Here is a 144179-nt window from a genome sequence, read left to right on the forward strand (position 1 = left end):
CAAGAGTTTACTCACTGATAATGAAGCAGGTGGGTTCTGGGCCACCGTGAGCACCTGTTACTAACTGTCTGCAGTGAATGAGGTGTGGATCTGCTCAGAGGCAGGGGGATGGGTGACATGACCTCTTAAGATGACTCTCTCTCAAGGGAGTTCCATTTTCCTTGACCAAAATGTCAAGATGTCTCTTGTTCCAGAACCAACGCCCATTCTTAACAATGAGTTTCTCTGAGAGACAAAAGACGTGGCACTTTGCCAGGTTCTTCTACTCTGACTTATTGGCATGGCCTCCACGCCTGCTTCTTCTAATTTTTTATCTAAAATAGGCCATCCCGGCTCCCTTACGGGGTTGTGGCTTCTGTCTAAGCCAATCACAATACTCAGTCATGAAGAAAAGAACTTCCGGCATCCCGATTTTCTGGTTGTGATGACTGTAATGAGAACTGGAGATGGCAATGTTGACTCAAATCTCATTATAGATTTGGGTAAAAGTGAAGACGGATGTATTCTGTGTATCAGTTATCTATTGCCACAAACCAGCCCCAAACTGCCTTGAAACAATAAGTGTTTGCTCAGCTCACTCTGGGTGGTCAACTTAGGCAGACTCAGTGGGGAGGTTCTTCTGCCCTCTGTTAGACTACCCGCATGTCTGGGAGCTGGCTGGCTGGTGTCTGATCTAGGATGGCTCGGCTGGAACGACAACTCAGGTCTCCTCCACTGACTCTCACATCCCTCCACCAGGCCAACTGGGCATGTCCTCACAGCCCAACAGAGATGTAATAGTGAGCAAACTTAACTGTGACAGAGAGCAAGCGGAAGCATGCACGTGGTTTTCAAGTCTCTGCTTTCTTCATCTGCTAACACCGCTTAAGCCACAGCAGGTCATAGGGCTGAACGCTGAATTAGAATCAGACTATGTGTGTATGAGGGGTGACCACAGGTATAGCTCAGAGGGCATGGATTCATCGGGTCCAATAATTGGGGTCACTAATACAATCCGTCTACCACATCTCATGGCTACACATGAATGCATTCTCAACATGGGCTTGAATGACCCTCCCGGTCATTTTCACATACCTTGGTTGCCAGACCAAGACACGTCCTGTTTCCCTGATTCAGGGAACGCACATCCACTTGAATATCTTGTGAATTTCATTTTGACTTATCTGGGAAGAATTTCAGAGCATGGCTTCCAAGGATATGGCATCACAGAGAATTGTCTTGGGTTAAGTCAGAGTGGATGAGGCATGTGCAAAGGGGAGATAGAATATTCTAGTAAACAGTACAAATTGGGAAGAAAAGACAGCAACCACTGAAGAAGCCTCGAATAAATTAAAAATTTACATCCCTGTGCAAAACACCACCCTACTTTTGAAATGTACAGAGATGTGGGGATGCTCCCAAGTACTTTTGTTTAATTAAAAGGAGTTCAGCTGTCAACCGCTGTTAGACCAACAGTCAAGGTTGAGTGCAGATAGAGGGCAGGCATGTACAATCCACACCATCGGGAGGTCCGCTGATCCACTGTGGGGCCCATGATTCTTGCATAAACAGTAAGATTAATCAGCTAGAGTGCACAGAAGGCAAATCCTGAGACTTTTACTCTGATAGACTGTCCTGAAGATAGGAGAGGACCATCCTCTCTCATCCTCAAAGTCAGATACCTTGTGGGGTTCTCTGATGCCATCACCAGAAGCAGCCTGGTTTTATCTGAAGAAACTGGACTGGAATCAGAACATCTGGATACTGCTCTCATCTCTTTCATTGACTTACTGTGTGTCTTTGGGAAAGTCATTTTCCTTCTCTGGGCTCTAGTTATCACCTGTAGAATTAAGGTTCTCTTGTTCTGTGTCTCTAAGGTCAAGTCCCTGTGTGTTGAATCAGGGTTTAGAATCTGAGTGTAAGAACCCTTGATTCATTAATTTAATGTATTTCCTTAGTATCTACCAATGTCAGATAGGACAGTAATAAGGAAATTCTTGTTGTCAAGGAGCTCCTTTCTCAAAGGGATATTTTTTTCTTTCTCTTCCTCCTCTTCCTCCTCCTTTTTCTCTTCCTCTTCTTCACCTTCATCATCATCATCATCATCATCATCAATAAAATAGTGATTAGGCATTTCCATCATACCAGACAATGTGCTGAGTTCTCCCTTTACATGTACCATCTTGCTTAATTATCATGATAACCTCGTGGTGGTAGGGACTAGTATTGCCACTGTGCTGGGGTACTTTCCCTTTGCCCCGCCCCCAGATTCACTGTCCACCCTTTTCCAACCTGCCTTATGGCCTAGGAGGCTCAACCCTGTGGACCTTATCAACTGGTGTCCCTAATCTCAGGCTTGCAGTTGGGTTTGGCCAACAGAGACACGGAAAGAAGATCAGAGGATCAGAGGAGAGTGAGGTCAGAGTATTTGTTTACCTGGCTCCCTTCTTACTAGCTTACCATGGATTCTGACTCTGGTCAGTCCCTCCATGTAGCTACCTTCTCTGGGTGCTGATAACCACTCCCTCCCACTAGCCTTTCAGGCCTATGGGTGGTTCACTTTCCCACTGTTGCTAGCCCAAGGGTACGGTATTTTCCTTGGTTGGTTTCCTCAAATCCTGACCATGCCTTTGTGTATAATCCCTTTTTAAAACTTTCCCCAATAACCCAGTTGGAGTGTGCCATGGGTTTCCTGCAGGCTTTGACTGATACACCCCCGTCTTGCAGGTACGAAAACAGCTTCTGTCCTGGCCCCGACACTCATGAGCTGTGTGATCTTCATCCTAGGTCTCAGCTCAAATAGCACATCCTCAGGGAAGCCTTCCCTGGGGGCCCTAAGTAGGCTCCTGTGTCAGGTGTCCCCAAGACCACCCACAGGTTTGATGATTCACTAGGAGGTTTCATGCCTGTGACTTTTTACAGTTAAATGATCCAAGGCAAAATCAGCACAGGGAAAAGGCGCATGGGGTGGCGTCTGTTGGAAACCAGGCACACGCTTCCAAGAGTCCCTCCTGGCGGAGTCACACAGGGTGTGTTTAACTCCCCCGGCACTGAATTGTGACATGTGTGAAATGTTTTCTAGCAGGGAAGCCCATCAGAGACTCAGGGTTTTATTGGGGGATGGTTATGTAGGTATTCTCTGCCTCGCACGTATCAAAGTTCCAGGCTCCCAGAAGGAAGGCACGTATTCAGAATAAACCATATTTTTTTGTACAAATAGCCTAGGCACAGTGAGCTGCTCTTACCATTTAGGGAAAGCTTTATAGCAGCACAGGGAACTGTTTACAATTCCAGTTTGCAGATAGCAGCTATAGTGGGTTGAGTGAGGTCCTCTTTACAGATCTGTCCACATCTAATTCCTAGAACCTGTGAATATGACCTTATTTGGAAAAAGGGTCTTTGCAGGTGCAATTAAATTAAAGATCTTGAGATGAAACTATCATCCTGGATGATCTGGGTGGGCCCTAAATCCAATGACAAGTGTCTTTATAAGAGACACACAGAGAAGACTTGACAGAAGAAGAGGAGGTAGCGTGGGCATGGAAGTAGAGATTGGAAGGATGCGGCTATAAGGCAAGGAATGCCTGGAGCCACCAGAAGCTTACGAGCCCAGGGACAGATTCTCCCATAGCGTTCGCAGAGGGAGTGCAGCCCTGCTGGATTTGGGACTTCTGGCTTCCAGAACTGTGAGTGAATAGATTGCTGTTGTTTTAAGCCTCCCAGTTTGCGGTAATTGGTTATGGCAGACCTAGGAAACTAATATACCAGCCAAGGGTCAACCTTGCAAACCCTCCTTTCTAAGGGTTGCCGTCTCAACCTGCTGCATTAACTCTTTCTTTTATTTTTATATATTTTTTTGTTTTTTTTGCATTAACTGTTTTACATCCCCACTATCCACATTGCTATTTGCCATCACCTGATTTTTTTAATCTTTATAGCAATTTTCTTACCGTAATTATGTTTCTGTCAAATCTGGTCATTCATTTAACACATATGTATTGATCACCTTCTGTGTTCTAGGTACTCTGTTCGTTTTGGGTGTACAGTGATAAGAAAAACGGACAGGAATTCTCTCCTTACAGATTTTCCAGTGGGGAGCTATAATAGGAAGATGGATCACAGCACGTTTCAGGCTGGTGGCTGAGTCAGTTGCCCTGCCCTGCCTCCAAGTGCATTTTGATCAAGGTCACTACTTCCTGCCATGACTCAGAAGGCAGATGGGGGGCGGGGGTGACTTTTGATTGTGTGGCCCCTCGAGATCACTGTTCAGAACCCAAGGTTACTTCATCACAGCTCAGACCAAGCACATGAAAAAGGTCTCTTTGTTTTAAGAGCATCTTTGGAGTCGGAAAGGAGCTTGAGATGACATTGGGCTTAGGGGTGATGCTTCAGAGGGTCCAATCGTTCTTCTGGGCTCAGAACCAAAGGCTTCAGGAAAGAGTTGCATTTGAAAATTTCACTGTGCTTCCTTGAAGCTTGAACCACAATATCGACTTTGTTTATGAATTTATTTGTTTATCAATTTTCCCTACTAAAATTATAGCTACCCAAACACCCTTTCGTGTCCCCAGTGCTGAGTACAGAGCTTGGCACATAGGGGGTACTCATTAAATATTGGTGAATGAATGAACGAAGCAATCACACATTCCCTTTTTATAGGACTTACTGCACCGTCAGGAAATTGGCATCGATTCATCTGTCCCCACATCCAACCATGAGCTCCTTGGGAGGACCAATAATGTCATAGTATTTTTGTGGTCCTAGCACAGGAGAGGTCAGTCAGTCTTGCTGAATGAATGAATGAACTGAAGGGATAAATATGAGCACATGCATAATAAATCCAGATTTTGAAAGGTGTTTTGATGAAAACTTAAAACTTGCTCAGAGCCCTTGGGAAGTCTCTCCTAGATTTGGACCACTTTTCCTCTGGGTTTTAGATGTCCAAGACAATTAATTTTGTTCAATCCACTGCAGCCTGCCCTGAATCCAGATGTCTGGGTGATTTTTCTAAAACTTTGGCTGTTGATCTTGTGAGACTGGTTCCCACATTAATACACACACCCCATCTGCTCTGCTCTTCAAATTGTGTCTTTGCGAGACTTCTTAGAGTCTACCTCTAGAATCTCAGTTTCCAGATGATTTTCCCATTTGTAACAACGACCATTCTGTCTAATTTTTATCCTTAATGTTTCCTGATGGACTTTCCAAATGCATTCATGCTTTTGATCTTCCAAGGGGGCAGACGTGACATGGACTAGTAAAATTCCATAATTAACAGTTTTAATAAGTCAGTCTGTCCTTTGCTGTCATAGAACCAAGCTTCCATTTCACCGTTCAAGAACTCATCAGATAAAATGACCTCCCAGTCAAGAAAAATTACTCCATATGGTAATGTAATCACAAAGGAGAAACATTATTTTCCTATATATTATTCTCTGCAGAAATTGTAGTTAGAAAGCCATCATATTAAAAATATCTAGGATGCTGAAGTTCATGCCTGCCAGCCTGATGGAGTTTCATTTTCTTTATAGGAAAGGCAAACAGCTCTTGTTGGCAACATTTTATTTTATGGGTTCATTAGGCACTTGTACATTACACTTGGACACCTGTGGAAGTGTAGATTATATATACATGAATATAAATGCCTTTGTTGTGACTCACACTATTACAGTCAATAACAGATATCTTTTTAAGGGCAGACACTTAAAATGAAGTGTGTATGGAAGCATTCACCTATCTTCCTTAAAATGTTAGTAGAAATGTTGTGTGTTTTGTAAATTTAGGAAGTCAGTATGAAGAGAGATTAAAGCATCTCTAGTCTATTAAGCATCACCTTCCGTTAAAAGTGTGGTACTAGTCAGGAAAATGTATACGTTTAAATAGCATCTTACTTAATGAATCCTCTCTTTGAACCACATTTACTGCATAAGGAAAATAGTTTTCTTCATTTCAGTAGGGCCATGGAGACAATTCATCCAAGGTTGAATTGAGCTAGGAGCCCTCCTTGTCTTATGAATTATGCAACAGTTTCTCACTTCAGAAATACAGGTCTGCTCTCTGTTGTTGGTGAGGATCAGAGCGGAGGTAGAAAGAGCCTGCCTGTGTGGGAGGAGAGCTAAGTGACAGAGAAATCATTCTTTATCCTTGTTTTTCAGCTGAGTTCTTTTGTTCCAGATGTTATCCAAAGAGAGTTGGTGGTGAGGTATCAGTGGTAGATTGGAAAGAACATGGAACTTAAAATAAAACTCAGCTCTTCTATTTTGATGATTTTTCTTGTGAAATAATTTAAATCTCCAGTGCCCTAGTTCCTCACCTATAAAATGGGGATTTATACCTATTGCACAGAATTGTTCTGAGGTTTTAAAAGAAGTGATATAGAACTTCTGATTCTGTTGGGGCTTGGATAGACTAACCCTCCCCTCCCTCTGAAAACAATAATAAAACCATACAAAATACATGAAAAATAGAAAAAAAGCTCTCCAAAGATATCAGAGAGTGACCAAGGTAACCAGAACTTGAGAGGCCAAATGCTGGCAAGAAGAATATTTTCATTCGTGTGAGCCCCACATTCCTCTCTGCTGTCTTCCCTCAGGCACTTGCTGATTCACAGTGAAGGGGAATAAAGGCTGAGCAGAAAGAGATGACCTGGAGCTTACAGAAGTCTTGATAGCTTGAGGAGTCAAGGGTTAGAATTTGTTGATGCCAAGACAGTTAGGACTTGAGGGGCTTAATGTCCTAGAAAGGAGGAAATTACAGAAAAATGAGCCCAAAAGTCTATGTGCAATTTCACACTGACACAATTGGAACATTCTTAAATTATACATATGTGGGGGCAAGACTCAGAAAACAAACAAATACAAAACAGCTGCTAGGTGACTAAAGTGCTAAGCAGGAGTTTTAGCAGTTAAATAGAGCATCTATAGTTTTTATATTCCCAATGTCTGGCATTTTAATAAATTCCTGCATATGATAGGAAATAGGACCAAACGACTAGAAGTAACAAGAAAGACAGACCTATGGGTGATCCAAATACTGGAGTTTTTAGACACAGACTTCAAAATGACTATGGTTCATTTGTTCTAGAAAATAGAAGAAAAGAACTTTATCAAAGAAGTTGAATCTATTTAAAAAAACTACACAGAAATACTGTACCCTAGAGATAAAATAATTGAAATTAAAAATTCAATAGGTAGGTTCAACAGTAGATTAGACACAGTAGAAAAGAGGATTAGTAAACTGGAGGATAGGTGGATAGAAAATATCCAGATTGAAGTGCAGAGAGAAAAAAAGGATGGACAAATGTTAAAGTTTAATTTAAAAGACATGTGGGACATGATTTAAAGGTCAAACATATGTGTAAATACAGTCCCAGAAATAGAGGTGAGAACATATGGAGCAGAAGCAATATTTGAAGAAATAATGACTGAAAACATTTTTTACTCATAAAAAGCATCAATCCCCAAATTCAAGAAACTCTACAAACCTCAGGATAAATACAAAGAAAACCAGTCTAGGCACATCATAAGAAAGCACGTTGGCAGCCAAATACAAAAGACATCTTAAGGGCATCAAGAGAAAAAAAATACATTACCTTCAAAGAAGCAACAATAAGGCCAATAGCCAGTTCCTCAGCAAAAATGATAGAAATCAAGTGGCAATGAAAGCTCTTTAAATTAATGAAAGAAATAAATTCTAACCTACAATCCTATATCCAGCAAAAAATTCTTCAAAAATTAAAATAAAGAAATGTTTAGAAAACAAAAAACTAAACTGCACTAAAAGGAATATTTAAGGCAAAAGGAAAGTGCTTCTAGATGGAAGCATGGTTATTCAGGAAGGATTGGAAAGGGTCTGTATCTGGTAAATCTAATTGAAATCTGTCAACTTAAACAGTAGTAGTAATGCCTTATAGGGCTTAAAATGTACACAGAAAAAAAAATAAACTAAAGCAGTTACAAAAGGTAAGAGGTGGGCAAATGGAGTTAAAGTGTAGAAGGTTCTGGCATTGTCCAAAAAATGGTAATGTCCTAATTTAGGTAGATTTTAATAAGCCAAGCATGCATATTGCAATCTCTAGGGTAACCACTAAAATAATAAAATAATATATAAGTGAGAATTTGATGGAAGGAGGAAAGTGAAATAATAAAAAAGTATTGAATATTTGAAATATTTGAAAGAAGGCAATTTGAATATTTGAAAGAAGGCAAGAAAGCACAATTGAACAATAAACAGGAAGCAAATGTAAAACAAATAGTGAAAAAGTAGTTTTAATCCCAGTATATCAAGAATTACACTAAGTGTAAAGGGAGCAAATGCTCAATTAAAAGCAAATATTGCCAGTCTAGATTTAAAGACAATAACTGTATACTGCTTATAAGAAATATACCTTAAATATAAAGACAATGAAAAGGTAAAAGTAAGAGGGCGGAAAAAGTTATACCATGAGAATCCTAACCAAGAGAAATTTGGTGTAGTTATAAAAATACCAGACAAAGTAGACTTTAAGACAAAAAAATTTACTAGACATGAAGAGAAAATTTTACAGTGATGAAAGGGTCCTTTCAACAAGAATGTATAACGAATCTAAATTTGTATGCACCTACTAAGGTAGCCTCGAAATATGTAAATCCCAAATAGATATAATTAAAATGGGAAATAGATAAATATACAATCACAGCTGGAGATTTTAAGATACTTCTCTTAATCAATAGAATAAGTGGACAAAAAATTTAAAAAAAATAAAATATTTGAAAAACACAATGAATAAAGTTGACCTAATTGACACATGTAGAATACTGCAGCTAACGACTGCAGAAAATACATTCAAGAACACACAGAACCTTTACAAAATAGGACAAATAATTGTCCATAAGACAAATATCAGTAAATATCACTGGATTGAAATTATACAAAATACATTCTCTGGCCACAGTGGAATTAAGTAAGAAATCAGTGATGAAAAGGTAACTAGAAATTCCCAAATGTTTAGGAGTTAAGCAATATACTACAAAATAACCCATGAATCAGAGAAAACATTATAATGAAAATTAAAATATTTTTAACTGAATGATAATGAAATCATGACACTCAAGCTGTTAAAATACAACTAAAACAATGCTTGAAGGAAATTTACAACACAGAATGCTTATGTTAGAAAAAGAAGAAAAGTTGAAAACTCAAGTTTTCATCTCAAGAAGCTCTAAAAAGAACAGCATATTAAGCTCAAGAAACACTGGAGAAGGGAAATAATAAAAATAAAGAATTGAATCAGTAAAATAGAAAGCAAATGTACAATAGAAACATTTATAGAGCCCAAAATTGATTATTTAAAAAGATTAATATAATTGGTAATCTCCCAGCAAGGGTAATCAAGAAAAAAAGAAAAACTTAAAATATTAGCAGACTGAATCTAGTGCTATATAAAAAGGGTAATACATCCTGACCAAGTAAAGTTTATCTCATAAATGAAAAGTTGGTTTAGCATTTTAAAGTCAATCAATGAATTTATTACATTATTAAAAACTATATGATACTTTAAATAGATGGAGAAAAGACATTTTATAAGATTCAACATTCAATCATAATAAAGCTCTCATCAAACTTGGACTAGAAGGCAAGTTTCTAATATGATAATGAACATCTATTGAAACCAATAGCAAGAATCTGACTTAATGAGGAGATAGTGAAAATGTTCCCTTTGAGGGCAGGAATAAAACAAATATATCTACTATCACCACTTCTATTAAATGTTCTACTGATAGTTTTAGCCAATGAAGTAGGGTAAGAAAAATAAATAAAATGGTTATAATTTGCAGACATAATTGTATAAGTGGATAATCCAAAAGAATCCACAGGTACTCTATTAGAATTAATAAGTGAATTTAGCTGACTTGCTGGATACAATTAAATATATACAATTTTATTTTATTTTTACACACTGGAAACAAATATAAGATAAAAATTTAAAATTCCTTTAAAGTGTGGAAACAAATATAAGATAAAAATTTAAAATTCCTTTAAAGTGTGCCTTTAAAGTAGCATAAACTATTCAACACCTAGGAATAAATATAACCAAAGATATTATAAGACATCTACATGGAAAACCATAAAACTTTATGGAGAAAATTGTAAAAGGAGGAGTCCTCAACTGTATTAAGTGATGTTGAGAGTTGAGTGAAATGTGGATTGTTAACCATTGGGTTTGACAATATGGAACTTGTGGTGACCTTGGGATGAACATTTTTAATGTAACAGGTTAGTTTCAGGGTAAAAGACTGATTCTCATACATTCAAAAGAGAATGGAAAGTGAGGATTTGGAGAGAACAGGAATGAACAACTCTCAGAGCAGTTTTTCCATAAAAGAGAGTAGATAAATAGGATAGTGGCTGGAGGGGACTTTGGGTCAAGGATGGTCTTTGCTGAGTTCTCTTCTCTTCCTTTTTTTAAAATATAGGAGTGTGTCAGTATGTAGTAGAGAGGGAGTTGTAGATGAGATTCATGGTTTCTTCCCCAGGGTTCTGGGCTCTGTGTCAGCTGGAAATGCAAGTAGGCGTCTAGTTCCATGTCTGCAACCATCTCATGATGTTGAAAAGCTTCTCTGAACACTGGTAGAGAAGTGAAGAGACTATTGTGCCCCAAGCACATGGAGTTAGTTCTCATTTCAGCTCTGGCTCAACCCCAGTTTGCTGTTAAATAATCAAATCTCTAGCCCTGCCTAAGATCCTTCATTGACTCCATATTTGTCCTGGGGATAAAGTCAAAACTGCCCAAGAATGGCTTACATGGTTCACGACTGTGTAGCCTCCACTCAGCAATTTCTACTTCACTAATACCATTTGGTGCTCCCTTCTGGCCTGCCTGGGGAAAGCAACTGTCCTGGTTTCTTAGGACTGAGGGACTTCACAGGATGTGAGGCTTTCAGTTTTAAAATTCTGAAAGTCTCAGGCAAACCAGATGAGTTGCTCACCTTGAACCGTCTTCTCCCTTCACTCATGCCCAAATTCCTGAAAATCACTGACAATTTCCTGAATATACTTTACTGTCTCCTGACTTTGCACAACTGTAATTCTGTTGGAATACCAGCCCCTGTCTTTTTTCTTGGCTAAATCTTCTTTTTCCCATTTATTTATTGAATTATTGAGTTACAATTAACATACAAATTATATTAGTTTCAGGTATAAGTAGTAATTTGGTATTTTTATATATTATGAAGTCCATCACCATATAAAGTTGTTACAATATTATTTATATTTTCTATGTGTACATTATTTTATAGCTAGAAATTTGTATCTCTTAGTCCCCTTTGCCTATTTCATCTGTTCCCTCCCCCACCCACCCCAGCAACCACCAATTTGTTCTCTGTATCTGTGAGACTGTTTCTGTTTTGTTTTCTTTTTTAGATTCCACATATAAATGAAATCCAGTGGTATTTATTTTTCTCTGTCTGACTTATTTTGCTTAGCATAATACACTCCAGGACCATCCATGTTAGTGTAAATGAGAAGATTTCATTCTTTTTATGGCTCAATAGTATTCCATTGCATATATACACCATATCTTCTTTATCTATTCATCTATTGATGGACATGTAGGTTGCTTCCATATCTTGGTTATTGAAAATAGTGCTGCAATGATCATAGGGGTACAAATATCTTTTTGAATTAGTGTTTTTGTTTTCTTTGGATAAATACCCAGAAGTGAAATTGCTGGATTATATTGTAGTTCTAGTTTTAATTTCTTGAAGAATCTCTATAATATTTTCCATATTGGCTGCACCAATTTACACTCCCACCAACCAGCCACGAGGGTTCCCTTTTCTCCACATCATCACCAACACTTGTTGCTTCTTGTCTTTTTGATAATAGCCATTCTAACAGGTATGAGGTGATATCTCACTGTGGCTTTGACTTGTATTTCCCTGATGATTAGTGATGTTGAGCAACTTTTTACATAACTTTTGGACCTCTGTATGTCTTCTTTGGGAAAATGCCTATTCAGCTCTTCTGCCCACTTTTTAATTGGATTGTTTGGGGTTTTTTGCTGTTGAGTTGTATGAGTTCTTTATATATTTTGGATATCAATCCCTTAGTGGATGTATAGTTTGCAGATATAGTTTGTATCTTCTCCCATTTGGTATGTTGCCTTTTCATTTGGTTGGTGTTTTTTTCCCACTGTGAAAAAGTTTTCTAGTTTAATGTAGCCCCCCTTGTTTATTTTGCTTTTGTTGCCCTTTCCTGAGGAGACATATCCAAAAAAGTATTGCTAAGACTGATGTCAAAACAAAACCCTGTTTTACAAGGTTACTTGTTTTCTTCAAGGAGTTTTATGGTTTCAGGCCTTACATTTAAGTCTTTAATCCATTTTGAATTTAGTTTTGTATATGGCATAAGAAAGTGGTCTAGTTTCATTCTTTTGCATATAGTTGTCTAATTTTCCCAGCAGCATTTATTGAATAGACTGTCTTTTCCTCATTGTGTATTCTTGCTTCCTTTGTCATTGATTAATTGACCATATGAACATAGGTTTATTTCTGGACTCTCTGTTTGATGGAAGTTCCATCTATGTGTCTATTTTAGTGTCAGTACCATACTGTTTTGATTACTTTAACTTTGTAGTATAATTTTATGTCTGGGAGCATGATATCTCCAGCTTTGTTCCTTTTCAAGATTGCTTTGGCTATTCAGGGTCTTTCATGGTTCTATACCAATTTTAGAATTATTTTTTGTAGTTCTGTGAAAAATGCCATTGGTATTTTGATAGGGATTTTTTGAATCTGTAGATAGCTTTGGATACAATGGACATTTTAACAATACTGATTATTTAAATCCTTGAGCACAGTGCATCTTTTCATTTATTTGTGTTGTTTTCTATTTCTTTCCCCAGTGTCTTACAGTTTTCAGAGTACATGGTTAAATTTATACCTAGGTATTTTATTATTTTTGATGCAATTGTAAATGGAGTTGTTTTCTTTTCTTTTCTTATCTTTTATTTACTCAAGATATTTTTATTCCCCCTTTGCCATCTTTTCTGCAAACCCCTTGGGTTCAGACCGGAAGAAACTGCACATCCACCCTTCTAGATGTAGGCCAACCCTTGGGCTGCAGGGTAGAAGGCAAAGACCACCACCCAGACACCCCCTGGGGGGACCCACAGTCTAGCTGGAGAGAACAGCCTGGGAAGGCTTCCTGGGGGAGGTGAGCAGAGGTGGAGGGAGGGAGAAGGCCCACTGCTCTGGGAACCAGACCCCTGCATCTGAGATCCAAGCAGCTCTGCCAGGGAATTTGTGGGTCTGTGGGCGCTTCAGGGAGGACAAGAAAGAGGCCCTTGAGTCTCAGAGGACTCCACATGGCCCCACTGCCCGCCAGCTCAAGAGAATGTTGTAGAACACAGACATGGCTTCTGGGCCGCCTGACTCACTCCAGGGACTGGGGGCATGGCCAGTGGGAGGGGCATCACAGAGGGGCTGGGGGCCTCCTGGTCAACATCAGGAGCTGGGTGCCCACTGGCCAGCACAGAGGCCAACTCCAGTGCCCAGAATAATCTGAGAAGGGGCTTCGTGGTGGGGTGGTTTCATCTCAGAGGCCATCCAGGGCTTGCCAGACAGGGGCATCCAGGGAGGCGGCCATGTGGATGGAGACACCAGGGGCACCGATGCTGTTTTCCCAGCAGTCAAACCCACAGCTGGTCAGCACCTGCTTCATGGCCTCCACCTCTGGATGCTCCAGATATGGCCTGAGAAGCGTGATGCCACAGCCCCTGCCACCTGCGCCAGTGAGCTTGCTGTGTAGTCTGTGGGCCATGGTCACCTGGCACAGCCGGTCCAGCGAGGCATGGCCCACACCGAGGGCATTCAGATGGTGCTGGTTCATGTCAATGAGCTCCTCCAGCACGAGGTAGTGCTCTGGGGCCGGGGCCACTGCCATCTCCCCCAGCACCCGCTAACATTCCAGGGAAATGGCGTCTATGGAGGTCAGGAAGGGAGCCATGATCTCTGGGAACTTCAGCAGCCTGCTCCTGATGCTGGCCACCAGGGCCTTGGTGCTCTGAGGGACTCTGGTGTTGATCAGCAGGATCTTCAGAGCTGGTGGCCTCTTTAAGGATGAAATCTTCCCTTGCTGGTATTGGAGCACTCCTCCCCAGGTGCTGACAGCTTTGTCTACTCCAGAGGGGTTCCCGTGAATCACCCTCCCCCCTGGAAGGCCCACTTGTTAATTAGTTCCAGGTTCTCCTTGGTCCACCTGCTGGCGGCCTCGCCATCCTTCAGCGGGTTTGGGATCTCCTTGCATGCTGTCAGGAGGGCAGCCGCCAAACACACGGAGTAGGTGGCACTGGAGCCGAAGCTGGCCCCGGTGGGCAGCTGCGACCACACGGTGACATCCAGGCTGGGCAGGGCTCTCTGACTCTGGCAGATGGACAGGTACAAGTAAAGGAAGGACAGCACAGCCAGGTGCTCATGGTCGGCACAGTCCTTGGGGAAGCCCGCCATCTCCTTCAGCTTCTCCACTTGCTCTGGGGTGAGTGCTGTGATGTCACCTTGCTTCAGAAAGCTGGTGTCCGGCATCTGAAGCTTGGCCACATCCCAGGCCCGCTTGATGCCAATGTTGGGTAAGTTGAGGCCCACTTTCCCATTGCTGTGGGGCTGAAGCCAGAGGAATGTTCTCAAGTTCAAGGCCACAGCCGGTGCTACCTTGCCATGGACCACAGCATGCTCTCCATGAAGGATGACTTTCCCTGGAGCAGACACTAGCGGACTTCTGACAACATGGCTCCTGGGAGTCCTGTCGCCACAGGCCCTCTGCTCCCGAGCCCGAGTTCCTCCAGGACTCCATCCCCAAGCTCGCAGGCGGCGGGGGGTAAGACTGGGGTTGTTTTCTTAATTTCTCTTTCTGATAGTTCATTATTTTTTGTGAAACCTTTGGGGTTTTCTATATGTAGTATCACATCATCTGCAAATAGTGACAGTTTTACTTCTTCCTTTCCAATTTGTATGCCTTTTATTTCTTTTTCATACCTAATTGCTGTGGCTAGGACTTCCAATACTAGGTTTAATAAAAGTGGTGAGAGTGGGCGTCCTTGTCTTCTTGTTCCTGATCTTAGAGGAAAAGCTTTCAGCTTTTCAGCATTGACTATTATATTAGTTGTGGGTTTGTCATATACGGCCTTTATTAGGTTCAGTTCTGTTCTCTATATACCTGCTTGTTGAGAGTTTTTTTTAAATCATAAATGGATGTTGAAATTTGTCAAATCCCTTTTCTGCATCTATTGGGGTGGTCATATGATTGTTACCCTTTGTTTTGTTAATGTGGTGTATCACATTGATTTATTTATGGATGTCAAAACATTCTTGCATCCCTTGAATGAATCCCACTTGATCATGACGTATGATCCTTTTAATGTATTGTTGAATTTGGTTTGCAAATATTTTGATGAGAACTTTTGCATCTACATTCATCAGGGACATTGGCCTATAATTTTCTTTTTTTTTTTTTCTTCATACTATTGTGGTAGGAAGAGGTGCTTGAGAAGATTTCAATCTTCTTAAATTTATGGTGACTTGTTTTGTGGCCTAGCATGTGATCTATTCTGGAGAATGTTCCATGTGCATTTGAAAAGAACATGTATTCTGCAGCTTTTAAATGGAATGTTATATATATATATGTAGAGAGAGAGAGAGAGAGAGAGGGAGAGAGAGAGAGAGAGAGGGAGGGAGGGAGGGAGGGAGAGAGGGAGTCCATCTAATATAATGTGTTGTTTAAGGCCAGTGTTTGCTTATTGATTTTCTGTCTGGATAATCTATCCATTGATGTAAGTGGAGTATTAAAGTCCCCTAGTATTATTGTGTTATCAATTTCTCCCTTTATTTCTGATAATATTTACTTTTTATATCTAGATGCTCCTATGTAGAGTGCATATTTCTCTGCCCTCTCATTTTGTTTGACCTTCATTTTATGTTTCTGTAAATTAGGCAAAAAAGCTACTCTCCTGGTCTTGAAGGAGTGGCCTTGTAAGGAAGTGTCCCCTGTATAGACTGCTTGTAACTGGTGGCTTTGACAGTATGGCTGGGGCCGAAATGGGCCTGTGCCAGGGGAAGTCCCTTAGGGGCACCGTGCCTGAGGCCACTTTGGCAGAAGGCTGGAGCTGGAGTGGGTGTGGGCCAAGGGAAGTCCTGGAGGGACTCAAACAATGGTGCTCACTGGTACCTCCAATCCTGGAGAAGGCTCCTTGCCCATTTGGCAGAAGCTCTAAGGTTAGTAAGTGGATTTATTTCCCCTCTAGTCTAGGTGCCCTTTAAACTGCTGTTTTCTCAGTGTCCCAGTGTGGGTGAGTCTGAGTTTAGCTCCTCAGCAATATCGCTCCTTACTGTCGGTCACTGAGTCAGAAGTGGGGTTCCTGTGGATACCATTCTCTGTCTTTCCTACGCATTTCTATGTGGTCCTTCTACAGGCAGTAGCTATTCAGTCAGTCTTCAGGTTTTCTTCTGGAGGAATTGTTCTACATGTAGGTGTAGATTCAGTGTGTCCATTGGAGGAGGTGAGCTCAGGGTTTTCCTATACTACCATCTCAGACCCTTCATGTGTCTCTTCTCTCTTAAAACTCTTTCCAAAGGCCACTCTTTCCAAGAAAGGCTTCCCTGTCCTCCCCCTGCCCCTCTTCTGGTTTGGGTCTCCACTTGTATCCATAGCATTCTGGCCTTACACTTATCATAATTTTTATCAAACTGAATTGATAACATTTTTATCTCTCTGTTAGATTGCAGTCTCCATGAGTATAGGAGCTATGACTTTTAGCTAATTTTGTTATCCCTAATGCTTAGCATGGTACCTAGCTTGTGATGACTAATAAATGCTTGTTGAATAAAAGAATGTATAAACAGGTATTATGATGGGTAGAAGAACCAAGAAACGTTACAGCTAGAAGAAGCCATGGAGCAGTAGCTCCCAAGCAAAGTGCAGTCCTACGGTTCTTCTCAGATGAGTTGCCAGAATTGAATCCATCTGTGAAATGTATATACTTACTTCATAGGACATTGTGAGGATAAAATGAATGAATAAGTGTGGAATTCTTAGGATAGCTTTTGGTACATTGTAAGTGTTCTGGCTATCTGTTGGGTAATAAACCATGTGAGAGCATAGTGATCAAATTATGTGTTATTATCTCTCTGGTTCTGGGGATTGGCTCATCTGGGCAAATCTGGCTTGGTATCTCTAATGTGATTACAGTCAGACAGCAGCTGGAGCTGGGGTCCTCTTGAAGGATTCTTTACTCACATGTCTGGAGCCTGGGCTGGGAAGACTCCCATGACTGATGGTTGGAATAGCTGAGCTTATGGGGCATCTTTCTGTATTTGTTGTATTTCCAGATGGTCTGTCTAGCATGGCAGCTGCTGGGTAGTCTTTATATATATATATATACTATATATACACTTAATACATAGCACCTAAAAGCTCCAAGAGTAGAGTTCCGAGAGAATCCATGGGAAGCTACCTGGCCTTTTATGGCCTAGTCCAAGCATTTTCAACAGAGGTGATATTGCTTTCTGGGGTCGAAAGTTGATTCATGAAAAGGTGTGAAAAACATTATTTTTTGTGTAAAAAAACACAGATATACATACAGTACAAGAACTATATTTGTGGAATTAAAATATTATGGAGTTGGAAATGCAAGTAGGATAAAATGTCTAAACAGGCTTTCTAGGGGGAAAATAATGAATAAAAAAGGTTGAGAAAGAGGGCCCTGGCCTTAAAAGTCCCATAGTGTCACGTTAGCTATACTCTATTGGTGTCAGCAGTCAGAAACCTGCCCAGATTCAAGGGCAGGGACACAGCTCTCCATCTCTTAAGGGGGGGAATGTCAGACGATTTGCTGCCCTATTTAAATCAGCCAGAGTAAACATTCTACAGATTCCTGCAATTACGGAGCTCTGTCAAATGCAAAGTTGTACTAAGCAGAACAGTGAGGAGAGGGAATCTGTTGAAAGACAGAGTGAACTTGAACCTGTGACAAAGCAAGAGGTCTTGTTTATAGCACATGAGAATGCTCACCTCCCATGTACGGAGGAGGAGGGAGTCAGGGCAGCTAAGAGTCTCCACTGCTAGCCCTGTGGTCCAGAGTGGGCCCACGTGAAAGGATACAGTAACTCTGGAGGCTTTTACAGACACTGGGAGATGCTGTGACAGGTTGCATTTGTGACTGTGTCATCATTATTGCTGACCCAAATATCCCTGTCTTAAACATTGTTGGTAGGACATTCTTATTTTACAAATCAGAAGAATGACCTTGAGAATGAAAGCAGCTTGGCTGTTGTCACACACAGAGGCAGAGAGCTGTCACCCAGCTTTGCTAGGTTACCACTTTAATGTGAATTCCCATGTCTTGGAGAATAATTAGAGGAAGCGTTAATAACTGATTGACCTCAGTTGTTACTGTGCAAAGACCCAAAGCCTAGAGGGACTCCAGTGAACCAGGGCTGACTCCTGTTAAGGGAGAGAGCCTTGGGCTCTGCTTAGGTGGCTGTGCATGTGCTTCCGCTAAGGGCAGGCTGTTTTGGATTGCCCATCTCACGGGTGCCTTCTTTTCTTCTCTTGACACCTTGGCACACTCATTTATCTTTTCTCTCAGCCCTTACAAAACTCATGCCTTTTCATTTTTTATTTCAAAAACAACACATTTTCATTTTTGGACCCTTTCTTTCCTTTTCAAAACGTCAAGGGGAGTGTGGATCTAAGACATGGGGGCAGAAGATGGGGGTGGCAAGGAGAGGGAAGCTCTTATACTTATCAACTCAAGCTTGGTCCAACCTCGGTAAATTTTGGGAGTGATGGTAGAAATGACTTGTCCTGGGCTGCCTGCTATATATATCAGGTAGACCAGTAAGCCTCAGGAAAATGGGCAATGGGCTGTTCTTCACTGGGCTCATCAACAGAAATGGCAGTATTTCTCTCACATGTCAAGGATGGAAGCATGTCAGAGCAGCTTGAGCATTCATAACTTCATCGTTTACCTAAATAATTCCACTTCTTGAAATGTCTTCTAAGAAAGGAATGAGAGAGGTGGAGAAATATAATTTTGCAAGGACGTTCATCCCAGTGTGGAAGCAGTCTAACCTTTCAACTATTGAGAGTTTGTTACATAATTGTGGTGAAAATATAAGAGGAGGGCTTCCCTGGTGGCGCAGTGGTTGGGAGTCTGCCTGCCGATGCAGGGGACACGGGTTCGTGCCCCGGTCCGGGAAGATCCCACATGCCACGGAGCGGCTGGGCCCGTGAGCCATGGCCGCTGAGCCTGCGTGTCTGGAGCCTGTGCTCCACAACGGGAGAGGCCACAACAGTGAGAGGCCCGCGTACTGCAAAAAAAAAAAAAAACAAACAAAAAAAACATATATATATATATGAGGAAATACTAGGAAGGGATAGAGTCTGTCTTATTTTTATGCACAATGACCACCACAACGCATGGCGTATAATAAGCCTACAATAAACTTTTTTTGGTAAAAGTCTCATTGAGATCTAATTCATACAGCATACAATTTACCTGTTTAAAGAATACAACAGTTTTTAGCATATTCATAGTTATAGTCAGTAATCACTTTTAGAACATTTTCCTCACTCCAGAATGAAACCCTATATCCATTAATAAGAGTTACTCCCCATTTCCCTTTAACTGCCAAGTTCTAGACAACTAATCTGCTTTTTGTCTCTATAGATTTGCCTATCCTGGACATTTAATATAAGTGGGATGATTCAACATGTGATCCTTTGTGACTAGCTTCTTTCAGTTAGCATAATGCGTTCAAGGTTCATCTGTGTGGTACCATATATCAGTATTTCATTCCTTTTTATTGCCAAATAATATCGCATTGTTTCTGCTTTTTGGCTAATATGAATGATGCTGCTATGAACATTCATGTACAAGTTTTTGTATGGACATGTGTTTTTATTTCTCTTGGAATATATTTTTAGGAGTGGAATTCTTAGGTTATACGGTAACTCTGTTTCAACTTTTAGGAAATACCAAACTGTTTTCCAAAGTGGCCAGACCATTTTACATTCCCAGAAGCAATGTATGAGTGTTCCCAGTTTCTCCACATCCTTGCCATACAATAAATATTTGTTGAATGAAACAATGATATGGAAAATTTATCATGATATAAAATTATAAAACTGTAAAAGGTACTATAATTGTATTTTTTTTCTTTTATAAATTTGTGTTAGGAAGAAAGCTTGTAAGAAATATAATAGGTTATTTCTGGTTTGATGAGATTAGGAGTAATTAAAATTTTCATTGTCATAGTCACATGTTCTAACGTGCTGCCATGAACAAATGCTGCTTTTAAAATAAGAAAAAATATTTTACAAAATGGTGTCGGTCAGTAGGAAGTTGTATCAGAGAGGAGGAAAAACTGTCTCAAGGATATGTTGCTTGTATTGAATTGCATTCATCTCCTCCCGTTTTTGGTTGACTGGAGGATTCAGTGACTCAGTTGGGGGTGTACAGCAGTCAAGGTTCTTGGTTACGAACAATAGAAATCAACTGCGGTTAAGCAGAAAAGGAATGTGTTGGAAGGCTATCGACTGGTTTGCATAAGGCTGGAGATCCAAGCTGAGGAAAACGAGCCAAGGAGGAAGGTAGAACCAGTACACCACAGAGGAAGAAAGTGTGGGCCACTGGGGCCCTCACATCTGGACAGCACTGCTGGGACACTGGGTTTCTCCCCATGCAGACTCATGCTGCCGTGTCATGGGACTTGTGAATTTGCTACAGCCCTGTGATTAATGTCCCTTTGGTTTTTTCCTCAACCCTGAGAGCAGTCAGTTGACCAAGCTTAGGTCACATACCCATGCCACAACTGCTAGGAAGCCAGGAGAGGACTATCGCCCACTGACCTATAGAAGAAAGGAAGTGTTCTTCCACAGCCTTAGGTGTGCCCCTGCTTCCTATCTCCCGAGGGATTTCTCTCAACAGAAGGGTGCTTGGGCCCTCAGCAGGCAGAATTACATTGACTTTTGTATCAATGTAGTCCAGAGTGCAATGTCACAGTCATAAGCATTTGGCAAGAAAGGACATTGTTGTTTCTTGTATGGGGGGAGAAAGACCAGACTGCCAAATTATTCATATTTCAGCAGGAAATACTAGAGATAAAAATGCCTTTTGATGCTGTATTAGTCAGGGTGAGTAATGCTAGCTGCTGTCACATACAGCTCCAAAGTCATGGTTCTTTAACACATGAAGGTTTTATTTCTTGCTTAAATCAAGAGTCCAAATAGGTGTTCAACAGGCAGCTTTCCCAGTGGTCATGCAGGGCCTGGGCTTCTTTCCTCTTATGGCTCTGCTCACTCCAAGGAAATCCTTTCTAGGACCTCCCTGGATCCCCTGGATGTGCAGACAGTGAAAGAAGAGAAGGCACATGGAGCATCACCCAGGAGGTTTCAGGGCTCAAGTCAGGAAGTTGGGACCTCACTTCTCCCTACATTCCATTGGCTAGAACTCAGTCATATGGTCTCTAATTTCAAGGAAGGCTGGGAAATGCAGTCCAGCTGTGTGGCTAAAATGGCAAGGAAATGGGCTTGGTAAGCATGTAGCCAGGCTCTGCCAGAAGTCCTTTATTCATAAAAGAAAGCAGAAGTAGCTTTTGTCAAAATCTACTGCAGTGATTCTTAGCATGTTTTGGGTCACCAGCCCCTTTGAGAATGTGTTAAACTCCCCACCCTAAAAAGTATACTTATGAAAACATTTTGCAGACAACATCAGGAATTAAGGCTACTCCTGCAATTTGGGGGTCCCCAGGTGAAGAGCCCTTAGTATATGTGGTAAGCAGAGATCAAGTTGATATTTCTTGAGTACCTACTATGTGCAAAGCACATTTCTGGGTATTGTGGGGTCATACTGCTAAACTAGATGAAGTACCTGACATAGAGGGGCTCTCATTCCTCAGGTGGAATCAGAGAAAGACATATCACCTAGACCAGGTATGCTAACTGCTCTGCAGAGGCTTCAGGCATCAGTGTACATAGCTGTAGATCAATATAGAAGCACTTCTTCGGGGTTGGGTTACAAAGTAGAAATGAGACCAGCCATTCATTCATTCATCCATTTCTTTGTTTATTCAGTTCCTACTCTATTCTGGGCACTATTTTAAGTGGTTAGGATGAAGCAGTGGATAGGAGAAGCAAGATTCTCTTCTCAGGGAAGCTTCATTGTAGTTGGGAAGACAGGGGCTCCAGGGGGAGATACTAGTAAAGAAATAAAAGTTTAAGTCACCCAGTAACCATAGACCGCTGGTGAACTCATCAAGCACCTAGACTCATCTTTGATTCCAAGGAGAAGGATTAGAAGGCAACACTGCCTGCTTAGAGGCCAGTATGGCTGACCTAGACTTCATGACCACTTTGGCCACCATCCTTGGAGAGGACCTGGCAGAGCTGGGCCAGCCCTAAGCAGGGCATGCCTAGCCAGATCAAATGACTGGAACCATCTGAGGCTTTTCCCTGGTAAGAAAAACCACTCAAATGAGAAACTACAGAGAGGGCATTACAGATATGACATTGCCAATAATGAGATGTGAAGCTGAAAGGAACTTTTCTAAACTATCATTAATAAAAAACAAAGTTCACTTCAGATGAAGGCCTTGGAAGTTTCTTATAAAACTAAGCATGCATGTACTCTTTGACCCAGAAATTCCACTCTTAGGTATCCACTCAAGTAAAATGAAAACATGTGTCTACAAAAAGACTTGAGTAAGAATGTTTATGGAAGCTTTTTTCATAACAGCCACAAATTGGAAACAGCTCAGGTGTCCATCAACAAGAGAATGGATAAACAAATTGTGGTGTATTTATACAAAGGAATGCTTCTCAGTACTAAGAGGAAACACATCCCCGATGCAGACAACAATGTGAATAAATCTCATAAACATTCTGAGTGAAAAAAAGCCAGATGCAAAGGAAAACGTACTGTATGATTTGCTGTTTATTGCGCTCTGGACTGGTGAAGCTCATCTGTGGTAGAAAAAAAGTTCAAAGAGTTGTGGGGGCACAGCTCTGGAGAAGTGGGGGCAGGGATTGATGAGAAGGGACTGGAGGGAACTTTCTGAGTGTTGGTAATGTTCTATATCTTGTTAGGGGTTTGGGTTTCACAGATGTGTGCATTTGTCAAAACTCAGGATGGTAAACTTAAGATTTGTGTATTTCATTTTACGCACATTTTACCTCAAAAGAAAAAAGCAGGCCCTTAACTCAAGTTAATGACATGCATACTGAAGTGTTGGGAGTAAAGTGTACTGATGTCTGCAACTTTGAAGTGTGTAAAAAATAGGGAGATGGATGGACAAACAGATAGATATGTGATAAAGCAAGTATAGTAAAATGTTAATTCTGGAATCAAAGAGGAGGGTATATGAGTGTTTACAGTCCTTTCAACTTGTATGTTTGAATATTTTCATAATAAAATTTTGGAAAGAAAACTATTATTGCTAAATAATAAACCATTCAGAGACTTGGTGACTTAAAACAATTATTATTCCTCACAGTTCTGTGGTTTGATCGGATGGTTATACTGCTTCATGAGATGTTGGCTGGGTTATTGAGATGGCTGGAAGGTCCAGAGTAGTCTCATTTATCTGATATTGGGGCTGGCCATCAGATGGGAGCTCAGCCTTGGTTCTCCCCATGTGGACCTCTCCAACCGGCTACCTGACCTTCCTCACAGTATGCCGCCTGGGTTCCAAGTGGGAAGTCCCTGGGTTCCAAGTGGGAAGTCCCTGGGTTCCAAGTGGGAAGTCCCTGGAGGAAGGAAGCAGGAACTGCCAGTTTTCTTTAGGCCTGGATTGAGAAACAGTGTAAATTTTTGCTGCGTCCTGATTCAAGGGGAGGGAAAATAGAGTCCACCCAATGGGAGGAGTGACAAAAATTCACAGCCATCTTGAATCTACCAACATTTTTTGGAGCAGCTCTTTTGTAGGACAGATTGTGTTATTTTTGTGTTCTCATTATGAAAATAGTATAAGACTACTATCAAATGTGGAGTTAGTCAAAGAGAATGTAGTCACACTCTATAGGATGAAATGATTATGGAGGTTTGTTAGGAAGTTAGTTGATAACAGTATTATCATGTCATTTTTCAGATTTTTATGACTTTGTGACATTTGTGTTATTTGCCAGCTTTTGAGAATGTTTGTAATTATGATTTCTTTTTTCGTTCTAAACAAATATTTACTGTTAATCTCATTTGAATTTGTAATTTTAAATTATTTTTCCTTCAAAGGCCTCCAAATTATATATGTTTCACACAACACAAACTTGGATTCTTCTCTGAATAAGAGTAAAATATAATTTTATTTATCTTTGCTATAGGTCAGCTATACATTCTCTGCCCTAGGTCTATGGCTTATATCAGAGTATGTTAACAGCATCACAAGTAGACACAATTCATGCCTTTTCTCGTTGGGTTGCCCCATTGGGGGCATTTCCTTTCTTCAGGTAGTGAATTTTCTTGTTTGAATTACTAGTGCTTTGTTCCAGGCTCATGGCTTAGAATAAGTTTTGGTTTCAGACCAAAGCACTGGAGGATAGCTTAGAGGTGCTAGGACTTACCTTCAGGTTTGCCTGGGACTGTGCTGGTTTATACTTATTCCAGTGTGAGCGTGTTATTTCCCTCCCCAGTGTCATGGTTTGGACAATAAGCATATAGTACCTCTACGCATGGAACTTTCTTCAGAAGTGGAGTTACCTTAATCCAGGGGATGGCTCAGAGGTACCTGCTTGCTTCAGCCTTTGAACCGTAGGTCCATATGTGTATTTTTCAGCTTGAGTGAATGTACAGTTTTGCTTGTATGTGCCCTTTTAGGGTAGCAGGTTCTTTCAAAGAGTTAACGCCCATTCTGCTAAATGGTTATTTACAATTTCTGTTAATCTGTTTAATGTTGATTTTATTGCATTTAAGGTAAATCACATTTCAGAAATAATTACCACCCATTTAATTAGCATTTCGTGTATATTTTTGCTGCTTTTCTGATCCTTTCATTTTAAAGTCTTTAAAATGAGTAATACTGTTAACTTCAAAATTGAGGTGAGTCAGTGGACTGTGCTGAGGACAGTGTAATGGCAATGACAGTGATGAATTCACCAGGGTGGAAACTGAGGCAGAGAATGGTTGGGTAGCTCACCTAAGATTCCATAGGCGTGGTAGAGTTGGGCAGTGAGGGCAAAGTTGGCATCTTCCTTATTCTCAGTAAAAGAAGATTTTAACTACTTTGATGCTATGAAGTGTTTTGGGGGGTAGTATATTAAAACGAAGGGTTTCCAATTCTTTATAGTACCTTTGAGATTTTCCTATCTAACCCTCCCATTTTACAGATGGGAAAACTGAAGTACAGTTACTACTGGAAGCTCAGCAACATAGGGTTTGAATTGTACATCCTGGAGTTTATTCATGAAGAAAGGGGGAAGAGTAGAGTGTGTTCCAGAGTAAAGTTGTGCCAGTGAACAAGGGAGACTCAGGTAGATGTGGTTTGTGTCTATACATGTGTTCATGGTATATGGGAGAGGGGAGGGAGTAAAGAAGCAAGAACAGGGAAGACTAGTTAACGTGCTTATTTAACGCATCCTATGAAATCACTGGTGTGCTGGTAAATGTTACCAGCTCTTGGTGGGAGAAGTGGTGGGGGAAGGGAAGGAGGAGGGGCTGAATGGTAACATTTGCCAATTTCCATGCTGTAAATACTCTCACTGTGATGGATTTTATGCAACCAGTGTGATGTTGCTGAACATGGGGTCAGGAAATCGCTTTTTTTTTTTTTTTTTTGTGGTACGTGGGCCTCTCACTGTTGTGGCCTCTCCCACTGTGGAGCACAGGCTCTGCACGCGCAGGCTCAGCGGCCATGGCTCAGCGGCCTAGCCGCTCCGTGGCATGTGGGATCTTCCCAGACCGGGGCACGAACCCGTGTCCCCTGCACCGGCAGGCGGACTCTCAACCACTGCGCCACCAGGGAAGCCCAGGAAATTGCATTTTTACCACACGGATAAAATAAATGTATTGATAGATAACCTCGAGAACAAAGATAACAGTAGCATGTAGTAAAATGGGAAGTAATACACTTTGGGTATGTATTACCTTTGTTTTGATGTAGTTTCTTAAACTGCAAGTTTATATCATTATGTTTAACTATGGGCTCACAGAATTCTTGGACGTAATAATTACATTCTGGTAAGAGCCGGCTCCAGCAAACCATGGCAGGAAATTGTGTTTTCATGATGTCACAGAACAGGAGTTTCTTCAGCCTCTTGACAGCATGTACCTGGAAAGGTGGAAAACCATAGTGGTACCACATTTTATTTTGGAATGGACCATTTGATCCTGCTAGTAGCAGGATACAACTGGGCATCTGAGGGAGATGAATTTTGTTGTGTTTAATGTGGAGCAAATATTCTTTCCCCCTGTACTTTCTGAGAGGTCAGCTGTTTCTTTTTTTTTTTTTGCGGTACGCGGGCCTCTCACCACTGTGGCCCCTTCCGCCGCAGAGCACAGGCTCCAGACGCGCAGGCTCAGCGGCCATGGCCCCTGGGCCCAGCCGCTCCGCGGCATGCGGTTTCCTCCCGGACCGGGGCACGAACCCGCGTCCCCTGCATCGGCAAGCGGACTCTCAACCACTGCGCCACCAGGGAAGCCCTGTTTCTTACTCTCGTTTTTCTTGGGGTTTGGCTGAGAAAAGGTGATGGCTAATTGTTTACACCTGGGACAGTGGGGCTATTTCTCTTCTGGGAACTCCTCTCCCCCAATTTCCTTCAGCAAATACCATGGTTGATTTGTTTCTCTTTCCAGTTTTTTTTCCCCTGTGTGTACTCTCAGCCCCAACCAACGTGAACCATGGGCACGGATAGCAGTTATCTCATCCCCACCCCTCTGTGCCTTATTCAGGCTGTCCTCTCCTCCTGGATGCCTTTTTCCCATTATATCCACCCTCCCTACTACCAACCAGCTAACTCCTGCTCTCCCCAGACAACTTCTCTTCATTCTTATCTATGAATTTAGCACCTATAGGATGACATCCCAATAGTCCCAGGCTTGACTTTTGTTTCAGAACAAGCCCACTTTCTACACTCCATGGAAAATATTTGTTGTCTCTCTAGTAGGCTGTAGACACCCCCAAATACTTGGGTTGTGTCCTCTATAATTGTTTCTAGGGCACAGTACAGCACATCACTGTACACAGTAGGAGATCCATAAATACCGCCGAATTTGAGAATCTTTTTTTCTCACCAAGGTTATTCTCTTCCCAAGTCGCCTCTGCCATTCCAGTGTACACAGCCTGACACTGGGAGTCTCAAAAGTCTCCTATCTTTACTTTCCTCTTTGGGTATCAATTCTTAGTCTCTGAAAAGAAATTCTCTTCCCTTCAGTGGTGAGACGTAGGAGGGGAGAGGTGATTTCCTGAAAGTGGTGGCTCTGAAGCATACCTTTCACTGAAAGGTTATTCCTGAAAGCTGACTGCTGTCAGCCAAATCAACCTGCCTTAAGATAACGTCGCTGGGAATTAAAAGATTGCAGTTTCCAGAATTATGCCTCTCTATTAGAGACAAATTGTCCAAGTAGGTAAAAGGAAAACCTCCAGGAAGGACTCTGAGCTCTTGGGGAAGGTGAAGAACAGGGAAGTAATGAGCAGTTACTTTGCTGATGCTGCCTCCTGATTGGAGGTGGGCAAAATGGTCATCAGAGGCCTTCTCCTGAGCATGTAGGAGGAGAAAAATCAGCTCATCTCCTCTGTACTTCTGTATAAGTTCAGAACTGGCAGAGTGTGGTCCTCAGGTGGTTTTCAAGGGTCAAATGAGAATGGTTTTTATTTATTTTTCTTTTTGAGTTTGGACCTGGAGTTCTCCATCATTCTCTCTCTCCTCAGCTCCCAAAGCTGAAACCACAGTGTGATAGGGTCTGTAACAGGTCTACCAAATATTATAGTTCCCTTCCTGAGGTGCTCCTCTGCTCCAGTGATGTCAGGCCTGACCATGTGATTTGCTTTGGTCAAGGCAACGTGAGTAGAAGTAACTTGTGCCACGTCAGAGAACAAGCTTTAGGGGCCAGTGTCCCAAATGAAGGCTGTGCCAGCCTGGGTCTCAGATTGAACAGTGTGGGATGGAGCTGTTGTTGAGCTAGGGGTGACATGTGACGTAAATGAGAATCATATCCTTGTGCTTGTACGTGCCTGTGATGTGGGGGCTGTTTGTTACTGCAGCAAATCTTATCTTAGGCTGATTGATACACAGAGTCAGTTAAAGGAATTTCCAGATTACCTAAAGAAAGGAAGGGAAGGAACTTAAAAAAAAAAAAAGCTTTAGTCAACATTAACTTATTCAATGTTTAGTTTAGAGATAGATTAATTATTACATAATAAATAAACATTTCCACTTGATGAATTATCTCTAACCTGGCATTATCATTTCTGTTTCTAAAGGTAAGTTGATTGGTAGTTGGTATGGTGATGTGGTCATTTCTTTTTTTTTTGGTTGTTCCGCACAGCTTGCGGGATCTTTTTTTAAAAAAAATTTTATTGGAGTATAGTTGATTTACTATATATATATATATATATATATGTATATGTATATCTTAACTCTTTTTTAGATTCCTTTCCCGTATAGGCCATTATACGGTATTGACTAGAGTTCCCTGGGCTATACAGTAGGTCCTTATTAGTTATCTATTTTATAGCTTGTGGGATCTTAGTTCCCTGGCCAGGGTTCAAACCTCTGCCCCCTGCAGTGGAAGCACAGAGTTCTAACCACTGGACTGTCAGGGAATTCCCGATCTGGTCATTCTTTGAATGAGTGTGTATCAAGTGTCTACTCTCATCCGAACACTGTGTTAGGTGCTGGACAGAACAGACAAGTCCTGGTCCTCATAGAGCCTTCACTTTTGTTGGGTTAGGCAAGTAAAAACAAAATAAAGGACCAAATATAAACATGGTAATTTTTGAAAGTGATTAGATTACAAGAGCAGTAAAGCAGAATAAAGTAATAGGGAGTAACTGTGAGGGCAAGGGAAGGGCATGGGGCCACTCGAGAACATTTGGGTTCATCGTGTGGATGTATCTCTCTTTACAGAGAAATTGAACTGATAGGTACAAATGACTTTTTTTTCTTTTTAATGGAGTCACAGTTTTACATAAATCCCTTTACTAAAAGAATGGGAGAATTTAAAGCTGAGAACCATTTTATTTTACAAATGATTCTTTTTGTGTTGTAAACATTCACCTAATTTGTCTGAAGTTCAGTCTGAATCTTATCCATAAAATGACTCCATTCCAGGGACTTCGCTGGTGGCGCAGCGGTTAAGAATCCGCCTGCCAGGGCAGGGGACACGGGTTTGATCCCTGGTCCGGGAGGATCCCACATGCCGCAGAGCAACTAAGCCCATGCACCACAACTGCTGAGCCCACATGCCTAGAGCCCATGATCCGCAACAGGAGAAGCCACCGTAATGAGAAGCCCACACACCGCAATGAAGAGTAGCCCCCCACCCCTTGCTGCAACTAGAGAAAGTCCACGCGCAGCAATGGGCAGCAGCCATAAATAAATAAAGAAATAGACAGATAGATAGATAAATAAAAAAAAGAAATCTATTTAAAAAAAGTGACTCCATTCCAGGTCGAAGAGAGCTCTTCCTGGATGGCATTGGGAAGGACTTGGTTTCTGAAGTAACCAGGGAAACCCCGTGGCAGGGCAGTTAACTTTAATTTTTTTTTTTTTTTTGCCCCGGACGCGCAGGCTCAACGGCCATGGCTCGCGGACCCAGCCACTCCATGGCATGTGGGATCCTCCTAGACCGGGGCACAAACCCGTGTCCCCTGCATCGGCAGATGGACTCTCAACCACTGTGCCACCAGGGAAGCCCCACTTAACTTTAATTTGTTTCCAGAAAGTGAGACCCACGTGTTCTATGAAGCTCTGATCCAGGACATTCCATTTTCTGATAGCAGGGCTCCCCTGTGGACAGAGTCTGCCACCTGCCTCCAACGAGGCTAAGGTGAGCTCACAGTACTGATGGTCACAGTCACAAAAGCACACCAACTAGCTTTTATGTTTTCAAATTCAACAAAGCTAACAAAACCAGAAAAGGAGAGAAGAATGGTCACATCCATCAAAAGTTAACCCATATCTTTTACGACCATGCTACTGTCCAACGAGAATCAGAAAATGTCAAAATTAGAAGACACAAAGCTCATCATTTTACAGTTGTGGGAACTAAGACCAAAAGAGATTAATATGAATTGTCTGAGTTGGTTCGTTCATTCATTCATTCAACAAATACTGAACACCAAGTCACTTGGAGCTGGACACTGAACTGGACCCTGTGATGATAAGAGAGGACACGACTGTGTCAAAACAAATAGTCTTTGTTCCTAGGAAGTTTACAGTGTGGAGAGTCTAGGGGAGGTGAGAGCTGTGAAGGAAAGATAGATAGTTCTGTGAGTTCTGCTTATCCCCAAATAGCCTGATCTGGTCTGGGGGGCAGTGGCCAGGGAAGAAGTCCCTGAGGAGATGGCCCTCCAGCGGAGGTCTGAAGGAGGAGTAAGTTTTAACAAGGAGAAGGACATGTAAAGAGGATGCCTCAAGGCAGGGGGCAGAGCACCTACAAAGGAACTCTGGTGATGGGAGTGTGGTGTGCTCAAGAAACTGAAGGTAATTGAGATTGAAGAGTCGAGGGCCAGGGACACAACATTTCTAAGGGGAGGGACTCAGTCGTGGGCACAGTGAGAACTTCAAAGGAGGGAGTGACATAACTGAATTTTCTTTTAGAAAAGAACATGCTTCCTGGGAATAGAACAGCACTCACTGCCTACAGTAACGATCCTCAGGAAACGTACAGCAGGTATCATACTTCATGGTGAAATAGTGAAAGCCTTTCCCTTTGAGACTAGGAATAAAATAAGGATTTCCCTCATAACTACTTTTTGTAAGTCCTAGATAGTGTCATAAGGATAGAAAAAGAAATAAAAATCATGGTGATTAGGAAAAAGAAGACCTGTTACTATTTGCAGGTGAAAACGATTGTATATGTAGAAAATCCAAAAGAATCTACCCACAAATTATTAGAACTAATATACAAACTTGGCAAGGTTATTGGATACAAGGGCACTATGAAAAATTTGTTTTAAAATGCTGGAAAGGGTGTGGAGAAAAGGGAATCCTCCTATACTGCCAGTGGGAATGTAGGCTGGTGCAGCCACTATGGAGAACAGTATGGAGGTTCCTCAGAAAACGAAAAATAGAATTACCATATGATCCAGTGATTCCCATCCCTGGGCATATATCCTGACAAAACTATAATTGAAAAAGATACATGCACCCCTATGTTCATGGCAGCATTATTCACAATAGCCAAGACATGGAAGCAACCTAAATGTCCATCGACAGATGAATGGACAAAGAAGATGTGGTACATATATACAGTGGAATACTATTCAGCCATAAAAAAGAATGAAATTATGCCATTTGCAGCAACATGGATGGACCTAGAGATTATCATACTAAGTGAAGTAAGTCAGAAGGAGAAAGACAAATACTGTATGATGTCACTTGTATGTAGAATCTAAAATATGACACAAATGAACCTATCTATGAAGCAGAAACAGACTCACAGACATGGAGAGCAGACTAGTTGTTGCCAAGGGGGAGGGAGTGTGGGGGAGGAATGGAGTGGGAATTTGATGTTAGTAGATGCAAATTATTACATTTAGAATGGATGGACAACAAGGTCTTACTGTATAGTACAGGGAACTATATTCAATGTCCTGAGATAAACCATAATGGAAAAGCACATAAAAAAGGATGTGTATATAAGTATAACTGAGTCACTTTGCTGTACAGCAGGAATTAACACAACATTGTAAATCAACTATGCTACAAAAATTTTATCATGTTTGTGGATCAGAATATGCAGTACTGTAAAGACGTCAACTTTTCCTACATCTATAGATTCAATGCAGTCTCAGTCAAAACCCCTCACCTTTTTGGGGGTAGAAATTGATGAGATGATTCTAAAACTCTATATGAAAATGGAAAGGGCTAAGATTAGTTAAGGCAATCTAGAAGAAGCAAAAATAGGTAAAGGGCTTATACTACTACATACCAAGACCTATTAAAACCTATAGTAATTAAGACAGTGTAGTACTGACACCTGGATGGACAAAAAAGACCAATGGAACAAAACAGAGAACCCAGAACTAGACTCGCACATATACAGTCACTTGACCTATAGGTGACACTGCAATATGGTGGTGGAATGATTTTTTAAAATGAATGTTGCGGGGTCAGTTGGATGATTCATGTGAAAAAAAAGATGACAGGTGGATTGTAGACCTAATTAAGAAAGGCAATGCAAGCAAAAACAAAACAAAAAACCGCCAAAACTCAAAACTCTCCTAGAAGAAAATGTGGGAGAACAGCTTCATGACTTTGGGATGGGCAAAATCATTTTAAGTAGGGTACACAAAGCTTCAACCAGCAAGAGAATAAAATTGGTAGATTGGACTATGTTAAAATTAAGAGCTTCTGTTCTTCAACAGATACCACACAGGGAGTGAAAACACAGTCCATGAGATGAAAGAAGATGTTTGCAATGCATATATTTGCCAAAGGACTCATTTCCATAACATATAAAGACCCTTACAAATCAATAATTAAAAGGCAGGGCCTTGTGACCTCTCCCATTGAGGGGCACAGGCTCCGGGACGCACAGGCCCAGCAGCCATGGCTCACAGGCCTAGCCGCTCCGCAGCATGTGGGATCTTCCCGGACCGGGGCATGAACCCGTGTCCCCTGCATCGGCAGGCGGACTCTCAACCACTGCGCCACCAGGGAAGCCCGTGAGCAAAGGATTATAACATTCACTCACAAAAGAGAACATCTAAATAGCTGTAAAACCATATGAAAAATGTTCAGCATTATTAAGAATCAGAGAAATGTGAATTAAAAGCACAGTGATCTACAATCCTAACCCTATCAGAATGGCTACATTGCAAATGGCAGAGGGTATCTGTCACGGAAAAGAATGTGCAGATGAACCTATTTACAAAACAGAAATAGAGTCACAGATGTAGAAAACAAACTATGGTTAGCAAGGGGGAAAGGGGGGGTAGGGATAAATTGGGAGATTGGGATTGACACATACACACTACTATATATAAAATAGATAACTAATAAGAACCCACTGTATAGCACAGGGAAGTCTACTCAAGACTCTGTAATGACCTATATGGGAATAGAATGTAATAAAGAGTGGATATATGTGTATGTATAAGTGATTCACTTTGCTGTACAGCAGAAACTAACACAGCATTGTAAATCAACTATACTCCAAGAAAAATTAATTTCAAAAAAAGAATGTGCAGTAACCAGAGCCATGAGACGCTGCTGGTAGGAGTGTAAGTTGGTACAACTATTTTGGAAAATTATTCGGCAGTGTCTACAAACGTTGAACATATTCCCACACTATGACCCGGCACTTCTGCTCCTGTGTGTAGACACACCCATCAGAAATGCCTGCATATGTTTGCCAAAATGCATATATGTAAATACCAGAGCATTTACATTGTTCCAAAACAGCACAATATAAATACCAGCACTATTCAGATTCGCACTAAGCTGGAAACAACCCAAGTATCTATCAACAGGAAAAGAAAGAAATAGATGGTAGTATATTCAGATAACGGAATACTACAAGGAGGGTGTGGCTGGCTGGAAGAGGCACAGTGGGGGTTTTCTAGGGGATCTGGGGGTGATCTGCTTCTTGATCTGGGCGCTGGCTTTGTGGGTATGTTCACTTGGTGGATGCTCAGGAAGCTGTACCCTTATGATCATTTTGTGCATAATGTACTTGAATAAAAATTTCACTTTAAAACAGCAACACACGTAATTACTGCAGAGCAGAGAAGATAGTAGAGTGAGTAGCCAGGATGTGGAGTGCTCGGCAGCTCTTGCAAGAGTCCAGGCACAAGGCCAAGCTGATGGTGGTTGAGAACTAGTTAGAGAAATAGTAAAATAGGTTCTGGGGGAGTGAAGGAGAAAACCACGAGGACTTGATAATGGATTAGCTGAGGCAGGATGCATGAGAGGTGGGTGTCAGGGTTGACTCTCAGGTTCCAGCTGGGGTAACAAGATGGAGAGTGTTTCCCCAGAGGAAAGGGGAGCATTGAAGGGGGGCCGGCTTATTGGGCAGGGTGTCTGGGGAGATGAAGAGTGTATGTTTGGAGCTGAGGTTCCAAAGAGATATACAAATAAACTCATTGTATAGACAGTGGGTATGTAGGTCTGGAGTCCAGAGGAAAGGCCAGGATTGTTTATAAACAGAACTCTAAGAAATAGAACTTGAACTGAATCTTTTGGATAAAGATACCAATTATTCATATACCAGGTACCACTGGGCTAAATGCTTTACCTGTAAGATCTCATTCAGTTCCCATGTCCACGGTCTTACTGTGAGTGTGCCGTGTTCCCAAAGAGCAAGGTGAGGTTAAGCAAATTGCCGACACACTGAGCTTTAGGAAGGGGTAGGAAGAAGGATGATGGGGATTTTTAGGTTTAGATCTTTTGACTTAAGTTCTGGGTGTGGCTGCTGAGTCATGATGCTCCTGTGGGTGGATTCACAGGTCCGTAGTGTCGTGGACCTCAGATGAGAAAACAAGGGCCGGCGCAGCATTCCCATTAAAAGAAATCTTCAAGGAAAGACTACACGTGTCCGTCTGTCAGACTGGGAAGGAGCTCAGAGGTTTGAACTCTGTGACTGTCCCAGATCAGATTTAGAAGATAAACTCTCCATGTTCAGACCTAGTTAAGCCACCCATCGGCTAAGTGACCTTGGGCAAATCGTTTAACTTATCCATGCCTGTGTGAGTTCTTTATTGCTGCATAAAAAACCCCACCACAGCTTAGTGGCTTAAAATAGCACACATCTATCATCTCACAGTTCTTGTGGGGCAGGAATCCAGTCTCTGCTGAGCTGGGTCTTCTGCTCAGGGTCTCTCCCAGGCTGCAGTGAAGGGATTAGCTGGGGCTGGGGTCTCATCTGAGGCTTGTCTGGGGAAGGATCTGCTTTCAACTCACACGGTTGTTGGCAGAATTCAGACCCCTGTAGAATATGGGATTGAGGGCCTCAGCTCCTTGCTGGCTGTCAGTTGGAGGTCACCCTAGTTCCTTGTGATATAGGTCTCTCTGTACAATGGTTTGTTTTGTCAAAGCTGGCAAGGAAGAGTCAATAAAGAGTGTCTCCTAGCAAGATGGAAGTTATAATCCTAAGTAACATAGCATGGAAGTGACTTCCTGTTACCTCTGCAAATTCTATTGATTACAGTGAGTCCCAAGTCCTTCCTACCCACTCAAGGGGAGAGGATGACACAGGGCACGAACACTAGGACTCAGGAATCATTAGGGGCCACCTGTATGTCTGTCTGCTGTGACGTGTCAGTGTTCTCATCTATAAAATGGGAATGGCAATGGTGTCTACCTCATGGGTGTTTGTATGACATAAATGAGGTAATGCATGTAAAGCACTTAGCACAACCCCTAGAGCATACTTTGTACTCTAAAAATGGTGAGCTGCTGTTTTCATTCTTCTAATTCTGCAATCATATGGACGTATGAAAGGAGTCTTTATTTTTATAAATAGATTCATTGTGGATGGCCAGCTTCCTGTGGGAAATTTAAAATGCAATGCCATTTGCAAATATTTTCTCCCATTCTGAGGGTTGTCTTTTGGTCTTGTTTATGGTTTCCTTTGCTGTGCAAAAGCTTTGAAGTTTCATTAGGTCCCATTTGTTTATTTTTGTTTTTATTTCCATTTCTCTAGGAGGTGGGTCAAAAAGGAACTTGCTGTGATTTATGTCATAGAGTGTTCTGCCTATGTTTTCCTCTAAGAGTTTTATAGTGTCTGGCCTTACATTTAGGTCTTTAATCCATTTTGAGCTTATTTTTGTGTATGGTGTTAGGGAGTGTTCTAATCTCATACTTTTACATGTAGCTGTCCAGTTTTCCCAGCACCACTTATTGAAGAGGCTGTCTTTTCTCCACTGTACATTCTTGCCTCCTTTATCAAAGATAAGGTGACATATGTGCATGGGTTTAGTTCTAGGCTTTCTATCCTGTTCCATTGATCTGTATTTCTGTACTGACAAATGATTAATCTCCAAAATTTATAAGCAGCTCATGCAGCTCAATAACAAGAAAACAAACAACCCCATCCAAAAATGGGCAGAAGACCTAAATAGACATTTCTCCAAAGAAGATATACAGATTGCCAACAAACACATGAAAGAATGCTCAACATCATTAATCATTAGAGAAATGCAAATCAAAACTACAATGAGATATCGTCTCATACTGGTCAGAATGGCCATCATCAAAAAATCTAGAAACAATAAATGCTGGAGAGGGTGTGGAGAAAAGGGAACACTCTTGCACTGCTGGTGGGAATGTAAATTGATACAGCCACTATGGAGAACAGTATGGAGGTTCCTTAAAAAACTACAGATAGAACTACCATACGACCCAGCAATCCCACTACTGGGCATATACCCTGAGAAAACCATAATTCAAAAAGAGTCATGTACCAAAGTGTTCATTGCAGGGCTTCCGTGGTGGTGCAGTGGTTGAGAGTCTGCCTGCTGATGCAGGGGACACGGGTTTGTGCCCCGGTCCGGGAGGATCCCACATGCCGTGGAGCTGCTGGGCCCGTGAGCCATGGCCGCTGGGCCTGTGCGTCCGGAGCCTGTGCTCTGCAATGGGAGAGGCCACAACAGTGAGAGGCCCACGTACCACAAAAAAAAAAAAAAAAAACCCAAAAAACCCAAAGTGTTCATTGCAGCTCTATTTCCAATAGCCAGGAGATGGAAGCAACCTAAGTGTCCATCATCGGATGAATGGATAAAGAAGATGTGGCACATATATACAATGGAATATTACTCAGCCATAAAAAGAAACAAAATTGAGTTATTTGTAGTGAGGTGGATGGACCTAGAGTCTGTCATACAGAGTGAAGTAAGTCAGAAAGAGAAAGACAAAACCGTATGCTAAAACATATATATGGAATCTAAGAAAAAAAAAAGGTCATGAAGAACCTAGGGGTAAGACGGGAATAAAGACACAGACCTACTAGAGAATGGACTTGAGGATATGGGGAGGGGGAAGGGTAAGCTGGGACGAAGTGAGAGAGTGGCATGGACATATATACACTACCAAACGTAAGGTAGATAGCTATTGGGAAGCAGTCGCATAGCACAGAGAGATCAGCTCAGTGCTTTGTGACCACCTAGAGGGGTGGGATAGGGAGGGTGGGAGGGAGGGAGACGCAAGAGGGAAGAGATATGGGAACATATGTATATGTATAACTGTTTCACTTTGTTATAAAGCAGAAACTAACTCACCATTGTAAAGCAATTATACTCCAATAAAGATGTAAAAAAAAAAATGCAATGCCATTCGTAAGCAATCACGCACTCCCGACAGGGCAGGAGGCATGTGTGACAAAAAGTGAGGCAGACCAGTGGCATCGCAAAGGGAAAAGGTAGCCATGTCTGGCCCTGAAATATGAAAAGTGAATGCCCCCACCATCTGATGGGGTCTACAGTTACCCTTCTGCAGATACATAAGCCATGGTTCCACCACATTTGTTTCCAAATCAGTCGCAGCATGGAGATCCCGTTGACATTCAAATACTGGCTCGCTGATGTGTCCGTGACTAAGAGTCACGGACAAGTAAGACATGCATCATACTTGCTGTTTAAAATCAGCAGGCTTATGCGAGACCCTCTGATAATGATTTTTAACTTTCAACCATCAGGAGGTAAAGGAAAGGTGTTGGACCAGGCGTCGGGAATCCTGGGTTTGCATCCTAACTCTGCGGCTGCTGAGCCCTGTGCCTTTGGTCCAGTTACTTCCTTCTGGCCCTCAATTGCCTCGTCTGTATTATGAGAGGTTTATACTGTTGTGTCCCTGTGAGTCTTTCCTCTGATAAATTTCTTTGATTCTAAATTGGAATGGCACGTTAGACTTCTGGCTCTGCTAGAGGTAACTGGAGCTGTGGCCCTGCCGCTGTTCCTTTACGAAGGTCAAGGCGTGCTGCTCCCAGTTCCTGTGTTTAAGGTTCATTTGCTAACCTGAAATTTAAGTTGGTCATGCAAGAGTCTCCTGTGCCTAAATGCATCTGAGGATAAAAATAACTTCCCGTGAATTCTTCCCGAGGGTGAGCGATTTCACATGCATTAGTACCCTTAGCTTCCGCATGACTTCTCGCCCCCCTCCTTAATGGTCTAGTAAAAGGTATGCAATCACAGAATGCTAAAATGTTTCATGAAAAGGAGACTGGGGCTGATCTACCAAGCCTGCTAATGCCATTGTATTAAGAGGGACTTCTCAGGATCTCACAAGGGGATTTGTTCATTTGTTCAGTCATTCATTCGAACAGCCAAGCACTTAGTAACTAATGTGTGCCAAACCAGAGCACTGGGGGTACAGCACTGAAAAGGGGGTTCAGCCTTAGGAAGCATAATGTTTAGCGGGATAGGCAGGCAAAGAGATAATTCTATGTACATATAACCAGATGACTGATGGCATTATTGCTTTAAAGTCATTCTCTCTTTTGGGTGGGGATGAAGATTTTGATGAGGACGATGAGGAAGTCGATGGTACTGATATAGCCAGGCACTGTTCGAAGTGCTTTACATATATTAATTCATTTAATTTTCACAACAAGCCTTCGATGTAGGTACTCTTATAGTTCCCAATTTACAGATGAAGAAATTTGCAGCAGAGAGAGGTCAAGTTATTTCTTCAAGGTCACACAGCTAGTAAGTGGTAGGGTCAGGAGCCTATCATAGGCAGACTACTCTTGACCACTCCCCATACCTGCTAGAGCTGTTCATTCAGCAGGGATTTACTGGACATAGCTATGGGCTGGGGGATAGGGCATTAAAGATATGTTTCCTATCCTGGCGGAGTCCACGAGCCACAGTGCACAAGTCTATCAGAGGCACATGCAGTATGATGTAGAGTCATTGGTGCCCCCGGATGATTGGATAGTTTCCTTAATTACAAGCAATATCTCTCACTCTCCATTTGCTTTTGACTAAACATGTAGCTCAAGAGTATTGCAGACAGACTTCAGGCATTTAAGAAACACCTTAACAGGTTTGATATCGTTGCCTTATCAGTATCCTCTGTATTCTCATCTAAGTAGTAATTTAAAATTTTTCTAGGAGCAAGGGCTGGTGCCAACTCAGAATATAAAAGTGCTGAAATTCTAACATATCCTTTTCATTTCTGATCAGAGTTATGTATTGGGGATCTGCGGGACGTCCAGAATGGGATGCGTCTCTCGGTTGTTCAGCTGAAGGTCCCAAGTTTACCACCCTTTGTAGCCGAGAGCAGTCTCTTACAAACAGTCTGCCCCTCACCTCAACTTGAAGCTGGTATTCCAGGCTTTTCCTTGCCCTTTTATGAGCAGGGCTGAGACGCATATCATTGTCAGAGAGTGCTTAAGTGTTCTCATGATGCTTTGATGCTAGGCTACCAGCCATGTGTTCAGAGTGGACAACGATGGAAACAGATGTGTTAGAGGCCATAATGATGGAGTAACGTCTGAGAAGGGCTGACAACCTCACGGGAAAAACCCTGTTCCTAAGGGTAGGTGAAGCATCTCGTGGCCAGAGGACAAGCGTCTGTGTGTAAATGACCGTTCTTAAGAACTTCATTCTTTGCCACTGGCTGAAACCTCCTGGTCATTTCCACATTGTCAGTCATGCTTCCCCTCTGCCTTCAACTTTATCTCCTTCCACATCTTCTCAACTTTCTTGGCTTCTTCCTCCTTTGCGTGTGTTGCCTCTGTTTAGGGCTCTCCCCGCAGGTCTTCACCTGGCCACTTCCTTTGCATCATTCCTGTATTACCTCTAACGAGAAACCCTTCTTGCCCCTTTGTTTAATGTAAGTCCTCCCTTGTTCCTCTCTCTTCCATCAGTCTTATTTTCTCTAGAGCAGTTCTTGTTATCTTAAAGCATCTTCTTTATGTGTTTATTATCTGTCTTGTCCATTAGAAAGTAGCTTCTTGAAGACCATGCTTTTTCCTGCGTTTCATGTATATCACCTAGAATAAGACCCGGCCCAGATCAGATACGAAAATAATTTGTTTTGAGTGAAAAAATGGATTAATTAATTAAATGAGAACAGAAAATAAATGTTGGTTTCATTTTATAGAATTGGTTCAGTCACAGTGTTATAGAACAGGTTACAGACTTCGGTGAGTTATTTAATGCATAAGATGGGTTAGCCTTGGACCTGATTAGCTAAGTCAGGAGAGGTCCCCTTTAGGTCAGCACGTTTTGGGTGTGTTTAGGAAAAAAATGTTTAGCCAGAGGCATGTCTTTCTTTTCTTATCTTTTGGAAATCCATGGATGAAGCTTCTGAGATGTATCCATATTTAATAAATTAATATTAAATTGATTATATTATATTATGAATAATATTTCCTTGTCTTCCATGATGGTTCTTGGGAGGAAGAATCTTAATCATAGAAACAATAATGATAATAAAACACCTAGAATGTACACACACATGCTAAGTGCATTATGGACATTCCTTGATTTAATTAAGACATTGTGATGAGTTGAATTATGTCCCCCACGCTTGAGTACATATTTTGAAATTCTAACCCCCAGTACCTCAGAATTATTTGGAAATATGGTGCTTGCAGATATAATTAACTTAAGATGAGGTCGTTAGGGTGAGCCCTAATGACTGGTGAACTTACAAAAATGGGAAATTTATAGAGAGAGAAACATATAGAGACAAGGCAGTGTGGAGAGACAGAGAAAGAAGACGGCTATCTACAAGCCAAGGAGAGAAACCTGGAACAAATCCTTCCCTCACAGCCCTCAGAAGGAACCATCCCTACCAACACCTGGATTTTGGACTTCCAGACTCCAGAACTGGGCAGCCTCTCGGTTGGATGCTCTTAAATTATAGACTCTATATAGGGAGTGAGAATAGTGTGGGATTATGAGCCTGGACTGTGGAGCCAGATTGCCTGGATTTGAATCCCTGTTCTCCTATGACCTGAGTGACCCTGAGCAAGTTTTTTAACCTCTCAGAGCCTCCGAATTTCATTTGTGAAATAACATGATTGCTGTAAGGATTAAAGGAGTTAATATTTGTAGAGCGCTTCCCTGTTTCCTGGCACAGAGTAAGCAGTAGGTAAGCTGGTCGATGTTCTTGTCATTACGTTGACATCACAGCTGGCTCCTGCAGCAGTATCCTCGCTGGGGGTGGTTCTGCCCTCTAGGGGGCATTTTGGGAGTATGCGTGCATCTCACAGTGATTGAGGGAGGCTGCTGGCATTTGGTGGGAGGAAGAAATGCTACTCGTCCTGCAATTTATACGGAAGAATTTTTCCATCTCCTACGTGTCTTGTAAACCACCTGATGCCAGATGTTCATACGTGTGAAGAACCTGTTTACAGTGATCCGACTGCGGAATTATTTTGTGTGGTTGAATTTGCATTGGACTTTTGAGGAGTGTAACTACATGTAAATTGAGGATAGACTGTGCCTTGTTTTATTTGGAATTTTGCCGGGAGTTGCTCCCCATTTTGAAAATATTCATCAAAGATACACATGCCTCATGGCATTTGACCCACCAGAACAGCCGCCTGAACCAGCGTGTAACTTGCAGCTGTCATGGTGATTCTTCATATATGAACAAGTAAACTGATTTAATGCTGCTTCCTAAATGCCAAATATGAAAACAAATATCACCAATATTCAACTGCTTATCTCTTGACACCAAATGAAGTCAGGCTGAGTGAGTGCTCACGGACTAGTCCTGCCTGAGAACTTACTTTTTTTTTTTTTTTTTTTTTGCGGTACGTGGGCCTCTCACTGCTGTGGCCTCTCCCCTTGCGGAGCACAGGCTCCGGACGCGCAGGCTCAGCGGCCATGGCTCACGGTCCCAGCCGCTCTGCAGCATGTGGGATCTTCCCGGACCGGGGCACGAACCCGTGTCCCCTGCATCGGCAGGCGGACTCTCAACCACTGCACCACCAGGGAAGCCCCTGAGAACTTACTTTTTGAAATCTACATTATTTTTGCCATTTATTTATTTCACTTTATTCCTCCTTTATAATTAAAGTAGTAAAAGGGGAATTCTAGCATTGTCTTTGTGTCATATTTTGGTAATTCTCACAATATCCTCCACCAGCAAGATGATTATAACTCACTGAAGACTCAGATGATGGTTAGCATTTTTTTAGCAACAAAATATTTTTTAATTAAGGTATGTACGTTAACGTACATAAGGAATTTTTTTGAGACGTAACGCTAGTGCACACTTAATAGACTACAGTGGAAACATGACTTACATACACTGGGAAACAAAAAACGTCATGCGACTCACTTTACTGCAGTGGTTTGGAACTGCACCTGTGGTATCTCCGAGGTCTGCCTGTATGTTTTAAAAAGAGGACTTTGAGTCTGATAGACTTGAGCGTCCCTGCCCTGTGGTACCTCTCAGGTAATCTGAGGTCAGCTTCCTAATTTCTCTTCCCTGTGACAACTCTTCAGATATTTGAAGATGGTGACAGCATTCATCTGCTCACCTCTCTCTGTGTCTTCACTTTTCCAGAATATACATCCCCAGTTCCTTCAAGTCTTTCTCTAATGATGTGGTTTCGAGATTCCTCATTCTCCTGGCTGCCCCTCTCCAAGTTCGTTCTGGTTTCTCTAAATGCCACTTTCAAAAGGAAACCAACTAAACAGAATCTGGTGAGCTAAGTTTTCAAGTATGCAGGATTGTTTTCAAATATGCAGAAACAAAGTTGGATCTGGAGCTGGGCCTTACGTGCCGTAGTCGATGTGCGAAGTTCCATCGGACAGGACAGGCAACCCACAGAGGTCTTCTGTTGTGTCACTCTGTTCATCCTTGGCAGTACCAGGAACTTTGCTGCCAGGTTTACACCATCATCTGTCAGAGGATGTTCCGTAGGACATGAAACTCCAAAATCATGGAATTTGTGCTGATGCAGAGAAAGGTCCCAAAGATGAAGGTTTGGGGGGAAAATAAGCTAGGGAATGTGAACCCTTAGTACCAAGTCTCTGTCCTTGCCATACTTTTCTGACACCATCATCAAACAGAAACCATGCTGATCCCTCTGTTGTCTTGGATGAAATAGAGGCAGCCTCTCAGTGAGCTTGTGCCAAGGGACCAACACCGGTATGGGTCTCTCACTCTGGGAGGTGTCCCCTCCAGAGACGCAAGATGCTGATTTGACCAGGCACCACATTTGCTGGAAGCCTCTAGAACTTGACGATGTTGGTTTTGGAGGTTTCAGGGCCTTTCACCGACCTGGGATTGGTCCAGCGAATTCTGGTTCAAATGTGGCACCTGCAACCCGGCAAAGGCAGTGATAGTAGGGCTCCCCTGGGGACTCAGGAATGTGAGTTGTCTGCCCTTGCATTAAATAGCTCCAGGGAGCTCCACTTTGAAAGGTTATTTCATATGTACCTTTTGTAATTTTTCCATTTCTTTCTCGTGACAACTCTCTACCCTGCCAGCCAGCCATCTACGTCCTTTTCACTACACTGCAGTGAAACGGTAGCACTTTACAGCAGAGGAAGGCTGGGTGCTATGTTGTGACTACTATAGTTGTTCCACATAATCTGGGATTTTCTGGACAACCTGAGACACTGAGGAACCTCAGAGTCATCTAGACAAGGGTGCGGGACCAACAGCTTGGAAGTGTTACCATTCTGAGTCAGACAAGAGAGAATCACCTGTCAAAATGTCAGAGATGTGGGAGGATGCTGAGCTGTCCCAGGACCCAGGGTTACAGGGAAAGGATGCCTGGGCACTTAGCTCGCGTTGCTTCTGCAAGGTCAGAGCAGCGACCATTCCAGAAGAATTAAAGCAAGTCAGACTCTGGCCGGTGCGTCCAATCCAGCTCACTGCCTATTTCTTTTAGCCTGCAAGCTAAGAAAGATTTTTACATGTTTAAATGGTCGGGGAAAAAGAATCAAAGGAAGAGTAATATTGTGTAACACATGAAAATGATGTGAAATTCAACAGTCAATACCCATAAATAGTCTGGTTGGAAGGACCCGGATGTAGCATCTAAATAAAAATGATATCTTGGAGGAAAGCCTGAGAAGGCGAGAAAGTGGAGCCGTGTTTAAAATAATGAGCTCCTTACAAGTTAATAAGATAACATTGTCAGGATGATGCTGCCCTAATCTGATTTGTACTGGAGCCAAGGCCGAACTGCATTCTTTGGTTGAGAGGAAATGTAGCCTCAGTGATACTAATATTCAAGCAATTTACCAAGAGATAAAACTAAAGGAATTTATTATAATTTTACGATGAGATCTCTTTCCTTGGCTTACGAGAGGTTTCTATTGCCTCTCGTCTTGCAATTTCACGCTTGCTAATATCGATTTTACTATAATCTCTTTCCCTTTTTTACACCTCTCAAGTTATTTCTTGATTTGGACAAAATTCACTTTTTAACCCAGTTGAAGATATAAAAACCGACCTTTGAGAAAATGCATTATGATAATTATATTTTACTACTGCTGGCCAATATTATGTGTGTGCCGATAGAGAAAAATGCATTTTTGAGTTGCGAGACTTTTCTCTCTCCTTAACCTTCTTTTGTCTTAAAGGGAGGGCCAAAGAGGCCAGGAATGCCCTGGTGAGGGCGCTGTCTATTGGGAAGGGCTTTGTAAAGCTCCCTGCAACGAAGACCTGCATTCACTCTGCAGGCCTAGGTGTCGCTGGTAACGCCCTTTAGCAGTTCCTTATTGTCCTACATTATTTAATGAGGCCAAGCGCATTACATCTGTGATTTTATGTAACCCTGGGAGGTAGGTGAGATTCATGGTGGGATGTTACAGAGGAGAATTAAGCTCATCAAGTTGAAACACATCCCCCAGGCTCCAGCAGCTGCCATGTGAGGTGGTGAGAGGTCAGACCCTGCTATCTGATTCCAGGGCACCATGATCTTTCCACCACTCTGGGACACAGGGCCTCCCCAGAAGGTACCTCCACGTGACCAGAGATGTGGGGATCGTTGAGGCCTGAAACGTAGGGCTGCAGGCCCTCAAACCTGAGCATTCCATGTCCCTTTAAGAATGTGACAGTTCTGAGTCTTGTTGCTAGGCTAGCTGGGTATCCAGGCACGCTAATCAGAGCATATCTCAGTTCTGAACATCTTGGGGTAGGGTGTTCATATCTCTTCTCTCCCAGTGCAGGAAGTGTTGCCAAAGCCTGGTGTTAAATAAAAAGGATAATTTGGGGCTCTGAGATGAACCGTTGCTGTATCTATCAAACCCTTCACACATACTCCATTGTTACACTAAGGAAAATGTAAGCACATCTCCCTGTCTGTGCGTGACCTAACCCTCACTCACACAGCACTCTGGCTCACAAAGCATTTCCATGAACAATATCCTATGTAAGCCCCTCAAGGTTAAATATTATACCCATTTCACAGGTGAGGAAACTGAGGAACAGCCGACTAAAGTAATGTACCTGGGGTTCCATAACTGAGATCAAAGGCGTATGTGTAACTCAGGCTTCCTGACTCCCAGAAGGTCAGTGTTTGGGGCTCACTGGTGAGGTTGTACATGTCCCACTGTGGACGCTCTGTGAATCGTCAGGACATCTCCCTTGGCATGAATTTTCCTACCTTCCTTTTACGGGCTTCTATCAGCTGTTCCCCAAACAGAGTTTATTGTGGTTTTCCTTCCCCTAGACCTTTGTCCTTGTGTTAATGGCCTTTATTTCCCATTAGCCTCTCAGAGCTGGTGTATCGATGAGTGGGTATATTTTACAAAGCTCACAAAAACCTACTGTTTCCTTGAGGATCCAGAAAGAAAACAGAGAAACTGGAGTTTGCCTTCAAGTTGCTCTTATTGCATTAGAAAGTAAATGCAGTCATCTTTATGTGTGCATTGGGGATTTTCTTTTCTGGGTTAATTCTAGGGCAGTTAACATAAATGAAAATGCCTTTGCTGCTTTGGCAGAGTTTTGGAACTAGCTTAGCTTGATCAAGCTTGTCTCTTATAGTTTCTTCAAAAAAAATGTTTTCTTGAGATGAGCTGGCAGCAGTTCTGGTCAGTTTCTTGTCAGTCTGGCAGAAGGCAAGTAGAACATGTGCCTTCTCTTCTCCTTCTCAGATGTAGGTAGTATATTTTCAAAAATAGATCGCATCTCTTCTTTCTCTCAAGAATGTTTGGCCAATCAGAGGCAAAGGCTTGGGGACCTTTTTGGGCTGTTTCCTGGGAATCTGCCATTGCAAATTCCATCCTTAAGATGCTTGCACCTGCTTTATGTCTTTACTCCTTAGTTTCATTCTTATTTCTCTACAGAAGACTACATAGCCTCAAATGTGTGTCTGTAAACATTTACCTTCTGATTCAAGTCTAGGTTCAGAAAGTAACTTGTACAACATTTACAATTCCACTGTAGAAACTGACCATTTCTCCTTCTTAGGAGAGGTGGAGAGGCAACCTACATTAATTGAGCACTTTCTGTATTCCAGACACATGCATATGTTTTCACTATGAACCTATGCATTCTCTTAGCCTATTATTTATTTATTTGTTTGTTTGTTTGTTTATTTAATTTTTGGCTGCATTGGGTCTTAGTCGTGCCGTGCGGGATCTTCATTGAGGCATGCGGGATCTTTGGTTGCAGTGCGTGGGCTTCTCTCTAGTTGTGGTGTGCAGGTTTTCTCTTCTCTAGTTTTGGCACTCAGGCTCCAGGGCACATGGGTTCCTCCGTAGTTGTGGCGCACGGGTTCCAGAGTGAGTGGGCTCTGTAGTTTGCATCACGTGTGCTCTAGTTGAGGCGCATGAGTTCAGCAGTTGTGGCGTGTGGGCTTAGTTGCCCTGCGGCACGTGGGAATCTTAGTTCCCTGGCCAAGGAATCTTAGAACCTGCGTCCCCTGCATTGTATAGGCTGGAGGGGAAAAATGACTTGCCTAAGTCACTTTACCAAGTAAGTGGTAAACTAAGATGTAAAGCAGGCCTATCTGACCACAGAGTGAATTCTGTTTTGCCCTAATGCCTCACCTGGGTTCAGAGGCTCTGTTGGATTAAATGTAGCTCTTGCCCTCTTGACTAAAATCCTTCATTGTGTTCTAATCCTTTCCCCCTCTGATTTGAAAGGGCATTGCACATGCCGTGTGGAAGTTTCCCAGTGTGGGAGAAGACTGTGTTGGTATTCTGTTTCCACTTGTCGAGCCCAAACAAAGAGTGCTTTATCTTCACCCGGAGCTGTCATGCCTGGGTACGTGGGCGCCAAGCACCCTTGCCAGGGCTCCACGGAAGCCACATGATGTTGCTAAGCTATCGTCACCTGAATGCTAGCCAGTATAATGATCACAATAATAATGGCTGACATCTATTGAGCACAGATCAAAATGCTGTATGTGAGTTAACTCATTTAGTCCTTCAAACATCCCTGTGATCACATTATTATCCCCATTTGGCAGATGAGGAAACTGAGGCTCAGAGAAGCTGTTAGCACTTATCCCTGGCTAGCGTGTAGTTGCTTTATACTTTTCTTATTTCTCTGTCTCTCCCCCTCTAGAAGGTAAGCTCTGTGAAGGCAGGGTTTTGGAGTTTGCTTTTGTTTTGTTGACTCTTGTATCCCCACTGCCTAGAAGGAGGCTTGGGACATAGTTGGTGCTCCATAAACAGTGTGGAATTAATGAAGTCACGTAGAACAGAGACAGGAGAGAAGCCACTCACCAGCTGAGTTGGGTTGTTCGCCAGAACCTCTATGTTTTTCTTTGATCCCTGGCCAATTGATTCAACTGATCTATTGTCCCTGGGCATCTGGAGGAGGCAAGAAGGCTGCCTCTATCTGGAACAATTGTGACTTCACAGGCACTGTCTGGGCCAAGTTCAGTGCCTGGCACTCAGTAGGCCCAAGCTGTCTGCATGAATGAACAAATAAATAATTCCAATGATGGGAAACCCTGTGGCGGAAATGTACCAGTATCAGATTTGGGTGGAGAGAGAGACCAGATGGCTCCTCCCTAGAGGAACACGACTGCTTATCCACTGAGTACTTCCCATGGCCATGGTCCCAGCTCTCCAGGAACTTTTTGTCCAAATAAGCTTGCCAGGGCTTCCCTGGTGGTGCAGTGGTTAAGAATCTGCCTGCCAATGCAGGGGACGCAGGTTCAATCCCTGGTCCAGGAAGATCCCACGTGCCACGGAGCAGCTGAGCCTGTGCACCACAACTACCGAGCCTGCGCTCTAGAGCCCGCGAGCCACAACTACTGAGCCCGCGTGCCACAGCTACTGAAGCCTGCACGCCTGGAGCCCGTGCTCCACAACAAGAGAAGCCACCGCAATGAGAAGCCTGTGCACCGCAACGAAGAGTAGCCCCCGCTCGCCGCAACCGGAGAAAAGCCCGCGTGCAGGAACAAAGACCCAACACAGCCAAAAATAAAATCAATAAAAAATTTAAAAAAACCCAAAACCAAAAACCAGAAAAACAAATAAGCATGCCACTCCATTATGGTAACTTTCATGCAAGTAACTGTGCAAAGTAGAAAGGAAGGTTACAGTCGAGGCAAGGAAAGTGAGAATATAGAGGAAGGAGCTGTCCCCCTTTTGCCAAAAAGGCCAAGAAACAAAAAAACACTTTTCTTAGGGAACTTTCCGGACTCGATTCCCCTTTCCCGCTTTCTTCCCAACCATTTCTCTTTCCCCCGTCATCAACCTTGGCCAAGCTGCCACACCTCTGGACTTGTGGCATTTGTTTGGAAAATGCCGTGCATTTTCCTAACAGATGTTTCTATCCCTTTTGATCATATGTATTTTCTTACCTGTCAATTGCTTTTGACTGATTAGCAAAAGCACCTCAAAAACAAACACTAATAAAAATTCTCTAAACAAAACTAAATGAGCTTGCTTAAACCATATATTGACATTTATGTTTGCAAGATTTTTCTTTAACAACAAAACAGGGTATGTTATGGGGAGGGGTTCATTTCATCACCCACATGAATGCCTTATAGGAAGATTTTCCCCAAGGATTAAGGAGAAGACTCATTTCAACAGATAAGCCCAATTTTGAACAGTTTACCCAGGTTATTAGCAAAGGAACAAAATTCTACCTGTGGAGGAGGTTGGGGCAATAAATCTCTCTCTTCTTTCTTTCCATCACTTAAGCCCTGCACACTCACACACACACACACACACACACACACACACACACACACTTACACATGATCTCATTCCAATGTGGACATCTTTAAAATATGCCTGTAAGATGCTTAATCTACAACAGAGGTGAATAGAGGGATTCTGATTTGGGGAGATGGGGAGATTCCTCTGAATCAGAATAAAACAAAAGCTTTTTCATGTGTCTGATCTAGCTGTACTACAGGCTTTTATTCCCAGTTTCTGTAGTGCCTGTCTGCTGTGTGAAGTTTATTTCAATAGCTTATGGCCCAACACACAGTGGGTGAGTTGATGTTATGATGTAATGATATTTGCTTCTAGGCAAAACTTACTGACAAGCAAAAGAAAGACAGAAAGACAGAGCTTAATCTCCAAATGTAAACTTGAGGATCTTAGCCCTTCTGGGCAGCACTATAGAGCTAACAATAACAGCTGTAATTTGATAGTCACGATAATTTGCGCCTATGTGACATTTTAACTTTAAAAAGCTTTTTCTCATATATAGGATTAATTAGTATTGGCCCACAAAAGGCCAAGAGAAACTTAACTCTCACTTGCATACTTATGGCTTAGGAATGACTTCTTTTATTTAACATGTTTTAAAATTTATATTGGATGCTTGAAAAGTATCATACAGTTTATTAGCTGCCATATTCCGGATGTGTTGGTGTAATTAGAGCCGCCTCTCCTGATAATGGCTGCCTGTTGTTTTAATAATATTAGAAGCTGTGCCTTCGTGTGTCTGTTTTGGCCAAAAGCATGAAGTGTATCAGCAAAAGAAAATCCCAGTAGGTTGGAACTGGTAGTTCTGATCTTCTCTTATCTGAACCCACTGCTTAGGATGTAGGTTGAGTACGTAACCAAGTGGAGAAAACCGTCAAGCCTGTTGCATTCGGCGGCTTGGTGTGTCGGGGAGTGGCAGTTGCTCCTAAACCCTTAGGTGACAGTGTGAGGCCTTGGTGGGGGTATGTGCTGTGGCTGTATTATGTACATCCCTGGCTGACTCGCATGTAGCTCAGGGGTTTTTGTTGTTGTCGTTGTTTTTTGCAGTACGCGGGCCTCTCACTGTTGTGGCCTCTCCCGTTGCGGAGCACAGGCTCCGGACGCGCAGGCTCAGCGGCCATGGCTCATGGGCCCAGCCGCTCCGCGGCATGTGGGATCCTCCCGGACCGGGGCACAAACCCGTGTCCCCTGCATCGGCAGGCGGACTCCCAACCGCTGCGCCACCAGGGAAGCCCCTAGCTCAGGGTTTTGATGGCAGCCTGCAGCCAATGGCAAGAGAAGAATAACCAGGCCTGGCATTGTTTTGGGGTCCTTTAGAAGCACCCCATTGAACTGGAGTATATTACTCAGGGATCTATTAATTGTAAGCATAGCTTAAAGGAAAGTTATTGGCTCATGTAAGTAGAAGTCTCTGGAGAGAGCAAGTGATTTTCAGGGACTCACCAATGCCTTAAGGACTTGGTTTCTCCACAGTCCTGGCTCTGACCTGCTCCATGCTGGCTTCATCTTCATCTTTGAGCATGTTCTCCTTAGAGGAGACTTCTCATAGTGACACCCTCATAGACAGCAACCCCAGCGGAAAGAGGGCTTCCAAAAAAACCCAGATTGAAGTCTCACTGATCGACTTGGATTATGGGTCCACATTTAAAGAATCCCTGAGCCCTGGGGGGACAGAATGCCCTGACTGGCCAGGCTTGGATCATGTACCCATTTCTCAGAAATAGAGAGAAAGGAGTTCCCCTCCTGGGCCACATCAACTGAGAGCTGGGTGCTCCTCAAGAAAATTAAGGAAGGAGTGGGGTTATCAGAGGGAAGAAGGAATGGTTGCTGGGCTTGGAAAACAAATGACTTCTCCATGGGGTCACTAGACCCTTGGATCTGACTGATTCTGTCCCTTTGTTCCCTCCCCTTCCCCTATCTCTGAGACATCCATCATGTTGAAATATTTGTAGGACATTGGCCATTGAGATGGGTGCCAGGGTAGGTTCAAAGGTGAGTTAAGGCACAGGCCTTTCCCACCCAGAGCTCACAGTCTGTACACACACACACACACACACACACACACACACACAATTTCAGTACTTGCAATAAGCTCTATGATCCAGCCATGTACCAAGACCTGTTGGGAACACAAATAAGGAAACAGTCTTTCTTCTTGGGAAAGTAAGCAGGGGCTTCTTGGAGGTAGAGACGTTCGAGCCAGGTCCTGAAGGCTGAGCACAGCACATCTGGGGATATTTGTGACCAGTCTTCTTCTTCTCCTGACCATTCTCCCTTCATTAACTATCCACCTATCTTACCCCTAAGCTTCTACAGACACACCGCAGCCAAGGTTCCCTTTCCTCCACCATGATCACCATGACTTCGTCCAGCATGATCTCCACCAGCCAATGGGTGGCGCCAAGCACGTATCCATCACACAGTAGTTGAGAACTCTCCTTCAGAGCTCTTCACCTGTGTGGACCACTGAGCAGGTGAGTGTGGTCTCCACTCTGGTCGATCCCTTGGTGACAGGTTGCGTTACTCTTGACTAGGAGATATTTTCCAGAGTCTTCTCTGCTGCCATGAAATCTTTTCCTCAGATTATTCTAGCAGGGTGAGGGCAAGAGCAGAGTGTTATGTCCTAAAGCTGTCGATACCCATCCCTTGCTCTGGGCTCCTTGCCAGCCTGGGCACGAACTCCTTGGAACGTCTTTGGCTGGACATCCACTCTCTTTCTCCCCACCTCACTTCACCCCATCCCAGACCTGTAAGACAAAGCCCATTTCCACATTTGGACAGGCTGACCAGAAAGTATCATTTCTTCGTAAAACAGTTGAGGAACCCAGACCCCCTAAAACTGCTGTAAGACTAAATGTGTCAAGGTGACTAGTCAACTGTTTTGTGAAATTTAGCGGTGGAGTCTGGATGTACACCGTGAAGGTCCAATTTATTTCCTAAGACGATTCAGGAACAGCAAGGTAGTTCACCTTCATGTACCTATCCTCCCTTAGATTTTGGTTTTACTTAATTGAGTCAGCAGGACCATTCAAACTCTGATTTCCCAGAGGGTTTCCTCTGTGAGTGTGCATGATTTTGCAGTATCTGGGTGGACAGTAAAAAATGTAGATCGTCTGGAATCCGGAAACAGGACGTTTGTCAGAATACTGGTGGTTAGCAGCACCTGTCACTTTTCCTTTAGGTGTCTGAGACTTCAGAACCTGAGGGGCAAGCATGTAGGTTTCTTTTTATCTTCTGTAAATCACAAATCCTCCTGTGGCTGCAGCTCTGAGAGAAGGATGTTCATTTTACCATTTCTTCTAATAAAGCAAAGTGGTGACTTTGCCATTCTAACTCTTATACGAGCCAGGTTTCTCACCATCTTTTTTTTTTTTTAAATGTGTGTGTCCTACAGTAGGGTTTCTTAATCTTGACTCTGTTGATCTTTTGGGCTGGATAGTTCTTGGTTAGGCAGGATGGGGGCTGGGGTGTGTGTGTCCTGTGCACTGTAGGGTGTTTAGCAGCATCCCTACTGTCTCCACTAGATGCCAGTCTCCCCACCGATTCTGACAACCCAAAATGTCTCCAAACATTGCCAAATGTCCACTGGGGGGCAAAATCATCCACAGCTCAGAGCCACTGTCCCAGAGCCTTGCTGCTCCGTGGACCTTGGTCAGCAGCATTGCATCCCCCGTGAGTGGTTAGAAGTCCAGACTCTGGAATCCTACTGCAGAACTACTGGACCACAATCTGCTTTTTTTTTTTAACATCTTTATTGGAGTATAATTGCTTTACATTGTTGTGTTAGTTTCTGCTGTATAACAAAGTGAATCAGCTATACATACACATATATCCCCACATCCCCTCCCTCTTGCATCTCCCTCGCACCCTCCCTATCCCACCCCTCTAGGTGGACACAAAGCACCGAGCTGATCTCCCTGTGCTATGTGGCTGCTTCCCACTAGCTATCTATTTTACATTTGGTAGTGTATATATGTCAATGCGACTTTCTCACTTCATCCCGGCTTACCGTCCCCCTCCCCGTGTCCTCAAGTCCATTCTCTACGTCTGCATCTTTATTCCTGTCTTGCCCCTAGGTTCTTCAGAACCATTTTCTTTTTTTTAGATTCCATATATATGCATTAGCATACGGTATTTGTTTTTCTCTTTCTGACTTACTTCACTTTGTATGACAGACTCTAGGTCCATCCACCTGGACAGCTACATGTAAAAGAATGAGATTAGAACACTCCCTGACACCATACCCAAAATAAACTCAAAATGGATTAAAGACCTAAATGTAAGGCCAGATACTGTAAAACTCTTAGAGGAAACATAGGCAGAACACTCTATGACATAAATCACAGCAAGATCCTTTTTGACCCACCTCCTAGAGAAATGGAAATAAAAACAAAAGTAAACAAATGGGACCTAATGAAACTTAAAAGCTTTTGCCCAGCAAAGGAAACCATAAACGAGACGAAAAGACAACCCTCAGAATGGGAGAAAATATTTGCAAACAAAGCAACTGACAAAGGATTAATCTCCAAAATTTACAAGCAGCACAAACAGTTCAATATCAAAAAACAAACAACCCAATCCAAAAATGGACAGAAGACCTTTGAAACCTTTATTACAGATCCCCAAAGATTAAACTGTATTGGAGAGGTCACAGTACTGAATCAGAAAAAGAGACATTTTTAAAAAGGTCTGTACACAGCTAGTGGGGGGGGAGGTGGGAGACGTACACTTCCTCACTCCAACATCAAATACACAATGCAGAAGAGTTTCAGTGATTATCACAGATTTCTAGACCACTACCATGTATGCTAGTCCCTGGCCCACTTTTTAAAGTTGCTTTTAAACAGGATTAAAAGTGCACAGACACTTTTAAATACACATTTCTCCAAAGATATACAGATTGCCAACAAACACATGAAAGGATGCTCAACATCACTAATCATTAGAGAAATGCAAATCAAAACTACAATCTGTAGTTTATCGCAATTCCCAGGAGACTTGTATACACATAACAGTTTGAGGAGCTTAGTAGTTCAATGAGTTAAAGTGGTAGTTCTCAAACTTCTATGTATATCAAAATCACCTTGACAGCTAATGAAGAACACAGATGCCAGGCTCATTGAAGTAGGAGAGAGCCTGGCTCTTTGCATTTTTTCCAGGTTCCCCAGGTGATCTGATACTGACCAACATTTGAGACTCATTGCCATAAAACCCACAAGATCAGAAAATAAACTAGCTTCTGTGCTGAGGTTAGTGCCTGGATATTATTTTAAAATTCTGGAGGGGAAATTTTAGATGCAGTAATCATGTTGAGGGACCCAAGCAAGGTATCCTGATGTTCAGCATCTTATCACATCTCAAGCTTTGGTGGAGATAGACTTCACATTCTCTGGGGAAAGCCAATCGCTCCAAGGGCTGCAATCCAAATAGAAATTCAAGAAGTATTTGCAAGCATGAGATGCAAACTGGAGATGGTTTTCTCTGGGGTTGATATTCTCCAAGAGGAAATGGGATGTGAATAAACATGCTTTTTTTGGGTAAAGATTCCTCAGGTGCAATGCGTTTGTCTGTTCTGTGTTGGATAAGGATCAGTGTCATCCAGACTTCCCATGCTGCACCTGGTAAATAGAGAGAGAATGACAATTGATTTCGTATCTTGTTGAGTGATGGTGGGGGTAGGTGAGACTGCTTAATGACTAGGATCTTGGTGTGTGTGTGTGTGTGTGTGTGTGTGTGTGTGCGTCTTGTGTGAACGCACATTCTTTCTAGCCTTTTCTTTAGACGTGACAAAAATTGACTTTTCTTTTTCTCCAGTTCATTAAATTCAGTCATGGTGTTTATATCTAATCTGAGTGGTTTAAAATCTTTTTCGATAACTTCACCTTTGCAAATCCATTGTAAGCTTTGTATAAATGTTAGCCCGAAGGCTACAATTATAAGAGAATTGCAAGGACAGAATGAATGATAGCAATCTTGATTATTAAGAAGTCTCTGACCTATGCAGAGTGCGGGTCTCGAAAATAGCAGAGTGGATTATAGCACTCTTTCTTTTATTTAAAGCAACAGACAAACACACTGCGGATTTCAAATGTCATGCAATGTAGCATTTCTATATTATTGTATTTGTAGCTAAAGACCAAAGGCTTCAAGCACTCCTTACTGATAGTGTAAACACAGAGCTGTTCTCTTTACATTTCCCAAGATTGTACCATTTCCATTCTTGCATGTTCTTCTTCCAAATGGTTTAAATAGTTAATGACAGTGTAAGATAATAAAGCTTTCCAGATGTTCTTGAAAGAGAGGTGGGCTGGTTTGGTGGAAAGATACTGATGTTTTGCTTGTAATTGCCTTGGGTTTACATCCCATTTCCACCGTGAGGTAACTTGATGACTTCTAAGCAGACTCGTCAACCAAATCCCATGAGGTTTTTGTTAATATCATCATTCCATCTTACAGATGAGGAAATGTGCCTCCCTGGGCCTCAAATACCCTCCTGGCCTAGGGTGACAAACTAGAAAGTGGCCCAGGAGGGATTCAAACCCAAGGGTCTGGCTCTGAGTTTGTGATCTTAACCCACAGGCTGTGCTGCGTCTCTTGTGTGAATACTGGCTGGAAAGTGTCCTGCATGAGGAGTTCATAAGAGAAGATGCAGGAGATGTTAGTGGAGGGAAAATTAAAGAAAGGTAAAAAGAAAAGGGTCTTCTCAGTAAGCAAGTATGGGTAGAATGGCGTGGCCAAGAAGCCAAACTCAAAGATGTTGTGGAGAGAGGCAGGTGAGTGAGGATGAGGGTGCCTGCCTGGGTAGGGATTAGAGCTGATCCTGTATGTGTGGCTGACTCTTAAAGCCTCTTCTGTTGAGATTCTCCCCTAAGGGACTCTGATCAGGGTCTGAGAAATCAAGACAAACCAATGGGCAATGTGCAGAGGTCAACAAACCCTGGCTTCTCAGGCCGCTGGGGGGCTTTGGGTTGTCATAGTAACTGAGGGACATGATTGATATCTCATGGATGAGACAGGGATGCCAAACTTCCTACAGAATATAGGGGGATCTTATACAGTACAGCATCATTCCACCCGAATGCCTAGAGCAGCCCACTGAGAAACATCAATGGAAATTCTGCTTTGGCTTGTCATGTTACAGACATAGATCAGGTGACAGAGAGAAAGCGTGGCATGACTGAGGCTGGAAATTCACATGGGCTGACAAGAGAGAAACTTAAAGCCCATGGCCCAGAAAAAGTTCGATGCAGAAAGACTTTCACTGCAGCTTTGTTTATCAACAGTGACACATGAGAGGCAACCCAAACACACAACAACATGGAAATAAATTATGATTAAATCATTTCAGTGAAAGTTTACAGACATTTAAAGTGGTGGCCATGAAAACTATGTAGCATCATGGGAGATATTGCTAATAGAAAACTTTCAAAATATCAAAAGTATTTGAAAGGTCCCATGTATTCATGCATAAGAACTAAGAAGAAACAGAAAAAAACCCAGCAAATTCCTTGGCGGTGGTCAAGATATTGACAATTTATTTCTTTTAAAAATAATCCAGTTTGTATCATGTCTGTTTCATTAATTTAGAAAAATCAAGGGATGTATTCAGTCCTTCTCCCTGTGACAGTGATTACCTGGCAGGGGCAGGGATGGGGGAAGGTGTTTTCACCAGGTGTCAGGGTGCACAGAACTGGAAGGTGAATACTGGAGGGCTTTCCTGGAGCAGGCAGGAAGCTCAAAGCAAGTTAGACCCCAGGCTGTCAGTGTGGAGGGTAACAGAGCATGGAGTGAAGGTGTGGGATATACCCAGGGGAGGGAGCAGTTCATTTGTATGAAGAAGCTGGCTATGCAAAGTTGGGGAGCTCCACCCTGGCTGCCCATTGGAATAACCTGGATAGTGCTTAAAAACACAGATTCCTGGGCTCTCCTCCTGGTCAAGTAAATCAATCACTGGGAGTGGCAACAAGGAAAGCACTAAAAAAATTTTTTTGCATGTGACTTTTTTTTAATTGAAGTATAGTTGATTTACAATGTATTAGTTTCTGGTGTACAGCAAAGTGATTCAGATATATGTTGATTTATATATATACTTTTTCATATTCTTTATATATATATATATATATATATATATATATACTTTTTCATATTCTTTTCCATTGTGGTTTATTACAAGGTATTGAATACAGTTCCCTGTGCTATACAGTAGGACCTTGTTGTTTATCCATTTTATATATAGTAGTTTGTATCTGCTAATCTCAAACTCCTAATTTATCCCTCCCCCACTTCCCCTTTGGTAACCATAAATTTGTTTTCTGCATCTATGAGTCTGTTTCTGTTTTGTAAATAAGTTATGACAATCTCTAGAACCATCCATGTTACTGCAAATGGCATTATTTCTTTTTTATGGCTGAGTAGTATTCCATTGTATATATACCACATCTTCTTTATCCAGAGGAATGCATTTTTTTTTTTTCGGTATGCGGGCCCCTCACTGTTGTGGCCTCTCCCATTGCGGAGCACAGGCTCTGGACGTGCAGGCTCAGCAGCCATGGCTCACCGGCCCAGCCTCTCCGCAGCATGTGGGATCTTCCCGGACCGGGGCACGAACCCGTGTCCCCTGCATCAGCAGGCGGACTGTCAACCACTGCGCCACCAGGGAAGCCCCCAGAGGAATGCATATTTTTAACAGTGTTTCCAGATAATTAAATATACACCTGAGGTTGAAGCCAAGGATCCAAAGAGGGAAATAATAACCTTTGAAAATATCCCAAGTGAGAATTTTGGTGACGTAGTAAAAGAAAATTAAGTCAGATCAAAGCGTATCTTCTTTGTCTTAGGTTTAACATCATTTGGAATAACTTCCCTGTCCTTCCACTAAATTTTCTTTAGTTCCTTCCAGAATTCAGAGCAGAACAGGCCACTGGTGAGTTGGCCCATGGGGGAAGAGATTGGCTGGATTTAAATTTGGAGAGATTGGGGTGGTCCAGAAGTGAATATTATGTATCTCACTCAGCAGTCATCCTTAGATTCTTACTGCTCCTCTGAAGACCCTGGTTTCCACCACTTCTCAACAGAAGATCACTGGTCAAGTGCCCAATAAGTCACAGTCTATGAGGGACCCCTAATCAGACCTGTCTCAGTAAGATTTGGAAATTCCTGATCTTTCTGACTCTCTGGCTTCACCCTGTCTACTCAAAGTGCGGGGCAGCAGCGATCATGTAGGAGCAGAAATGCAAAATTCTGGGCTCCCTGCAAACCTACTCAATCAGAATCTGCACGTTAACAGGATCTCGGGATTTTCATAGGCACGTTAAAGTTGGAGAAACACAGCTATAGACCAGTGCTATCCAATAAAACTTTCTGCGATGATGGAAATGTCTATATCTGTACTGTTCAATATGGTAGCTGCTAGCCACATATGGCCGTCGAGCATTTGAAATGTGGCTAGTGGGACTGAGAAACTGAATTTTAAATTTAATCATATTAAATTTAAATATCCCATATGGCTAATATATGACCAATGGCTACCATATTGGATGGCTGTAAATCCTTCTAAACATTGGGTTCATCTTACCTCTCCAATGGACCCTCTGCATTATGGTTACTTGTATTTCCAAAAAAAGAAGAAAGGAAAGGAAAGGAAGGGAGGAAGGAAGGAAAGAAGGAAAAAAAGGAAGAAATGAAAGAAACAAATCACCCTTTAGTTATACTCTTCACCTGGGTGCAAAGAGTGTGGAGCTATACTATGGGAGGAGTGATCTCCATTCTCACACTGTCCCCCCAGCCGAGTTCACCCTCAGCTTATGCCAGCAAGACAGCCCACAATTATGACTATAAAACTCTATTTGAGCAAGCAAGGAAAAGTGTTTGTATGGAGGAAAAGGATATTTAAAGAGCTTTAGAGAATAAGAATGATAAAGTATTAAACCTTCTCCTTGTCCCAGGCTAAGTTCTTTATATTCACCATTTCATTTAATCCTCAAAGCAAGAAGGTAGAGATTTTTGTCTTCTTGGCCACTGTTGATTCCCAAGTGTTTGGAGCAGTGAATGGCACACAGCAGATGCTTAAGTAACAGTTAAATGGATGAACTATTATCCCCATTTTAGAGATGACAAAATTGAGGCACAAAGCAGTTAAGTAATTTTCCTGAGGCCATAGAGCGACAGGGCAAGGATTTAAGGCCCTGCAGTAGAGGCTCCAAATCCCCTCTCAGCATCATGCATGGATACCCAGCCTGTCTGACCACATTAATAAATGATGGTCCATCTGCTGCTTCTCCTGGATTCACCTGTGCTACTTGAGGCAGGAGCAGAGTTTAGATATAAAGGGAAGGCTTGATTTTAAAATATCTGTTGAATGCCTGCCGTTTGCCACACTCTGTGGAAGCAGTGGTATGTAGCAGTGTTTCATCACCTTTGATGTGCTTGGATCTTGTTAAAATGCAAATTCTGATTCAGTAGGTCTAAGGTGGGGCCTGAGGCCCTGCATTTCTAACCAGCTTCCTGGAGATGCCAAGGCCACTGGTCCAAGAATAACAGTTGGAGAGTGGGCAGCACAGCCCTGCTGTCAGGGAGCGCATAGTCAGGGGGTGGAGGGGAGGGAGTTCACAGTGACATTGCAGAGTGACAGTTACTCCGATAGGATACAGTAGGTGCTGTAGGGCTTGTGAAGGGACAGCCAACTGTCACTTCCTGGAGGAAGTGCATAGGAGGTGAGGTGGATAAAGGAAGTAATGGAAGGGTATTCCAGGAAGAAGGAACAGCATGTGCAAAGAATGGGAGGCTCGAGCAAGGATGAGGCATCTGGGGATGTCTTGACATCCTATGGTGCACCTGCTTCTCCCAGGGCAAATACCGTATCTGAAGGATGGCGTGTTGGGTTTCAAATGCTGCCTTTTCTTGTCTGCAGGCTGGAGCCCAGGTCACCTGCAGATAAACAGCTTACCCTGAATCCCATCCTCAAAGCACTGCTTGGTTCTGGTTGGTATTTCTGATTTCCCGTTTGATGTTTGGAATCCTCTGCCCACTGCTCCTCAGCCCCATGCGATGCACTTGCATCCCCTGGAAGCCTAATGAGGCAGTTGCCGTGGTAACCCGGTGACATCCCTCTGTAGCTGATGCTAATGCCGTAGCTCCCCAAACCCTGTGCCTGTTTCTCTCTGTTTGGTAAATTAATAACATTTAAATTAAACATATTAATTTATTTCATGTCAATTAATTTGTATGTTAAGCTGCATGCTGGCTTCACCCTCCCCTCCCCCCAATACCCATTAATTAACTCCAACCAAATTGGGAGCCCATCAGAGAAGGTTGCAATAGCTTCTAGCAAACTGCAATTACAATACTCTGCTCCTATGTAGAAAGGAATCAATGTCAAAATAATTGCTTTTCACAAGTCTACAGTCAGCTGTCTTGTCAGATAGTTAACTTATAATTATAACCATTTGGATTTTTAAAACTAAAATATGTAACCAAAATACTAGAAGGAAAAGCAGTGGCTGCTAATGCAACTAATTGTGTTGAATATCTCCCTTTTTTCAATCTTTTTTTTCCCCAATACCAATCATCTCTCTCTAAGGCTAGTGATGACTAGGCAATTTTGAGTTTCCATTTCAGGAACCATGGTTCCCAAGAGGTACTTACAGAGAAACGGTGAACACACCAGTGAGTTCCACTGGACCCCAAACGAGCCAGTTTTTGCCTGTCTCTATTTTCTGTCTTTGTGGAGATGGTGGGAAAGCTGGTTCCTCCAAATGAGATTATGTTCCTAGAATCTGCGCTCCCTGGAGGGGCGTGGGTACTGCCGAGCTGAGTGTGTGCCTTGCTAATCTCATTGGAGCAGCTGCTCTTTCCCCAAACTCTCTTTGCACAGCTTTTTAGCAGGTACTGGTGTCTTTCTCCAAGCTTTGGGGCACAACTCTTTATTTATGGTAAAAACTGGTGTCTGGGAAACTGCACCTAGGTGAATGCCAGTCACCCTTCTTCATTCTGGCAGGAAGTGGAGCTATGGGAAGGTTGATGGCTATGCACAGGCTTCTACCAGTGATCCAGTATTGCGCTTTTCAGGCTGGGTGTGCCGGAGACCTACTCACGTTGTAGCCTTAGATATGATGTGTTATATCCTGGTGGATCCTGGAGCTCCCATTTGTCTTCCATCTAATCACCTCCCCCTGCACGTCCAGCCAGCCAGCGGGACGTTGACCAGCTGCATTCTTGCACAGGCTTGCCTCTGTGTTCGGCTCTGGGGATTGAGAGGTAAGCAAGGAGAGTTTGCCCAAAGCCCACCTAGATTAGAGCTGGGACATGACCCCCTTCTTTATCATTGGGGTTTTGTTAGAGACCAAAACAGGTTTATCATTTCTGCTATTGATTTGTGGAGACCCCTTTTGACTTTTGACAGTCACTAAAGACATTTATCTTCCAAAATCAAATATTTCCTTTGTCAAAGCTTGCTCCTATCTGTAGTTTACAAAGGTTTGTTTTGGGATAGAAAGTAAGAAAAAAAAACAACCCAACAACATCTACATGGCATGTGCACACGCATGCCCACACCTCTCAATTTATCCATTTTCCTGGAGTTATAACTGCTTCTCCTCCAGCTTGGGCAGATGGGTGTTTAGTACCAGGGTAAAGAATTGCAGGAATGAGGGTACCACAGGTTACTAAAGATTTAAGGACAGGATGCTAAAAAATGCCTTTGCAGGTTTTACAAGTATAAGGGGACCTACCTGTTTTATGTATGCAGGAAAATTGAATTTACGATCTCCTCTAAACCAGCAGCTCTTCCTCTTGACCCAGCAGCTGCTGCACTGTAGGCAGTTAATGAATATTTATTTTAAGGTCCCGAATTTCTTTATCTTTATACAAGCCTCTAATCTATTTTGTGCCTGCTGTTTCTCCTGACTTAAAAATAGACGTGATACCTTCCTTCCTCACAGATATGTCAGGAATTGGTCGAAAAGCCATTTGTAGGACTTTTACATGCTATCTGGCGTGCCAACTTGTAACCCTCCTAACTGGAGGGCTTGAATACTGTTTGCTTATAATCTATTTGTAATTATTAGTGATTTACTTCATAGGGTTGGTTTGGAGGCACCTGAAGAGGTGTGTCCAAATACCACGTGTATATCAGTAAGTGGACTTCAATAAGGGTCTATGTTGATATAATTATATGCAAAAAAAGAATTGATCAGTAGTACAGGGAGGATTCCCAGAACAAATAATTTGTTTCCTTCCTCATCATGAGGCTTCATGAGCTAATTCTTACAGAGTGGCTAGTTCTGGCCAGATGAAGGATGCTCAGTGAGGATTTTGCAGGTGACCAGTACTGACGTAATTCATTATCTCGTGTAGGCAGAGAGAATGGTTTTCTTTGTTCTGGAAATGCATGGGGAAGATGCTGCTTTGGCCTTGTCTAATTTTCAAGAAAAATGAGCAGATACATTTTAGGACATGCAGTCTTCCTTCCTGAGAATAAAAGGCAGAGAGCTTTCCTTTCAGTTCTATTGCTGGCTAGATTTTTGCTGTAGGATTTGAAAATAATGGAGTTGGGTTGTCATGGCAATGCATCCCGTGTTGTAGTTTTGATATTGTGGCTGATTTCTCAACACTACTTTTATTTGAAGAACTGCTGAAAGTTTCTCGATACTCTGCTTCAAGGGCACGTGGATTGGCAGCTTAGACGTCGGATGAAGGAGCAGGTGTGAGGCTTGCCTTCCTTCCTGGGTGTCGTTGACAGGGTGGAATTCTTGAGTCTCTGAGACTGAGAGAAAAATCTAAAGGAACTTGGTGTCCTTATTTAACAAAACCGCTTTTGTACACCTAACATCTCTGGGAATTGCTGGGCCGAACTTTTTTCTCCAAACAAAATTATTTCCCAACTTGGGAACATGTATATTACATCTGATGGCTGGTGGTCCTTAATGATCATTGATACCTTCTATTCCCTTGGTCTGCCCAACCTGCTACTCCCTTGGGGTCTTCTTAGACTCCTCCTCTCTGGCCCGTCTAATGGGTCACCAAGTCTTGTCATTTTTTAGAATGATAAACAACATTTATTGAGCGCTTTCTCAGTGTTTGACACCATCCTAAGTGCATTGCATGCAATATCAAACTTAACTTTGACATCAACCCTGTGAGGTTGATAACATTCCTTATTCTCCTCAGGACATAGATAGGAACATGGAGACATAAGAAGATCAAATTACTTGCTCAAGTTCACATAGAATAGGGATGGCAGGGTCAGGCTTCAAACCCAGAGCCTGTGCTCTTAGCCACTGTGCCTACACTGCCCACATTCTGTCTCCTTCGTGCCTATAGAGTCCACCAACCTCTGTCCATCCCCACCATGAGCTCAGACTCCCCTTGTCTCTTTTTTTTCTTTTTCTTTTTCTTTTTCTTTGTTTTTTGCGGTACGCGGGCCTCTCACTGCTGTGGCCTCTCCCGTTGCGGAGCACAGGCTCCGTACGCGCAGGCTCAGCGGTCATGGCTCACGGGAGCAGCCGCTCCACGGCATGTGGGATCTTCCCGGACCGGGGCACGAACCCGTGTCCCCTGCATCGGCAGGCGGGCTCCCAACCACTGCGCCACCAGGGAAGCCCTCCCCTTGTCTCTTGCTGAAATCACTGCCCCAGCCTCCTGAACTTGTCCCTCTCTCTCAGTCTGGCCCATTTCCAATCTGTTCATGCTGCCACCATAGTGATTGTTTTGAATTTCCATCATAGTTACACCCCATCCCACCCCTGCTCAACGCCTTCAGTGGACTCTCAGTGCCTCCCTGATGTCGCCCAAACTCCTTAATGTGTATGTGCCTCCTGTGTGTTCTGCCCCCTGCTTGAAATGATAGTGAAAATATCCGTGAACTTGATAATGATGAGAACTGACATTTACTGAGCACATGCAAAGGGGCAAATGTGTTATGGGGATCATCTCGTTGGATCCTCTCAACAACTCTGATTGGAGCTGGATCGGCTTCAGACAGGGGCAGTGTGACTACCGGCCCTCGACTTTTAACCACATCATCCTGCTTCCCCTGCTTTCTGCACCGCGGGTGTACCGAGCAACTTGCAGTCTCCCCAGGGGCTGTGTGTGTTATCTCACCTCTGGACCTTCACCCCGAGCCTCCCCCCTGCCTAGCACTGTGCCTGGCACATGAAGACGTTTGTTGAATGAATGCAAGAACTTCACAGAAGATGTCATACTGTTCAGAATCCACTGGGGCCACTAACGTATCAGAGGGGGAAACAAGCCCAGTAACACAAGACAAAGCCAAAAGAGAAACCAGGGACGGGGAGGATTACCGAGGGAGGATGAGTAAAACCAGAGGTGGGAGAGGACAGGACTTGAGAGCCAAGATGGGCAAGTGATTTTGTCTCTAACCTGAGAGGTAACGCTGGGAATACACAGCTAGGTGACCAGTGGGGTCAGGAATCAAAGTGGCAGAGGCTCTGAATTCCACAAACCAGGGGTGGGGGATGCTGTGTAATTCCTGGAGACAGTAAGGCAGCTCTGTTGACACTGAGGACTTGATTCCTTCCCACCAACTGACTGAGCTACAGGGGTCACCTTCTCCTGGCTGTGCAAGTACCAAGTTAGATACTGGATAAGGCTGTTAAAACAGGCTGGTGAAAAGCCTTGCCAAAGAGCTTGCGATTTTATTGTGTAATCTATGGAGAGCCACTGGAAGGCAATTTGAAGCACACAAGTTCTCCCCAGCCTACTGGGAAGTTTAGATTAATACCTAATCACAGCAGCCGTGGCAGAGCTTCCAGAAGCCCATGTCAAGCAAAGCAGATGAAATCGAAATCCTCTCCTAGCAAAAGCAGCTTCTCATTACTTCTTCATTCCTCAAACACACGCAAGGGAGACTCAGAATTTGTAAAGGGAAGTAAACCTGGGAAGCAGTGTTTAGTTCTCTATTAACCCAGCTCACTCTTCACCGGAGCTGGAACTAGCAGATTTGCTCTTCCATCCAGGCAGGGCGATTCATTTAGGGGGATGAGCATGGAAAACCTGACCTGGAGTGACGTTGGGCCCAGCAAGGCTGTGTTTCCATTGTGTGCCTCTGATTGCTGAATGGAGTTATTAGCTCCACTAAGAATGTCATCTAAATATAAACCTCCTGTCTGACTGATAGATAAATGCTCCTTTTTGCCTTGATTTTCCAAACAACCTATATCAGGTGTCTGGACATCATGGCAAAGCTAGACCTGGACTCACACCACAAAAGGGAAAAGAAATGTACATGATCACGAGCTAATTTAAATGTAGCAGGAGACATGTGGGTGTTTCCTTTTAGCTAACCTTTTCTACCCCCTGCCCCATCCCACCCCACCCCAGTGCTTTTGCAAAAACTTTCTGAGAGCCCCTGGGAGACTTCATCCAGCCTGACTGCAATGAGAGACTGTGAAATACGGACCGAATTGGTTAATTCTAATATTGCACCATTAAGGGAAATGATTTCTTTTCCATGGAGCCAAATTGGATTAATTCTGTGCATGCAGAGTATACTTAACAAATGGCATAATTCAAAGGTGCAGAACTGGGTCACGGACAATCTGGTTCTTTGTTTTTCAACTGACAAGGCGTTTGCCATTTACACTCCGCATTAAATGTGCTGGGTTCGAACATTCTAGTGGTCGTTACTGTTGGTCGACGGGCTTTGATGCGTTTATTTTTTTCCCCTAGATTATATACGTAATGCTACAGATTACCACTGGTGGAGTTAAAACACAGCCAGAAGAGAGAGTTTACCGTTCACTGGTTGCATTTAGTGCCTGATCAGAATACAGAGTGCTATCAAGCCAGTTTACCCCTTGATTATCAGCTCTGTGTAATTAAGGGATGAGGCCTGGCTTGCTGCCCTTTCTTCACCCAGTAAGGACTGGTCTGAAGCATTAAGTTCTGAAGGCAGAGTTGGCCTTGTGATGACATCCCCAATGGCCCCTACTGGGCAGGTGACAAAGATGGGGGAAGGCTCTGTGCCCTCAGCACTTACAGGGAGCAGCATGCGATGGGGGGGAGGGTGTGATAAGGCTCTGTTAAAGCTTTCATTAAGTGAGAGATGACAGAGAGACAGCAATCTTAAGTTTCTTCCTCTTCTACCTGCAGGCTGAGCCTTGACAAAGTTATAAAGAACGTCCTGGCATTCCCCTTCCCCCGCAATACACACCTTCTTTCTCTCCTTCAACAGTGATACCAGGAGGTGTAACTGCATCTCTGGTCTTGCGAGAGGTCCTAGTCTGATGGAAGGGCAGACAGAGCAATAGCCTGCTACCGTCGGCGTCCGTGGTTGCCACCGTGGAATTGTGTCGTGACTGACAAAAATTTGCCAAAGACAGCATTTGAGGATGTACAGTTTCTTTAATGCCAAAGGCCATGGTTTCAGAAATAACACAGAGTGCTCCTGGATGGAGGGACAGACAGCTACCCAGGTCTTCCTAATGCCCCTGTGGACTTATAGCTGAAGATGAATCACCTGCCCCAAAGCAAAGATTTGGCCAGATGTGAGAAGTTTCTTCTGCTATTCTTATGGGGACTTTTGGACTCTCTCATTCCCCCCCTGTCCCCACAGCTAGGTTTCTGGCTATGTGTCTGCTCACTCATCAGATGCAAATATCTTCTGACAAAAAACCTCCGATATATTTACTGTGAGATGCAGGGAAACCATTTCCTAGGAGCATCCCTCAGCAAGCTCAGGCTTCAGCCTGTCTGAGGTCCACTCTGTCTAGAAATAAATATTTACAAAGGTCTTAGGAAGTGTTTCTCTGAGAGAAACTGGGAAGGCTTCATAGAGGAGGCATCATTTGACCTGAGTTTTGATGCAAGAAGAGGAGTTTTCTAGGTTAACTTTGAAAGGAAGGAGCATCCCTGGCAAGGGAGCCAGCACATGCAAAGGAGAGGAGGCACAAAAGTATGCCTTTGGGATAACTGGAGTTTGGCATGGTGGACAAGAAGCTGAGCTGGACAGGGGGGTTTCTGTCCCAACTTTGGTGGCCTCAGGTCCAAGGCATATGGGGATTTCAGTAGTTTTGGGTGGGAGGAAGGAAGCTGGGAAGGGCAAGACCTTTATTGAGAGGTACTAACTCAGCTCCAGAGGTCAGAGCATGTGGCTCTCCAGGCTCAGTGTGGTTCAGGCTGTGCTGCAGTGAGTGGAGAGTTTGCATGTTTGAGCACACTGGTCCACGTGTGTTCCATGCATGGGCAGGTTTCATTGCACGTATTAACCTAATATCTGAATGTTGGACTCTTTTTGACAAAATTATACATGTGGTAGGATATTTAGAAACTACAATAAAATAGATGTGTGAATTGCCTATAACCCCATCAACTGAAGGTAACTACTGTTAATCTTCGGGGGTCTGTTGTTTATACACACGTTTTCTGAACAAAAATAGGATCCCATAGTATGGATCATTTTATTTTTATTTATTTATTTTTAAAACATCTTTATTGGAGTATAATTGCTTTACAACGGTGTGTTAGTTTCTGCTGTATAACAAAGTGAATCAGCTATACATATACATATATTCCCATTTCTCCCCCCTCTTGTGTCTTCCTCCCACTCTCCCTATCCCAACCCTCCAGGTGGACACAAAGCACCGAGCTGATCTCCCTGTGCCATGTGGCTGCTTCCCACTAGCTATCTATTTTACATTTGGTAGTGTATATATGTCCATGCCATTCTCTCACTTCGTCCCAGCATACCCTTCCCCTCCCCGTGTCCTCAAGTCCATTCTATACATCTGTGCCTTTATTCCTGTCCTGCCCCTAGGTTCTTCAGAACCATTTTTGTGTTTTTTTAGATTCCATATATATGTGTTAGCATACGGTATTTGTTTTTCTCTTTCTGACTTACTTCACTCTGTATGACAGTCTCTAGGTCCATCCACCGCACTGCAAATTACTCAATTTTGTTTCTTTTTATGGCTAATATTCCATTGTATATAAGTGCCACATCTTCTTTATCCACGCATCTGTCAATGGACACTTAGGTTGCTTCCATGTCCTGGCTATTGTAAATAGTGCTGCAATGAACCTTGTGGTACATGACTCTTTTTGAATTATGGTTTTCTCAGGGTATATGTGCAGTAGTAGGATTGCTGGGTCGTATGGTAGTTCTGTTTTTAGTTCTTTGAGGAACCTCCATACTGTTCTCCATAGTGGCTGTATTGATTTACATTCCCACCAACAGTGCAAGAGGGTTCCCTTTTTTCTACACCCTCTCCGGCATTTACTGTTTGTAGATTTTTTATGATGGCCATTCTGACTGGTGTGAGGAGATACCTCATTGTAGTTTTGATTTGCATTTCTCTAATGATTAGTGATGTTGAGCATTCTTTCATGTGTTTGTTGGCAATCTGTATATCTTCTTTGAAGAAATGTCCATTTAGGTCTTCTGCCCATTTTTGGATGGGGTTGCTTGTTTTTTTGATATTGAGCTGCATGTGCTGCTTGTATATTTTGGAGATTAATCCGTTGTCAGTTGCTTCATTAGCAAATATTTTCTCCCATTCTGAGGGTTGTCTTTTCGTCTTGTTTATGGTTTTCTTTGCTGTGCACAAGCTTTTAAGTTTCATTAGGTCCCATTTGTTTATTTTTGTTTTTATTTCCATTTCTCTAGGAGGTGGGTCAAAAAGGATCTTGCTGTGATTTATGTCATAGAGTGTTCTGCCTATGTTTTTCTTCTCTAAAAGTTTTATAGTGTCTGGCCTTACATTTAGGTCTTTAATCCATTTGGAGTTTATTTTTGTGTATGGTGTTAGGGAGTGTTCTAATTTCATTCTTTTAAGTGTAGCTGTTGAGTTTTCCCAGCACCACTTATTGAAGAGGCTGTCTTTTCTCCATTGTATATTCTTGCCTCCTTTATCAAAGATAAGGTGACCATATGTGCGTGGGTTTATCTCTGGGCTTTCTATCCTGTTCCATTGATCTATATTTCTGTTTTTGTGCCAGTACCATACTGTCTTGATTACTGTAACTTTGTAATATAATCTGAAGTCAGGGAGTCTGATTCCTCCAGCTCCGTTTTTCTTTCTCAAGATTGCTTTTGCTATTCGGGGTCTCTTGTGTTTCCATACATATTGTGAAATTTTTTGTTCTAGTTCTGTGAAAAATGCCAGTGGTAGTTTGATAGGGATTGCATTGAATCTGTAGATTGCTTTGGGTAGTATAGTCATTTTCACAGTGTTGATTCTTCCAATCCAAGAACATGGTATGTCTCTCCACCTGTTTGTATCATCTTTTTTTTTTTTTTTTTTTTGCGGTACGCGGGCCTCTCACTGTTGTGGCCTCTCCCGTTGTGGAGCACAGGCTCCAGATGCGCAGGCTCAGCGGCCATGGCTCACAGGCCCAGCCGCTCCGCGGCATGAGGGATCCTCCCGGACTGGGGCACGAACCCGTGTCCCCTGCATCGGCAGGCGGACTCTCAACCACTGCGCCACCAGGGAAGCCCCGTGTCAGAAGGATTTTAATCACAGTTTTCAATTTCAGTGCTTGTGATTGGTCTGTTTATATTTTCTATTTCTTCCCGGTTCAGTTTTGGAAGTTTGTGCTTTTCTAAGAATTTGTCCATTTCTTCCAGGTTGTCCATTTTATTGGCATATAGTTGCTTGTAGTAATCTCTCATGATCCTTTGTGTTTCTTCAGTGCCAGTTGTTAGTTCTCTTTTTTCACTTCTAATTCTATTGATTTGAGTCTTCTCCCTTTTTTCCTTGATGAGTTGGCTAATGGTCTATCAATTTTGTTTATCTTCAGAAAAAAACACCTTTTAGTTTTATTGATTTTTGCTACTGTTTCCTTCATTTCTTTTTCAGTTATTTCTGATCTAATCTTTATGATTTCTTTCCTTCTGCTAACTTTGTTTTTTTTCTTCTTTCTCTAATTGCTTTAGGTGTAAGGTTAGGTTGTTTATTTGAGATGTTTCTTGTTTCTTGAGGTAGAATTGTATTGCTATAAACTTCCCTCTTAGAACTGCTTTTGCTTCATCCCTTAGGTTTTGGGTCGTTGTGTTTTCATTATCATTTGTTTCTGGACATTTTTTGATTTCCTCTTTGATTTCTTCAGTGATCTCTTGGTTATTTAATAGTGTATTGTTTAGCCTCCATGTGTTTGTATTTTTTACAGATTTTTTCCTGTAATTGATATCTAGTCTCATCATGTTGTGTTTGGAAAAGTGACTTGATATGATTTCAGTTTTCTGAAGTTTACCAAGGCTTGATTTGTGACCCAAGATATGATCTATCCTGGAGAATGTTCCATAAGCACTTGAGAAGAAAGTGTATTCTGTTGTTTTTGGATGGAATGTCCTATAAGTATCAATTAAGTCCATCTTGTTTGATGTATCATTTAAAGCTTGTGTTTCCTTATTTATTTTCATTTTGGATGATATGTCCATTGGTGAAAGTGAGGTGTTATAGTCCCCTACTATGATTGTGTTACTGGTGATTTCCCCTTTTATGGCTGTTAGCATTTGCCTTATGTATTGAAGTGCTCCTATGTTGGGTACATAAATATTTACAATTGTTGTATCTTCTTCTTGGGTTGATCCCTTGATCGTTATGCAGTGTCCTTCTTTGTCTCTTGTAATAGTCTTAATTTTAAAGTCTATTTTGTCTGATATGATAATTGCTACTCCAGCTTTCTTTTGATTTCCATTTGCATGGAATATCTTCTTCCATCCCCTCACTTTCAGTCTGTATGTGTCCCTAGGTCTGAAGTGGGTCTCTTGTAGACAGCATGTATACGTATCTTGTTTTTCTATCCATTTAGGCACTCTGTGGTTGCCTAAATGGTTGGAGCATGTAATCCATTTACATTTAAGGTAGTTATTGATATGTATGTTCCTTTTACCATTTTCTTAATTGTTTTGGGTTTGTTATTGTAGGTCTTTTCCTTCTCTTGTGTTTCCTTCTTGAGAAGTTCCTTTAGCATTTGTGTAAAGCTGTTTCGGAGGTGCTGAATTCTCTTAGCTTTTGCTTGTCTGTAAAGGTTTTAATTCCTCCGTCAAATCTGAACGGGATCCTTGCTGGGTAGAGTAATCTTGGTTGTAGGTTTTTCCCTTTCATCACTTTATATATGTCTTGCCACTCCCTTCTGGCTTGCAGAGTTTCTGCTGAAAGATCAGCTGTTAACCTTATGGGGATTCCCTTGTCTGTTATTTGTTGCTTTTCCCTTGCTGCTTTTAATATTTTTTCTTTGTATTTAATTTATGATACTTTGATAAATATGTATCTTGGTGTGTTTCTCCTTGGATTTATCCTGTATGGGACTCTCTGCTTCCTGGACTTGATTGACTATTTCCTTTCCCATATTAGGGAAGTTTTCAACATAACCTCTTCAAATATTTCCTCAGTCCCTTTCTTTTTCTCTTCTTCTTCTGGTACCCCTATAATATGAATGTTGGTGTGTTTAATGTTGTCCCAGAGGTCTCTGAGACTGTCCTCAATTCTTTTCATTGTTTATTCTGTTTTTTAAATTTTTTTGCTCATTTATTTTTTTTACATCTTTATTAGAGTATAATCGCTTTACAATGGTGAGTTAGTTTCTCCTTTATAACAAAGTGAATCAGTTATACATATACATATGTTCCCATATCTCTTCCCTCTTGCATCTCCCTCCCTCCCACCCTTCCTATCCCACCCCTCCAGGCAGTCACAAAGCACCGAGCTGATCTCCCTGTGCTATGCGGCTGCTTCCCACTAGCTATCTACCTTACATTGGGTAGTGTATATATGTCCATGCCTCTCTCTTGCTTTGTCACAGCTTACCCTCCCCCCTCCCCATATCATTGTTTTTTCTTTATTCTGCTCTCCAGTAGTTACATCCACTATTTTATCTTCCATGTCATTTACCTGTTTTTCTGCCTCAGTTATTCTGCTATTGATTCCTTCTAGAGAATTTTTAATTTCATTTATTGTGCTGTTCATTATTGTTTGTTTGCTCTTTAGTTCTTCTAGGTCCATGTTAAATGTTTCTTATATTTTCTCCATTCTATTTCCAAGATTTTGGATCATCTTTACTATCGTAACTCTGAATTCTTTTTCAGGTAGGCTGCCTATTTCCTCTTCATTTGTTTGGTCTGGTGGGTTTTTACCTTGCTCCTTCATCTGCTGTGTGTTTCTGTATCTTCTCATTTTGCTTAACTTACTGTGTTTGGGGTCCCCTTTTCACGGGCTACAGGTTCGTAGTTCCTGTTGTTTTTGGTGTCTGCCCCCAGTGGGTAAGTTTGGTTCACTGCATTGTGTAGGTCCTGGCGGGGGGGGCGACTGGTGCCTGTGTTCTGGTGGATGAGGCTGAATCTTGTCTTTCTGGTGGGCAGGACCATGTCCAGTGGTGTGTTTTGGAGTGTCTGTGAACTTAGTGTGACTTTAGGCAGCCTCTCTGCTAATGGGTGGGGTTGTGTTCCTCTCTTGCTAGTTGTTTGGCATAGGGTGTCCAGCACTATAGCTTGCTGGTTGTTGAGTGGAGCCGGGTCTTAGCATTGTGATGGAGATCTCTGGGAGAGCTTTTGCCGTTTAATATTATGTGGGGCTAGGAGGTCTCTGGTGGACCACTGTCCTGAACTTGGCTCTCCTACCTCAGAGGCTCTGGCCTGACACCCAGTCGGAGCACCAAGACCCTGTCAGCCACTTGGCTCAGAAGAAAAGGGAGGGGGAAAAAAAGAAAGAAAGAAAGAATAAAATAAAAAAGTTATGAAAATTAATATTATTAAAAATTAAAAAGTCATAAAAACAAAGAAAGAAAAAAGAGAGCAACCAAACAAAAAAACAAATCCACCAATGATAATAAGTGCTAAAAACTACACACAGAAAAAAAAAAAAGCAAAAAAACAGACAGAACCCTAGGACAAATGGTAAAAGCAAAGCTGTACAGACAAAATCACACAAAGAAGCATACACATACACACTCACAAAAAGAGAAAAAGGAAAAAAATATATATATAAAAAAGGAAGAGAGCAACCAAATCTATAAACAAATCTATCAATGATAATAAGCTGTAAATACTAAACTAAAATAAACATAAAACTAGAAACAAACTAGATGCAGAAAGAAACCCCAAGTCTACAGAAGTTCCCAAAGTCCACCACCTCAGTTTTGGGGTGATTCATTGTCGATTCAGGTATTCCACAGATGCAGGGTACATAAAGTTCATTGTGGGGATTTAATCCGCTGCTCCTGAGGCTGTGGGGAGAGATTTCCCTTTCTCTTCTTTGTTCACACAGCTCCTGGGGTTCAGCTTTGGATTTGGCCCCACCTCTGCATGTAGGTCACCTGAGGGCATCTGTTCCCCCCGACAGGAGGGGATAAAAGTAGCAGCTGATTGGGGGGTCTTGCTCAGTCAGGACAGGGGGAGGGAGGGGTACAGAATGCGGGGGAAGCCTGCAGCAGCAGAGGCCGGCATGACGTTGCACCATCCTGAGGCATGCCTTGCGTTCTCCCAGGGAAGTTGTCCCCTGGATCATGGGACCCTGGCAGTGGCGGGCTGCACAGGCTCCCGGGAGGGGAGGTGTGGATCGTGACCTGTGCTCGTACACAGGCTTCTTGGTGGCTGCAGCAGCAGTATTGGCATCTCATGCCCATCTCTGGTGTCCATGCTGGTAACCGCAGCTCGCGCCCATCTCTGGAGCTCATTTAGGTGGTGCTCTGAATCCCCTCTCCTCGCGCACCCTGAAACAATGGTCCCTTGCCTCTTAGGCAGTTCCAGACTTTTTCCTGGACTCCCTCCCGGCTATCTGTGGTGCACTAGCTCCCTTCAGGCTGTGTTCACGCAGCCAACCCCAGTCCTCTCCCTGGGGTCTGACCTCGGAAGCCCGAGCCACAGCTCTCAGCCCCCACCTGCCCCTGCAGGTGAGCAGACAAGCCTCTCCGGCTGGTGAGTGCTGGTGGGCACTGCTCCTCTGTGCAGCAATCTCTCCGCTTTGCCCTTGCACCCCTGTTGCTGCCCTCTCCTCCATGACTCTGAAGCTTCCCCCCTGCCCACCCCCATCTCTGCCAGTGAAGGGGCTTCCTAGTGTGTGGAAACTTTTCCTCCTTCACAGCTGCCTTCCAGAGGTGCAGGTCCTGTCCCTATTCTTTTGTCTCTGTTTTTCCTTTTTTCTTTTGCCCTACCCAGGTATGTGGGGAGTTTCTTGCCTTTTGGGAAGTCTGAGGTCTTCTGCCAGCATTCAATAGGTGTTCTGTAGGAGGTGTTCCACATGTAGATGTATTTATTTTTGATGTATTTGTGGGGAGAAAGGTAATCTCCACGTCTTATTCCTCTGCCATCTTGAAGGTCCCCCCGGATCATTTTATAATCTGCTTTTCCCACTGAACCCATCATAAACCTCTCTCCATGCCAATTCATGTAGTTCCACGATACTAGTTTTAATGATTACATGGTAATCCCTTGATAACATGCACTGTCACTTATTTATCCAGCTGCTGATTGTTAGATACTCAGTTTGCACGATAGGCCACCACATCCCTCTACCCTCATTCAATGTGCTTGCATCTCCTTATTCTCTAAGTCCACCTAAAGCCATCCCCACTGGGGTAGAAACACTGTTTCTGATGCTTTCATATAAAGCAGCATGCCTCTGGTCTGAAGCTCTTCTTCCTTGGCCATTTGTTCTGTCTTCACTCCCCTTGTTGGTCAGTGGAGGAATAGGGACCAAATTTAGAACCCCAAGTCCTGTGAAGTATGGCTTCTGCAGCTTGTAGGGAGACAGAATCTTTGATTTATACGTGTCCATTCCACTCCTCCAGCTGTTTCTAAGAACCACAGCACAGCGCAGCCCACAGCTTGTCATGGTGAATTTGGCATGGTGGCAGCCTCGCCAGGAACAAGCCACCTACACTGTGCAGTAATGAGGTTCAACTGAGTCTCTTAGGTCCCCCGGCCATACTGCCTGAGTTGTTTTTTTCATTTGTGTCCATGTTCTGCAGACTTAGGCCGAATGAAATAGTGTTTCTGCACCAGTGAGTTTGTTTAGACTGCTTGCTAATGGACTCGTGTTCAACTGAAAGTTTGAGGATTCACTGTGTGTGTGTGTGTGTGTGTGTGTGTGTGTGTGTATGTGCCATGGCATGTGTGTGGACCCAGAGGGCTTTGAGTTCTGGGGCAAGAAACTGACTATCTGTGGGACCAGCTTCATGAGGGGCTTGAGAATCTGGTATCCGTTCCATGTGACCTCTAGGGAGAAGCCTGCAAGGGAGGTCCCACCTTGGTATGACCTTGGGGTAGAAAGTAGAACAATTCTGCCTGTCTTTTTGCATATCCATTCATCCATCCATCCATTAATCCATTCATACATCCATCTGTCCATCCACCCACCCCTCCATTTATTCACTCATTTAACGGTATTTTTTGGGCATCTACTATATGCCAGGCTCTGTTTAACGCACTTAAGACACTCAGTGACAAAAATGTCTACCCTCCTGGAACTTACCTCTATTGATGGGAGACAGGCAGTACACTCTGAGCATGATAAATAGATGTTACATAGTATATAGAAGGTACTAAGGGATATGGGGAAAACAGCAGGGGAGGGGAATCTGGAATACCCAGTCAGGATGGGGGAGGTGCAGCTGTGATTTTAAGTAGGAGGGTGAGCGTAGTGACAAAGTTTCTCTCCTTGACCAAGCTCAAGTCCAGCTCTCCTGAGCTCTTTTCCAACCAGGCTTCGACTTTTGGACTTCCATGTTCATCTCTGCATTGTCTGATTTTAGTAAGAATCCTGCTAAGTCAGTTTAACTAGAAACCCCCATCCTTGATATCTCATTGGGTTCCTCATCCTTCACCATCCCCCACGAGATGTCTGACCACTCTGGCCTGCCTTCAGCAAGAATCCTGGTAGATCAGTTTAGCTAGAATACTCTCTTATCCCTGATGTTTCCTCTCAGTAATTTTCCAGTCATTGACCTCCACACCTGTTTCCTGGCTATAAATTCCTGCTTTCCCTTTATATGTATATATATATATATATTTTTAATTTTTTTTTGCCTGCATTGGGTCTTCATTGCTGCACGTGGGCTTTCTCTAGTTGCGGCAAGTGGGGGCTACTCTTTGTTGTGGTGCGCGGGCTTCTTATTGCGGTGACTTCTCTTGTTGCAGAGCACAGGCTCTAGGCATGCAGGCTTCAGTAATTGTGGCATGCTAGCTTCAGCAGTTGTGGCTCATGGGCTCTAGAGCGCAGGCTCAGTAGTTGCAGTGCACAGGCTTAGTTTATCCGCAGCATGTGGGATCTTCCTGGACCAGGGCTTGAACCCGTGTCCCCTGCATTGGCAGGCGGATTCTTAACCACTGCACCACCAGGGAAGTCCTCCCATGTTATATTTGGAGTTGAGCCCAATCTCTCTCCCCCACTGCAAGACCCCATTGCACTGGTCCCTATACCTATTGCAATATCCTAGCCCCCTTGAATAAAGTCTTCCTTACTGTGCCTTTAATGAATGTCACTGAATAATTTTTTAATAGTAGATGTCATTCAGAAGTTAACCCTCCAGTGATGAGCCAGAGGAGGGAAGGAGTTAGCCATATGGATATCTGGAGGAAGAGAGCTTCAGGCAAAGGGAACAATCAGGACAGAGGACCTAAGGAGGAGCATCCTGTGTGTTTAAGGAACAACACCTGGGACAGATGACCTTGGCAGACTGAACTTGGGAGAAAGCAAGAGGAGACTAGGTCTGAGCAAAAGGCTTCAGCTCAATGTATCTGTCACCATTGCCAGTAACTTTAGCATATCAGAGGATAGGAATTGGGTCATGGAAATGGGACAGTGGAGAGCTGGGTGCCAACTCCAGATATTAGCACCGTCCTTCCTGGGCTCCACTGAAAACTCCTGGAGCATCCCTGTCCTGAGCTGCAGTGGCGCCAGGAACCCACACAGAAGAAGTTTGAGGTAGAGCATGGGACTGGGAATAACATAAATAGATTTGGCTTCAAATCCCAACGTTTCCACTTACATTTGCAAATTACTTACCTTCTCCAAACCTCGGTTTTACCATCTGTAAAACTGGGAATTGCAACAATAGTTGTTCTTTGAGTACAGTGTATCTATTAGAGGGGAATGAACTTGCTGCATTCATATCAGCCCCTGAGTGGCAGAGTCAAGAGTTGAAGGAATCTGTCTGCCTCCAAGTTCCCCCATGCCTTCCTGCCTCTCATAAGCTCCCCAGACATACAGGGAAGACTAAGTGAGGTAATAAGGTATTTGAAAAGGACTGGCAGAGGGTCAAGTGCTATGTAAATGTACCTTGTCATTGTTATTACAGATGGGACTTGGGGTTAAGTTCTGAGGTGACCCTGGCATCTAGCAACACGAGATTGTCCACGTCAGTTGGCAGTGGCCTTTGAGTGACAGCTGAACATTTTGCCGCTGAAGGTCACAGAGAAGCTCAGCCAGGCTGAACACAGTTAAGGGATTTTATCATGTTTTACACTTAAAACAGTTATCTACACAGTACGGGTTAGCAATGGCTGCCACATATACATTTTGCTAATTGACTTATGTTAACTTCCATGCATGCTGTTGATCAGTATAAACAGCCTTGTTATGTCATGTCCTTGGAGATTTAGAACAAATTTCACATCAGTGCATTTGGAACACTGCGCAACCTCTCCGGTCCTCTTTTGCGCAGGGGAGAGGAGCGCAGATAACTGTGGATTATCTAGATTTTTCTACATTGTCATGTGTGCCTGTTTCCAATCAATCTAGATAGACAAGCTTGTACTGCAAATCTATTTCAACATCAATTCTGGCAATGGTACTGACATGCATATCACCCTTAGGCTAGCGATTCTTAGGTAAACTTTCAGTAAACCTTATTTGGGTAATAAATTCAGTATGTGTGTGTGTGTGTGTGTGTGTGTGTGTGTGTGTGTGTGAGGGAGGGAGGGGGAGGGGTGGAGAGAGAGAGAGAGAAGGAGAAAGAGAAGGAGAGAGAGAAAGAGAGAATTTTCTGACTGTGATATTTGATCTGGTGACAGTTCATGTTTACCTGGCTCAGGCAATAAACCTAAACCTGCCTGAATCATTTCCACTAAATGTGAATGCCCAGAAATAGCACTCACACCTGACCTTTTCGGTTTGGAAACAGCTAACTCTGGAGCAGGAAGTTGAAGCTCATGGAGAAGAAAGGGACAGGATGAAAGAAGTAGAAGGAGCCCAGTCTGGGAGCCTTCAAAGCCCCGGTGGCTGGGCTGGGGGAGGGTGGGCTGGGGTGGGTGGAGGGCCTCCTACCAGCCAACTTGAGTAGATACAAAAACCTGAGGTTCCTAAGGGTCTTTAAGGAAGCCTTGCAGTTCTTACCCACTTTAAATACTCTCCTGAGATCCTGGGAGTTCATGTAATTGATATGAAAATCAAATTACATTAAGTAGGCAGAGAAGCTATTTTTTATTTTTAAAATGATTTTTATCATGCAGTTAAGCATCAAACAATGCTGAAAGCTTCTAACAAAAAACAGCAGTACCCTAATTCCCTCTGCATCCTCCCTCCATCCTGCTCCCCAGACGCAACCACCTCTGCATTCTTTTTGTATCATTTCTTCTGTGATTGCTCCCATATTTCCAAATAATATCAGTGTATTATCCCTTGAATGATCAGTTTTGGACATTGTCTGTTGCTTTCGTATTATGTGTAGGGGAGGATTTCTGGCTTTCTTATGCCCCTCCTTCCTTTCTTTCTATGCCCCCAATAGTATAATTGCACATTTTGTTGTAATTATCATTGTTTCCATTACTATAACCATGAAAATATTGTTTACAGTTGAGTCAGAGAGTATATTAAGATTATACTTCTGTGATTTCATTTGCTTCTCAACCTACAAATAAAATCTTCATTCTTCCATTTCCCATTTCCTGGATTTATTTTGAATCTCTGTCTCAGTCTTCGTATATTCACCAGCAGTTCTGTAAAATGCCTCTCAATTTTGCTACGAATATCCACTCAGTCAAACCTGTCAGATAATCTATCAGTTCCATTTTTTTCTCCTTGATATCAATCTCCTGGAGCCCTTCCTTCTTCTGCTCTTATCTGGACTGCTGCACCGATTTCATCCTGGGGTCTCTCTTCCTATATCCTGGAATTTCCGTTGCCTTTCTCCTTTGCTGGATTCTGTGTTTCCTTGATCCTAAGTCTTTTTTCTTAGCTGACTTTCCCATTTTAGTGGCATTCCTTCTCCAGTACAGAGTACAGAAGTAACTGTGTGTGACCTTACATATCTAAAAGTGTCTTATTTTATTCACACACCTGATGGATAGTTTGGCTGGGTATGGAATTCCAGATTTCTTTCCCTCTGAATTTTGAAGGCACTGTTTAATTGTTTTCTGGTTTCTGGTATCGTTATTGAGAAGTCCAATGCCATCCTGATCCCTGATCCTTTGGATGTGACATTTTATTCCTCTCTGGATGTTTTTAGGATTTTCTCTATCTCTGTTTTGAAGGTTTCATGATGATGGGTCTTAGTGTGGGTTTTCTTGGATTTATTCACCTGGCGCTCATGTCTGGTACTGGGAAATTTTCTTGTATTATTTCTTTATTAATTTACTGCCTATTTTCTCTGTTTTCTCCTCACACAAATCTTTTAGTCACCTATAGGGCCTCCTGGATTGATCTTCTAATTTTCTTATTTTCCTTTCCTCTTCTTTCCCCTTCTCTTCTGGGAAATTGCCTCAGCATAACTATCTACCCCTTTTACAGGGCATCATGCTCTTGATTCCAGAATGCTTCTAGTTCCATTTTTTTCAGAAAATACACTCACATCTCCTTTAGGAATAGAGGAGGGCTAGACACTTCTCTATGCTGAATTGGGGGCAGGTAGGAAAATTAGTTGTCTAATAGCTCCTTATCCAGATTTTCCTAGTCTTCTGTTTTGATCCCTTACCTCAGCCCATCTACCTCTGTCCCTGGTGCCTTAGATTCCTGAGAATTTCTAGAGTTCCCAGGGAAAATCAACTCACTTATCAGTAATGTGTCTTTCTGCCATAACTTAAGTTGAACTTTCTTCTCTCATTTACTTTCTGCTCATTCTACATTGTCATTTTCTAGATTGTGGTTCAGTGATATAGATAACGTCTATTTTAATCCAAGCTGCACTTGGGTCTCTCATTTTTGTTCTACATTTTGTTGTAAATTGATTTGTGAGAGGAAATGGGGACAGAGCCTTTTTTTATTCTGCCGTCTTGAAGTTGGAAGTCAAACTGCATATTTAATGAGTTCTTTAAGCTACTACTTTGGATAATAAAACGAAAGATCATTTGATACGTGAATAAGCATCCCTAGTAATACACATTCTATTTATTAGGATTTCAGCTTTCCTTAAATGCCAGAAAATGCCCCCAAAGTATCATCTCTCCAAACCTTTTATGTGTTACTGAATTTTAGCAGTGAATGCAAGTAATGTAAGTTTCTGCTTACTTAACTGGCTTCAATGATCTCTCACTATAATGATTGTAATTGACTTAATTTTTTTTTGTTTTTTTATTGTGGTAAAATATACATAACAGAAAATTGACCATTTTAACCAGTTTTAAGTGTACAGTTCAGTGGCATTAAGTGCATCTACATTGTTGTGCAAACACCACCATCCATCTCTAGAACTTTTCGTCTCCTAAACTGAAACTCTGTACCCATTAACACTGACCCCCTGTTTTCTTCTTCCCCCAGCTCCTGGCAAACACCATTCTCCTTTCTGTCTCTATGAATTTGACTACTTCAGATACTGATTATAAATAGAATCATACAGCATTTGTCCTTTTATAACTAGTTTATTTCACTTAGCATAATGTGTTCAAGGTTCCTTTTTAAGGATGAATAGTATTCCATTGTATGTGTAGACAACATTTTGTTTGTCAGAGGACATTTGGGTTGCTTCCACCTTTTAGCTATTATGAACAATGCTGCTATGAACATGGGTGTATAAATATTTGTTCCAGTGCCTGCTTTCAGTTCTTTTGAGTATGTACCCAGAATTGTAATCGCTGGATCAAATGGTAATTCTATTTGTGATGTTTGAGGAACTGCCATACCATTTTCCATACTGGCTGTACCATTTTACATTCCTACCAGCAATGCACAAGGGTTCTAATTTCTCCACATCCTCACCAACACTTTTGTTATTTTCTTGTGGGATTTTTGTTGTTGTTGTTTGTTTGTTTTTTAAATTTTATAATAGCCATCCTAATGGGTGTGAATGTAATGTAATTGACTTTTTGAAAGCACATGCCCACTTTTAGGGAGCGCATGCCTTATGGCACTTCCCTGGTGGCGCAGTGGCTGAGAGTCCGCCTGCCAATGCAGGGGACGCGGGTTCGTGCCCCGGTCCGGGAAGATCCCACGTGCCGCGGAGTGGCTGGGCCCGTGAGCCATGGCTGCTGAGCCTGCGCGTCCGGAGCCTGTGCTCTGCAACGGGAGAGGCCACGACAGTGAGAGACCCGCGTACCGCAAAAAAAAAAAAAAAAAAAAGTACATGCCTTATCTCCTTTAATCCTCACACCAACTCTCTGAGGAAGGCACTATAACTCTTCCCATTTTTCAGATAAAAAAACTTGCCCAAAGAGGTAAAGTGACTTGCCCGAGGTGATAGAGTGAATAAGAGGCAGAGCCAGTGTTCCAGTTATCCATCACCATACAACAGACCACCCGAAACAGGGGCTTAGAAACAAGAATCTATTATAATCTCTCACAGTTCTGTGGTTGTCTGGGCTCAGCTGTGCACTTCTCAAGTGTGTTTCCCACATGGTTGGGCCAGATGGTGACTGGGGTTGGGATCAACTGAAGGAATGGATGTCCAAATGGCTTCTTTATGCACATGTTGCCTCCTCGGTGCTCCTGCACATGGTATCTCTGTCTCTCTCTCCAGGAGAGTATCTGGACCTCTTACATGGTAGCTCTGGGCTCCAAGAGGTAAGGTGTGGTAGCTGCCAGATCAGGTAAGGGTTGTTCTGGGCACCGGCACACCATCACCCCCATCCTATTCAGTGCAGTCACAGGACCCACTAAGATCCAGGGCCTTGGAGGAGGAAACTCCATCTTCTTACAAAGGAGCAATGAAGCCACATCACAAAAGATCATGTGGGGTGGGCAATGCCATCCTTGAAAACTAAAACCTCCCCCACTGTCAGGATCTGAACCTCCAGATGTCTGGCTCCAGACCCACCATGGAATACTCTTGGAGTTGTCAGTGTCTAAAGAAATAGAATCATTAGGGATCACCTAGTCCAGTGGTTTTCAAGACCGTTAGGGGAATGTTGAACCCTTTCCTGAAATGATAATGTACCAGGCAGTGAAGAGTAGAGCAAATAAATTAAAGTCACAGGCTGTGAAAATTCACTGTTCTCCTTCCTTCTAAGCCATGTGACCTTGCACAAGTTATTTAACTTTCATGTGACTCAGTCTTCTCTCTGTAAAATGGAAATAATAATAGTAACAAAACCTACTCAAGGACTGTGATGAGGAGGGGATGAACTAATATATGTGAGTACTGAGAATAGTGACCGACATTTAGTAAGGGCTTAGTAAATGATAGCTGTTGTTGTTTTTTTTTTTATTACTACTACTGTTGAGACTGATAAGTCATATAGGATAAACCAGGAGATACGCTGAACTGGAACCTGGTAAACGAGACTCCTCTTTTTGCATTACCTGTGTCGCCACTGTAGGGGGTGAATATACTCTCAGTCTAATAGATGAGGCCACATCATGGATTAAGGACGATAGCCAATTCTTGGCAACTCCTCCCACTGAGATATAATTCCTCTCCTCCTGAATCTGGGCTAGCTTTATTGACCTGCTTGGCAATAGAATGTGACAGAAGTGATGTTATAGGATTTCTGAAGCTAAGTTAGAAGAAGGCTTGCAACTTCTGCCCAGGGGGCTTGAATTGAATGCTCTAGGGCAGCAGTCCCCAACCTTTCTGGCACTAGGGACTGGTTTTATGGAAGACAGTTTTTCCACGGATGGAGGGGAGGGTGGTTCAGGCGGTCATGAGGGCGATGGGGGAGCGGCTGTAAATGCAGATGAAGCTTCGCTCGCTCACCCACCGCTCACCTCCTGCTGTGCGGCCCGGTTCCAGGGGAATCCAGTCACCATATAAGAAGCCTACCTGCCCCCATCATGCTATAAGCCTACACCACTCAGAGGGGTCCTGGAGGATGAGATACCGTGTGGGAAGAGAGGAACCAAGGAGCACTAAGGGGCTAGAGCTATAGGTGACAAAGCCATACAGACGTAAATCTTCCAGCCCCAGCTCACCTTACACATGAGTGGTGAACCACCCAGCAGAGCTCTTCCTGACTCACAAAATTGTGAGCCAAAAAAAAGGGTTGATTTAAGCCACTAAGACTTGGGGTAGTTTGTAGCACTTCATAGATAACTGGAACAGGAAATATAGCCAATGGCTGAATGTTTGCATGGAAAGGTACTGGTCCAGAGAAGAGAAGCAACCTGCCAGGGTCACCCACTGAGGACAGTTTGGTGTGAAAGTTAGAAGCATGGACTCTGGACTCAATTGCCTGGGTTCGAATCATTTGCTATTTGAGCGAGATTCTTAATCTTACATCTCATAATCCAGTTGTAAGAATTGAAATAATATAATTGTAAATGAATGGTATACAGTAAACACCCAATAAATGTCTACACTTATTATTACCAATAGTAACTGAGAGAAGGTCAGAGTCCGTGTTCCCTGATTCTAATTTAATGCATCCCTGGGAGCCAACCTACAGTGGGGTGTGTAGGAATTAGAGAGGTTTCCATCCAGGCTTTGTTACTTCCTAGTTTGCAACTCCTCAAGCAGGTTGCTTATCACTAAGCCTTAGTTTCTTCATCTATAAAATGGGGATAATAATAATAGGGTTGTTGTCGTATAGAGGAACTACAACTTCTACTATTTTCACAAATGAGTGTGTCATGAAATTGAGGAGAAAGGCAGAAGAACACACCATCAAAGGAGGGCTTGGAAGTTTTATTTCATAGTGTAGAGAATAGACAAGGTCCATTTGCCCCAATCTTTCTATTTCTAGAGAAGCACTTTTTATGTGAATTCTCCAAAAAATTAGTTTCAATTATCTAGTTGGAAATCACCAGCAGTTTGATAAACATTTTAATAGGAATCATGGATGGTGGATTCATCCAATGATGACTGTGCGGCGACAGCATCTGTTACAGGTTCGCAGAGAGCCATTTTCAATATGACCCACTTTTTCTCACCAAATGAAAAATCAGTTTAAAAATCCTCATCCCAGATGCAGCCAGAACAAACATTCCTGGAGTCAAAAATGGGGAAAATACATCCAAAGTAGGTACGGGAGATGGTGCCCTTGTGGTTTAATAGCCATGCCTGCTGTTGACAATTTAGGCAGGAATAGGCACACATATATTTTTATTTATTACTAAATCAAAAAAAAAAATCCCCACCAAAAAAGAAAAGAAGGAAGAAAGGAACCTGAGGGTGTATGTGTGTGATCCAGATACATTCCAGCATCACATCTTGTTTGCTGGCTTTTGACACAACACAGAAATCATTTTTGGCCTGCTTGGGACTTTGCTCACAGAGATTATTGAAGATAGCTGCATGGGTCAGACTCAAAGTATGGACCCACAGTCTCCCTGCACTGTTATTACAGTAGATCATGGAGGTTTGCTTAGCAAGATGTATGTGGCCCGCGTCCAGGACTAGCTGTGCTCCTCTAGTCCTTACAGGCACTGAGTTTCCCAGAGCGAGGGTGTGGTCAGGGCCCAGGGGCTTGGCCCTTGCTTCTCTCAGGGTCAGCAGGCTACAAGCCCTATGTCTCGTTATTGGCAGCCTCTGAATTTCCCACTTACATCCTGAGCAAGCATTAACCAAGGCAGCCGTTTTGCCAGACTGTTCATTCCTATCAGAGACAGAAGATCTGAAATCTTCTTGTGACCTTTCTGCATGTACCTGGCTTGGGCTTGGGGTGCCTGGGGAGCTTGTGTGAACCTTTCCAGCCAAAGCATTCTCTGCCTATTGGGTCCACTTTATTTGTTCCCTGGTCTGTCCATCTATCCATCCATCCATTTGCCCATCTATCCATCTTAAACTCTTTGCCTAGAAGCAGAACTAACAGAGTTATAAACTGAAGTCTGGAGCTCTGCCCTGGTGGTAGTGGGGGTGGGCAGCATGGGCACCCCTTCTCTGCCCCACTGCTGGCTCCCGAAGCACCTGCATAGAACCCTAAGCTCTGAGGAGCACATCTTCAAGAACCACTGATCTTGGCCATTTGCCTAATCCTCAGCTGTCATTTCCAATTTTATTCCCAAATATGTATCTAGATCCTTCTCGAATTATGGCCTGAACATCCAGGAGCCCACTGGACAGTGTTCCTTGGATGTCCCACAGCAGCTCAGACACAATACTTCAGATGCAAGCCATTACCCTCAAGCCTCACTCCAAACAAGCAGCCTCTCTTCTACTTTTAATTAATGGTACCACTGCCTACCCATTTGCCCAAGCTGGGAATTTAGATTGGTTCCTTATAGTATTTCTGCTGCTTAGAAAGAAAAGGTTTAAAAACACTGGACTGTGAGCTCTGTGAAGGGATACAGAGCTCATGTCTGGTGTGACTTTATCTCATGGGGACCCAGTGGCTAAAGGTTTGGGTCTGGAGCCAGCTCTACCGATCTCTAGCTGTGTGACTTGTGCAAATTCCTTAACCTCTCTCTGACTCATTTTTATCAACCACAAAATTGGAGAGTACCTACCTTGATGCATTTCTGAGGATTAAATGGCATAGTGTTTGCAAAGCCTATAGCATAATGTCTGGCATAGAGGAAACGCTCAGTGGGCTCCAGCTAACCCTTCTCATCAGTACCTAATCAACAATTCTGGCCAAATGCATCTCAACATTTCTTAAGTTCATCTGCTCTTCTCCATGCTTACCATCACCGTCCTAACTCAGGCCTCCAGACTTTCTGGTCTGGACTGCTTAACCAGCATACTGCTCTGAATAGCCAAACTGATTTCTCTAAAATACATATTTGACTACAACACCTCCAACTTCCTGCTTAAAACTCTTCACGACTACCCATTGCCTACTGGCAAAAGTTTCACCTCCTCAGCAAGGAGTATTGGGCTGTCCACAGTTGCCAGGGGTACCTCTGCTCCCCTCTCTGACCTTAGTACTCATACTCTGTGCCCTTCCTCCCTCCCTCCCTCCCTCTCCTCTTTCCTTTTTTACTTCCTCCTCCTCTCCCTCCCCCCTCCCTCTCCTTCCTTCCTTCCTTCCTCTTTTTTCCCTCCTTTCCTTCCTTCTGTCCCCCTTTCTCTAGCTCAGCTGAGGTTTCCTGAGGCTTTCAATGTGGAGGGAGCTCTGCCTGGCACTGTCGTGTGATGGTGAGAAAAACAGACAGTGCCCCTGCCCTCAAAGAGCTCACGTGATAGACAGATGGGAATCCAGACATTAGTCAAAGAATCATGGAACAAGCATCCGGTCACAGGCTCTGACAGTGCTGCCTGGAGGGCCTGAAGTGGTAGGGAAGTTTGACCTGGTCAAGGAGGTCAAGGACTGATCCTGGGGGAAGTGGCCCTGCCTTGACTGAGGAGTTAACCAGGCAGAAGTAAAGGAGAAGGGACTGTGTGTGTTTGTGTATATGTGTGTGTGCGTGTGTGCATGCACATATGTGCTTGTGTGTGTTTGTATGTGTACAGGTATGCATACGTACATGTGCACAGGTGTGACAGTGCTGAGAGGCAGGCTCGCCTTCCACCATCCTCCCTTCAGCTCCACAGCCTCAGAACAAAGCAGGAGATTGAGAGCGTTATCCAAAAACCCCGTAATTACAACAAACGAGCATTATTTAGTTGAAATTATCTGAAAAGTTGGTGGTTTTTGAATGCTTTATTTTGTGAAAGAGAAATTGAGCCCAGTACTAGGTAAAGGCAGTAAAGACAGATTTAATTCAGTACCATTGCAATAGGGGAGAGTCATTAAAGCTGAGCTCAACTTTGAATATTGCAAAGACAGGGGAAATTTATTGCCAGGTGCAGAGTGAGGGGTCAGTGGATAGAAAATTACTAAGAGGAGACATCAAAGGGAGGGCGATTCTTCAAGAACCCTGGCTTAGCAGAGGTCTTGCTAAAACTGGCTGTGCAGGCTGAGAAGGGGCTCAGAGAAGCCTAGGTTTGGTCAAGGGGTGGGTCTTTGCTTGTTTGTTTTTTCCTGTGCACCCACCTCTCTGCTGCCCTTTAAGGTAAAGTACAAGAAAAAAATTGACTGGGAAGCGGTATGTTCGCATTATACACTGTAGTGCATCGCATTCTCTGTTTCTCTTCAACCAAAAGGTAAGAAGTCTGAAAATAGCTACTGTCTAGCAAGCGCATACTGTGTGCAGGAGCTCTGCTAAGCCTCGCCTCCGCTAATGCTCACTGTGGACAGGTGCTAGTGCAGCGCAGAGGCTAACAACAGGCTCTGGGCATTGCAGCAGTCCCTTGACGGTCTGCTTAGCCCTGAAGTCTGGTTTTTAAGTACCTGTTCTCTCCCCTGCTGCAGGATAAGCACCTGGAATCCAGAACCAGAATCTCCAGGTGTTCCTTACACTAATGCTGGCTTATGCCTCGTAGCTGCTCCCCTCAGGGGTCAGCCAAAGAGCCGAGTTCCCCAACTCAGACAGGGCCTTAACTCTGAGCGCCAGAGGGAGAGATTTACGTAGAACGTCTTTCCAAAGCGTGATGTATAAATACATGATCATTGTCTACGTATTTACACATTATGCTTTGTGCCAAGATATTAACCTTTTCGAGCACTCTCTGTCAGATGACCTCATCAGTATTTCAGAACCGGGTCCAAAAACAGTGATACTAGGCATCCTGATATAATCAGAAAGACGTTGCTTTGTCTCATACATCCTGTGGCCTGGCGGTGGTTGCTGCCCTATGAAGCCATGTAGCATGCCCTACAGGAGATTACAATGGAGATCATATCCCAGAATGCTGATAAGCTCTTTGATTAAAAGAAGGCGAGAGTGCTGAGGTAGAAAGCATAAGAGAAAATTCTTGGGGAGCGGACATGTTTACACTGTGTGCTATAGGGGGTCGCATGCTCTGGCCCTCCTCCAGCAGCCTGGGTAGCTGGGATGTGTAGGAGAGTGGAGGACTATTTGGTCGCTTCTGACGATCTCTGCCAGAGCAACAGAGGTGGCTAGAAGGCGTTGAGGAGCAAAGGGGGGAGGGGGGCTTCAGGGGATGCCTTCTCCTCTCTGAGGAGGTGATACTTGAGCAGGGACCTGGATGAAGCTAGGGAGTGATTCATGTGTGTATCGCAAGGGGGAGCCCAGGCCTCCTGGCAATGAAATGCTCACGTACCCACCTGCGGGTTGGTTGGCCCTCATTTTCCTACTGTGTGTGGAATGCCCATGAGGTTGGCATAGCAGACAGCATCCAAGGTGACTCCCATGATCCCCACTTGCTGGTGTGTATGCACTGGTGTACTCCCCTCTCCTGAATGTCGGCAGGACCTGTGACTTGTTCCAACCAATAGGACACAGCAAAGATGACGGGATACCACTTCCATTATTTTGTTGTGTGACATGGCAGAGGCGATAGGATGTCACCCCGTGATTACATCACATCATATAAGAGTCTGTCTAGTGAGAGTCACTCTTGCCCTCCTGCTGCCCTAGAAGAAGCAAGCAGACATGCTGTGAGGGAGCCCACGTGGCAAGGAATGCAGTCCTGTAACCACAAGGAATTCAATGGTGCCAATAACCTGAGTGCACGTGGGCATGGACTCCTCCCGGCTGAATCTTCAGATGAGAATGCAGTCCAGCCAGCACATTCATTGCAGCCTGGTGAGAACCTGAAGCAGAGAATCTGGATCTGCTAAGCCATGCCTGCACTCCCGACCCACAGAGTACGAGATAACGTGCTGTTTGAAGCTCCTGTGTTTGTGGTAATTTATTACGCAGCAGTAGATAACTAAGGCAGTTGGTATCCCAGGCACTGAACATTTTCTTCTGCTCTGCGGTGAAGAAGCATGTCTGATGTCAGTTCATTAGGGTAGGGAGCAAAAGGCTCCAGTACTTACTACAACCCAGGGCTGCATTATGGCTTGCAGCAGCCTGAGCACTTTTGCCACTCTGGGCCTTCATTGAAAAAAAAAATTATGTTTTATGCCTGCTTTTTTATAAAGATGAATATAATCCAGGCTGAGTTCATTCTTATATATTCATTACTATTTATTTTTCTCCTGATTAAAAAAAGTAAAATGAGAACACTTTCACAGGCTCTTAAATGTATCTTGGGTATCCTCCAGCACATACCTATGATGCCTGATTTTTAAATCACTCTGGCTACAACCTCCGCAGCCTGTCAGTCACTTTGGAATTTTCAGTAGATTGAATGAGTAAATGAAGATAAGATAAGCACAGGGTGCATAAAGTAGAAAATGGGAAGGAGAGGAAGAAATGGAGAACATTCTGTCTCAATAAATATTTACTAAAGGTCTCCTGTGGGCTAAATGCTGGAGCTACTGAGACCACAAGCATGGTGGCTCAGTGTTTGCCTTCTGGAATATTCTGTTCTAATAGCAGAAACGAGACAAGTACCTGGATGATGATAAATTAAGACAGAAGATGATAAGGGCCAAAGGAAGGAAAAGAGAATGAACCATTCAGGAAAGGAGAAGATTCTGTGCCAGGAATTACTTGTTCAATTGCTTGTTGGTTGGTTCATTTGTTTTACAAGCATTCACTGAGTTATAGGTCATGCGTGAGAGATATAAATGTTTATAAAAAGTGGTCCCTGCCTTTGAGAAACACATGAGCTAGTGTAGGAGACAAATTGTTTTAATACCACGTGGCCAGGGATATCATCAATGCATGTTCAACGAGGCTGCCCGCGTGTGAAACCTGGTCCTAGCGCACGGTTTCTCAGCCTTGGCACTGTTGACACTTTGGGCCAGATCATCCTTAGTTGTGGGGCTGTCCTGTGTATCGTAGGATGTTTAGCAGCATCCGTGGCTTCTACTCTCTAGATACCGATAGTATCCCCCTCCATCCCCCAGTGTGACAACCAAAAATGTTTGCAGACATTGCCAGCTGTCCCCAGGGGGACAAATTTGTCCCTGGTTGAACCACTGCTTTAGAATTGACAGTGTGACCTAAGGTGAGCTATTTAATTTGTAGCTGTCTCAGTTTCCTAACCTATAAAGTAGGGACAAAATAGGACCTATATCGTAGGCTTATAGCAAGGATTGTGTTCACAGCTCTTCGAATATCAGCTGGTACGTAATAAGTACTCAAGAAATGTACGTGGCAATTGGTGTCCTTTCAGAGCAGGGAAGGGCTCTGGCACGTGGTTTGCATTGGACGGCAGCCTGCACTTGATGAAGATCTGAGTATATGATCCATGGGTTGAGGGGCTTTGGGATATAAGACACATGCATGTTGACTGGGTGAGTGAGTGATGATTATGGGGGGTCTTGAATACCAAAAGGAAGAAATCTGAGCTCTGAGTCTGGAGGTGACTGGGGTCTTGAACGTTTCTGAGCTGCATTTAATGGGGAGTGAAGGTTTCTCAGGCATCTGTACAGGGAGGCCCTTCTGCCTCCATTGTATCACCAGAGAGGGCATTTGCTAGTGGTTCCATGCAAACCTAAACCACTCAGTGCCACCCCAGCTCCTTGCTGTGGCTCCCCAGCAAGTGGACCTGGAGTTCTTCTGCCAGGAATGGGACGCATCAAAGCCCTGGGAGTCTGGTGCTACTCTTAGGAATCTCCATTCTCCTAGTCAGCAGGACTGAGGGAAAGGAGTGTTATTGTTTACAACAGAAAATCAGCCCTCAAGGGTGTATCCTGTACTCAATTCTGCAGAAGAGAATGTTAACCCCTCACTTTCTGGGGGAAAAAATTGCTACTGAGTTTGTTTTCTTTCCCCCAGAGTCATAATTATCCCCTCTACTGTCTAGTCTTTTTGTCCTGGTCAAGCTAACCTGCTTTCCATTCCCTCCATCACCACCCTAGTCCCAATTCATAGTTTTTACGCTTTTCTCGGTGACTCATCCAAGGCAAGCGGGCAACCTTTAGAAGCTAGAAAAGGCAAGGAAACAGATACCCCCCTGGAACCTCCATAAAGGACTCAGCTCTGCCGACACCTTGATTCTAGCCCTGCAAGACCCACGTCAGACTTCTGACCTCCAAAATTGGAAGATAGAAAGTTTGTACCATTTTAAGCCACAGAGTTTGTTATAACTTCTTACAGCAAGAGGAGGAAACTAATATACCACCCTTATATCACTGATGAGGCGACAGAGGTTTAGAGAAGTCCTGAGGTGGTTTGCTCGTGATCACACAGCAGGTGAGGGAGAATCTGAGACACAAATAAGTCTGACTCCAAAGTCCACGTTTGTCTTGAGACACCGGGCTGGAAGCAGTCTTTCTCAGACACAGCGGGGCACCCAGCTGACTATGGTCCTGTCCCATGTTACACCATCAAGTCTCTCAAATGTAAACAAACGTGAACAAACAGAAAACATTCAGATTTGAAAATCAACTCTCAAAGCTAGAGCTAGTTGCAGAAGGGGACTTGCATGTTTACCATTCTTAGTAGTTTATGGCCCATGAGCTCCTTCATTTGGGTGTGTTTAGAATGTGATCGAGGTTACGGCCTCAATCCCTGCATGGGCCCGTTATGTTTGCCCTGTGATATGGGGTCTGTCTGTGGCCCTGACTCCAGTTTGCCTCTAAATACAAGGATGCATGCAAATTGCCTAACATATCACAGGTGCTTAGCAAACGTGCATCCTTTCTCCATCCAGCAAATCTGCGTTTCGTGAGGAACGGATGAAGAGAGCCAATGAACAGGTAGGATCCATTCTCATTGCTGGAAAGGCAACTCAAATGATATGTTAATGATGGGCTGGGCTTTGGTGTTTCTTCCAGAACATATACTCCATGAAGGCAGGGATTTTTTTGCCATTTTTATTTCTCTGCTATATACTTAGTGCCTGGCCCTTGTATATTTTGAAAAAAACAAATGTGACTAGAGCTCTAGACTAAGAGTCTCATGGACATGGGTTCAAGTTCCAGTTTTGCCACTTGCTTGCCTTTGAGCAAATCTCTTCTCTAAATTTCTTCACTTGTGATGGGAAAATAAATGTTACCTTTTTGTGCATCTTTTGGGACTTCGGGCCAGGTACATAGCTATTTCACTTAAAATTTTTTGTAGTCATGATTTATGAGCTATTACTATGTGCTGAATATTATATTGGGTATAATGTAAGCATTAGCTCATTGATCTACTCAAAAGCCGTGAGGCTCAGGGAGGTGAAGTACCTCACCCAAGGTCCCATACATAAAAGTGGCAGAGCTGTCTGACTCCAAAGCCTGGACTTTCTTCCGTTCCCCTAAAGTGTAAATTATTAAAGGGTAGAGAGACTTGCCTTATGTGTGGTCTTTAAGAGCATCCATGAATTTAATAGCGCTTGATGGGGTCTCAAAAGGACATACCCCTAAACTTCGTGTACAGCTCAGCCATCCACATATTATTTATTAATCTATTATCACAGTCTGACTCTCCATACACAAACTCGTTCTCTTAATTTTCTATACCCCAACTTCATTTCATATTCTGAGCCCACAGTCCTTCCTGGCTTCCTTCATGCTCTGCAGGTCATTTTGCAATTCTGGTATCTTGAGCAGCACTGAGGAATTTGGGTAGGAGGTTTCTCATCTGGTCCCCTGTCAACTGTCCATATATGTTGCCTTTGAGCCATCCATGGTCTCTGTCCTCATAGACCACCCCACTTCCTGCCACCTCCATGCCCAGGTGGAGCTGTATGAGAGCCCATCCTCTTGCATATACCTCAGCTGGACCATAGCTCTTTCCTCTCCCACACTACTTATCCTCCCCCATCCCATAGGTCTTATAGAGAAGCAAGGGGCTGGTCCTCTTGGCTCTAGTGAACCCCATACAGACCCTCTCTCATACCTCCTTCCTTCTCTCCAGGGAATCCTCCTTTAGTCTGGGGGAAATCCTTTCCCTTCCAAGTTTCTTTGAGATTTTCTGCTTTACTTCTAAATCCACTAAGAACTTAGGTCTTAGTAAAAACAAAACCAGGAAGACGTGGGCTACTGCCCTCTTGTTCTTTCCTATGTACCTTCCCTAAGGTAGTGGTCATGAGAAAGGGAAAATATATGATGATGAAGAAGGAAAAAACCTTCTTCGTCTGTCAGAAGGGGAAGAGGGACCTAGTTTAGATAGAATGGTCAGAAAAGGCCTGTCTTAGAAGATGATATTTAAGGTAATATTTATGGGATGAAAAGGAGCCAACATGGCAAGAGAGGGGTGAACAGGATTTTCCAGGCAGAGGGACAGCATGTGTGAAGGTCCTGAGGCAGGAAACACTTTGTAATATTCAAATAGCATTGGCAGCAGCATAAGACGAGACTGGAAGTATTACTATGATGCTACCTCAAATAACTGCTTTGGGATTAAGAAAAGACAGAAGTTACAACCTCTTTAATGCTCTGGGAATTTAGAAAGGGGAAGTGGGTTTTGTGGTTGGATTATAAGTATCTCTGAACCTCAATATTCTATGATACAATGGTCCTTCTATCATGTTCTCCCCAATGCAAGGAAATTAGGAGGGGCTGGCTTTAGGAGATGGTGAAAACATCATTCTAGAGTTCCTTCAGGGCTAAAACTCCTTGCTGGTGGTCTGTTTCTGGGGAAGCATCTTGCAACACACTTTAAATCCCTTCATTGAGTTGTGACAACAAGGACCACTTCCTCTGCTTTCCTCTACTTAGTTTGGAGGAGCCAGGACCAGTTTCTAGCAGTATAACCTCAAGTCATTACCTTTCATTCTTTCAGACACAATTTGGTGGAAAAATTTTTGCCTCCCTCTTTTAAACTCCCTGACTTCCCACCACCTCGAAAAAAGGCTTGGATTTCCATGGTTCTGTAGTTCTTTTAAGAGTTATAGTTTCATGTTCTCAATTTATAAGAGCTACAAAGACTAAAGCTCCAACTGGTTCTAGAATATTTTCTCATAATGTTGGCTATGTCATCAGACTGTACTTGTTCAGATCAAGGTTTAATTGAAGAGTTTGTAGAAGGCAATGGCTCTGCAGTCTCTGCTCTGAATTTTTCGAGGGCAGAGACAATGTGCCTGGCTTCTCTTCTTCCTACCCACTGTCCTCAGACGGCCTGGGGCAGTTAGATGAAGGACTCGTGTAACTGTTTAAAGGAGAAACTGTGTCTGACACCTGGTTGGAGTCTGCAGTCCTGGCTGGAGGTTCATCAAACAAAGGCTTTCGTCATTCTTCCTCTATCTGACTCTCCCATGGGAGATGTGCCAGTCTGCTCTCCACTGGACATCATGGAAAACCTCTCTGCCCTTGGCTGGGGAGGACCATTTCTTCTTGGTTTACTTTTCTTTCTTGCCTTTGCTTAAGCCAGTAAAGTCTGCCAAGTGGCCGGTGCCACCTGCAGGGCTTCTCAATGTTATTTAAAGAACCAGACTCCTTTTCCATCACGGCCGTATTAACTTCCTAAGTCTGGATACATCCCCAGCTGCTTTCCTAGTAATCATCATGCACGTTTTCTGGAGTACGACATAAACTTCCAGGCAAGTGAGTCCCAAACAGTCACCCTCAGATGGGCATTTTTACAGAGCACTTGAAGGAGCATTGCATGGTCTGGTTGTAAGGAGGGCTCTTACTGGTTTGTGGTCTGGGCTTTCTTGGAACCACTTGCTGTATCTGTAACAGTGGCCCTGTCAGAGCCCTCAGCAAACACTCTTAGGGCACCTTCTAAGTGAAATTCAGAGGACATCCTGCTGCCATATAAACAGGCACATAAGTTACACGTGGTGCCAAGTAAGTCAGTGTCACTTCTGGAAGTGAAAGAAAATGTAAATGATTATACTCGGTCACCAGGCATGAGCCAGGACTGTCTTGCACAAACTGGGACATATGGTCCCCTTGCACAAGTCACCTGAATCCCTGTCAGTTATTCCTAAGTGTGATCTGCTTTTGCAGTTTCTGCACAGACATTCAGGGACAGGACATGTGGGTTCAAGTCCCGTCCCTACCTCACACCAGTTTATAGCCTCTGACATATCAATGAACCTTGCAAGCTCTGTATAAACTTTTCTCCTAGAGAAAAGTCTAGCAGTGTAGTGGATCCAAGAGGGGAGATGAAATTTACACTCCTAGTTGCCAGGAAATGGGGGAGTATAAACAATGAGTAAGAAATGGGCCATTCTAAACCAGTGGTTGTGTGTTGTGATATGGTGGTCTTAAGGCACTGGGGAACTGAGAGGAGAGACATCTATACCCAGCTGGGGAGAGAGTAGGAAAGGGGCAACGGGAAGAGAGGTGTTAAGGAAGGATTTCTGGATAGAAAGTGACCTATAAGACAAGCACTGAAGAATGACTAGGAGATTTTTAGGAAAAGCATCAGAGAAGGAAAAAAAAAAAGAGCGAAGCACACAGAAGGGGCAGAGTTGACAAAAGCCAAGCTGCAAAAGAGGATGGCAGGTCTGATGAACTGCCAGTAGTTCAGAATGCCCATGGCATTGAATGTGACATCGAGGAAGCTTCTAGAACATATGCGAGAAAATGCTGGAAAAGAGGCAAGCAGACACACATCCTGAAGGGCTTTGCATGCCTCCCAAGGAAGGCTTGGATTCCATCCTAAGGGTGATGGGGAGCTTTGGTACCTGTTCATGTGTGGCTGCCCCAACAGAAAACAGAAACTCCATGGTGGCAGAGACCTGCCATCTTGTTCGCCACAGTGTTCTGAGGAGCCCTGTGCCTGGTACACAGCACGTGCTTACTGTTGATACATGTGTGTCAGGAGAATGCATAGATTGAAGGGGATTAAGCAGGGGGCTGAATACAACTTGTCCTTTAGAAATGTCACATAGATGCAGAGGGGAGAGTGAAAGTGAGAGGTGGGGACCCAGGGAATGAGAAATCAGGCAGCTGTTGCAGTTACCAAGAGCCAGCCCGGCAGGGGCTGGAGGGAACAGTCACCTTTTACCACGTGGATCTGCTAGTGTGGGGGAGAAGCATGCGTCCTGTCCTATTCTGGAATTCATGCGTAAAGATCTGAGTGGTAATGGAGTTCCTCTGCCAAAGTGCCTTTCCTCCCCAGGAGCACTGCGAACATGTTGCTCAATACGCTCTTTGCGAATCCGGGGCATCTTCTTCTTGAACAGGAGGCATGAAGAAATCTGGTTAGTTTTGTGGGATGCTTTTTTTGGAAATCCCAACACAAAGGACTACGGAGATGGATGAAACAGTGTGTCCTGAAATGCAGCACATAAGGCAAAGTATGAGGAGTCATCCCTGAAGCAAGAAAACTGGAGCGATTAGGTCAAAACAGCACGTTTTCGAGGATGGCATAAAAGACAGCACAAAGCCGAGGACAGAGTCGCATCGTGGTTCCTGGTGTTCCCAGAGGGTCTGTCTTTCCATTATTTTATACTTTGGCCAAAGGCTCAGTAAGGAGAACAGCTGCCCTATGTGAGCTGCTAGACTGTGCAAAACTGTGTTCTCAGTTTTTCCCACTGAGATTAAACTCAGTACTTTCTAGATGGCTTTGTTAGGGTCTTGACTTACGGATGGTTGTAAAATCTTGTTTATTTATTCAGGAAAATTGACAGCAAGGCCAGTCTGAATTGCTGTAACAGCCTGAATTGGCTAATTGTTTAAATGACACACGTGGAACATTTGTTCATTAATGTTTCAGGTATTTATCGGGCATCTACTAAGTGAAAGCCTAAAGCTGGGCGCTGGGAATCAAGAGTAAATGAAATAGATGCAGCCTCTCTGCTCAGGAAGCTTAGAGTCTAGCGTGACAGATAAACAGTGATCACATGATCACCCAAATCAGTTTATAATTCAACCATGATCACTGCCGTGAGAGAACAGTTCAGGGAGCAGGGACACTGAATGGCGTTTGTGGGCGGGGACAATGTTCAGAGAAGGCAACTGCAGTGAAATGACATTTCAGCCGACACATACAGTGAATCCAGTACATAGGTAAGTTGAGGATGAACATTCAGGGTCCGGCCAAGCTTGTTTCCATGAATAGGTGAGATGTGGTGGGAGGCGCTGGTTTGTAAGCAAAGGGATCACAAAATGCTTACATACATGTCATCTTTAGCCAACTCAATTAGCACATCTTTACATTGTTGCTGTTCTTATAATTTTTCTTTGCTCAAGTTATATTACCAATTCCAGATTATTGACTGTGAATTAATGGTCTTTTAGTCATTAATGCAGCCATTTTGTATTGAACTCCTGATGACCTACCATATATCAGCCATAGGACCTGCTTAGGACTTGCAGAGATGAATAAAACATCCTCAGTGCCCTATAGAAGCTAATGTCCTAATCAGGGAGCTCTAATGTATAGAAGTGTTTCCCAGAACTTCAATCAGCTGAGCACCCCCTGAACACTATTCTCCAGAACTAGGAAGTTAACAGTACAAATAATTATAATAAAAAATAAATGCTGCACAACTACCTCCCTAATTGGCTGTGCTACTTGTAGAAGACTTTCTAAGGCATGCTCTCCATTTGTTCAAAATGGAGATCAAAGGTGTGTGTATGCATATATATATCTGTATATACACACACGCACACACACAGACACACACACACACACACACAGACACACACACACACATACATACATATACATACAGGAGACCAATGCATTCCAAACTGAGACTGTCTCCTTGTTACTGTCAGGTCTGGAAGACGATTCTTCTTATAGAATAGCCCACACCCTTAAGAGTTGAAACTTCACCTGCTACATTCCGAATATCATACTATCTACCCAGAAGTATTTAAAGTAAACCACAAAGGGACTTATGCAGAGGAGACAAGTAGCACGGTGTCTGTAGAGGGGAGGGTTTGTGTAAGGGGTAAATAAGGATGGAGAGCCATGTTAAAGCACGTTTAGATTTTGGTTGTGTTGAGAGAATGGGCTGTGGTGGTGGCCAGGAGGGGAGGTTGGGGAGAATAAAGAGTGCAATCCGTTCGTTGGTGGTTTTTAGCAGGCAAGTGACATAGTCCAAAGGAAAACTCCTATTCGTTCAGATTTGATGCTATGCCCCTTTGTTAAAGTCCAGCTCTCTCTTCCACACCATGAAGGTTGCATGACTAATGTGTCTGTTAGGGCTTTTTCGATGCAGGCAATAGGAACTAACCCTGGCAAACTTAATAGAACGGAACTTATTGGATGTATACAAGCCGTAGCTCACAGAATGGAAGGCAAAGCTGAAGAATGGGCCTTGGGAAGAGCAGAAACCATGGAAGCTGCGAGGACCCAGGAAGCAGGAACCAGTGGACGCTCAGGTGGTCCTCCCAGGGTGTCACCATCAGGTGACACCAACTGTCACCTGATGGTGACACCTGACAGGGAATGCCTGTCACCTGACAGGTATTCCCAACTGTCTTCTGCCCTGATATTCAGATGGCCAGAAGTGAGCTCTGAGTGGCCCACCTCCAGGTCAACAGAGGCCAGGGTATCTTGATCGAGAGTGATAGCAGGGCTTCTTGCCATGGTTGAGACAGTATATCTTCAATGGAAAATCAGAGTTCTGTTAGCAAATAGGCACCATCAACTGGTATCCACCTTAACGGGCCAGCAAACTTCGGCCAGACCAACAGCCAATTCAGTTCACTCTGCTACAGACACTCCTGAGATCTGGACAAGAGGGACCCCTGCTTGGGGTGTGTCAGAACCACCAAAATAAAGACCTTGTTTATTTGTTTGTTTTGGTTTTGTAAGGAAGCATTCTGGATGTCTGGTAAGTAAATGGGCCTTATGGGTAAGAGGTGGGAAAGCGGGATGGAGCTTCCAGAGAATGTGGAATTAAGAGCACAGGTGTATGGGGGGAGGGGGGAGAATAGCCAAGCCTGGGAAATGAGGGAAAGTGTCAGTGCTTTAAGGTTGCCTGCCGCGAATCACCCAAACTGAGTTCCCCGGGTGACTGAGCTGGTTGTCCCCTTCTGCTTGGATGGTGTAGTTCGGAAAGTCCTACAGGTCTGGAAATCCTCAGGCAGCAGAGGGAAACCTGTACACTCTGCTCCCTGAGGAGCTTGTCCAGGTGAGTCCCTATCCCAGGTGCGGGCAGATCTCGTCACCCCCAGGAATCCTGGCTCCTGACTCAGCTTCCATCCTGCCCTGTGCTGGCCAAACCTTACCATCACTCAGGCTTGCCAGTGGCCCCTGAGGGGACAGACAGCATGACTCACTTAACCTCCAGGTCAAGAAGGTGGGTGTTGGGGAACAGGCTGGGGGCCCTGGGTGGACCTCGGTTGTAACTTTTAAATGTTCAGACGTGGCGGGCATAGGGATCCATTTGCGCTCCTGTCCTGGGCTCTGCAGATCTTATGATGAGACCTACTCTGACAACAGAGCACTCTGAGTGGGATTTCATGCAATGCTGTGACGATATTGCAGAATTCTCATCGGGGCAACCATTCAGCGTCACTCTTTGCTTTGACAGCACAGTAAACCTCCTGAAGACACATGGGTGGCAAAGGGACAGTGGGTTTTGGAGGCGTTGTGCTGGGGTAGATGCTTGTTGGCATCATTTTGGCAGGTTCTGAAACCTTAGAACAGAAGGCATAAGGCTTTCATGTTCACACACACACACACACACACACACACACACACACACGCAATGAGACCAGGAAAAGCAGACAGCGTTTTAGGGTAAAGCAGGCTAATGCCTTTTGAAACAGGCACTGCCATAAAGATTGCTCGCCTTTGAAAGCTAAAAGCACGATTTGAATCTGTTGTTTTTCTTCTAAGCACACGTAAGCTACCGTTATTCTAAAATCCGGGCCAAATCAGAAATGCATTAAAAAACGAAAGCCCCCGAAGGAAAACTGCTTCAAATAGCACATAAAAGCCAATGTCTGATCTCCCAATTACTCCAGCAGGTTCCAGCCAGTACCTAATGCACACTGCTCTGGACTTGTGTAAGAGCTGGGCTTGGCATCTTCCTGCCAGTCTACAGCTCTGCTGCCAGCATGCTAGTGGCTTCTCTCAAAGTAGGAAGGGAACGGGCCATCGAATCCTCATTCCTGCTTCTGGGGAGATTGGGGGTCTTTTGCCCAAAGACAGTGGGATTTGCTTCAATTTCTAGGCGGGAGAACAGCTGTTAATTGATGATTAGAACATGGATTTGGTCCTTAACCATCAGAAAACCCTTCATTGCATAAGGGCTCTGAGCTGTGCTTCATTTGCCTTTAGCTGCAGCCCTCCATTTGCTTCTGATGCTGGAAGATGGTAGGACTGCCGGGCTGTTTTTTTTTTTGTGTGTGTGTGCGGTACACCGGCCTCTCACTGTTGTGGCCTCTCCCGTTGCGGAGCACAGCCTCCGGACGCGCAGGCTCAGCAGCCATGGCTCACGGGCCCAGCCGCTCCGTGGCATGTGGGATCTTCCCAGACCGGGGCACGAACCCATGTCCCCTGCATCGGCAGGCGGACTCTCAACCACTGCGCCACCAGGGAAACCCCGCTGGGCTGTTTCAGTGAAGGTGGGTAATTGGTAGGTGGGAGTTTCTTACCCCTTTCCCTACAACCTTCTTACTAGTCAATGTGTTATAGAAAAGTAGATTTCAGACTGAATTCTGCTGCATGTACAAAGATGTGTAAGCAACCAGGCATAGAAACAGTCGAGAACCTGGGTCTATAAGCTCACCCAAGTCCTTGCTTTCCGTCCTTATGTGTTTTAACAAGGACCTTGAGCAGAAGGAAGAATAATTTTGACTCAGCTTAAATGTCACTTGCTCTGAAACACCTTCCTTGACTCTCCGCTTTCAAGTAGCTCCCTTTCCCCCCACCCCGGTTACTGGGTGACTAGCACATTTCACAGTTTTCCTTCCTCCATATCACAGACCACTACTGAGTATCATTTATTTGCTCAGTTTTCCCCCTGCCTCTCCCCCCTCCCCCAAGTAAGACCCATGACACCAGGACTTGCGGTCTTGTTTACTGTTGTAAACAGAGCCTGCACCGTGCCTGGCCCACGGTAGCCCTGAGTACATGTCTGTTGAATGAATGAAAGAACTCTTTCATGTGCATTCCTTTTGCTGATTTTACCATCTGGGTATGACATAGAGTGTGACACTTTTCCACATCTTTTGGGAAAAGAGGTGAGAGCTATTTCAGCTGCACCGCTGGGGAGATTAAAGCTCGCAAGTTATTTCATGATGTTTCCCACAATTGGAAGAATAGAACTGTAGATTTCCTACCAGCTCTCCCCCAAACAATGAGGTCCACAAAACTCCAATCATCTGTCTGTGTTTGTGAACCTGCTAGACCATAAGCTCCTCCAGAGTAAGGACTGAGGCTTATTTATCTCTGTATTTCTAGTGCCTGACCTGGTACCCGGTGCTTAGTGGGGGCTCTGTAAACATTTGTTAAGTAATATTGGCTGCTTCTGTCCTTCTGCCCCCGTGCCACCACGCTGCATCCTGTCTTCTGGGCTTGTCTCAGTATGTTTCCTGGACTCTTTTTTGTCAACAGGAATCTCGCTCAAGCTTGCTAAGGAGTAAATAAGGGGGGAGGGATGAATTGGTTCAAACCCTGAGAGTTCTGGAACAACCACAGTGAGACCAGGGCTCTCCCAATGTCATCAGGATTGGTTTTGCTTTATTTCCGCCTCTCTGTGTTAGACAGATCCACCCCATGCGGGGGTCCTCTTCCTCACAGCCAACAGACCCGCAGAGAGAGGAGTTTTCGTTCCCTAGTGTTGCAGGAAGACTATTGGAGATTGGCCTAACGCATCACACTCTTTCCTGACCAGTTATGGCTCCCTAGCACCTGGAATGTTCCAACTGACCAGGCTTGGATCACATGCCCACTTCTGGAGTTGGGGGTGGGGTGAAGCCCACTTTACCAACCGGCAAGAGAGCAAGGAAGGGATGGCATGTTCCGGAAGAAAAACTGAGATGCTATTTCCAAACATGTGGATGCAGGAGACCAAAAACCTGCAAGTGTCTTCTTGTCTACCAACCTCCTTCATCCTGAACTCTGTCTTAGAGACAAAGATATCCCTATCTCGTCTAATAAATTAATCTACATAGTCAACTTTTTGGAAGAAGTCACCCCTTCATTTACAAGTGAGCTTCAGTTTTATCATTGCTTCCTAGAGAGAGTGTTCTCACCTACGTTTCTAACCTTTGGTTTCCAAGCACCAATCAGGAAATGTACCAGGGGAGTTGTCTCAGAATCTGCTGGGCACTTTTAAAAACACAGATTCTCATAGAGATGAACTTATTTGCAAAGCAGAAACAGAGTCACAGATATAGAGAACAAACTTATGGTTAACAAACGTAAGGTTATGGGAAGAGAGGGTGGGATGAATTGGGAGATTGGGGCTGACGTATATACACAACTATGTATAAAATAGATAACTAATGAGAACCTACTGTGCAGCACGGGGAACTCTGCTCAGTGCTCTGTGGTGACCTAAATGGGAAGGAAATCAAAAAAGAGTGGCTATATGTACACGTATGACTGATTCACTTTGCTGTACAGCAGAAACTAACACAACATTGTAAAACAACTATACTCCAATAAAAATTAAGAAAAAAAAGAAAACTCAAAATAAAAAGAAACTAACGCAACATTGCAAAGCACCTGTACTCCAATAAAAATTAACAAAAACAAAACAAAAAAACCCCACAGATTCTCAGACCACACCCCAAAAGAGTTTACGGGAGTCTGTAGTGGGGTCAGGGATGTGCACTTGCAAAAATCTCATCGGAGGATTGGAACATGCAACCAGGTTAGGAAACCATTGGCTTAATCCGTTGGTGAATTTTTGTGGCTGAGTCGCGTGGAAGGGTGGTATCACGGCTGGCGGGTGGGAGAGAAACTTGGGGGTTTCACGGACTTCCACTGTCCTCTGTTATAGCTGCTGTTATAAATGCAGCTGTCTTTCTTCACCATAGGGAACAAGTCTTGCTCTGACCTTCCTCATCAAGGTTTTGTGTCTGATGAGAAATAGAAAAGTGAGGAGTTGCTGAGTTCTCAACCAAGGTCTTCCACTAATTGTCCACTAATGGTTTTCATTATTGACCCAGGAGCTGTTTTGGGTCAATAGGGCAGAATAGAACAGACTAAGTAGATCTGTAGCTGCGTGAGATCATGCATCTTCCTCAGTTAAGTGTGGGGACAGAGAGCTTGTGTTCCAGGCGTGTAAAGTGGAATAAATACGCAATGTTGGTAGAAGCGTTCCATGCTGAAAACTGCTCATTCTGTAATCACACCTCCTGAAACTACCTCTATTATCTCTTAGAAGAGAGTGGTGAGAGGTCTTTGCATCTGGATTTCATCCTCAGTGCCCTGGGACCTGGAAAGCTTTTACTCAAGCTATAGAAATAAGACCTGCTTACTTCCAAACTGATGTAATTACAAATATCAAGTCATATCTACTGTACAAATAAAACCAAATGATAGTGATGTTATTTGGGGCTGTGTCTGTGTTACTTGGAAGATTTAGGGGGCTTTCGGAGAGGCTGCAGACCTAACTGCAATAGGGGAAACTTTGAAACCCTCATGGTTTCAGCCAAGCATACCTCATCTTTTTAAATCTCTCACTTTTATTTCTGAAAAATGTTCCTTGGGGTTTCTGAAGGGCAGGAGCTGTTTAGGAGGAAGGAAGGAGAACATTTTCAGGGTTTACTACAACTTCCTATTTATTCCTTATCAACCACAGACCAAAGCCATCCTTAAGAGAAAGCTGGGGCACGCTATAGAAGTTTCCATCTCCTGTTGCTCTTTTCATGGGGGATGAAGAAGGGACCGAGGAGGGAAGAGAGGTGCAAAATGCCAGTGAAGGGATTCGATTATTTTTTCTTTGCTTATTTTGAAACCTGAACAAAAGCTGTACCTCTTTGCTCATTGCAGGAACAGCCTTTATTCATAAGGAATTTCACAAATCATACAGAAAGGAAAAGCATTTGAATATACCCTAATCAGAAAGGTATCAGAAACTCAGTAGTGGTGAGGTATCAGTGTTTCATTGGCAGGGATAATTTGATGGCAGAGAAGGGGTGCAGAGTTAGTAAGGCAAGATGTTAGGATTTAACGATGAGGGTTAAAATGATGCCTCCTTCCCCAGCCCACTGTAAAAAGTCATTCCTATAGCTCTTTGGCTACTATTATTAATAATAGAAACAGTGTTTGATATTAGGCATCATAAATAATTGTGAACTCACCGTATGTATGTGCCTGTTCAAAAGGTCATACGTTTTTTTACACGTCTCGCTCACTTTTGAGGCCATGGGCTGTGCAGATTATTTTAACGCATTTGGTTAATAACACCGATGTGCTACTGAACCATGTTAGATTCACCTAAACCATGAAAACAGCCATGGCCCATATCTTATCTAAGTGCTACAGATCCTCAGAGAGAGGTGTCACCATTCCATTGTACAGAGGAGGGGGACAGAAGAACAGAGAGGTTAGGCAATCTGCCCAGGATCTCACAGCCACTCAGAGGTTGAGTCAGGAGTCAAACCAGCGTCCACCTGACTGCAGCCTGTGGGAAATTTCTGTTTTCCTGTGGTGATTTTCATAGACATGAACCCCACCATGCAAGAACCCCGGGCTTTCTTTTTCTTGCAGGGCCAGATTGAAGCCCACATGTACAATCGTATAATAGAAAAAGACGTCAGGCACAAGGCAGTCCTAGAAAAGGGACTCGGGACATAGAGTTTAATTGCAGAAGGCACTCTTACGTGCATTTAGAGGATCTCAGATGATGCTAGACTGGGATCCACTCTCTGTTTTCAGAACTAGAAGTCAAGACTTCCCTGATGTCTGTGCTCCAGTCACCGTGCATTGGAGTTTGGGGGGATTGTTTGGCTGAAGGATCAGGGAGAAGTTGTGGGGCTTGGCACACTGGCATACTTTCTGGGCTTTGTCAGACCCCTGGATTCCAAGAGGGCCAAGGGGTGCTGCCATCAGGAGCTAACAGAAGTCTTTCTGTGAAAGATTTTATAAGATTCTGCAGACGTTTTGGGGTTCTTTGCCTTACCGAATTTACTCCTGCTAGGCAAAAGTCACTGCTCCTGAAGGCCATTTTCCCACTGGGTGGAAGGCACTGGCAGGAGCCTTTCCTAATCAAGGTTGGTTCTGAATGTACATAGTTACCCTTCTGCAGGTCAGGGCAGGATGGGCTAAAGCACAGCGAATGATGGGGGATTAACACAATGGAGGAGAAAGGAGACTCCCACCCAAGTCTCCTGTGATTAACTCTGCAAAGGAATGCAGCTAGAACCATGTGTGAGAGGAGAGAGAGAGGGACTGGTAATATTTTTAATACTTGCTGAAATCTGAGAACCCAAGACAGCAAGTTCACAAAGACTGGGGACAGGAATGATTCAGTGTGCACATGTGAATAGAGCTGAAGGACTAAGCAGTGGCCACAAACTAGTGCGTGGGAATAAATATGTGCATGAGCTCTGTGGTCAGGAGCTAAGGACATTCGGAATCTTTACTATTTCATTTCATTACATCTTAATCTATTTATCTATCTATTTATTTATTTTGGCCAACCTTCCAAAAACAGAGCAAAACACTTCTGCTGGCCCAATCCAGCCTGCAGGCCTCTGATGTGTCGCAGATTACCTCACCCCCAACATTTGTGAGGCCCAGGACAATAGTACAAATAAAGATCCGTATACTCTGTCTAAATATTTAAAAGTTATCCATCAAGCTAACAAATTATTAAGTGTGATACATGCCATCCTCCTACCTTGCAGATGCACCTACATACTGACCTGGAAGAGCCAGGTTCTAACATAGGATTCTGAACTCTGCTAAGGTCTGCGCTGGCTGGTGGCTACTTGGGGATGCAGGGTCCTGTCCCCAAGGCCTCCAGCTCCTGAGCTGCCAGGCCCTGGCCCTGGCTCTGTTCTGCTGCACAAGGAGCCTCCGGCATAGCACCTGGACATCCTAACCTGAACACCCAAACTCTGTCTGCATCCTCTGCAAACCACCACCCTTCACCATCCCTCAGTCTGGGGGTTGGGGTGCAGGCATGCTGAGTCAGTGATGTGATCCTCTCCTGGGAATCAACTTGGGGAAGAGTGTGCCCCAGTCTTGGGAGGAAGCTTAGTGTCATTTGGCAGGACTTCTGATATCGTGGGCACTTGAAGTTCCGGACAGGTGGGGACTGCAGGCTCTGGGTGGGCACATGCCCACATGCCCTGTGGACTCTGCCTGTGGGAGGGCTCAGCCGGGGAAGGACAAGATCAAGGTCCTCTATAGTGTGCAGCCCAGAGCAGGGCCCCTCTCTTCCAGTTCTAAGGGCAGAACTGGTCTCAAATGTCTTTGGGGCTTGTAGGCATTGATGAGATGTCTCAAAGAACCCCAACCGCATCTCGTAGCAGTGGACTGACATGTGGGGACTGCAGCTCCAGGCTAGTATCTGCTGCTAACTTCCTCTGTGTCTTTGGACACATTGCTTCTCTGTGTGTTACCGAATCCAAGCTCAGTCTGCTTGCCTCATGACAGGCCAATAATCGGGAGATGAGGTGTTGAGGCAAAGAATAGCAACTTTATTCAGAAAGCCAGGTGTCCAAGAAGCTGGCAGACTAATATCCCAGAGTACCATCTTATAGGGGTCTGGATACCATTTTCTTTCATAGAACAGAGAGGGAGAGAAGGTGAGAAAGTAAAGTAAAAAGGCCATAAGTCTTGCAAAACATCTCCTGGCTTGGCTAGCCTCAGCGAGGGGATGTATTAACTTCTTCTCTTCTGCAGCCATTCACAGGTGGGCAGGGTCAGGATATCTCCCTGTGAGCTGAACAGAGGCATTTTAGTTTAACATTCAGGCAGAGGGGCAGGCTTCCCCGAGGCAGGCCATTATGTATGATTATAATAACAAAAGAAACGAAAAGCAAAGGTTAAAGTAAAAGAAACAGATCCAGCATGGAGTCAGATTTTGCTCTTCCCTGTTACGCGTGGGCCTCAATTTTCTCATCAGTGAAATGAAGGTATTGAACGAGGTGGTCTGAAATATGCTTTTCCACCCCCTGAGAAGAAACACTTTTGCTTTCATTTGCATCGACTCATGATAAACTTTGATTTTGTGCAGAAGTTAGGAGGGGAAGTAATTTTAAATCTGCTATTTTATTTCTCATTTGAGAGCGTTTCCTTGTGTTTTTGGTCACTAAGGGGAAAAAAACGTTGGGGTGGGGGAGATGCCAGGAATGAAAGAGTTGACTTACATTGCTAAATTACTTGTGCTAAGTGGTTGTGTAATAGGTAATTTGAATATAAATCCTTTCTCTTTTTAGTGTAACACTTAACCATGTGAATAACAAAAATCCTCAAATGCAGTCAGAGTTCATTTAAATGTTAATTTTAATTTTTATTTACCACTTGGCCTCCCTGTTGAAATATATATAAGTTAAAGCAACCACAGGCTGGGTCCCTTCCTGCTGCAGCTGGTGGAACTCACTCTTGTACTAATGGTTGTTTCCTGTAATTTATTTCTCCTGTGTATCACCTTTGTTGTGAGAGAGGAGAAAATGAATTTCTTTAGAAGTAGTATTAATCTACCTCTGCACACATCAAGGTACAGAAAATAAAACACCAGCAATACTCCTTGAGAATTTTGAAGCATTGCAGATAAAGGTGGGGAACTGAATGTGAAGATGGTGGAAGGAATTTTGCACTTAAAAAATGATTTGGGTAAACCTTAACAAAAATAACCAAAGCTTTTGGACACAGGGAAGCTCAGAATGAAAATGGAAAGTTTCTTTACAAATGGTTGTTTTGCCCTTTCCCAGGGAGCAATTCTGTTGGAAAGTGACCCACCCAGGACAGATCTCCACCAGGGCATCTCAGTCTTGGCATAAATGACATTTGGGCTGACTGGTTCTTTGCTGAGTGGCTGCCCTGTGCATTGTAGGATGTTTAACAGGTCTCTGGAGTCTACTTGCTAAACATCAGTAGTTCCATCTTTGGGGCTGAATTGTGCTCACCCAAGTTCATATGTTAAAGTCTTAACCATTAGTATTGTCACCAGTGACCCTTTCGAGTGGGGCCCCAACAAGAGTCCTCCTCACCGGTGTCACTAGCACCAATAAAATGAGACCTAGTTTGGTTCAGAAGCAAAGGAAAGCATTATTCTTTAACCAAAGATTAGAGAAGTATGAGTTCAAAAGCACATGCTCTCCAGACAGGCAGTGAGTGGGGCTACTTTATGGGTTCTGGGCAGTGGGGAAGGGAGGGGTCAGAGTTCTTGCAGGGCGGGTGCAGCGGGGCTGCTCAGGGCTCCAGATCACAGTGCCTGGCGCAGCCTCTCTGCACGCAGCCTGCCACCGCCGTCTTGAATTGCAGTGTTGCGTGCAGGGCTTCTGCACCTGGCCTGCCAAGCTGAGGTGTCCACGCCGCCGTTTGGTGCTAGGAACTCTGGTCTGAAGGGCCAGGTACAAGGCCTCTGCCCGGGCACCCTACGAGAAGTGACACCAGACTAAGCACAAAGGAGACAAAATGTTAGACTTTATTACCCGGATTTGATTTTTATTCCCCAAGAATTCTTAATGAGCTTTGCCGGTGACACATTCCCTCCTCTGTCATTTGTCCTACTTATTCTCTGGGGGTGCTGAGGGGAGCTGAGGGCACAGGTCCATCTTCTGTAACTGTTTCCTCCTGAGCGTGGGCGTCGTCGTAACCCGGGCAAAGGAGCAGAAGTGCTCCCCAGCTGCCTTTAGAGCTGTGTGATGGTCACCAGGCCTGGGCCATTTCTCTAACCTTTTGGAGACAAGGCAAAAAATGAAGGGATCTCGGTCTTGCCTGTGGGCGAGTGTGCCCTGATGCTGAGGCTCACTGCCAGGGCCTGGATCTCCCTGGTCACGCTTTGTTGTTTTTCTGTCATTTTTCAGAAGAGAAGCTTCAGGTCAGAAAGAGGTTCACACGAGTAGTCAGGGGTCTATTGCCCCAGGTTATCTGGACTCTGGGGCCCCCTTCACTAGAGTGTGGTGCATGCATGGGGCCACCCCCTGCATCTTCAGGGCAGAATGGGTGCTAGAGATCACAGACTGGGGGTCTGTTCCACTTAGGGGTGAGCTGGGCTTTCAGGCTGCCAGTGTTTCAGGTTTTTAGGTTCACCCAGGCTCCTGGCCAGAAAGGGTGGAGAGCCAGGTCTGCAGATGTGCGCATCCTTATTCTGTGAGGGCGTTCCTGGTTTCTCCTACCTGGAGGGCACACTTGAGCTGTTCCATTTCAAGGGGGCTAAGTTACCCCTTCTCTCCTAGGTGGGGAATGGATCTACCATACGTAAGTTCAAAGGCTTTTAACTTGAACTTATCCCTTGGGGACAACCACGTGTGGGGTAGAGCAGTGAGAAGCATCTTAACTCAATTTTGTTGCGTTCCCTGACATAGCTTGGCTAAGGCCCATTTCAAGGTCTGATGGGTTCTCTCTACTTTCTCCAATGATTGGGGTCTCCAGGCTGAGTGCAAGGTCCAGTTTAGGCCCAGGACGCATGCTATCCCCTTTGTCACTTGAGACACAAATGTTGGACCACTGTTGCTTTGCAGGGATCCTGGGAGCCCAAACCTGGGGATTATTTATTTGAGTAATGCCTTAGCCACTTCAGCTGCTCTTTCAGTTCTATCAGGGAATACTTCTTTCCACCCAGAAAATGTGTCTACCAGCACCAAGAGATATCTGAAATTACCCGGTACCTCGGCATGACGGTGAAATCAATCTGTCAGTCTTCTCCAGGGTGTGTCCTTGTGGTCTGAATAGGCCTTATCTGGGGGCCTCTGGAGGCATCTGGCACTGGGATTGTTCATTGTGTAAATGGGGGCATGCCTTGACTATCCCACCGATTGTACTTTTCATGCCAGGAGTCACCGTGACCTCAAGTAACCAATTATATAGAACTTTCCTCCTGTAGTGAGTTCCTTGAGAAGCCTTGGCTTGACAAGCTGCATTTCAGGAAAAAAGTATCGCTCATGTTCATTAACGAGCCACCCATGGCCTCCCAGATCTCTAGCAAAGCCCATTTTGGGGCTTTGTCTAATTCTTCCTTTGTGTCGATTGGGCAATAATTGGATGGATCTGGCCTTCAAGGTTTGAGGGGTAGTTGCCAAGTTACTGGTTCTAGGGCCACCCTTTTGGCAGTCGTGTCCACCTTATTCTTTCCCTTTGTTACCTCTGCACCCCCTTTTGGTGACTCCTACAGTGAAACACTGCCATCTCTTTTGGAAGCTGTACTGCTTCTAAGAGCGTCAGTATGCTTAAGCCATGCTTCACCCGTTTATTCTCCACAGTAAGCAAACGTTTTTCCTCCCAAACAGTCCCGTGTGCATGTAGAATGGCATATGCATACCGGAAGTCTGTGTCAACACAGAAGATCGCCCCTTTCCTGAGCCAACTCAGGTGAGGGCTATCAGCTCCACCTTTGGGGCATAAAACTGCTCCCTTCCACGGACCATTCTTCTTCAGCATTTGGGACAGGCTCCTTCCTGGGTTGGGGTGACTGGAATATATCGTGGTTTCTATACAATCATGCTCCAGGGGCCCTGTTTCTGTGGGTAGCATTTAATCTTCCTATGTAGTACAGCCTGGCCCCAATACCAGCTGGGAGATGGAGAAAGTTGGCCCGTCAGTGGGTCTCTAAATCACAACACCATTTAACAATTGGACTGCTATACCAGAGACAAAGGAAATGGGATGAAATTCTCTATGTGCAGCTTTTTATGGCCTTATATCAGAACAAAGTTCTTCAAGAGGGAGGTGGGCGCTCCTTCACTGAGGTAATATCAGTCCTTGACTCTCCCCTGAGGGCCTTCCTCATCTCCTCCCTCACCCCCTCCTATGTTCCCTCCATACCCCCTTCCTTCATATGTACTGATTTGGGCAACAGGCCCAAAGGGCCTCTCCACACCAGCCCCCTCTTCCAGAACCTAGTCCAGCTACTATGCAAAGCAGGACTAACTACGAGCCAGGGTCCAACAACCTACCAGGAAAAGTACTCCCTTTGAGGCAAGTCCCCGACGGAGAAGGGGGCCTCAGGCAGGTACATGTCCCATTTACCACTTGTGTAACTGGAAAGTCATAGTAAGGGGTTGAGGGAAGATCCGGAGGGGTTCCTGAATCTGATTAGGGGAACGTTTCAGACCCATGACGCCGCCTGGGCTGGCATCCAGAGCCTCCTCAATGTACTCTTAATGGGGGAAGAAAAGGCCACAGTCTTTTCAAAAGCCTGAGAGGAAGCAGACAGAGAAAACAGAAACAACGCAGGTCATGCTATTTTCAGACCAGGGAATCAAGTGGTCCCAGATAATGAACACAACTGGGACCACTGAGACAATGGAGAAGCGGGTGGAAGACAGAGGCTGAGCCATTATAAAAATATGATCCTAAAGGGAATTCAGGCAGCAGGAAAGAAACTTGTCAGCTGGAACAAAATAAAGGAAATCAACCAGGAGCCAACAGAAAACGCTTTGGCATGCCTACAGCACCTCAGGAAATGCCTCTGAATCTATACCATCACTGACCCTGAGTCATTAGAAGGGGATGCAATCCTGAGGTCGTATTTCATTTTCCAAAGTGCCCCTGACATTAGGCATAAACTTCAGAAACTATAAATAGAACCAGATACCTCTACCTCTCACCTGGTCAAGTTTACATACTGGATGTTTAATAGCCAAGATGTGGAGGAGGAAAGGTCAGAGGATAAAAAAGCCCAGAGGCAAGCCCACCTACTGGCTGTTGTCCTCCAATGTCAACCTGTCCGTGGGGGAATCTGGACTAACCAACCCCCCACGGAGACTCTTAACTCCAGTGAGTGACCCACGGCCCCCACTGAGGGATAGCAAGGCAAGGAAACTAGGACCCAATCAGTGCACCATATGCAAATAAGAGGGACACTAGAAGAGAGAATGCCCTCGCCGCCCCCGAAAGGGGGATAGAAATGACAGATAACCAGCCACTGCCCTCAAAGGCAGATGGTCCAAATAGATGAAGAATGATGGGACCAGGGGGCTCCTAAGCTGGCACTGCAATTGACCCTCAAGGAGCCCCGAGTGACATTGGATGTGGGGGGGAAAGCCTGTCAAATTCTTAGTTGACACTGGTGCTACTTAACTCGGTTCTGAACAACAGATCAGGCAAACTCAGTCACAAGAGTTGTAAAATTATGGGGTATCAGGAAAGGGCCAAGAACGGGCATTTGTAGAGCCATTAGAATGTAAATTGGATGAACACACACTTACCCATTCCTTCTTGTATATTCCTGAATGCCCTACGCCCCTGATAGGAAGAGATATGTTACATAAATTGGGAGCTACTAATCCACCTAATGGGAGACAGACTGGAGACTGTCATTCCCCTAGACAAAGGGCAGAAGATGAGAGTGTTCATGGATGAGGACAAACCTCCCTGGGGCAGAGCAAATCGACCTTTCCAGATGGCAGTGCCCGATGCTGCATCTGTGCACCTGGTCCACTGCCACCATCTTGAATTGAGGTGTTGGATGCAGCCCTTTTGCACATGGCCCATGAGTGGAGGTGTCTTCACAGCCTTTTCGCACTGGGAACTCTGGTCTGAAGGGCCAGGTGCCAGGACTCTGCACACGGCACCCTATGAGCAAGTGAAACTAGACTAAGTACAAAGGAAAAAAAAAGTTAGACTTTATTAGCCAGATTCTCTTTTTATTTCTTAGGAATTGTTAATGGGCTTTGCTGGTGACAGTGTCACAGAATGTGACCTTATTTAGAAACAGGTTCTTTGCAGATGTGATTAGTTAAGATGGGGTCACTGGGGGTAAGCCCTAATCCAATATGACTGGTGTCCTATAAGAAGGGGAAATTTGGACACAGACAGGCTCACAGGGAGAACTCGTGAATGTGAAGGCAGAGATTAGGGTCATGCGTCTGCAATCCAAGGGATACCAAAGAGTACCAGCAAATCACTGGAAGCTAGGACACAGGCATGAAACAGATTCTCCCTCACAGCCCTCAGAAGCAACCAACCCTGTTGCTTGGTCCTGATTTTGGACTTCTAGCCTCCAGAACTATAAGACAATAAATTTCTATTGTTTAAGCCACCCAGCTTGTGGTACTTTGTTACACAGCCTCTGGTTGTGACAACCCCAAATGCCTCCAGACATTGCCAGATGTCCTCTGGGGGAACATCACCCCTGCTTGAGTTCTCCCTGGGGTATGTATTATCCAAGGTTGCTTTCACCCGTTTACAGCAGAGCTGAGTAGTTATGACAGAGACTGTGCGCCCGCAAAACCTAAACTATTTACCATCTGACCCGTTATGGAAAATGTTGGCTGACCCTCAGCTGAAACCGTCCTGTGGCTCACCTGAAAGTTTGCTATGGGGATGGAGGTACACTGGGTTCAATCTGGGACCACAGAATTGGTCATGGAATTAAAGATGAAGGTGAGGTTGCTGGTATGCAGAGAAGGACAGTAGCTTGCCCTAGACAGAGCTGGCCAGCAGTGCATCTTGGACCAGAGTTCATCTAGGTGTCCTGACTTAAGAATCCTTGTTCTCAGCCCTTATTCTATTTCCTGCCTCTCACACTGCTGTTCCACTCCATTGCCTGGGATGGACATCTTTTTTTGGACCAGTTGCCTCCTTGTACCAGTTTGTGATTGTAGGGAAGGTTCTCAGTTTAGCCTTTGTGTTACATGAAGCTTTAGACCGTCCGCTCATGGACTTGGTTCTCTGTAGTTCCATGGTCCCAGGTGTTCTAATGGTTTGCTATTGTGACCATCCACAGAATGCAGAAATGCAGGTGGTGGGAGTCTTCTTTCCTAAAAATGCCCTCTGCAAGAAAAGCCTGTAAAGTCTGCCCTGGCTGTTAGTCTTGAGAAAGGTTTTACAGATACCTTTGGTATATGGGTGCAGCTAGAAGACTCACATGTTACTCAGAAGCTCTATCCTCAGCCTCATTTCCTGTCTCTCTCTGGCCCTCAGCCCCCTGATGACAGCAGCAGCAATTTAAAACTGTCCATTATTCTCCCATGACTGGTTTGCTTTTAAGACCTAGGAGGTCAACCCTGCCCTGCTTCCTTCAGGCTCTGAGGTGATACTGAAAACTGTGGGGAAGAAACAAAAGCAAAAACAGAAAAGCTAGTATAGATAATTGTTTGAGGTTGAATGTGTACCCCCAAAAGATATGTTGAAGTCTTAAATCCCCCACCCCCCGGTACCTATGAATGTGGCTTATTTGGAAATACAGTCTTTGAAGATGTACTCAAAGTTAAGATGAAGTTATGAAGTCACCTCTAGTCCAACATGAGAGGTGTCCTTATAAGAAGAGGAAAAGAGACACAGACAGACACACAGGGAGATGGCCATGTGAAGATGGAGGCAGAAACTGAAGTGATGCATCTATTGATACAAGCCAAGGAGCGCCAAGGATTCATGGCTGTCAGCAGCAGCACGGAGAGAGACAAGGAACTGATTCTCTTTGTGTGCCCAGGAAGGAACCAACCCTGCTGACACTTTGATTTCAGACTTTTCGCTTCCAGAACTGCGAGAGAATAAATTTCTGTTGTTTTTAGCCACCCAGTCGTGGTACTTCTTTATGGCAGTACTAAAAAAATGAATACAATTATTAAGGAAAACATGTATTTTTGCATCTTATATTGTTCAGTGTGGCTTAGCAATCGAGTGGCTTTGAGATCTGATACACTGTTGGCACTTACCAGCTCTCGTACCCTCTTGCAGCTCCCTGGACTTTTTCTTCCTAGCAGTTTTCACAACTTGTAATTACATATTTGTCTTTGTAGTTGTTTGCTTCTCCCACTAGATGTGAGCTCCGTTCATGGCAAACGACAGGTATTCAGTAAGTATTTGTTGAGAGACCTTGGACAAGTCATTTATCATTTCTGAACCTCAGTTTCCCAATCTGGAAAATAGAAATATTAGTGATACGTACTTCATTGACGATTGTGAGAATTAAGTGAAATACTATATATGCAGCATGAGGAATATCACGGTGCACGATAAAGGCGGACCTGAATATTTTCTACTTGACTCCTTTCCTGGAGCCTCCTTAAAGGCCTCAGTGGCACACAGTGCTTTGGGTGCACATACCTGCTCTGAATCTTGGCTCAGCACATAGCCAGGTTGTATAACTTGTTTCCACAACCCCAGGTAACGATTTGTCATTAAGAGCTACAGTTGAAATTTGACCTCCCCAGAGAAGTTTCCATGGTTTCTAAGACCTCATCACTAAACAGCCCTGAAGGTATAGAAAGAACCTTCCCTGAAATTGCCATTAAGGCCATACTTGTCACCCTGGGAAAAGCTAATGGACAGAAACATATTGATGTGTTAACAGTTTGAGACTTTTCCCCTAAGAAAACCTTTTAGCTAGTGAGGGTTCATTCACCTTAATTAAAAATTATCCAATGGATACATCTCTTTCCATCACTCTGTGGGCACATGCAGAGGTTTTTTTTTTTTTTTTTTTTTTTTCTTCAGGAAATTAAATTTAAAAACTCATCCTTCTTCAAATAAATCCTTTGTTTGCTTTATTAAGCAGAAAAGCCTGCTGGACATTAGTTGCCAATTAAATGTGGGTGTTAATTAGAATGGCTATGTCCAAGCCCTCCTCAGGATCAGTCTGCCACTTGGGGTCCCATTGTTGAAGATGGTCCTGAATTGCAAAACATTATCATGACATGACCACTTGGTACCTCCCTGAGACACAAGAAAGTAGACTTAAGATTAAATCTGCTATATAAATATTGCACAGCTCTTTTTTTCCCCCAAATGGTGAGACACGTTCTTCGTATGATTTAAACTAGGGTCATGCCGCGTGGAGGGGTGGGATAGGGAGGCTGGGAGGGAGGGAGAGGCAAGAGAAGAGATATGGGAACATATGTATATATATAACTGATTCATTTTGTTGTAAAGCAGAAACTAACACACCATTGTAAAGCAATTATACTCCAATAAAGATGTTAAAAATAAATAAATAAATAAATAAACTAGGGTCATGGCCCATAGGTCAGATCCTGTCCTCTATTTATTTTTGTGTGATGCATGAGCTAAGAACAGTTTTACATTTTTAGATGGTCAAATATAATCAAAAGGATAATAATATTTCACGGCACATGAAAATTTTATGAAATTGAAATTTCAGTGTTCTTTTTTTAATTGAAGTATAGTTTGATTTACAATGTGTTAGTTTCAGGTGTACAGCAAAGTGATTCAGTTATATATATATAGAACATATATACATTCTTTTTTGAGATTCTTTTCCATTATAGGTTATTACAAGATATTGTCTATAGTTCCCTGTGCTATACAGTGGGTCCTTGTTGTTTATCTATTTTATATATAGTAGTGTGTATCTGTTCATCCCAAACTCCTAATTTATCCCTCCCCACCCCCTTTCCCCTTTGGTAACCATTAGTTTGTTTTCTATATCTGTGGGTCTGTTTCTGTTTTGTAAATAAGTTCATTTGTATCATATTTTAGATTCCACATATAAATGATGTCATGTGCTCTCTGTCTTTCTCTGATTTACTTCACTTAGTATGATAATCCCTAGGTCCATTTCAGGGTTCATTTTTTATTTTCTAAATTTTTTTTAAACTTTTTTAAAAATTAATTATTTTTGGCTGCATTGGGTCTTCATTGCTGCGTGTGGGCTTTTTCTAGTTGCGGTGAGGGGGGCTACTCTTCGTTGCGGTGAGCAGGCTTCTCATTGCGGTGGCTTCTCTTGTTGCGGAGCATGGGCTCTAGGCGCACGGGCTTCAGTAGTTGTGGCACATGGGCTCAGCAGTTGTGGCTTACGGGCTCTAGAGTGCAGGCTCAGTAGTTGTGGCACACAGGCTTAGTTGCTCCGTGGCATGTGGGATCTTCCTGGACCAGGGCTCGAACCCGTGTCCCCTGCATTGGCAGATGGATTCTTAACCACTGTGCGCCAGGGAAATCCCCATCTCAGTGTTCTTGAATAAAGTTTTATTGGTACACAGACACAACCATTCATTTACTTGTTGTCTATGGCCTTCCCTGATTTAAATAATCACTGTGACACTGAAGCTTGACTTGAGGACACACACACACACATACACACACATGCACACTCTGTCCCTTCTCCCAGCATCTCTCCAATAGGGCTGCCTTGACACTAAGCATTCCCTGGCGCATTTATCCCTTGGAGTCTGATGAGGTATCATCAAGAATGTAAACCCATCTGTGGTCTTGTGAGCAGTGAGCTCTATGCATTGAAGCTGCTGCTCAAGGTAAAGCTCACTGCTCAAGGTGTTCTGGGAATCAACTTCTACCTCTTAGAGATGTGTTAACTCTCACAGTCTCTTCTCACATGCCGTCATCCTGGAGGAGGAGAAAACCAGCACTGCCTCCAGGAGGCCCAGGAAAGGGGACATGAGAATCTGGAAGGCAAGACATGCTGGGTATGGGGAAATGAGAGTGAACACCCCTCCTTGTTGTCCTACAAGAAGCGCCAGATCTGCCTTCTTACACAACTGTCCTGAGACCCAAGTCAACCCTTGATTGCATCCCATGGAGAGTTAATGGTATGTGCTGCCAACGGTGCGGGGGAGGGCGGGAAACAAAATTGCAGTGAGTCCACGGTAACTGAATCTTAGGGCCAACTCCGAGCAACCTGGGAAGCAGGTGATGTGTGTTTTTGCTAAACCCCCATACCCTGGAGCTGCTCATCCTAAGCACCCTGCTTCTTCCTGTGCTTCCCTGGCTGACCTGAGGTTCCTGCCACCTTTAAAGACACTGAAGGTCTCCCCAGGGGACCAAACCAAATCACCCTCACCCTTCAGTGGCCTCCTGCTGCTCCTAAGCCACCCAGGATCTCTGTGTCTTTGTTTTCATGCATATAGAATTTTCTTGTAGGTTATCAATTTGTCATAGCCATGTGACAATAAAACATCGGTGGATAGGTGATAGATACATTTTAGTATAAAACAAATGTGGAAAGCAATATACTTGAGACATTAGGTGAGTGTGCTCTGGAATCAGCCACCTAGAATCAAATTCTAGCTCTGTTATCTGCCAGCTGTAAGTCTTTGGCAAGTTCACCATCTCTCAGAAACTCAGTTGTCTTTTCTTAAAAATGGGATGATGAACGTTTGATAGAATGGCTTTGAAGAATAAGCGATTTTGAGTAACTTCCTAGCACAGTGTCCAGCTCAGAGTTAGTGTAAGTAAGTGGGACATGATACTAGTGCTATTGTACTTTCAGGTAACTCTGAACTTTTCTATGAATTTGACCTGGAGCATGAAGCATCTGAGCGACTTAGACCTGGGTAGGTTACAGGAGCCAACTCTGCCCTTCCCTGGAAATACATGCATGTGTAAACATACACACATATTGGTCTCTAGCTTTAAAGACCTTCCTCCGAGCCCAGTGTGATTGAAATGGCAGCTTTATTTATTTATTTAATGCCATGGTCTCACAGCATTGCTGGGGACTGACGTTGACCCAGATGTCGTTTTTAGCCTTGTTTTTCTTTTTCCTTTACCTTCATGAAATCAAGCAGTCCTCCCACACTTTCTTTCACTTAGCAAATATATATCAGTCACTCACTGTGTGTCAGATTATACTAGGACCCGTCAGCAAAACAGACAAGGTCTGTTCCACAGTCCAGTTGGAAGCAGACAGGCATTAATCAAATCATCACACACAGATCTACATTTTTAAAGACCCATCTGGCTGCAATGAGGAGTTTGGTTTGATGGAATCAGGGAGACCCATGAGGAGGCTAACAGCCCCTTGGGAACCAGATGATGGTGGATCAGACAGGAGGTGTGCTGTAGGATGGAAGGAAGTGGACGTGTTAAGGAATGATCAGAAGGTAAAGTCAAGACGACCGGGTCAGGGATTGGGTATGGAGATGGAGGTGGTCAGGAATGACCCTCTGGCTTCTAGCTGTGGCCCTGCAGGGAGAGAACTCCGGAAGGCGGCCAGGTTGTGAGCAGAAGACATGCATTCCATTTGGATACCCGGGTGGGGTGCCAGTCAGATGTTAGCTATATGGGCCTCAGAGGAATTCTCCCTGCTGTTTGGCATGTTCAACCTGACCACTTACAGTGGAAAAATGCATCCCTAAATCTCCTGCCCACATATGTGCACACATGCACAGGTTACGCTTGTCCTTCAGATAAACATCATGGAAAAAAAGCAACCATTGCCTGCTCTGTGGTAGCACATGATGTTGGGATCGGCCGTCACAGAGCAAGTACATTGGATCCCTACAAGAAAGGAAAGTTTTCCTGGAATCTCTGAATCTCTGAGGTGTCTTCTTAGCCTCTGAGGTGATCCCTGGGTTCTTTGATTCAAAGATTCCGAATACTTCCACTGCACTATTATTCCCTGAGCAAAACAGTCACACGGAGAATGCCCTCGAGTTTGCTGTCACGTCAGAATAAGCCCGTTCATTTCTGAGAACCACAGTGGTTCATATCTACTAAGTTATTTTGCTCTCACTCTAATTAGGCAATTCTTAGCAGATTGGACTGTGATTTTTTGGTTCACTTTTATTGAGGTATTAATTTACATACAATAAATCAATCAGTTTTAAGTGAGTTTTAACAATGTATATAGTCTTGCAACCACCAGCACACTGGTGATATAGAACACTCCATCACCCCAGTGAGTTTTCTCAGGCCCCTTTACAGTCAACCCCTTCTCACCAGTCCCTGATCACTGGCAGCCCTTGGCCTGCTTCTTATTGCTATAGTTTTGTCTGTTCTAGAATTTTATATCATTGAAATCACTCCATAAGTAACGTTTTCTGTCTCACTTCTTTCATTCAACATAGTGCTTTAGAGAGTCATCCATGTTGTTGCATGAATCAGTAGTCTGTTCCTTTTTGTTGCCAAGTAACATCCATTGTCTGGTTATATCACAATTCACAACTGATGGGCATTTGGGTTCTTTCCGGTTTTAGGCAATTATGATTGAAGCTGCTATTGATGCTCACATACAAGTCTTTATGTGGAACTTCATTTCTCTGTAATAAATACCTAGGGGTGAAATTACTGACTCATAAGGTAAGTTTGTATAACTTTAGAAGAAACTCTCAAACTATTTTCCAAAGGAGTTATAACACTTTATATTCTCTCTCAGCAAAAAATGAAGATTTCAGTTTTTCCACGTCCTCTCCAATACTTTTTATTTATGGCCATTCCGCAGGGTATGAAGTAGCATCTCACAGTGGCTTTAATTTGCATTTTCCTTGTGATTATTTAGGTTGAACATATTTTCATGTTCTTATTTGCCATCTTCTGTATACCTTGGTAAAGTGTCTGTCCAGATCTTTTAACTATTTAAAATTTTTATTTACTTACTTTTTTAAAACCGTAAAATTGAATTTTAAGAGGTCTTCATACCTTCTAGATACAAATTCTTTACCAAATATGTTTTGTAAATATTTTCTCCCAGTCTGTGGCTTGCTTTTTCATTTTCTTACTGTTGTCGTTTTTTAGGTTTTATCTATTTATTAAATTTTTTTTAAGTTTAAACTGTGGTAAAATACACATTATGTAAAATTTACTCTCTTAACCATTTTTTTTCAAAATTCCACAAAGAAAATTATTCATAAGTCAATTCAGGCATCCATTCATTCATTTTTTTTTTTTTTCAATCCTGGCTCTTTTATTCACTTTTCTTTTTCACACACACACACACACACACTGTATTTTATTTTTACAAGAGATAAATAAACTGACAACAAGCATTGTAAATGGATGACCACAACAATGATTGCAATTACCAAACACGAAACACACTGATACTATGTCATAATATTGACATTCAGTCCAGTAATCCTCCACTGTAACAGCTCCCTTACTTTCCAGTGAAACTTGATTTGTATCTTTTTTGCCTCCGAGTCCTTGTGGGAATTTTTTTTTTTATTCATACAGAAAGTCACAAAAATTATAATCATCCTCATCAGTTCACTCAGTCCCATGTAATTAATTATTTTTCATCTTGATCTTTTGTTAGCACTTTTATGAATTCATCAGTTTTCCATTAGCGTTCTGAAAATGCTTAGTCATTCAGTTCAGCACTATAGTCAATTACCAGAAACCTGTACTTGTCAGAGTCTTTTCCATGAATTCCGTGGAGATGAAACCCTTTTATAGGAACATTTTTGTGAAAGCATCAGAGTACACCCCGTACTGCCTGTAAATGACAAAGGATTTAAAAATTACCACGGTTAAAGATTTGATGAAAGTTCATAATCAATCGACAAGGAAATTTAGTTATTTCTGAGATATATATTTTAAAGTAATAACTAGAATTATGACTTATAACATTATACCAGAAAATATACGACTTTTAGAAATTTCGTGTAATGTCTGAAACATTTATATTAACATATTTCCATACAAATAACCCAAAGAAAGTTTAGTATTAGTTGTTTTCTTTGTTTGTTTGTTTGTTTTTTTATACAGCAGGTTCTTATTAGGCATCAATTTTATACACATCAGTGTATACATGTCAATCCCAATCGCCCAATTCAGCACACCACCATCCCCACACCCCTGCGGCTTTCCCCCCTTGGTGACCATACGTTTGTTCTCCACATCCGTGTCTCAACTTCTGCCCTGCCATCTGGTTCATCTGTACCATTTTTCTAGGTTCCACATACATGCGTTAATATTCGATATTTGTTTCTCTCTTTCTGACTTACTTCACTCTGTATGACAGTCTCTAGGTCCATCCACGTCTCAACAAATGACTCAATTTCGTTCTTTTTAATGGCTGAGTAATATTCCATTGTATATATGTACCACAACTTCTTTATCCATTCGTCTGTCGATGGGCATTTAGGTTGCTTCCATGACCTGGATATTGTAAATAGTGCTGCAATGAACATTGGGGTGCATGTGTCTGTTTGAACTACGGTTTTCTCTGGGTATATGCCCAGTAGTGGGATTGCTGGATCATATGGTAATTCTGTTTTTAGTTTTTTAAGGGACCTCCATACTGTTCTCCATAGTGGCTGTACCAATTTACATTCCCACCAACAGTGTACAAGGGTTCCCTTTTCTCCACACCCTTGCCAGCATTTGTTATTTGTATTCCTTTTGATGATGGCCATTCTGAGAGGTGTGAGGTGATATCTCATTGTGGTTTTGATTTGCATTTCTCTGATGGTTAGCGATGTTGAGCATCTTTTCATAGGCCTGTTGGCTACCTGTATTTCCTCCTTGGAACAATGTCTACTTAGTTCTTCTGCCCATGTTTTAATCTGGTGTTTGTTGTTTTGATGTTGATTTATATGAGCTGATGACATCTTAATACTAATAATACTACACTAATAATGAATCTTATAATCAATGAACATGGTATATCTCTCCATTTATTTAGGTCTGTTTTAATTTCTCTCAGTAATGTTTTACACTTAAATTATCACACTTTAAGGGCTACTGTAAATGGTATTTAAAATTTTCAATTTATAATTTTCTTTGCTGATACATAAAAATAAACATTATTTTTGTATATTCATCGTGTATCCTGTGAACATGCTAAACTCACTTCTTAGTTCTAATAATGTTTTTGTAAATTCTTTTTTTGAGAGAGAGAGAGAAAAGCCTGGTTAGTTCTATTATTTACATATTTATTGTTTTATTTGTTACAATAGTTATTTGTAAAATAACAATATCCATTAAAATATAATATCAATATATATTCATTTAAAAATTTTAAATAGTATGTAAATGCATAAAGTAAAATAAGAAGTCATTCAGTCATCCTAATCTCATGCCACAGAGGTAAACTCTTGTTAACTACCAACTCTTTCCTTATTTTTTATAGCTATTCAAACATATATGGATGTATATATACATTGAGATTCTTCTATAAATTGCTCTTTAAATTTAACAATAATATATTTAACAGTATATATTTAATATATCTAACAATATATTACATATACTATATATGTATATTTAACTATATATAATACTCTAGTTAACAATAATATAGTTCTGACTTTTTCTATATGTCTATATAAACAATCAGGGAATGCAAGAATCTTGTGGGCTTTCTGGAAACTTTATAACTTTTTCACATCGGTTAACTTTGTTACTTCCTTAGCTGTTTCCTATAGAGATCTCAGTAAAACTCTTATAAGGGGGATGGGTCCTTTTTTGCTGATGAGGAAACTGAGACTTAGTGAGATCAAGTGGCTCTCCCATGTCTGTGCTGTTTCTACCCTGATAGTGCCAAAAGTAGCAAGGAAGGGAGTGAGCACTGGGGTGGCTCTACCTACTTCATAGCCAGTCTTGGGAGAGGAATCCCAGGAACTAGGGTTAGTGGGGCAGCTGGAAAGAGATGAGGAGGGCCTGAGACTCTGTTTTGTAGTTTCCTTAGAATTTTCTATATAGACAACTATTTAGTCTTCAAATAAAGCCAGTTATATTTCTTTCAACACTTAAGCATGTTTATTTATTTCTCTTGCCTTATTGCACTGGTTAGAATTCCCAAGCATTGTTAAATAGGAGTGGAGACAGTGATCATCTTTATCTTGTTCCAGATCTTCTAAGAAAAGTATTCAGTCTTTTCTGTTAAGTATAGTGTTAGCTGTATTATTTTAGTAATATTATTTTAGTAGATGTATTTTATCAGGTTGGGGAAGTACAATTTTATTCCTAGTTTGCTGAGAGTTTTTATCAAGAGTGGCAGTTAAAATTTTCAAAAACTCTTTTTTTATCTATTTCAAAAACTCTTTTTGTATCTAGTCATATGGTTTTCTCTTTTTAGTCTGTTAATATGGTGAATTACATTGACTAATTTTCAAATGTTAATCCAGTCTTTCACTTCTGGCATCAGCTTCACTTGGTAATGGTATATTATCCTTTGAATATATTGCTGAATTTAATTTGCTAAAATTTTATGAAATATTTTTGCATCTATATTTTTGAGAAATATTAGTTTGTGGTTTTGTCTTTATTTGGTATTGGCATCAGTATTATGCTGCCTTCATGAATTGAACCATTCCCTCTCTCTCTCTTTCTCTCTCTCTCTCTCAATGTATGTGCTGGCATTATTTCATCATTAAATGTTTTGTAGAATTTATCAGTGACCACCTGAGCATGGAGATTTCTTTGTGGGACCATTTTTAGCTACTAATTTAATTTCTTTAAAACATAAGGGACTATTTAGATTTTCTTTTCTTTTTTTCAATTGAGTGAGCTTTGGTAGTTGCATTCTGGATATTGGTAATTTGTGTCCTAATCACTACTGGCTAGAGATTTTTTTGATGTTATTGATCTTTACAAGAAAGCAGCTTTTGGTTTCATTGATTTTCTGAATTATTTTTTTTCTTTTAGGTTTCATTGATTTCTGATCTTTATTATTTCATTTATTCTTCCTTTGGGCTTGATCTTTTCATCTTTTTATAGTTTCTTAAAGTAGAAGCTAAGGCTTTTGACCTTAGATCTTTTTGCTTTTCTAATAGTATTTTATACTATAAATTTATATGCATACATATAATAGAATTTTTATACTTTATAAATTTAGTGTACTTCTAGTATAGTTTACTAGAAGTAAACTATACTTCTAGTTTAATTCTCTTGTGTTTAGAGAATATACTTTGCATGATTTCAATTCTTATAAATTTGTTGAAGGTTGTTTTACAGTCCAGACCATGGTCTATCTTGGTAAATATTCCATGTGCACTTAAAAGAATTTGTATTCTACTGTTTTTGGGTGGAGTGGTATATAAATGCCATTTAGGTCAAGTTGGTTGATAATGTTGTTCATGTCTTTTCTGTCTTTACTGATTATCTGTATAACTTTTATCCATTATTGAGAGAAGGATGTTGAAATCGCTAATTATAATAGTGGATTTATCTATTTCTTCTTTTAGTTCTACCATTTATTGCTTCATCTATTCTGATGTTTTTTTACTAGGTTCATACCATTTAGTATCTTTTTTTTTTTTTTTTGCGGTACGCGGGCCTCTCACCGTTGTGGCCTCTCCCATTGTGGAGCACAGGCTCCAGACATGCAGGCTCAGTGGCCATGGCTCACGGGCCCAGCCGCTCTGTGGTATGTGGGATCTTCCTGGACTGGGACACAAACCCGTGTCCCCTGCATCGGCAGGCAAACTCTCAACCACTGCGCCACCAGGGAAGCCCCATTTAGTATCTTTTTGTCCTCTTGATGAATTGACCACTTTAACATTATGTAATGCCCCTCTTTTTCCCTGGTAATATTCCTTGTCCTGAAATTTACTTTGAATGATATAAATATTATCATTACAGCATTCTTTGGATTAGTGTTTGCATGCTATATCTTTTTCTGTCTTTTTACTTTTCATTTTTCTGTCTTTATATTTTAAAATGGGGTTTTTAATTATTAGAATATGCTTGGGTTTTCTTAATTTACCCAATCTGACCATCTGTCTTTTAATTGAGCTGCTTAGACCACTTTCATATAAGTATTGATATGGTTGTATTTAAATATACTATCTTGTTATTCATTTCTATTCATATCTGATTTTAATTCATTTTACCTTCTTTTTCCAATTTCTTTTGGATTAATTATTTTTTATGGTTCCATTTTATCTTTATTTTAACATATTATCTGTTCATTATTATCCTTTAAAAATAGTTACTCTGAGATTTACTCTATTTATCTCTTTAATTTATCACAGTGTCCTTTCAAATAATATTATAGCAGAAGAACCTTGCAACACTGTACTTTCATTTGTTCTCTTCTATGACTTGAGCTATTTTTATAATTTATTTTACTTTACATATGGCCTAAACCCCATAACACATTATTGTTATTCATGCTTTAAATAGTTAATTATCTTTTAAAAGATTTATTAAAGTGAGAAAAAATGCCTTCTATATTTACCTCCATATTTATAGTTTCTGATGCTCTTTATGTAGATTCTAATTTCCATCTAGTCTTATTTTTCTTTCTGGCTGAATGAAGACTTTCTAAATATTTCTCATTATGCTGGTGTACTGGTGATAAATTCTCTCAGCATTTGTTTCTCTGAAAAAAAGAAAAGTTTCCCACCATTATTTTTTAAAGATATTTTGTTTCTCTCTAGAATTCTTGGCTTGGAGAATTTTTTCCTTTGTACTTTACAGACATCACTACATTGTCTTCTACCTTGCATACTTTATGATGAAAAGTTTGTTGTATTATTATCTTTGGTCCTCTATACATAATGTGTCTTTTTTCTCTGGCTGCTTTTAAAATTTTGTCTTTGTCACTGGTTTTCTGTAATTTTGATTATTATGTGAGTAATTTTATATGTATATATAATTTTTATCCTTATTTTTCTTGAGGTTTATCGAGACTACTTTCCATCAAAATTGGAAAAATTTGGCCATTATTTATTTAAATATTTTCCCATTCGTGGTATTTATGGGACTTCAATTGCATGGCCACTAGATATTGTTTTACAGCTCATTGAAGCACTTTTTGTTTTTTTGGTCAGTCTCTGCTTCTTTTTAGAAAGTTTCTATTGCTGTGTCTTCAGGTTCATTAATATTTCTTCAGCAGTGTCTGATGTGCTGTTAATCCTATGTAGTATAGTTTTCATCTCTGCTTTTGTGTTTTGCATCTGTAGAAGTTTGATTTAATTTTTATTTTAACTTCCATTTTTCTCTCATGTTTTCATCTACCTTTTTGGACATATGGGATATATTTATAGTAACTATTTTAGTGTCCATGTTTGTTAATTCAGTTATCTGTCATTTCTAGATCTGTTTAGATTCATTGAATTTTCTACTGGTTGTGGATTGTATTTCCCTATTTCTTTTCATTCTTCATAATTTCTGATTGGATGTCTGACATTGTGACTGTTACATTGTCGGTTGGATGTTGTCTTGGAACACATTCAAGTTACTTGAAATCAGTTTGATTCTTTTGAGAGTGACTTTAAACCCAAGTTAGTGTTGGTCCAGAACAACCTTTAATTTAGGACTAATTTGCCTCTACTGCTGAGGCAATACCTACCCAGTAATTCTATCCAATGCCCCATGTTTCCACACTGGTTGAATTATTTCTAGCTCTTTGTATGCACAGTGGGTTATTCTGTCAGTGCCTCTCTGGTTGTTCTTTTTTGGTCCTAAATGGTTTCCTCCTGTATGTACACAGATCAGAACTCAGCCACAGACTTGAGGAAACCCTCTACAAATCGCAGCTACCTTGGCCTCCTCAAACTCCAAACTCTGTTTCTTCAACTCAGTGGAACCACCAGGCTCTGTTTGGTTTCCCCTCGCTGGACTCTGGTCTGGAAACTGTCTCTAGGAAGCAAGCTAAAGAAATTGTAAAGCTTACCTGTATGTTTCTTTTCTTTCAAGGGTAATTCTCCTATGCTGTGTGTTGTCCAATGTTTGAATATATATATATATATATATATATTTCAGTTTATAGTCATCAGGTATAAAATTCACCTTGGGTACTCTATTATAGCCAGGAGTAGAAGTCACAGATTTTACTTTATTTGCATATATCTTTGTAGCTACAAGTAAAAGGGATCAATTATTACATAACTTACTCTAACATTTTTTTAACTGTCAAAACATTTTGTTAATGTCAACATTTTGTTAATGTTAAACTTATAGTTATTTCTTTTTCTCTTTCAGCGGTTCTTACTTTTGGGGGGTTATGGATTCATTAGAGAATCCATGGGCCACCTCCATTAAAATAGCACATGGTCATACATACACATTAGTATTCAACTTAAAAAGTACACGATATCTGAATCTCCCCTGTAGACCTTGGAGGAATATCTGTTCTCCAGATGAGAAACTGCTCTAATTCTTATTAGCTATGTGTGTTACTTTGGTGATCAGAAAAATTTATATAATTTCTGCCCTGCCTTACCTTGCGAGGTTATTGTGAAAAATCACATGTCTATGTGATGGAAACATACTGCATTTTCTTTTGCAATGGTTACTATTATTATTGTTACTATCATTATCATTTATAGGGGTTAATTCCTGTAATAATTTAGCTTTTTCTTAACTTTACAAGAAACTTGTACATACACACACACATAAATGTGTACAGACATATGCAGGTACCTATGTAGCTTAGTTTTTAAAAAGGATTTACAATAGTGTAACTGCCTGTTTGCACTGAAAATGTGGTTCTTGTTCTCTATTTTCTCCCCTCAATTTTGTATCTCCTGGTTGAGTAGTCGTCCAACACATTTATACAACTTTTGCATCAATTTGCAAGTAAGTGTTGTGTAATGTGCTTTGAAATTGAAATTCAAATTGAATAAAATGAAATTCATTTTTCTGTGCTATTAAAATCAATAATGATGCAATTTGCAGAATAATCTTTTTCAGGCATGTCTCTGAACTAGTTACATTTGGTTATTCAGTATTGGCTATGTTCTTTAATAATGCAAGAACTTGCCTGGACTTCAGCCTAGCCCTTTGCTGTTTTTTCTTCCCTTCCTGCCCTCTGTTAGCAAGATGGAAACCATGGCTGCATCTGCCCTCAACATCCCACATGCATTTCTGTTATGCCCGTCTTCGTGTTGTGCCGTCTCCCGCTGACCCACCTCTTCATCCTCTCCCTGCCATTTTCTCCTATGCCTCATACCAGTCACCAGCCATCCAAAATTCTGTTTCTCCTCCTCTTCAAGTAACTGAATCCCTCCCAACCTTTGCACTCAGTTTGGGGCACGCCTCCTCCAGGGAGGCTTCGTAAACACCTGCACCCATGGCTATCTCCCTCTCCTCAGAAGTCCTGGACTAGGAACTCCTGTATTGGCTTATTCTAGTTCTAATGTAACAAAATCTCTAAGACATGATGTTTAATTAAAATCACTTAGAAAGGGACTTCCTTGGTGGCACAGTGGTTCGGAACCTGCCTGCCAATGCAGGGGACGCGGGTTCGATCCTGGTCCAGAAAGATCCCATATGCCGCGGAGCAACTAAGCCTGTGTGCCACAACTACTGAGCCTGCACTCTAGAGCCCGTGAGCCACAACTACTGAAGCCTGCACACCTAGAGCCCATGCTCCACAACAAGAGAAGCCACTGCAGTGAGAAGCCTGCGCGCTGCAACGAAGAATAGCCCCCGCTCACCGCAACTAGAAAAAGCCCGCGAACAGCAACAAAGACCCAATGCAGCCAAAAATAAATAAATAGAAATTTATAAAAATAAAAAACCACTTAGAAATAATGTGACTAGTCATGCCATTTATAATTTAAAAACAAATCCCACAAAAATCTACATATTTCTATGGATTTGTATTTATGGAATTTTTATATTTCCTTCTAGTAGAATTGAATGTCACATCATAAAGGGTTCTAGACAAGTCCGGGAGCAAGGTGACAATCGGATGCAGTCAAAACTTATTTCTAAAATCCCTTAGAAAAGAACTACTTTGGAGTCAGACTGTCTGTCTTAACTAAATCAACTGTAGCTTAGCCTTGTTTCCTGATGTGTTGGATTAGACTCTACTCTTTCTCCAAGCACCAGATGAAGATAGCAGCTTGCACCTAGGAGCTACTGTTCAAACAAAAAGAAGGATGTATCTTTAAGATGCTCACACCATGGCAGGCCCTCCAAAGCTGAGACCAAGCAATGTTTCCCAGCAGGAGCATCTAAACATTTAGGTCAGGACAGTTGATGTTGGGCGACACTGTGCAAGATTTAGCATTCCTACCTCACTACCCTAGATGTTTAACGTCACCGTTCACTTCATTGCACAATGAAATATTCTTCCAAATATTTCTCAGTACCTTCTAGGAGGCAGTACTTCTCTTGTCTGAGAACCACTGGAGTGACATCACATCTTCCAGTTCATTCTCACTCTTGGATAGGCGTATGCTCAGTGAATGCAGTGGCCATTGAGTGGAGTCACCTGCTCTATTTATTTAAATAGGATTTAGTGTTCACTTTTTTCTTTATGTGCCTGTGTAATTGAATTCATATGAGCTATATGCTCAAAGGGTTTCAGCTATCTATTGCTTTATAACAAACCATCTGAAACATAGTGCATAAGAAAACCCCATTTTATTAAGCTTATGGATTCTATAGATCACAAGTTCACACAGGACCTAATGACTTGCTTCTGCTCCACAATGTCTGGGACTTTGGGTCGGAAGACTTGAAAGGCTGGGGTGGACCTAGTGGCTGGGGGCTGGAATCATCTGGAGGCTTTTTCTTTCACTTATCTGACTTTGAGGATACATCAAAGGCTGGGTTTGGGTGGAGCTGTCAACCCCACCCAAAGAGACTGGAGCACCTACACATGGCCTTGTAGGGGAGGAAGAACCTTTCCCCTCTACCTTCCTAGGTTCATTGTCCGGCAGCTCTGTGAATTAAACTGGCAAAAGACAGATTAACAAGAGAAAAACAAATAATAGAGTTTATTAACATATGCAGTATGCATACACGTGGGAGAAACTCAGTGCTGAGCAACTCTAAGGGGTGGTTAGAACTTGGGGTTTCTATAGCATCTTCACAAAGAACGGCAAATTTGTAAAGAAGTGATGAGAAGTGATGAGACAAAGGGTTTAGGCCTCCAGTGCTGCAAACTGTGGGAAGGTACATATATGGGGGAACTAATGGAAGAGAAGGGCTATTTTAAAAAGGTGTGTTGTGTAAGTTCCCCTCAGTGCCATCTCTGGGCAAAGAGTCTAGTGTTGTCTCTAGTGATTGAGTCTAAGCCTGTTACACAAATGGGGGAGGCAGAGAGCTTCTTCTCCCACTCCCCCTTCTCCTTCTCTTTCTTCTCCTCCCTCTCCTCCCCATCTCCCTCCTCTTTCTTCTTCTTCTTCCTCTCCTTCTTCTTTTTGCATCTACTGTTTCTCAGTTGTCTTCAAACTGGCATATTTTGGATGGCATATTCTGATCCCCTACAGCTTCCTCATGTGGCTTGGGCTTCCTTGCAACTTGGCAGCCCAGACTAATAAACAGAAGCTCCATGGTCGCTTATGACCCAGCCTTGAAAGTCATGCAGCACTACTTATGCAAACTCTATTGTCAAAGCAAGTTGATAGCTCTGGTTCAAAAGATTTCTCTCCACCCGAGAGACATTGATATTGTGCAGTCAGTGGTGGGAGTAAGGAACAGTCCCCAGTTACAGAATAACGTGTGTGTTGACCGTGAGGGAACTTTTTCACCAGTAAAGATCTAATTTATTATTTATGTTGTGAATTGAAGTTGGATTATGGAATGCCTCACTGCCTCTAATATCCAGTCAGTTAGCTAACTCTGGCCTTCAGATGTGTTTATCGTGGCTAGCAGTTTGAGTTAATATTCAGAAAAGTTCAGTTAAGCTATTTGAAGCCATCGGTAAATTCAGGCAGAGAAGTTAAATCAGTTCCTCAGATGAGTCAAGAGCTTATCTTCCCTATATCTCCTTGGATATAAACGTGCTGTCCCTAGGGCACGGTGGTATGGTATGACAGTGGCAGCAGTAGCAACAATAATAAAAATAATGGCAATTAGCCTATATTGAATGTGCCAAGACATTTGGAGACTTTTGCATGTATTATCTCATTTGACCCTCACCACAATCTTATAAGTTGGATTTTTAAATTATTCTCATTTTACAGAAGAGAAAACTGAGGCCCGAAGACGTTAACTTGCCCAAGGCCTCCTAGCTAGCGCAGAGCTGGCTCCCCACGCTGCCTGTCTTCCCTATAAGACTTTTACATCCCCTTCAGACTGCAGTCTCTTCTGAAATTTCACCGTCTATTATCCGCTGGTGCAGACCAATCCCGTAACTGTGAGGGTGGAGAGTGTGGCTTGCTGCAAGGCATCTGCCCATTGAAACCCCCTTCCAAGCAAAATAGGGCTTTTTCCTCCATGTTCAAGTTAAGTAGGTGATTAAAAGGGTTTTATTTTGCCAGTGGTTAATGAGGATTGAATTAAACTCTGCAGTTATAGTCTGTTCCTTTGACGCCGGGTCTCCCTTTGCAATAAGGCAAACAGCAGTGAGGGGTGCGACATTATGTAAATGACTGCAAGGAAAAGGGTTGCTGTGGGCAACCTGGAGTTTGAGAAACTGACCCTGTTCTTCCTGTGTTTCTGCCTCTGGCTTCCCTTCAAAATGCCCTCCAGCGTCACCTGCCCACATCTGTCACCCTTTATCTCTCCTTTACCTGATTTGCTCCTTCATTATTGCTCTAGGGTTAGGGGCATTTGGCAACCCCCTCTTGCAGCTCCATTCAGACTGTGCCATTCAGTTCTTATAAACAAATCGTGCACTGTGGACACCGCTGAGCTTCCCTGGGGCTCTCGAGCTGCCTCATTACCCAAGGCCTATCTCTGATTTACTTAAATTTATAGTCTCTTGTCTATACCTTCTGCTTCCACCCTTGCTGGGGAATGAATAGGGGTGCAGTGGGAAGGAGGGGAGCAGGTTGTGAAGTATTGCGTGCTGGATGGACATGCCGGGCACATAGAATTCAAAGGTCAAGGGAGGGGAGATTTTCGTATCTGCCCATTAGCCCTACGTGTAGGGGCATTTACCATCTTCTCTTAAACTGGGGTTCAGGGTTCGGGCTCAGGCTTGGGGCCTCAACCCCACTTGGGATTTCACTGGGCAGCCTCCCTGTGACAACTGCCCCGGAAAGGTGGCATGAGATACCCCATGTGAGGTTTAATGAAAGGTCAATACAAGGAAGGTCAGGGCCGTTTGCTGGCCAACTAGGGCTTTCATCTCAGGATGGCCCTTGTGTGTTCGATTCTGGAAACACTTGTGTGAGGATAGGGTAGGAGAAGGATCCAATTCGGAGAAGCCCAGGCTCAATCCTTCCTTCCTTTCTTCCTTCCTCCCCCCAACACCCTCTTCTCCTTTCTCTCTTTCGAGATTGGATATTATTTGGAGATGGATATAAAGTGATGGAGAAATAGTCACGTGGAGACCACATCTACAGTCAACATAATAGAAGTAATGATAACCACCACTGCTCCGGACTCCTACAGTTTTACCAGTTGCTAACAACAGCCCCCCAGCTAGCTCCAGGATACTGCACTATCCCTATTGTTTCCTTAGGTCCTGACCACACATTAATACATAACCTTTAAAAGGCTCTTTAAATTCCCTGCTTGAGATGGCCATCTGAGTCCTGCCAGGAACTCGAATGATACACAGAGTCAGTAGGTGGTAGAACTGGGATTGCAGCCCAGCAGCCTGACTCCAGAGAGATGCTCGTGTGTTGGGAGGTCCCTAAGACCACCCCCAGGTGCAATGGTTTTCCAGAAGGGCTCACAGGACGCAGCATAGTCATACTCACAGGTGTGATTTATTACAGCAAAAGGATGCAAAGGTTCATAGAGTGTAGTCTGGAGGAAACCAGGCACGAGCTTCCAAAGTTTTCTCCCAGTAGAGTCCCCCAGGACACACTTAATTCCCCAGCACTGAGTTGTGACAACATGTGGGAAATGGTGTCCACCGGGGAAGCTCGTGAGAGACTCAGTGCCCTGGGACTTTTATCGGGGGCTGTTCATGTAGGCACGCCCCCCCATCTGTACCCGATTCCAGACTCTCAGGAGGAAAGCAGGTGTTGAGCCTCAACCATATTGTTTGCACAGTTTAAGCACAGAGAGCCACTCTTATCACATGGGAAGTTTTGGAACTCCCTCCAAGTCTAAGTTCCCAGATGCCGGCCAAGGATAAATTTTATAAGTAGGATTTTCAGAGAACAGCAGTCACACCTGCTGTGTTAATTCTCTGCACAGCTCATAACCACTACCCACTAGAACATCAGTCATCTCTTTGAATCGTGGCACATAAATAGTTTTTAGGCCCTTCTGCAGATAAAAAATTTGAGATAGACTATCTTGCTCAAAGTGATACAGCAAGCACAGAGTGAAGGCAGGGTTAGAAAACCCAGTTCAATCTAACTGCAAAGTCTCTTGAAAGCTTGTGGAGGGTGCAGGTAAATAGGGATTGGAGGGGGAGGTAGGGAGGGAATAGTAGTTATTCCCAAGGGCCAATACTATGATTTCTAGTTTCTTCTTTGGGCATTGGTATCGTCTCTTTTTCTTCCCCAATAGACGTACATTGTTTAATCAGAAAATTTAAAAATAATTTGATGTAGAATTTTGGGTGTCTCCTTTAACATATAAATAAACCCAATAATAAAGACAGAATAGCTGCTGGAATGCTGCTAAGTTACTTGAAGCCAGTCTGTTCTCTCGAGCAGGTTAAACATGTTCCTTGCGATGCTGTTTACACGTTGTGTTTGCTTAGCAAAACCTTTTTTCCTAGATAGGGCAGAGGTAAACGTCAGCACAGCCAGCTGAATTAGCTCGGACGGGAACACTCTTGATTAATAATCACTGCAAGCAAAGCTCTGTCTCCCATCCATCCTCAAAACTCTCAAACTAGGAAGGTACTTTAGATATTTTTTAATAACTTAAGATGAAAAAGGATGGAGCTGTATTCTTACCAACTTCAGTGAGTGAGGTCCTGGTGCCATACAAATGGGATATTATTTCGTGGGATTTCTACAGATAAGGAGAGACAGACCAGCTAGACCCAAAGCCAACTTTCAACAGCACAAAAGCCAATGTCCCAAGAAAGCCACGCTGTGTCCCGATATAATTCATCTGCCCACAAGGCCTCCTTGTGCTGCTCAGAGGAACCGAGGATCCCTGTTAACGCGATCTGACAGAGAGACCCCGGGAGAGCATGGGTGACCCCACTTCCTGCTCTCGGAGCGTCTGTGAGTCTTTGGGTTTGCAGACCGCTGCTGATGTCCTTTGTCCAATGGGCACAGTGTTCACCTAGGCTGCCCCACCTGGTTGGCAGCTTAGGGCTAGAGTCTCCCCTCTAGGTGCCTTGGGGGTCCTCTGGGGTGAGTTCTCTACATCCCCGTCTATTAGCTTCCTACGGCTGCTGCATTAGTCTGCGAGGACTGCCATAACCCAGTACTCCAGACTGAGCAGCGTAAACCACGGAAGCTACTGTCTCACAGCTCTGGAGGCTGGAAGTCTGAGATCAAGGTGTTAGCAGAGCTGGTTTCATTTTGAGGCCTCTCTCCTTATGGCGGTCTTGTCCCTGTGTCTTCACATGGCCTTCCCTCTGCGTGTGTCTGTCCCAATCTCCTTATAAGGACACCAGTCCTATTGGATTACTGTTCACCCTAATAGCCTCATTCTGCCTGTTTTATCTCCAAATAAAGTCACATTCTCAGGTCCATGGGTTAGGATTTCAATGTGTGAATTTGGGGGGTGGGGAACACAGTTCAGTTCATGAACAGCTGCTTTAACTAATTACTATACGTTTATAAATTTAAGTAAAACAAGTTGATGATCTTATAGTTCTGTAGGTCAGAATCTGACCTGGGCCTCATGGGGCTAAAATCAAGGTGCTGCAGTTCATTTCCGTAGGCTCTGGGTAGCAGCCCTTTTTTTTTTTTTTTTTTTTTTTTTTTTGCTGTTTCCAGCTTCTAGAGGCCCCTTTTCTCCATCTTTAAAGCCGGAACAGCAGGTGAATCCTTCTTAGATCACATCGCTCCGGCCTCTTCCACAGACACATTCCCGTGGCCTCTTGTTCTGTCTCCCTCTTCCACTTTTAAGGACCCTTGTGATTACATTGGGGCCAGCTGGACAATCCAGGACACTCTTAAGGTCAACTGATCAGCAACCTTAATTCCACCTGCAACTTTAATTCCCCTTTGCCATGGAACGTAACGTATTCACAGGTTCTAGGGATTAGGACATAGGCAAATTTTATCCTGCCGAGCAGACCTGATTACCTGTATATTAACACAGATCATCTCTCTGTGTTAATGCTCTCCAAATGTAGGGAAAATCTCTCTACTTTATGGGCAGACCCACAAAGATAATCTTATTCATGTCGATTTTGTAGGACTGCCCTTGTTGGGTTGTGGGGATTTCAGGAGAGAGCGAGTCTTTGCTAACTGCAGCATCATGACGTGACGGTGCCAGGGGAGGGTGGGGTCTACATGCCAGACGGGGTATAAGTCCCTGGAGCTGTTAGGGGGAAGGAGCCCCATCCTGGATCTGGGGTGGAAGGCAGCTCACCGTCTCTGCACCATGTGGCCCTGCTCCTCTCCTGGAGCATCTCGCATGTCTCCCGGGCCTGGATGAGTCTGTCTTCCACTCTCAGCTCTGTCCCCGCACTAACTGTGCAAACAGCTTCCCTCCTCCTGAGGGAAATGATTTGCCTTAGGTAAGCATTTATCCACTTTGCTTCCGAAAACCTTCCTGAGGAGCCTTTTGACACACAAGTGGGTACATTGATGGAAAAAAAAAGGTTTCCTGCCATCTGGTTTAGAAAAGGTAAGGAGAGAACGTCTCCCTGCTCTTGCCGTTACTGTAGAACAGAATCACAGAGCTGGAAAGAAAGTAAAAGGGAGGAACCTCAGGTCATGAATGACACACCCAGGGCCTGGGCTCTTTAAGACCAACCTAGAACTTGAACCCCAGGTGTCCCAACAGCAAATCTAGTGTTATTTCCATCATGTACCACCTTTATAACAGGTTTTAAAACCATATAATAATTTAATCTTGTGACTGTTTAGAGGGTGTTTGTCTAGGAATTTGTCCCTTTTGCCATTTTTCAGAGCAGCTACCTGGTTTCTTTTTCCCTCTTGTAGGAACAAACCATTTGTTTTGTGTTTGTTGAGTGGTTTCATTTTATTACTAAGGCACTTTTTTTTTTTAACTATCTAAATCAGTTGTCCTCTTGCCCTCATTTCTGAAACTATTTGTTTTATCTTTATTTTTTGGCAGTTCTTTGTATTTTTTGTTAAGTCCTTTTTGTTGTTTGTGGCCTGAGGTGGAGTATCATTAGATAAATGAATTGAATATCTCCCTTTTCTGTACAGGGTGGTCTTGTTTGAATGCTTGTAGCATCGCCACTCTGTGTCTCATGTGATGCATTGATCTCTATTGTGCTTTTCAGAATCCACTACATGCCAAATTCTGTGCTAAGCAGGAGACCAGATCTTTGCCATCTAGGAGGGATCAGGTCAGCCTGGAAGGGAGAGAAGGACATAATTCAAACAGTCACATGAATGAGCTCATAGTTACAGACCAAGAGAAGCAGTCTGAAGAAAGGAATGGAGTTTCTTGAGTGTGTGTAACAAAAGGAACAAATCTGTCCTGGGGTTGGAGGCTGGGAGGTGGTTGGGGAAGGCTTCCACTTGGCCAAGGATTGGAGTATGAGGATTGTTGGGCAGAAGGAACACACTGTATACAGAGAAAACAGCACGTGCAAAGGCCCTGGGGTGGAAAGGGAGCTTGATGTGTTTGTGGACCTATTCTGGTCCTTCTGATTATCTTGTTTCTGACCCAGGCATTGCTGAGCCTTGTCCTGGGAACCCAGCATTTCTGGGTCACATCCACACCTTGTCTGGACACCATCCCCTAAGCCCATTGCTTTCTGAAGAATGGCTTCACCGGGAACCTCTGTCCAACAGTGACTGAATGGAACACATCCAAGGAGACAAGCATCTACTTGGTTTTCCCAGTCTGATCCACAACCACTACCATTTCCCTACCTCTTCCAATTAAGACAGTCATGCAGGGTTCCATGACTTGGTGCCTCAAAGGACTGCCGTTAAGATCAACTGAATTAAGATATTTGAACTTAGAAAACTCTCAGGTGCCAGGGATGCTTGTTAATGTTTTCTTCTGGTGAAAGAGTCCTGTTTGGAATGCCAGATAAGCTACAGCCCCCAAAGGAGCGTGTGAGAAATTGACATCAGGGTTGGGTTTGAAGTGATGGGAAGGATATTTTTAACCTAATAAATGACCTCTGTTCTCCAACCCCCAGCACTCACCCCCCACCTACCTGCCACACACCTTACAGCAGTTTTTTGGCATAAAATATTTGATTTAAGCACTATGACACAGCCACGTAATGTTTTGGAGAGAAAAACAACAGATGATTGGAAAGTTAGGGGAAGAATGTAGAAAGGTAGAAAGTACCTAAACTCACTTCATTTGCAAATCTGAGGAATTTCTGGGGATTCTCCAAGCCTCCCAACAAAACCCTCTCCCAGGCTTCCTTTCCTTTCCAGTGTTTTCAGAGCAAACAAAGGGATATGTCGCCGCAGTCCCCAGGTGGCTCTAGAAAATGGATTTAACAGCTGTGTTAGGAGGCAGGGGCTCCGCCAGAACTTGTTACATATTTAGAATAGTCTCCAGGAAAGCTAGCCTGTGTCCATACGTGGCTGCGTAATGTTTTCTCAGCCTACCGTCAGCCAGCCAGCCCCCTTCCCTGACTTGGAGGGCTGCATCCTCTAGCTGCCCAGAGCCTCCCTCCATGGGTCCAGCCCCCAAAATGCCCCCTTCATATCAAAACTCCTGATTTTCAGCGGGGTCAGTCCTGAGAGTAAAACTGATTTTAAATTGCCCTCCACTGAGGTTTGATGACTGACGACCCCATCTTTCTTGGAGAGAGATTTTCACTCTGGCTTAGTATATTAACCCAGGTGAGTCTCCGTTCGGTGGGATCCCAGAAGGTTGGGGAGGCATATTTTAAGGTAGGAAGTTTTCCCTGGAAGCTCGAAAATGGGAATCTTGCAGCCTCTGCCTGTGTGTATGTGTTTGGCTAATATCGGTGGGATGGGTGCAGGCATAATAAATCCTTTTTCATCAGTTTTCCGATAGTATACTCACCCGTCTCTCCTTTCCTCCCTTCCTTCCTTCTCACTCTTGTCATCTTACTCTCACTACCTGTTCTCAGAAGCACACATTGCAGGCTGGCTTGTCACCATTGGAGATTTTTCTCCTCAGGTCCATTCGGTGACCAGAGGGCTGGTGTTTCCTGAATCTGAGAGCCATTCTCAGGTCACCACCCCTACCATCTTAGTACAGCCCCTGGAACCGGTGTGGAACGAGAGTTGTTAGGTGTCAGTCAGAACCAGCAATTTGTCACCGCTGTTCAGTCACTTCCCATTAACCCAAGATCTTTTCTACCTGCTTTGTTTTCTTGCATCAATATCCCTCTTTATTATAGGAAAATCTAATTAAAGTAGTTCCTTTCCCAGCCCTAGGCAAACCCGTATTTATGGGTAGGACAATTGCTGAGATGAACACATTTGAAGGACTGGGGATGGCGGGCTCAAGAATAAGGACATACTTACTTCACTCTGTATGACAGACTCTAGGTCCGTCCACCTCACTACAAATAACTCAATTTCGTTTCATTTTATGGCTGAGTAATATTCCTTTGTGTATATGTGCCACATTTTCTTTATCCATTCATCTGTTGATGGACACTTAGGTTGCTTCCACGTCCTGGCTATTGTAAATAGAGCTGCAATGAACATTTTGGTACATGACTCTTTTTGAATTATGGTTTTCTCAGGGTATATGCCCAGTGGTGAGATTGCTGGGTCGTATGGTAGTTCTATTTTTAGTTTTTTAAGGAACCTCCATACTGTTCTCCATAGTGGCTGTGTCAATTTACATTCCCACCAACAGTGCAAGAGTGTTCCCTTTTCTCCACACCCTCTCCAGCATTTATTGTTTCTAGATTTTTTGATGATGGCCATTGTGACCGGTGTGAGATGATATCTCATCATAGTTTTGATTTGCATTTCTCTAACGATCAATGATGTTGAGCATCCTTTCATATGTTTGTTGGCAATCTGTATATCTTCTTTGGAGAAATGTCTATTTAGGTCTTCTGCCCATTTTTGGATTGGGTTGTTTGTTTTTTTGTTATAGAGCTGCATGAGCTGCTTGTAAATTTTGGAGATTAATCCTTTGTCAGTTGCTCCATTTGCAAATATTTTCTCCCATTCTGAGGGCTGTCTTTTGGTCTTGTTTATGGTTTTCTTTGCTGTGCTAACACATATATATGGAATCTAAGAAAAAAAAAAAAGGTCATGAAGAACCTAGGGGTAAATGGGAATAAAGACACAGACCTACTAGAGAATGGACTTGAGGATATGGGGAGGGGGAAGGGTGAGCTGGGACAAAGTGAGAGAGTGGCATGGACATATATACACTACCAAACGTAAAATAGAGAGCTAGTGGGAAGCAGCCGCATAGCACAGGGAGATCAGCTCGGTGCTCTGTGACCACCTAGAGGGGTGGGATAGGGAGGGTGGGAGGGAGGGAGACGCAAGAGGGGAGAGATATGGTAACATATGTATATGTATAACTGATTCACTTTGGTATAAAGCAGAAACTAACACACCATTGTAAAGCAATTATACTCCAATAAAGATGTTAAAAAAAGAAAAAAGAAGAAGGACTTCTGCAGTTCCCAGGTGGGCTTCCACTCCAGGCCACTTTGGTTGATTTCTCAAGTCATTCAGGAGTGTGAACTGTAGGGATGAGTCTGCTTATGATGGGTGGGGTGGAGATACTACGAAATAGTGTTGGGGGAAGGCCTTGCTAAACCAGATCGAAGCACATAAATTCATGAGCTATGTGTGCTGTGCCGTGTGCCCCGGAGAAAACGTGACTGTGATGACTTTCCAAGCTGGAAGGGGAGCACGCTAGCTCGGTAAATGCAGCCTGCTCACCTGGATCCAAGACGTCTACTTGGCCTGCTTTCACCTGTCAGCTGTATGTTCTTGAGCAAGTAATTTCTCTTTCTGTGGCTTAGTTTCCTTACGTATAAAGCAGGGGTGTTGGGCAAGATTTCTAAGCCCCTTTCTCTGCTGCATTTCTGAGTCTGTCTATATTTGACTGAACTCCAATTTATCCTCCACGTTGCAGCCAGAGCATTCATTCTGGAGCACATGGTTGACCAAGGTTCTCTCCTGTTTAAAACACAGCCATAGGGCTTCCCTGGTGGCGCAGTGGTTGAGAGTCCGCCTGCCGATGCAGGGGACGCGGGTTCGTGCCCCGGTCCGGGAAGATCCCACATGCCGCGGAGCGGCTGGGCCCGTGAGCCATGGCCGCTGAGCCTGCGCGTCCGGAGCCTGTGCTCTGCAACGGGAGAGGCCACAACAGTGAGAGGCCCGCGTACCGCAAAAAAAAAACCAACCAAAAAACAAACAAATGAACAAACAAAAACAAAAACCACAGCTATAGTTCCCTATTGAACTCGATGTGAAATCCGTGTTTATTAGCCGGACATCCATGGCCCTTTAAGACCTGGCCCCTGTGGCTGCAACTCCTGACACTTCCTCCTGTCACCTGCACTCTAGCCATATCGGACCACAGAATGTTCCAGAAGCTTGCCATGGCCCTGAGCCCTCTGCGAAGGCTGTTTTTCCCCACCTGGAACTCTCCAGTCCCACTGCTCCTTCAACTGGCTACCTCTTTTTCACCCTCCAGGTCTCAGCTTGAAAGTCACATTTTTCTGAGAATCCTTCTCACTACCCCTTCCAAGCCTGGGGCAGGACTGCTGTCACAGTCCTTCCTATAGGACAGTGTGATTCCCTGTTTACTTCTCCGAATCATAAGCAACTTGAAGGATCTCGCTGTGTCCTGCTCGTATTGCGTCCCCAGGTCCTAACACAGTACCTGGCGTGGAGCAGGCGAGCAATCAATATTTGTCACGTAAGCCATTTCTAAGCCGCTGTGCTGGTGCCCAGAATGTGGCATTGTGCCAGCACAAATCTCCTTCCCAAGAGGCAGGCAGTGGGCCACTTTTCGAAGGCTGCCTAGTGAATTGATTCAGGCTATTTCCAAATCATGGTCATTCCACTTTCTAAAATACCTAACTGTCTCCCAGCGGGTAGCGTGGACTCCCTGTGTGCCCTATCCTCTTGTGTTTCCCTGGTGTGACCCTTTATCTTTAGGACTGGGAATCATGCGGACTTTCCTGTTTTCTCCCCTTTCTGGCAGCACGTTAACACTCCGCCAAGCACACACGTCCCGTTTTAGATGCATTTTGGCAAGCTGATTTCCTGTTCCCATTCAGTCAGTCATCTTCCATCTTTGGCAGGAGGGAGAACACACAGCTTCGCAGGTGCCAACCCCAACGTATTTCTAATTCTATCAAGCGTGGCTGGACGTGTGCCACCTAGGCCATAGGAATTTACGATGCTTTAAAAAAAGTGTGTGTGTGTGTGTGTGTGTGTGTGTGTGTTTCACAGTAAGGACTAAGAATGTTCAGGCTGAGCTGTGTATGCAATATGGTCACACCTGCATCTGTGAATCATTCTTGGCCGTTAGTCTTTCGTCAAGGACCGCAGTTCTCTCTCATAGTAGGAAAGAGGCTGCACTGCTGGGAGGTGCTGGGAATCTGGGTACCAACGATTCCTGAGTGGTGATTTAAACGTGAAATGGACTGAAACACAACATCAAGTCCATGAGAGTTGGCTGGGTATTCCTAGTCCATTCTTCGTAGGAAAGAATCCATAGTGGGGACAAAGGGGATTTGTGAAAGGACAAGCTAGTGGCCTTTAGTATTGGCAGTGATCCATTTATCCATTTCAGACTCTAGGGATGCTATGAAAACTGGCCCTACTTCTGAAGTTCCTTTTGACCCCAGCTGAGTATAGATCTACTTCTTGAGGACTTTGATGTGTACCTGAGGGGTGTGTGTGTGTGTGTGTGTGTGTGTGTGTGTGTGTGTTTAAACCTTTTTTTCTTTTATCAATTTCTTAGCTTGTTTTGAAGTTTCAGTAGCTGCCTCCCAGGACTCATAACCTAACTCCTTTTTTGTCATTTACTCTCTGCTAACATCCATAAAGTCTTTTCTGTTATATCCAGAGTGGTTTTGACCCTTATCCTCCCTTCTTTACGCTCTGGAATTTTTCTTCCATTTCTTCTTGGAACACACATTTGATTTCCTACCTGCACGGCCCAGCGTGAACCTGATGGTAATGACTCTAATTTGCTGCTACATTGGGAGGGTGATGGGTGAAGACGGACTCTCTATTCCATTTAGCCTAAACTCCTCACCTTCAGGCCCCTCTCCTCAAAATGCCATTCCTTATCAAAAAGACTGAAGCATAAAGTAGTAGCTGCACTAAAATTTTTATTTGTTTCTTTTTCTGAAAGCTGGGAAAATCTGTTCTAAGAGGATGGAGGGTTATTTTCCCTTTTTTTCACTTTAGCCTATGTTAATTTTGCTCTTTTCTTGCCATCCAATTTCGTTCTCTTCAGTTCTGTTCTCAGCTGGATGCTGGTGTTTCACTCCACATTTTGAACTAGCAGAGCAATAATATGTTATGATTAATAAGTGGCTTGACAGGCAGGAAAAAAGCAAATCTTATTCATTGCATCAGTGCTGCTGTGCAAATGCGCTATATTTTGCGAAATGTATTTAGTCAGCAGGGTGATTTTTTGTCTAGCTCCTTGGCCCTTAGCTCCCTGCTTTAGCCGGATATTCCATTTCTCTTTGACTGTAAACTCCAAGCTTCCAGAACCTGGGGATGCGTTCCAGGAATGCTTAATGCTTCCTAACCTTAGAAACTCTTGGTTTTGCAGGCTACCTCCCACATCGCATGAGCTACATCAACGTGCATCCATATCCCACTTTAAATGCAATTTTATAATTTACCTGTGAAAGCATTTAGACTTGAGTTGCAGTTGGCTGTTTGACGTAAGAGATCTTGCTGTGTACCCAGCCCTCTCCTGAGCATGACTCACATACAACATACAGTAATGCTAGGAGCTAAATATTCTTCTGATCCAATTTTCTATCCTGTTGACCTCTATTGCACGTTGATCCGTTTCTCCTAGGGCATTTTATTTGCAAGATTTAGAATAACAAAAGTTGTTTCCTAGGTCTCTAGAATTTTTTTCCCCCCTTGAAATCCTAGGTTCTAGGTCTGCCTTCTCTAATATGGTACCCATGAGCCACTGAACACTTGAACTGGGGCTAGTCCAAGCTGTGCTCTAAGTATAAAATACACCTTGGTTTCAAAGACTCGGTAGGAAAAAATGAATAGATAATACCTTATTAATGTCTTTTTGTATTGACTGCATGTCAAAATGATAATGATAATATTTGGGATATGTTGGTTAGATAAAATATTAAAATTAATTTCACCTGCTTTTCTTTAACGTTTCTAATGAGGCTACTAGAAAATGTAAATTATATACATGATTCACCTTATATTTCTGTTGTACGGTGGTGCTGCACACACCGTGCTGAAGGGCGTAGGGGTTACAG

The 144179-nt window shown here is 43.2% G+C and overlaps 1 protein-coding gene across 1 annotated transcript; it reads right to left on the bottom strand.

Moving 5' to 3' along the window:
• Positions 1–13554: 13554 nt before the first annotated feature.
• Positions 13555–109892, bottom strand: LOC132425884 (mevalonate kinase-like). Its single transcript, XM_069540153.1, is given in 7 exon segments — positions 13555–14168; positions 14171–14728; positions 14731–14904; positions 26087–26270; positions 105222–105363; positions 108559–108668; positions 109878–109892. Coding segments are annotated over 7 exon segments (1797 nt in total).
• Between the last annotated feature and the right edge of the window lie 34287 nt (positions 109893–144179).

This window comes from Delphinus delphis, chromosome 1 (assembly GCF_949987515.2).
Source record: "Delphinus delphis chromosome 1, mDelDel1.2, whole genome shotgun sequence".
Classification (NCBI taxonomy): domain Eukaryota; kingdom Metazoa; phylum Chordata; class Mammalia; order Artiodactyla; family Delphinidae; genus Delphinus; species Delphinus delphis.